The following is a 144,179-nucleotide window of genomic DNA, read 5'->3' on the forward strand; positions in this document are numbered from 1 at the left end:
GTCGCGGATAGTGCTGGGCTAGGTAGCAGGGTTGCCCGAGCTGTGCTCCGGGGAGCTCAGCCACTTCTCAAGAGAATCAAATTTGGACGACCGAATAAGCTGGCAGCAAATTGAGCTGAGAACCCGGGAGAAGTTGCTCACCTCTCGATTTTGCTACGGGAAATTATCTGGGGACGGAGGACAAAAGGCACAGAGGCGAGCTCTTTCTTGCGCACACTTTCGGCCGACCTGCCTCCGAGCAAGGCGCACTCTAGGACTGCTACACCCCGTGCTCCTAGTAACTTTAGGGACCAAGCGGCCGAGCTAGACCTTGTTTCAGCTAGAGCGCTGCATCTCGGGAAGCGATCTCCATCCCAGTGAGCTGGACCTGGCTCCGGAGTGGGCCGCTTCTTACGATTTACATTTCAGAGTTTTGTTTTGCTTTGTTTGGTTTTTTTTTTCCCCCACCTCTTACTAAAATAGGGTAGATTAAAACAATCGAAAGTGCTCCTTATCTTCGTGCCCAGGATCCCACAACCCCTCAACCGCCCACTAGATCTTTCCTCAGACCAGGGAGATGTCATCCCTTTGGGTGGGAGGGAACAATATGTTATTATTCTCGTTTCTCAATAAGAAAAACAGAGTCTCTATAACTTTGTGGACTGGCCCCAAGTTTCTGATTTGCAAAGTTAGGACTTTCATCTGGGTCACCTAAATATTCTTGCCTTCCCACTCCAGTGGTGTATCCACCCGTCGCTGTGATCCCTTCTCCCGCCCATCACTGGAGGTCAGCGACCTCTGGTAGCCCAGCAGCGGGGTGCTGGCAGGTAAACACCACCCTCACTATGCCGGGCATCTCACCTCAGCTAGGCAGGTGCAGAGGTGGTGGGCCAGGCAGCCGCAGGTCCTCCGGCCGGCCGAGGGGCAGGAGTAGGCTGGGTGCCTGCCTCCTTCTGCTGCCCGGTGGCTGGGGGGCGGGAGAGGGGGGGGGACGGGGCCGGAGAAACCGCCGTCAGCGGGTCCCGGCCCCGCCTCCTGAACACTACGTCCAGGAAAACTCCGGAACTTTCCATTGTCTTTGGAGCGTCACTAAACAAATTGTCCCCGCAGATAATAGGGCTGCTGAGAAGAGATGGCGGAATCAAACCTTTTAGCTCAATATGGTGAGGATTATGATTGGAACCCTCTGATGTGCTGGCATACAGACTGTCTCAGTACCTACTGACATGAGGTCAGTAAGTTGGATCCATGTCAAAGATCCCATGTCAAGGACTCAGGAGGAAGGAGGAGGATGTCTGGACTGGGGGACCAAAAGGTGCAAAAGGTCGCCCTAGGCTAATGTATCTACCAGGGAAGACCCTTGGCCAGGCAACAGATCCCAAGCCCCAGGTTTCCCAGCTAGGTTTCAATTGTCACAGATGCTTACCCCTAAGCCAGCTACCACCACTTCTTGGTCTGCACAACACACACACACACACACATCTGTAAATTTTCTGTCTCACTCTTCTTAGGACAGGACTTCCACCACGTCAACCCACTCTTAGAGGTACTTTAGGACTCGCTGAAACTGTTCTCATCACACCTCGGGTGAGAAACCTTCCTTCTAGAGCAAGTGAGAGTGCAGACCAGATTCTCTGGGGCCACCGACTCAGGGATAACCTCACACAAGTCTGATGACTGAGCGCACATTCCTCATTTATAAATTGGGACGGGCAGGGCAGGCCATTGATTCCCAGAACCTGTCAACTGTGGGCTTGAGGGTCATTTTGAGACTGTGCGGCCTGCGGTGCCTATCTTCCTTTGAGCCCTGCCACCTGCACACCGCGCAGACACAGAGCCTTTCCTGTTTGCCGATTCTGGTCTGTGATTAACGACCCCAGATAGTGTAAGGAATTCAACTTCTCAAGCTCAGCATTTTCAATTTCTTAATTTGTCCCCAGGTAACCGTTAGCAATCGGGGTGGGGGAGCTGTAGATCACATTGGGCGGGCCAGGTAGGGTGGGCAGCTGATTCAACACTGTTGAGTGGGATTTGGTTTCTTTCTTTCTTTTTTTTTTTTTTTTTTGGCTGTTGTGAAAAGTAGCCCCAGGAGTACACGAAGAAGGAGGCAGGCTACAGCCTGCGGAGGTTCCTGCCTCTGTGCTAGAGCTTTGGGTTGTCACCGCTCTCCTTCATTATAAATAGCAAAACAGGAACAGGTCCTGATGCTCCTCTGGGCCTTAGCCTCTGATGTGGGTGGGGCAGGTGCAGGAGGAAGCCCAGGGGCAGAGATTTCCAGCTCCTTGACTCATTAGGAGAGTTTCCATGGATCGAGCATGTTTCCAGAGAGAGGGCTTCTAGAATACATTGTCCTGAGAGCTCCCTGCAAGAAGTAGAAGTGAGCCCATGTTCACTTGAAGGCTTGGCCAGGGACAAGGACAGCTTGGCAATCTGGTAATCCTTTGGGTTGGGAAGGGAGAGACCTCTACACCCTTCTACCTCCCTTCCACCCGACTGGGTCCTGACCACTACCCCCTTCTCATTGGATGAAGACAAATAGTCCTTTGTAAGTTCTAGGAACATGGAGTCTGGAGCATTCTAGACTGATCCACTGGCTACCTTTCCCTTGGCACTTCTGCCTTCAAGAATACGTTCTCTGGGCCCTGGCCCCTTATAGAATGAAGGCTTCCTTCTAGAGTCATTCAATTTCCCAAATGCTAGGAAGGACAGAGGAGAGAGGGGAGGCAGGCATAGCTGTTTTTCTGTCTTCTGGGCTGCAGTAGACAGATTCTGCTCCAAGAAGCAGACCTTGATGTGTTTCTTCCTTCCCATTGCACCTTCCAGAAATAGTCTAGGAGAGATAGGAAGACCTTCTCTGTTTCCCCCAAGGTTGCAGCAGGGCTGGTAGAGGACCAGACAATAGTCTTTCACCTTCCTGGAGGGTAGTGGAGGGATAAGACCCCTAGCGGTTTCCTGAGAACTCCAACCACAGCAAAATGCTGCCTGGAGTCTGGAGGTTAGGGAGAAATAGAGTCGACCTATTCTCTGTAGGCTTGTGATGCCCACACAGTGTATCTCCCACAGAGTTATGTATATTTATGTATATTAGAATATGGGTGGGTACCGACAGGATGAAATCAGCTAAAGAGTCTTTGTAGAAATATGAATGAGTGACTGAGATCTGGGAGAGATGTGGGTGTACTGACCTTGGTTTTTCTGACCAGTTGACAGCCTTTGGTAGGGGTCTAGGGACTCCAAATTGATTGCAGAGACCCTAGCTCCTTGCTGGCACATAGAAGGATGAAGAGAAAAATAGTTTTAAAACAACAAATCCTGTGCACCCCCCCCATACACACCACAGAAGCTTAGTCTATAAAAGTGTTTTAGCCAGAATAGATGTGCACAGAACTTCTTCTGTTCAATAATTATTAAATTCCTATCACTAAAATGTCACTCTGCATATTTTTAGTGTGTGGAGCAGAGTGAGCACATTGCAAGCTGGCCTCTTATGGGATTTTAATACTCACAGGTTTAACGAATCAGAATTATAGGGCTCAGATTTGAGGATATTCACACTTTGGATCATTACGGAAAATAGTAAGAAGACTGTTGACACCCTAGGAGTCCACGATTTTCTTCCTGTGTTGTGGGAACAGAAAAGGAACAGCTTTGTGTTCCAAATTCAGGTCCCACTGTGGAGGTTAATTCTGAGAAATCATTTAAATAAACTGCTCTAAAGAAATGCCTCCCATTCCCAATGGCCGATCTTCCAGGGGTGCACAAAGGAGCTTGGGAATAATAAACCTAGAAATCAGTGGGTTTTTTCTTAATACATAAAACAGGGAGAAGGAAAGACTGACTTAGGGCTATTCCCACAATTGAGCACTTCACCAGCATGTATGCATACAGGAATGTGAATGCACGTGCACACACACACACACACACACACACACACACACACACACACAGAGAACTCTGCAAATCTATTCACAGGGCGTAATCATACTTAAGGGGGGGCTAAACAAGCATTTCCCAAATTCAGAAACTCCACAAATACACATAAAATGTCACTTAGCTTTCAAAAATTATTGGAAAACTAACTTTTGTTATTTTATGGGTTTTATGTACATAATTTGAAGTACTTATGTGTCACAAAATGGCTTAATTTATGTAGCTTTGCCTTATATACTTATTTTGTGGTAAAAAATTTCCTAACAATTTTCAGGACTGAAACTACAGTTGCTACACTGTAGTATAGATCTCCTCAACTTACTCCTTCTAGTTAACAGTTTTGTATTACTTGACAAACACTAGGTTTTATTTCCCTTTCTTTCAGGTCATCCTTCCTGCTTTTGAAATTTGTATTTTCTCCTTGCGTATTTTTTGAGACAGGACCTTACTTGAACTCTCAACCTCCTGCTTCAGCCTCCAGAATGCTGGGATACTGTGTCTGTGGGGGAAAGAAAACGAAACTAATGTTTGCACACCTAATGTACTTATGTATTATATCACTGTATAATCAGGGGAGCAGACACCAGCCTGGGGCAACAAATGAACCCGTTGTCCTAGGGAATCCATGGAAAGCCTTAAAGGCTTTGGTGCAAATATCTGCTAGTTTAAGCATATTCCTAGGCTGCGACATTGAATTCTACTCTCCTGGCCAAGCCAAAAAGTCACACAAATGGAAAACATTGCCACAGTAAGAGTGGGATGTGGATAGGGGCGGGGTGGGCAAAAGTGATGCAGGTCTCGCCCAGATGCCTGTTTGGTTCAAACACAGTAGTGCTAGATACAGTTCTCCTAAGGCGAAAGCAGGAAAGCAGCGGGGACTGTGCCATGCTAACTGGAGACTTTGCTACCACAGATTCAGCGGACCTTCTAAATCACACACAACCCCCTCATGGTTCATTCAACCAAAGTATAATGTCTATGAAAATACTTTTCGGAGAAAACCATTCTGCACCCTCAAGCCAAAAGCAATCTCTTTTACCTTTTTGGTGACTCAAACAGGCTCACCTTTTCTAAGCCCAACTCTTACTTTCCCACTTAATTTTGGACCATTTCAAACCAGCAGAGTTGGGACAGGCTCATACCCTTTGTGGTGTCCGGTCATTAAAGTTACTTAATCAGGCATCTACCACTTAAGGAGAGCTCTAACTGGGAGTTTTCTTTCTTGGCCTGAGTTCCTGAGCAGGGCCAAGATACTGGCCAGTGAAAGACGCTGGTAGGTGGGTTGTCCCAGAACGCTAGACCTAGGTGGGAAGTGGAGTCTGGACTCCTATCCCTTTGAGGTAGGAACCAGGAGTGCCCTGGTGCCACCGCATCAGAATGCCTTGTGCACAGCCGGCAGCTCTGCTGTCCCAGCGCTTGTCTCGCAGGAGAGCAGAGCATTCGGTTCGCACGCAATGAAGTCTAAAACAGAGCGACTCTGGAGAGTCCTCTAGATTGAGACACAGACAGAAAGGGATCGTCTTTGTTCCAGGGGAGCAGCAACTGCTCGGAGCTCCAGTGGGGAGTGAAGGAGAATTTAAAAAAAAAAAAAGAAAAAAAGAAAAAAAAAAGTTGCGGGCTGAGTTTCTACTCCGGCCCTGCTGAAGCCTGCTCTGATAAAGCATTGCGTGTGGCTGAGTTCTCAGGCTCCTTCAGGTCCGAGGCACCCGGCGATTCTTCACCCTTCAAGGAGGGCAGGGACCTGTGAGGCAGTTCGGCGGTGTGGACTTGATCTCTATGTCTCCAAGAAAGCCTGCCCTGAGCCCCAGCCCGAGCCATTGTCTTGTTTAGCTGTTTACAGATGAAGAGGGGCTGAGTCTCTTGCTGAGTCTCAGTTTTCTGGAGGGGAAAAATGTCACATTGAACATTAACTATTTCTTTTTACTACATTTCCCTCAGAATTTGCAAGACAATTGTCCCTTTCTTCCTAGAAGGGCCTAACCCTTACAGCACAAGGGGTCTGAGAAGGGTGAGCTCCTGCGATTTCCTCGGACCTCAGAGCTGTGATCTCAGTTGTCGACTGCGTGGATCTCATTTGTGCGGCAGGCTGGAGGTGGCCTCCGTGATGCATAAATATGCTGAAGTCTGAGACCAGACCAACGGCAGAGCTGAGTTCTTAACCCCGACCTTTCCCATTTTCTGGATTTTTGAGGGTGTATCTTATTTTGCCTGGTAGGTCTGTGAGAGAAGCCGCGGGACGCTTCTTCCTCGGACACCAGCGCTGGGATAGTCTCCAGCACCGTTTTGGAAAGCGAGGGTTTAGCTGTTTGCTCTTAGGGCTCTCAACTAGTCTGCGATGCCCCAAGTCCACAAGCAAGCAAAGTCTCTCTGGTCTTGGGGTTCTGGGCCAGTGTTCCTAAGTCATGGGTATTGGAGAGGCCACGTCTTGCTCCTTCCCCATGGATTTTAATCTCCTGGTTCACTAGATCCAAGATCACTAACCACCTTGAATGTGAAACAAAATCAGGACAAAAGGTACGGATACTGTCATCACTTGGACTGTTTTGAGGTGTGTGGTCTAAGAGCTAGGCTCAGCTTCGCCACAGCACTCCTCACACTACTGCCGATGGCCGCAGCCTGGTTCTGCAACAAGGTGAGCCAGGCCCTGGGCATGCTGTTCAGCCTGCGACAGGTCAGGAATGCCTGAGAGGCTAGGATGCCCAAATTCAGCCTGGGAAACCACCTCTGTGGCCGCAGCTAGACTTTGAGGAGTTAGTAAGCAGGTCCCCTAGGGTCCACACTCTACTTCCCTCTTCGCTAACCAGGTTCTATTAGTTCACAAGGGTCACAGACTTGACTCTGTGTCCCGGGGCAGGGAGATCATGGCACGTGTGCACCGTGATGCAGGTACAACCCTGGTGTTTGTGCACTGTTGTCCCCACAGCGCCGGTCTCCTCAGCCTTGGAAATTTTCCGTTTCCAAGACTCAAAGGAAAACTGTAGTGACTGTTCAGCGGTGTGAGCGTTCTCATGACATCACCTGGCTGACGTAGCAGCAGCATGTAAAGTTTACTTCCTAAGTTGCCCTCCCCTCTTCCCCCATTATTCTCAGGTAAAGAAACTGATTGCAAAGGGAAGAAAAAGTAGCAAAATCTACCGTAGCCACACAGGAAATTTAACAGTCACAAGACTGCCCCCAAGTGATTGTTTTCAGAATGACATAGGCGGGCTACTTCGAGCTTATCTTTGTAGCTAATGACATCTTAGCTGGACAATCACCGAATCCACACATTTTTATTAATTCCACAAGGCTCCAAGAGCCCCGCTGTTTGAAGACTCGGATAATTCGTCCAATTTGTCTTTCAGCCTTACTACCGTGAGCCTTTTAAACTGCACTTTCAACATCAAACTCCTCCCCAAGAGGCAGTGTTCCTCAACCCATCTACTCTCTCTTTCACCTTCTTCCTGGTTTCCTCTTTTCGAAACAATAGCACGGGCTGCTGGAGTCGGTCTGATGATATAACCCTTAAGGTATTCACAAGCAGACCCGGGGCCAAGTTATCAAAGGCCTGAGCTTTTTCTTCTGCCTTTTTTTTTTTTTAAGCTGTTTACTATTCAGGAAATTTGGTAATTATTTTTTTCTCTCCAAGTAGTGGCATTGCCCGCTTCCTTTTGATATTAGATCCTCCACGGGCCCCTAGCTTCATGCTGTAGAAAGAGGAGAAAGATGAAGGGACCGGATTCATTTTCCTTTACGTCATCATGTCTGCTAAAGACCAGCTGAGGGCTTCGGAGGCACAGGAAGCCTGGAGCTGGGAGAGCCCTCGGGCTCCCAGGGCAGAGGAGAGTGGCTAGAGAGTGGTGGGCTCACTCATTTCTTTATACTACAAGCGCAAGGACTTTGTACCTCCTCCCCCACCAGGGTACCTTCAGTACTTTTATAATAGGATTGAAAAGACACCTCATGAAGGGGAAAGTTAACATTTTTAAAAATGCTTTTGTTAAGGATGTTCCACACAGAAACATATGAGGGTTTGTTTTTTACCCTGAGAGTGTGGGGTGTGAAGGTTTCTGACTAGTCTTAATCTCCATCATGTTTACTGTGGTTTCCCGTAACAGATACAGTGTCCTGCTTCTCACAGGTGATACTCATTAATATTTGCTTATGGAATTTTGGGGAAGAGCAATGCAAAGGAACTCCCAAAGACCTGGGTATTTAATTCAATTCAGTTTTTTTAAAAAAAATCCTTCTAATGTATATACTTTTAAACACACACACACACACACACACACACACACACACACACACACACACACGAAAAACAGGGTTTCTCTGTGTAGCCTTGGCTGACTGGCCTGGAACTCAGAGAGATCCTCCTGCCTTTGTCTCCTGAGTGCTGAGATAAAAGGCATGCCCTGGCACCACGACCTGATTCATTTCCTGGGCTATTTCTGTTGTTGTTTTTTCAAGAGAAGGCTTCTTTTTCTAGCCCTAGCTGTCCTAGAACTCGGTCTGTAGAATAGGTTGGCCTCAAACTCACAGAAATCCACCTGCCTCTGCCTCCCTAGTGCTGGGATTAAAGGCATGTGCCACCACTGTCCAGCATAGTGAGTTCTTCAAAGCAAGATTAAGTATGCTGGATAGTGGGATGCCAATTTTCTTTAATGAGGTGAAGTTTTTCTTCCCCCACTAAACTGTAATATAGAGATCAAAGACTCAATGGTCATACTGTCATTATAAACAACATTTTACATATTATTGGACAATTGGTCATACTGGAAAACCATAAAGATAAGACTCAGATTAAAGTGGGTCTTATTGTTGGATGGTAGGGGCCATACCTTTAATCTCAGCACTCAGGAGGCAGAGGCAGGCAGATCTCAGAAGTCAAAGCTACCCTGGTTTACAGAACAAGCTCCTGGATAGTCAGGGTTACACAGAGAAACCCTGTGTTTCTTCTGACCACACAGCCATTCTTTCCTGCTCTGAGTCAAGTATGCCTTGTCTCTATCTTAAGGCCTTTGAATTTGCTGTTCCTCTGGCTGGCTGGGTTTTCTTCCAGATATCACACTGCTCTCTTCTTTGAGCCATTTAGTCTTCCGCATACATTTTAAAACATTATTTGCAAGTCTATCTTCATCATTTTTAGATGTTTTCCCCCAGTACAGTACATTCTGGTCATGGTTTCCCTTCCAACTTCTCCCAGATCCTTTCCCAACTCTCCACCTACCCAAATCCACATGACTTCTTTCTTTCTCATTAGAAAACAGTCATCTAAAAATGAAAACGGGGGAAAAATGAAGAAAAAGCACAGGAAACATAGATTTGCACACACAGAAATCCTATAAAACACAAAAGTGCAAACCATAATATATAAGCAAAGACCTGTAAGGTTAAAAAAAAGTATCATGAGTCAAACAAAACAAAACCAAAAACCAACTGATCCAACAAACACCCTAAAACCACAATTGAGTTCATTTTGTGTTGGCCATCTACTGCTGGATGGGATTTGTATACCCCGTGAGGCTCCAGAGGAGAAAACGAATTTTTCCTTTGTGAGTGCTTATCTGTCAGAGACAGCTTCTCCCTTAAGGATGGGGGCTTGTGTTCATGTCCTCTCTCAGAGCTAGGTCAGTATCTTGCTTAGATCCGAGCAGGCTCTGTGCATGCTGCTATTGCCTCTGTAAGTGGTATGTGTGACTGTCCTGTTGTGTTTAGAAGGCCTTGTGCACTTGCTGTCTTCCATCCCCTCTGGCTCTTACAATTTTTCTACCTCCTCTTTTGCAGAGTTCCTTATACCCTGAGGGAAGGATTTGATGGAGACACTACACTCCATTTCAGAATGAGTGTTCCAGGGTCTCTCACTCTCTGCATTGTCCAGGTATTTGTTTCCATCTACAGCAAGAGGAAGCTGATGATGGCCGAGCAAGACACTGATCTATGGGTGTAGCAGAATAGTTTGAGTCACTTTATTTGCAGCTTTATTTTATTTTATTTAGAAAGCACTCTCTATTAGTTTGCTAGGGCTGCCATAACAAAGCATGATAGCCTGGGTGACTTGGCTGACACTGTCTTATGGGTGTGGAGGCTAGAAGTTTCAAGTTAAGGTAGTCCAGATCTGGCTTTCTCTAAGGATGCCTTCTGCCTATGTTCTCATGTTCCCTTTTTCCATGTGCACATTCCTTGTGACACTCTGGGCATCCTACATTTTAAAAACTCTTCTAATGAAGAAAGATACAAGTTGGGATTTGGCTGCAGTGCATGTTAATAGACTCAGTTTTTAGGCGCATATATATGGTAAAATATATATTATATATTAAATATATATTATGTATATATAATATATATAATTTTATGTGTATGAGTATTTTGCTTGCATTTATGTCTACACCAGGTGTGTGTCTGGTGCCCTTGAAGGCCAGAAGAGGGTATTGGATTTTCTGGAACTAGAGTTATAAACGGAGTTGTTAGCTGCCATGTGGATTCTGGTCCCCTAGTAGAGGAACCAGTGCTCGTAATCGCTGACCCAACTCTCCAGCCCTAACACAGCATACTCATTTTAAATATAATTATCTCTTCAGAAGGTCACTCTCCCCCATATAGGCTCAGTAAATGGGTAAGTTTCTTTTTTATACTTTTGTTCATTGCTGTTCAGTCACTGCCTAGTTTAGTGGCTAGCATATACAGCAGACACTGAATAAACATCTGTAAAATGATGTAATGCATTTGCACACTTGTCTGCCCCTTGAAACCATTTGAGTTGACAACCTCTAACCTCTCTCCAGTCAGGATTATTTTTAATCAATAAGCCTCACTTTTACATGTATCCTATGTGCACTGGTGTGCCTCATACAAGAATGATCTAACAAACAAAAACAACAATAAAAAGAAACGGACATTTTTGCAATGATTTATGCCCAAATGTACTTACAAATAAGTACATATAAAATGGATAAAAAGAATAGTAACATGTAGCTGCAATAAACAGGCTAGTTGGCAATGTTGTAATTAGGCACTGATTATCTATAAGAAGGAGATAGTGCTTTCGATGTATTGTATAAATGAGAAAATCAAATAACAGGAACGTATTTGAAAGTTATAAGAAGAAAGACAGAGATCTCTAAGAGCCACACAAGTCCTCATGTGGATGATTTTTGAGGATCAGGAAGGAGTTAATCTGCCTGGTAGTGCCCGGGCCAGTTAGTTCTGGCCAGCAAATGAAAGCAGATCAGAGATGTGATTCTTGTAACATGAGTGCTTGCTGGGGTGGAATGAGAGGGCATGCTAGGGCCTTATAGAGGAGCCCCTCTTTAGTCTGCCCACCACATTCAACTGACTCTCCATTAATGTGCAATAAAGATCTCACTCGCCTCCAGACTGTGGAATACTTTTGATTCCAAATTATTTGGAATAGAGATTGTAATTAACAATACTTTGGTGAAGAACTTAGAGGAAGTTCTTGAAAAGAAAAAGAAGTAGAGAAAGGAGGGAAAGCATCACTCTTTTACCAGAATGGATAGTAGTTTGATGACACTACAGAATTTTCAAAACATGCAAGTTAGGGGATAAAGTGGCTTATAGCACTAAGTGACAGACATGTAAAATAAGTTTAGAGTTCCTAATCATGAATGGTAGAATCTAGCATACGTGAAGTTCAGAAGGACACTGGGCAATATTATCTGCCACCTCATCATTACCATAGCTGGATTCACAGAATGTCCCATGCTTAGCTAGGTTTTGATGCAGGAAACACTCCTTTTGCACTGAGCCATCTCTCCAGCGACTCTTCACTGAACATTTCATCTGTATGTCACTCTAGTCTCAGTGTAAAACTCTTGTGCTGAAGATAGAACACAATTTTGCTTTGTATAGTAATAGCAACGTTTGCTGAGTTTGTTGGTTTTTCTGTTGCTGTAAGAAAATGCCTGATGCAATCAATGAATAAAGAGAGAAGGTTTATTTTGGCTCACAGCTTTGCAAGTTTCATCCCATGGTCAGTTGAACCCATCTGGGTTAGGTCTATGGCCAGTCCATTATGGTAGACATACGAAGAAAACCTGCTCACCTCATGACTGAGACACAAAAGCAGAAAAAGAAGAAGGGACTGAGGTTACAATGTCCCCTTCAAGAACATGCCCCCAATGACTAGAAGACTCCATTCAAGTTCTACTTTTCACATATTTGTCCCAATAGTACCATGGGCTGGGTTTTTTGGGGGTACAGATATCCATATGAAAGCAGAATTATATAATGCTTTCAATTATCTAGTTGTCTCTTGTTAATTAGAATAATGACACATGAACTTTATTCTAAAAGCCCTTTTATGAATTGCATCTACTATATTCTATTAAATCCTTCATCAAATCTAAAATGTGAAGGGGTTTTCACATGAAATATGCTAAGCACAGGAGTCTTTATCTTACCTAGTCTGCTTACCAGTACATCACCTGTCCTGCATCGATCTAGTCTGCTCTAGAGTTCTGATCATTGAATGTTATGGAACGTTCCTCCCTCTGTGTTCATGCCAGTCACTTTCAGAAATCATGCAAGCATTCCTCACTTGCACTTAATACAGTTTTATGACTTTCTCACTCATAAATTTAATCCATGCTCAACTGTTTTTATTTCTAGACCGTATAACCCTTTACAGGCTAATAAGTACTGTAATTTTATTACCCACTGTGTAAATAACTACCTCTTCTTATTTGTCTCTCTTGGCTTCAGGACCTCTTCATTAATTTCAGCATTGGGGATCCAGACTCTGTTCACTTTATCTACAACTGTAACTAATTATTTCCCCCTTTATGATCTGAATGCTCTCAAATGACCTTAGAGTTTTAAGATTTCTGTAATCACTTCTACAAACAAAAACAATTCAACACATATTTTTTCTGAGTGAATCTGATTATTTAAAAAGGAAAAGACAGGAAATAACAGAGATCCAAGATAACAAGTATTTTTATGACTTATTAACTCTCACTAGTGCAAACATGTTGAAGACAGGGACTGGTTTTTATTAATTTTTTTTTAAAAGGCTTCATCCCTAGTACAGTGGCTCTTAAATGTCTATACATCCATTTTACTTCAAGTTAAAAGCTCGTAGCTAAGCTTCATTTCCAGTTTCTCATTCAGTAGCTAGGAGGTAGAGACTGGATTTGCATAGCTAACAAGTGCTATGGCCTAGGAGACCTTAGCACATCTGGTCTGGGGTTCATAGTTGCTAGACCTGCCTTAGCACACAGAGTGTAACCTGCACAAGCTTAAATAAAGCAGGCTGGGGAGGAACTATTAGGCAAGAAACTAGTATGGTTAGTGCCTAGCATACTGTAACCCAGCCCAAGAGGAAGTGGCTTAAATGGGACAAAGGTTATGAATCATATCATAGGGCAAGTGTGGTGGGTAAGCCAGGCAGCAGGATTTACTGAGTCTGGGTACCCAGGCTTCAGCATTGACTCTTTCCATCTTTGCCTTCCAAGTGATTCAAATGTGCTGCTCCAAGGAACGAAGGGAAAGAAGAGCAGTTTCCTTTAAAAGAGATAAGGCTTGGAATCTTTAATTCCCAAGCACCACTTTTAATTCTCTTAGCTATTGGCTAGAACAAATTCATCAGGCTGGATAGTTTTCTGTCAACTTGACACCAGCTGAAGTTATTTGTGAGGAGGAGGGAACTTCAATTAAGAAAATAATTGAAGGCCTCCTTCAGAACTTGTGGGAGATCCCAGCCAATGACTGCTCTAATTTGAGGCCCACACTACAAAAGGGAGTTCAAGCATGGATGGCCTGGAATCAGAACCTGGATAGCCCAGGGTCCTAGGATAGAAAAATAATCAATAAAGTGATTCCTAAAGATACTCTGTTATATTCACAGATCCGTGCCTAGCCCAATCTTCATCAGAGAGGCTTTTCCTGGCAGCTGACAGGAGCAGATAGATAGATAGATAGATAGATAGATAGATAGATAGATAGATAGATAGATAGATAGATAGATAGATAAGATAGATGGATGGATAGATGGATAGATAGTCAGATAGACAGGTAGATAGATTCTAAATTAGAGATCTCTGTTGGATCCTTCCCCCTTGAAGCTTGGGGTAACCTTCAGAAGAGAAGGAGAAAGAATTATTAGAGCCAGAGGGATTGAGAACAGCAGATCATGGCACACAGAACCAACCAAGCAGGACTCACAGGGCCTCACAGAGACTGAAGTGGAAATCACAGAGCCTCCATAGAACTGTGCCACGTCCTTTGTATATATGTCATAGCTGTGTAGCTTGATATTCTCATGGGATTCCTAAGAGAGTGCTGAGGATGCTTCTGACTCTTTTGCCTGCTCTTAGGACCATTTTCTTCCTAATGAATTGCCTTGTCCAGCCCTATTATGAGTATTTGTGCATAGTCTTCTTGAAACCTGTTATGCTGTGTTCAGTTGATATCCCTGGGAGAACTGCTCTTTTCTGAAGGGAAACAGAGGAGGATCTGGGGAAGAGGGGAGGAGGGGGAAACTGGGAGGAGTGGAGGGAGAGGAAACTGCAGTTGGGATGTATTAAGCTAGAGATGATATGTGTGTGTGCGTGTGTGTGTGTGTGTGTGTGTGTGTGTGTGTGTGTGTGTGTAAAATGCCTCTATAAGATTGGGCTAAGCCTGTAGGATATTTTCTTAATTAGTGATTGATGGGGGAGGGCCCAGCCCATTGTGGGTGATGCATCCCTGGGCTAGAGGTCCTGGGTCCTATAAGCAGGCTGAGCAAGCCTTTAAGCATCAAACGCTTTCTTCTTCCATGTCCTTGTATAGGCTTCCAGCATAAGGCGTGGCCCAGATTAGAGATGGGTCTTTCCACCTCAAAGGATCTGGATTAAAGACATGTCTTCCCACCTCAAAGATCCGGGTTAGAAATAGATTTTCCCACTTCAAATTAAGTGCAAATTCCTCACAGGTGTGCCCTCTATTTTTGGGTTTTAGTTAATTCCAGATGTAGTCAAGTTGAGAACCAAGAATTAGCAACTTACTTACCTTACTGCAGGTTAGAAAATATAGGGCCTACCTGGGTCCAAGAGCTCTGCTGAAATTCAGAGTGATGGTTCAATTACTAACAAGGAAAAGGGAGAACTGAATGCTGGAAGAAAGCAGTTACTCAAAATCTATGATGAATCTATGAATAAAGCAGTGAAAACCCGAGCAGCAAATTCAATAATGTGGTGTGTGTGTGTGTGTGTGTGTGTGTGCATATGTATTGCTTTTTAAAATGAGACAAAGGGGCTGGAGAGATGGCTCAGGGGTTAAGAGCACTGAAGGCTCTTCCAGAAGTCCTGAGTTCAATTCCTAGTAACCACATGGTGGCTCATGGTTAATGGGATCTGATGCCCTCTTCTGGTGTGTCTGAAGACAGCAACAGTGTACTCATATACATAAAAATAAATAAATCTTTGTTTTAAAGAGGAGACAAGGAAGAAATCATGCTTACTACTGATCAATACCAAGGGTGTTCATTTGGTGTGGATATGGATCAAACAATAAGACCCTCTCTATTAACCTCACTGTGTCCAGCATGTTTCAGTCAGTGTGAGAGTTCTTTCCTCAATAGATGGATATGGGACAGTGGATGGTTTGATGAATATCCAGCTGTAGACTATGCCAGTCGTGGCATGGAAGTCATTATAATGGTTGGTACAGAAATAACCATAGGGCTGAGTATGGGTGAGCCACATGGGGCTAGTTAATTTAGAATGGTGGTTGGACACAGGAGTTTAGATATACCATGGCTACCCTGAGGCCATTTTGACTTCAGTAGTGTCAGGAGTCAAGGAAGACAGTGGGACAGAGTAATAAACCTACGGAAATCTCAGGAAAGAACTTCCCTTGGAGACAGATGGCAATGTGTGAGTTATAAAGTGCTCAACCAGAAGGATTGCTCAGCCCTGGGATTATATTTGTTTAGTTTGCTGGCTAAAAAAAGCAGTGGGTAAGAGAAGCAGGGGCAGTAGCCAGGTTTGGCATCATCTTAGATGTAGGGAAGAGAAGCAAATCAGGGGCAAATGTTCATGACCGTTCTGCATACATGTTGAGGCACACTTATCAGGGAATTGTCTTGGAATGGAGCTTGCAGCTGAGGAGGACTCAAGAACAAAGACCAGCAAGCAAACAGGGCAGGCCTAACAAGGATCTGCCAAAGAGCCAGAAACTTTCAGAAACTCATCATTTATTAACTTTTTTTTTTTTTTTTTTTTTTTTTTTTTTTTTTTTTTTTTTATCTGTGAGCTCATGAGTACTTAGCTCCTCTTCTAGTACAAACATTTTCTTCTGAAATAGTGCTCAGGAGGAAGACACTTCTTGCCCATTCACTGTCCATGATGGGAACATTTCTTTCCCCACGGCTAGCTCACATAACCATGTCTAGATAACTTATAAAGTTTAATGTGGGAAGCCACATGTGCCATTGCAGGGTGGCGCTGGCTTCCGCTGGCCACCACACATACATAGGCAGTAAAGTTCTTTTGCCAAGATGAGGTTTTGAGAATTAACCAAAATTAACCAATCAGATGAGAGAGAAGTTAACCAATCAGATGAGAGAGAGGTTAACCAATCAGACATAGGCATGCAAATGAGGTCATAAACATAATCCAAGCACAACCAATCCGGGTGTGAGACACGCCTCTCCTAGGCCTATATAAGCAACACCAGTTCTGGGCTTGGGGTCTCTTCACCTCTGCAATCAAGCTCTCCCAATAAACGTGTGCAGAAGGATCCTGTTGCAACATCGTTCTTGCTGGTGAGTCAGGGTGCGCAAGAAGTGGTGCCGAAAACCCAGGAAAAAGAAATATCTTCAGGCACGAGCGAAGACCCCCTGCTACAGGGAGGATTCAGAACTGCATCACGGGAAAGGAGCAGTTAATAAAGTGTTCCCGTAAAACAGACTGCTGAGAAGGATCCGGTGTGGATTCAGAACTCTTCAGCTGGTGAACGGTAGTAATGAAGTGTTCCTGCAAAACAGACTGCTGAGAAGGATCCGACTGCGTGGATTCAGAACTCTTCAGCTGAGGAATGGTGGTACCAGTAAGTCTCCCAAATTGATCCCCGGGTTAAAGGGGGATATGTTTTTTAAGAAAAAGGAAAAGAAAAGGGAGAAAAAAAAGGAATCAGTGATAAAGAAAAGGAAATAGTGAAGAAAAAGAAAGAGGAAAGGAAAGAAAAAAGGAAAAAAGAAAGGAAAGGAAAGGAAAAAGGAAAGGAAAAGAAAAAGGAAAGGAGAGAAAGGAAAAAGGAAAGGAAGGAAAGAAAGAATTGAGACGATAAGGTTCCTGGCTTTGGGACAAGTTAAGGTTCGTGAGTTATGCTTTTTTCTCCCGTTGACCCTTTGTGGGTAGGTCTGATAGTTTTGGTCTTGTTTGTTCTGATATATGGACTCTGTTACTGTTTGAATTGTCAGGCAGTCAAGACAGGTCAGAAAATCCTTACAGAGCAACAAGAGAGTATGTCGGAAGAGGAGAAGGGCTTAAAAATAAAAAAGAAGAAAGGAGACACAGTGTTATCAGGTGGACAGAAATGACAAAATAAAAGAGCCGAGGCAGAGGAGGAAGGCAAATTAGCTTCTGTGCCCCCTCCCTATGCCTCCTCGGCAGCCACCTATAGGTTTGGAGAGAGGTTAGATTCTCCTTGCTGGGATGTCCTATTTTCACCGACCAAGTAGGGCAGAGATATCATGAGCCTCTAGATTTCAAAGTAATCAGGAATTTGGCTGAGTCCTTGCAGATGTATGGCTTAACTGCCTCCTATACTGTGGCTCAAGTAGAGGCCTTGAATAGACACTGCATGACGCCGTCCGATTGGGCAGTTTCGGTGAAGGCATGCCTTTCACCTGGGCAGTATTTAGATTGGAAAGCCTTCTTTATTGAATTTGCAAATGAACAGGCAGCGGCTAACTCTGCTGCAGGAGCACCAGTTCTGGGCTTGGGGTCTCTTTGCTGCTGCAATCAAGCTCTTCCAATAAATGTGTGCAGAAGGATCCTGTTGCAGCGTCGTTCTTGCTGGCAAGTCAGGGCGCGTGAAAGAGTTTAAAGTAAAAAAAAAAAAAAAAAGTCACATAACCTCCTCTTATTGGGGGCAGTGTTTGAAAATCCGAGTAAGTCTCAGGACAATCCATTTATTTGAATGGAGAATGGTCACCCAAGGTTTTCTTGTGGGACATGGTAGTGTGGTGAGACCCAGCAGTAAGAGCCAGCATTCAACACATCTTCATCATGGTACCCATGTACATAAAACTGAACATAGCTTTCTTCCAAGGAAGAGCCTGTACTTTTAAATATTACTCAAAAAAGGGAAATCTGTTAAATTGGAGTTAAAAACAGAATCGTAGATTACATCATCTGCCATCCAGAAATACCTTTTGAAAATGATTACTGTCAACCTGATTTATATGCGGGTCAGGCTGGGGAGGTTATAGGAAAGTATATTCTACCAAACCGATACAGTTATATTATATGTTAAATATTTTCACTTATATGAGGATCACCGAGTGTGACATCTCGCATGGTTTGAGTGTGTTTTAGTTCTGAAACTCCTGGTGGACTGTAATCCCAGTGGTGAGGTATTGAAAGTATAGAAACCTGCTGAAAAGACGGCTTAGCAGTTGTGAGTACTCGCTCTCTTGTGGAGTATCTGGGTTGGAGTCTCAGCACCCACATGGTGGCTCACCACTATCTATAACTCCAATTCCAGAGGTGAGATCCTCTCTTCTGATTCCTGCGGTCATCAAGCATGCATATGGAGGACACATGCATACATGGATGCAAAACACTCACACATCAGGTGAATATTTTTTAAAATGTTCTTTCTGCTATCCCTGACCTGTGGTATCTTTCCCCTCAATATCCATGTTAATTGCTCACCCAGCTTACCCAGCATTTGCTAGCTCGCATCTCTATATCTTTTGCTAAATAAGTGTACTGTATTTGCTGTCACAAGGTAGACTCATCATAAACATGGTCACAGTGTTGAACTGCTTATCGGAGGATGCATTTGTAATGCACTGAAGCCCCGGTCTACTTCCTAGAGAAAGAAGCAATGCCCACATAGCCAACAGAACAGAGTTGCTGAGAGTTAACATAGAAGCACTTAAAATGATTGCCAGTGAAGCCTCCCGGGTGTTGTGCCCCCAGGTGCTGGAAAACCCTAATTGCTACGGATAGGCAATCTGTTTTCAGATCCATCTCAGGGAGGAACTGACTCTTCCTGTGCAAAAAAATTCAAAAGAGCCACCGAGTTGACAGAATGAGAAAATAATGATCACAGGAGGATAACACATAGTTAATGACGACACCCGAATCCTCATGTTAAAGAAAAGAAACGGAGAACTGCCACATTGGCACAATCCTTCCTGCTAACTCACAACAGACACGGACCACTTGACTGGAAACAAAAGCTAAGGGCTGTGTTGTGTGCACAAAGTTTTAGGGAATTACTGACTATAGGAATACTGAAGTAAATAGGAAGACCAGGAGAAGCAGGAGGGGGCAGAGAGGGAGCATAAGGATTGGGAATCTAATGGAGCTCAGAAGATTGTAGACTAGCAGGGTCTGACCACTGCCTGAGGCTTGCTGGTTAAGGCATACCTTGGGCTCCCAATGGGGAGAAACTTGAAGTTAAACATAAGCATGTGGCTTTGGACACTGCTGAGTAGAGTTTCTCACTTTAAAGCGTGGAATTGAGAACTCCTATTTTATAGGGTTGATATAAATGTTAAATGCAATATTTAATAAAATAGACTTAACTCCCAGTGTATGGCAATACATACTGTATTATAACTCATTATGCAAGTGTTGTTTGGAAAACTATGTGGAGAAACTATACTGTCTCCACGAGGACTCCTTCAGAAAGTCCCAGGCCATGTTCTTGATCTAATCCAAGCACAAGTAAGCTCCATACCTCACAGCAGCACTGTCCAATAAGCAGGTCCATTGTGGGCAAGTCCTCTATCTGCACTGTCTGGCACCGTACCAACCAGCCACGTAGTATTTGAAAGCACAGACAAGGAAGCCATTTTTAAATTTAATTTTAATGAATTTACTTAAGTGAAAATATCTGACAGTGTTGGCTTCAGGACACACAGTGGTTAGGTATACCAGAACACATTGTGCAAGGGGACCCTGTGGCTTAGTGAGACTCCGAATTCTGATTTGATCAACCCAGAAGCTGGGTTGAAATCCTGTCTCTACCATTATTAGGAGCTGACCTATACTGGTTACATTTCTCAACCTCTGACAGCTAGCTCACTGTCAACCTTAGTCATATGAGGTTGATGACACAGTACTGTCTCTTTTATTGGCTTATAAGGATTAAATGAGAGAATGTATACAAAGCATGGTTCTCAGTACCAGTGTGTATCTGAGTTACCTGGAAAGGTGCTGAAACGCAGGTTGCTGAGTTCATCTACCAGTGTTTGGATTCAGTAGATCTGAGGTTGTGTAGAACATTGTGCCAGTGTTTGGATTCAGTAGATCTGAGGTTGTGTAGAACATTGTGATCCAAATGGGTTCCTGAATGATGCTCATTGACCTGGTCTGGGAATCCTCCCTGGAAAAATTCTGTGCAATATATTGGATCTTCAGTGTTCACCCCAGGAGCATGTGATAAAGGCTTGGTGCCTGCCTAGCATGACACTACTGTGGTGGTGGTGGGGTAGTAGAAACACTGAGTTGGGGCCTAGTGGGACACACTGTGGTCATTAAGGGGTAGGTTCACAGAGGGGACTGGCATCCCATTCCCTCAACTTTTCTTCTTGCTGGCTGACCACCATAAAATAAGCAGTTCTGTGCTGTCTGGATGCATTTCCCTGAGGTAGGTAGAAAAGCAAATGGACCAACCAATCATGGACTTAACCCTCAAAATGGTGAAGTAAAAATAAATAGTTTCCTTTATACAATTTATGTAGGTGATGGTTGCTTATATACACTCCTGTCTTAAGACATTTAGCACTGTACCCAATAGACATCGAGAACTGATAGTGCTGGGAGTTGCTTTGTGATAACCACACTTGTGGTGTGCATCTGGAAGGGTGTTTTTTGGGGGGAGCGGGAATCATGGTGGGGGAATCACACTTTATTAGAAGTCTCTAGCACATTTTCTGGTAATATTCTGATAACTATCCTGGATCAAAAAGATAAACCTATGAAGATGAACCTACTCATTGTGGAGAGGGTCTAGTTGGACAAGGTAGTGTGCATTGGGGTTTGTCAGGAGGCACAGTTACAGGCACCATGCTGCCTGACTGCTATAACATTACCATCTGAAATATTTTTACATTTCCATTCTCTATAGAGCTGATAGGAAATAACAATAAAATTTTCCTTTTGAAGTCAACCATAGCTGTCAGTTGTTTGTGTTTCCAACTCTTCACACAAACACACACACACACACACACACACACACACATTTATTTATTCTTGGGCCAGCATGGTGGTACACTCCATTAATCTCAGCATCCAGAAGGCAGAGGCAGGAGGAGCTCTATCAGTTCAAAGCTAACCTGGTCTACACAGTAGACCAGTACAGCCAGGGTTATGTAGAGACCCTGTCTCAAGAAGAACAAAACAAAACAAAACTGCTGGACCTGTAAACAATAATGGGAAGGGGTGCAAAGGCACACTAGGCTGTATGCAGCCTTTGCTCTCAGCTTCTGAGGCAACAGGGTGTAACAGATAGCTAGTGAAACCTTTTCTTTTTTAATTTTACTTTTTTTTGAGGGGGGGGTGTCTGAGGGTATTTCTAGAAAAGATTGGACACTGAGTCAGTGAATGAAGACTTACCCTTGTCAATGATGGCAGGTCCTAACCAATCCATCAAGGGGCTGCCTCAAAAATGTGGGAAAGGCCAGTTTGTTCTTTCCTTGAGCTGACCCATCTTGGAACGTCATAGTTTATGGTTCCCAGACTCTGGGGCTTGCACAGGAGTCCCTGTCCAGTCTCTTGGCTCTGAATTCCTTGAACTGACTAGGCACCACTGAGGAGTTAGCCTTTAAGTCTGGTCTGGATTACACTGCTGTCCCGAGTCTCCAGGTTAAAGACAGCATGCTATGTTTTCCCCCAGTCCTTGTAATAGTGTGACCCAATCCATATGGCAAATTATTATTATTTTAAGTGTTTCATTTTTACTTATGTATGTGAACATGAATACAGGTGCATGCTAAAGCCAGAGATATCTGACCCCTTAGCGCTGGCATTTGCAGGCAGTTGTGGGCTACCCAACATGAGTGCTGGGAAAAAACTTCATGCCATTGGCCACTGAGACATGCTCCAGCCCCTGGTAAACTAACTTCCTCTCCTCTCTGTCTCTCAGAACTTACCATTTATTTATTTTATGTATGTGAGTATAATGTTGCTCTCTTTAGACACACCCGAAGAGGGCCAGATTCCATTACGGATGGTTGTGAGCCACCATGTGATTGCTAGGAATTGAACTCACGACCTCTGGAAGAACAGTTAATGCTCTTAACCCCTGAGCCATCTCTTCAGCCCACTCTCTTTTGTTTCTATGTGTCCCATTGGGCTTGTTTCCCTGGGGAACTTTATCTCTTCAGCCCATTCTCTTTTGTTTCTATGTGTCCTACTGGGCTTGTTTCCCTGGGGAACTTTAATACATTGATTGAGCAAGAATATTAATTATTATGGCAAATTTAGATTTTCTGCAGTAAGAGTCTTACATAACAGAATGCACTGACCCTGCTCCTTAGAGGTTATCCTGTTCTAGTGTTTTTTTGTTTTTTGTCCCCTCCACCTTTCTTTCACACTTTTTTTTTTGGAGATCTTTTCTTGTTGCCTTTAGTTCTTGCTAGACAGAAGCATTGATAGGAGGTAGAGACCACAGAGATAAACAGGCAATTGGCCTGGTAGATACAATTCCCAGTATTCCTAATAGATTTCTTTAAAAGGAAGGTGAAAAGGTACTGGTGGGCTGCCTCAGTAGGCAGGGGTGCCTGCTGCTAAGCCGGACAGCCTGAGTTTGAACCCTGGAATCTACGTGGTGGAAGAAAGCCAGCTTCTGCACTGTCCTCTGACATCACACATGTTCTGTGGCATGCATGCATGCACATGTGCGCGCGCGCGCACACACACACACAAATGCAAACAAAGATAAAACGAAAGGAAAGTAAAAAAGATCTTTAAAAGAAATACACTCCGTGATGCCCTCAGACTGCAGACATCTCCCACTAAGGTGCAAAAGATAAAACTAACTGACCCAAAGGGAAAGTGTGCCTGCTGCCAAGCCGGATGACCTGAGCTTGAGTCCCCGAACCTACGTGGTGGAAGGAGAGAACTGGACCCCATTAATCATCCTCCAACCTTGACAGACGTGAATGACTTAGCATGATCTCACCCATTCAAACACATACACTAATAAATAAATGAATTAAGAAAACAACATGCACCCCCCCCCCAAGTAAAATGTACCCTTTTCCCGAACCTAGTTGATGTTTTAATCTGGACTCTGGGATACAGTGTCTCCTACTTCCAATTCTACGTGACAATCGAGGTGAACTCAACCTTAACATTAAAAATAAACATTTATTTATTTTGTGTGTGGGTAGTCCTGTGCATTTCATTGTGGTGTGTGTGTGTGTGTGTGTGTGTGTGTGTAAGTCACAGTACAACTTTGAGGAGTTGGTTCTCTCCTTTATTTATCACATGGATCTCAGGGATTGAACTCACATAGTCAGGCTTGTTTGGCAAAAGGAGCCCTTTTCTGCTTGAGCCATCTTGCTGGCCCTGCAAAAATCAATCTTGATACAGGCCTTGGTATGTAAGCCAGGACTGCCATTTGTTTTCAGCTGTGAACATGGAAGTGCAGAGCTATACTCTGTGATTTCACAGAGACTGAGGCAGGCTGAGACGGGAAGTTTCCCTTCACTGGAAACATCAGATGCTTCAGACTTCACTCCCACTGGAATTTGGCCGAGACAAGCAGGCATCTCTAGCATGAATTTGGAAGTGAGGCCATGGGACCCATTTTTGGGGTTTCGAAAGGTAAATGTGACCAAAGGTGGCTGGATCCAGACTTAAAATACACAACCATTAGCTGAGTTCACATAAACAAAAATCAGTATTTCAGCCTTTATCTTTTCAGTATCCAAACTGAATACTTGAATGTTTAGAGGTTCAAACCTTTGGCCCTCAGAGCTTTGGGAGAATCCTTAGAAAGCACCAGTCTTGGTAGCAGGGGGGCTAGGTCTTCACTCTTGGACTTGCTTCTTATTTACTTAGTGACACTGTACAGCTAATTCTATGTTCTACCCCTCAGTTCCTATGTGTTCCACAGAGGTAGGATTTGGGGAGACTAAACTGAGATAATGTAAAAATAGAAGTGCTTATTATGAATACAACCAGGAACACAGGCCCTGAATAATAAATAGATGGAACTGAAGCAATACAATGCTCTCCAATGACCTCCTGAATCGCTTAAGAACAGACATTTGCTGAAATAAGTAAGTCAGTGTGTGCCTTTTAAGAAACAAGTAGGTTATTGTATTTTTACTTAGGCACGCATGTATGTGTGTGTGTATGTGTGTGTGTGTGTGTACTCATACCATGGCAGACAAGCGGAGGTCAGAGGACAACCTGCCAGTCAGTTTCTCCTTCCACCATGCTGGCCCTGTGGATTGAGCTCCAGCTATTAAGCTTGGCAGCAGGTACCTTAAGCCTGAACCACCTTGCTAGCACAAGTCAAGTCACTCAAATACATGAGGATAAACATCATCATATCACATCATCATCACATGAGCTGCAAGAATCAATCTCTCTTTATGAACTGCAAATACCCACTGGATTCAGGATTGTAGCATAGGACCTGTCTGCACAACACAGACGAAGTGCACCTGCACAGTAAATACTGCACAAGCAAGCACACGCCACGGCTCAGTCATTGTTCAAGTTTTCAGGAATACTTCAGACCAAAAAACTGTGCGTCATTGAACTGGAGTGGAAGAGCTGTGCCTGCCTCAGCTCTTTTGATTATAGCATTTGCCAATGGGATTGGAATGTTGCTCAATTGACAGCAGTCATCAAATGCAGCTGATCATCACACTCAATTCAATTTGGACAGGCTAAAATCTGTGGGAGGAAAGCTGACTTGAGTGCAGTGACTGGCTGACCTTGCTACAGAATCCCTACCAACTTCTTCACCTCCTCCAACACAGGAGAGGCCAATTCTTTGGCTTTTGCAGATCCAACAAGTAAAACCTTTCTTAAATGGTCCTTATCCATTTTCAGTTTCTCAATCTCCTTCCTGATTGGAGCAAATTTCTCAATCACAGCATCGGCCACTAGCAGCTTGTAGCGCGCAGTGTCCATGCCTGCGCTACTGCGCACCACCTCCTCCACCGAGAGGCCCGACACGGCTGCGTGGATCGCCACCATGTTGGAAACACCAGCTCTGGTGTCCGGCTCGTAGGTGACCTCTGACGTGAAGTCTGTCACAGCCTTGCGGAATTTCTGTACAATCTCCTCTGGGCTGTCTGTTATTCGGACAGTGGCGAGTTTGTCAGGGTCCGATTTTGACATCTTGGCAGAAGGGTCTCGAAGAGATTTCACTTTCTTCATGGATGCTAGTGAAAACAAGGCAAGTCACTGAGAACGTTACAGTCTAGCCCTGGGAGACACCAACCCCACCAGAGATACTGATTGCACAATAGCATGTCTTCATATGGAAGGATTTGTGCAATTTATCAAACATGGAAGTAAAGACATCAGAAACAGGACTTGCTAGTGTGCCATCCACAATGCTATGTAATGGCAATGACTCATCCAGTGTATGACTGACACAAAAGAAACGATGTCAGTTATGCTTATGCTCTGCACACTTGAGGGGTACAAAGTTGCAGCTCAGGTCACAAGCCTTGCAAGGCAAGTGCCTTTATTCTCTGCCATCTCTCTGGCTCTGTGCACACTTAATTTTTAATTTTTGTATGTGTAAATATATGCCTGTGTCATGAAAAGTTTGTGGCTAGAGAACAGCTTTAGGGAATTGGTTTTGAGGTAGGGTATCTCTTGTTCTTCCTGCCACTATGCGGCTGGCCATGTTCCTGTCTCCACCTCCTCCCTTCTGTAGACATGCTGCAGCTTTAACCATCTGTGGCCATCCTTCCATGTCTGTACACAGATTATAAATTTACAGACACACCTGCACACATATACACACAGTGACAGAAACACACACACACACACACACAACACACGGGGTGTTGCTTCATAAACAAGTGTTCTTGATACCTGCTTAGTTTATGGCTATTAGAGATGAAACTGAAGTAGGCTAAACAGCCATAGATGGAACACTGACTGACATTTTACTTATTGCTATGAAGGAGGCTGACCTCAATGCATGGGATGCTCTCAGCAGAGCTGAGGCTGGCGTTTCAGATGTACTGAGTGGCCTGTGCCCATCTCTCCTGTCTTTTAGACAGCAGTGAGAGGTCCATCAGCGCTCTCATTCTGTGTGGACTCTGCTGAACAGCTCTTGTTCTCCTGTCACTTGTCTCACTGAGGATGTTGAGAAGAGCAAGGTGCACCGGCTTTGGTATCAGAAGGGGACAGGGCTCAGCTGGGTTACCGACTAGACACATGACCTTGCTGAGCCTTAGTTTGTGTGTAAAACTATGTTTAATTTGCTCAAATAAAATGTTATTTTATACATGCAATCTATTGACATATATCTTAGAAATCAAAATTATGATTTTTCTTTTTTGGGGGAGGTTGTTTTGTTTTTTCGAGACAGGGTTTCTCTGTGTAGCCCTGCCTGTTCTGGAACTCACTCTGTAGACCAGGCTGGCCTCAAACTCAGAAATCCGCCTGCCTCTGCCTCCCAAGTCCTGGGATTAAAGGCAACACCTGGCAAAATTATGATTTTTTTTAAAGTTTCTCAAATTTTCACAATTTCAAAGATTTATTTTATGTATATGAGTGCTTTATCTGCATGCACACCTACATTCGAGAAGAGCACATCAGGTCACATTATAGATGGTTGTGAGCCATGTGGTTGTTAGGAATTGAAGTCAGGACCTCTGGAAGAACAGCCAGTGCTCCTGCTGAGCCAACTCTCCAGTCCTCACATTTAAAAAAATAAATAAATAAAAAAATGTATTCTAGACTCCTAGTCCCACGTGACCCCGGACAATAAAGTTTCCGTTTCGAATGCTGGAGCCTGTCAGTGAGAAAGCCACATTTAGTGCCAGTCAAGTCCCAGGTCTCCCGTCTAGGCTTCAGTATAAACCCACTTACTGAGAATGGACTTGGGCAATGGAAAGAACTCCCCATACTTTTGGTTGAAACTTCGAGCTAGATCCTGAACCAGTTCCATGTGCTGGACTTGATCCTCCCCGACAGGAACGTGTGTGGACCTTTAATAAAACACAGACAGAAAAACTCAGCAAGGCTCCTTAGCTGGAAATATTATTGCAAGCAGCTGCATTTCCTGTGCCTACTTCACTGTTGGTGTTCAACAAATGTTTGCCAACTACAGAGAGAACACTGAGGCCCAATCTTTATCTGTGTGCTGAAGGCATGTTTGTCGACTCTGGTTCCGTTTCTCCCATCTCTAAAGAGTAGAGCCATCAACACCAGCATGACAGGATCTTGCCGGGAGGGAGCCACGGCATCTTCAATAGCACATGCTCTGTGCATAATTGTGTCTAAAAGCCACTCCTCATCCCTCACCCAGTCAGCAGATTACTCCAGCCTAGACCAGATGCCTTTACCTCAGAGCTGCGCCCTCACACTTGAAAGACACCCCACCCATTCTTCAAATTAGAGATGGCAGACAGCTCTTCCGGCCAGAGGTTTTCCTTTCCATCAAACGAGGCACAATTCAAGATCTTTCTGCAATATGCTTCTTCATTTTCAACTATTTGTAATTGGAGGACAGTTAACATGCTGTGGGGAACTCAAATGAAAATCTCACAGTGCACTGTAGTTGCTTCTTAAAGACACTGTAGAGAGAAGAAAGCAAACTGCAGAACTTGTGAAGGGCACACCGGTGTTTATATCAATTAAGAAAGTTTTGTTCAGGTGCTATGTGATTTTAGTACGCACAGGTGTGGGATGATTCTGGAAACAGCGATGAAGGCCCTGGGTTGAACCCTCAGGACTGAAAGAGGGACAAAAATAATGATAATGAGAGAAGTAAAGAAAATTAAGACACACCCAAACCACCTTTTTAAACTCATAATACACTTGCTTTTAGAGATGAGAGGGAAATGATTTGAGAAAAGGAACAAAGCAGACTTGAATTTTATCAAAAACTATTTAAGAAATTAGAATGTGGAAAAGCCACGCAGAAAGTAAGAGAATCCATTTAGGATGATATCACGCCCACATATGCAGTTCAAAGTGTGGGATCCGGAGGAGGAACTCGGGAAGTGTTCCTGTGTGCAGACAGGTGACTGCAATGTTGGATGCATGGCTGCAGGGTTTTAGATTTGATAGCACAGCTACAGCCTCTGATCAAGGAAGTTTAATTTGGAAGAAACAGCTACCATCTAGAGTCTCTCCCTCCTCTCAAGCCTTCATTTCCTTTGCAAACTTTGATAATGAAGGTACCATCCATCTGGCTGGTTTCTATGGTTACTAAGTGTTTCCTGAGGTAAGAGTTCAATACATGGAAACAACTGATATGACAAACACTAATGTTTGATGCAGTGAGAGACAGAATGGTAAGAGAAAGGCATAGATGGCCTTATGGGAGGCACATTGACTTTCTCAAATAACCATCTTCATTTTAATGACCAACTCACCCTGCAAAACAGAAATACCAATGTTCAACCCCTGACATGGCCACAGACCCACTGGCAATCCAGATTTGGGTACAAAACATACATGAAACTGATGAATAACCCCCACATATAAACTATTTTATAGGAATTCTGGGAAGTCCGATAAAGGAAAACAGAACAGCTAGTGAAAGGGTGAAGGTGTGGCCGGGGCTGTGGACCCTGAAGCGCTTCTTCTGACAGTCTGAGGTCAGCAAGGTGGTTGCTGGGAAGCTGCAGAGGGCCTGGGAAGGCTAAGTCCCAGGCAGACCAGTGTTGGCTGGGCTGTGAGTGGTAGAAAGGCATGGGTACTCTGTACCCTCTGATCAGGACAGGGCTGCTGGGGCTCCTCTCTGGGCTACACAAGCACATGGCCCGCTCTTGTCAATTTCTCTTTGACTGGTCTTTGCTACTCTTACGTGGTAATTATAGTGAGACCCATATGCAGAGGTCACCTTGACTCCCCCAGACCAAATTAGCCAACAGAGCAGGTTAAAAAGCAATTACAGTAGCCCATCGGAAATCACAATGGACGGCAACTAACACAGAAAAAACAATTACCATAATCAATACACTTTAAGCACATCAAAATGAATATTTCCACATGTCAAAATGGTTCCAGATTCCCAAAGCCACCCACTAAACAAAAAACACATTTAGTTTTCATAATGACGCTGTGTGTGACTCGCTTCTTGTCGGATCCTTGACTCTCTTCTAACAAATCTGTGGGGTTTTGATTTTTTTTATAAGAGGATTAAAACCTTTTTAATTTTTTTCACCTGGCCCCGCTGCTCCACGTGGTGCCTGCATCTGCCTTTGGTTTGTTTGTTTCTGGCCCCTCCTCCTGCTGCTTTCACCTCCTGTAATTTATCCTGGCCTTTGCTTCCCATCCAAGCTCTTGCTAGCGGAGTTCACACTTTACTTTATTCAGCCTGTCTTTGATTCCACTCACTTCTGGGGCTTATTCTCTTCACGTTTCCAACCTCTCTCCCCATAGTCCGCCTTTCACTTCAAATAATTTAGGGCTGCCCTTTCAGAATTTATATCCGACATAATGATATCCATATTAATACTCCCACTCTCTCTCTCCTTCCCTTTTATTCCCTCTCACCCCGGCTGCGCTTTCTCAGACACAACATAAAACAAAGCCTTTCATAGTTTTGATTGTTATAACTTCTGTCACATAATAATGCCTCTGATCTTCTTCTTTGGTGACTGAGCGGTTTTTCTCTCGCTTCGATCCTTGCTGCCTGAAGTTTCCTTGGGCTCCATCCCACCGCTTTGGCAGCATTAGTGTCCAGATGAATGATCACTGTCTGCGTGGATATCACCTTCCCTGACTTGCCTGGCTGTGCCTGTGAGCTTTCAGAACAGCAGGCTGGGGAAGGGGCTTGGAGTTATCCTTCCTGTCACAAAGGACTGGTTCCCCTTTACTGACTGCTTACTGGACATGACTCTCCCTTCCAGTAATTACTTAATAGATACGGATACTCATTAAATATGGAGTGAAACTGTGGCTTCTGACTATTCCTCTCCTAGGGCTGCCCACCTCATTGCAGGGCAACACTATAATGAATGTGCATGTGATCACCTCATACCCTCCCGTCATGCTCTAGGTCATGAAACTGCCTCCAAACAGTAGGCCCCAGCTACCGCTCTCCTTTACGCTTCCTCTGCATTTAATCAGTGCTCATTTAGATGACACCAACCTCACTCTGTCCTTAAAATACACAATAGCTTCCCGCTTATAGCACTATGCCTTATAGATATTTCAGAGAGAAAGAAAAGGCATGGCTGCGCAGGCTGCGTGGTAGAATGAAGCTGGGGCGGCAGCTTTCAGGATTCTGTAAGATTCTAGGACTCTGGGCTCACTGGATGAGGGTTTTAAAACCTGCTCTAAAACAGAGAAACTGTTCATTCCATACTTCCTGTGGCAGCACCTCCACCCTCAGACAACAGGAAGACTCTCCTGGAAGCTGAAACCACCAAACTGAAGCTCCAGGCCACTCTGTCTGCTGTCCACACTACTCCTCTTCCTTTTCACTTTGCACTTTACATTTTCCCCAGAGACCATGTGTTAAAGGCTTGGTCCCAGTCTATGGAGTTGCTGGGAGTCATGGAACCACTCAGGAACTGGGCCAGCTAGAAACAGATTAGGTCACTGGGGTGTGGCCCTGGAAGGGAATCTGGAGACCCTGGTCTGCCTCCTCCCTATATCTCTTTTTCTCACCATGAAATAAAGCAGCTTTTCCCACCATGTGTTTCTGTATGACATCCTGCTTCACTCGAGACCTGAAGCAATGGGGTCAACCAATCATGTGCTGAAACCCTGAAATCTATACTGAAATAAACCTTTTCTCTGTGTTGTGGTTCATCTCTGCATTCTCCTGCAACATCTCAGAATTTCTTTGTTTACATGTATTTATTTATTTATTTATTGTGTGTTTGTGTATGTGTGTATGTGTGTGTATGTGCACACATGCCACAGTATGCTTATGGTCAGAAAACATCAATGCCCTCCTTCCACATGGGTTCGGAGGCTGTACTCAGGTTGTCAGGCTTGGAGGTGAGGGCCCTGCCCTGCTGAGCAACCTCACCAGGCCCATTTCAACTTCTGATTTTCTAGTCTCAGCCTTTTCTCCTCTTTGTCTGCTTAAATTCTTGGGAAACATTTGTTAGGTGATCCCTCTGTTTATACAGAGCTTAGCAAATTTCCCCCAAGAGTCAATTTCTCTTTCTTTTTAAAATTTACAATTATTATTATTATTAGTTTAAGTATTAATTAAATAACTAAGTTAATTAATTATATGTTAACTAATTATATGTTAATTATTAATATACATTTTTGGTGGAACCTCACATATACTGGGGAAGTGCTCAGACATTACACTACCCCACCCTGAAAGCTAATTTCTTCATCTGGAAATGGGAATATCACTACCTGTCCTACAGAGCATCCTGGGAATTTGATGTATCTACCAGCTATTAGGATACTTGGAGAATACCACTCAACACTTGTCAGTCCTCCCTTCTTTCCCCTTCAAGGGCATGCACGATGGCATTGCCTGGAACTTCTGTATTACAAGTACTTAAATACACTGTGTATCTTTCTATATGTATACATATATAGGAAGAGACACAACTTAATATATTGTTCCTTCTCCCTACCTCCAGCTCTTCCCATGTTCACCCCAACTCTTTTAAATTTAGGGCCTCTTCTTCTATAACTGTTACACAATGCAGACTCAGACACACAGACACAGACAAAGCAGACAGATAGACACAGGCACACGCACCCTCCCTACTAAGTCCTACAGATGTGTTTAGGACTGACCAGTTGGGGCTGAATGACTCTCAGGGGCTTCTCCTGAAGCAGAGCGATTTCCCTTCCCTGAGCAGCTATTAATTAATTGCCTATAACTCTTCATCTTGGGTTGAAGCCATGTAAGACTTCTCCTATTCATGCTGGTATGTCATCTGGTAATGTCATTGTGTAGGTCTTATTTGGGTGACTATATTGTTGAGATATCACAGGTATAGCGTCCCTGTCGAGTCTAGAAGACATTATCCAGCAGCAGGCCTTCTGCTCCTCTGATGAACAGCCATTTAAAATCGGGCAATTCAACAAATAAGGAACATACAAATAAAAATTAAGTACTTCTGCTATTTTTGAGTTTTGTCTTTCTTCATGTCTTTGGTATTATTGTTATTATTATTTTGTTGGTATTGAGACTGAGTCTAGGGCTCCATGTACACTAGATAAGCTCTCTACACCTACCCTCTTTTTGCTTTTATTTTGGGACAGTGTCTCACTAAGTTATTCAGGCTAGCCTTGAACTTATTCTGTAGCTCAGGCAAGTCTTGAACTTGTGACCTTCCTGCCCAGACAGATAAACAGTCAAGATTGCAGACTTGCACCTCCAGGCTTGGCTCAAATTTCTGTTATTTATCATGCTCTCCAGATAAGATAATCTCAGCTCTCCTTGCCTGGGTCCCTTAAACAAAGCCTATGGAAACAATTACATGTCTTTTATAAGCCTATCTGAAGCTCTCTGTTCACTTCCTAGTGTGATCTCTGGCTTATCATAGCACTCACTCTAATGCTGATTTTGACAGAAGCAAATACAAAATCAATATCAGACTTGCACCAGTATTCTATGAAGAGGCCATATAGATTTTCAGGTGGCTAGAAACCAAAGATGTTTTACCCATCCTTCAATCTATCAACTTACCTACTACTACCTGTGTTTATAATATAAATAGTCCTAGACATTCTGGTCATGACTTTTTCCAGCTACAAAAATACGTGAAACAAAACAAAAACAAATAGAAAACCCCCAACTTCACAGGTGGTCTAGCCTGGGACTAGACAGGGGGGAATGCTGGGCTGCTTCTTTTAGAGAAAGGACATACAGATGTCCACATCTGTAATCTAATCATGGCTTTAGATATGGCAGATAATTCCTAGGCTAAGGAAGGAGACCCATCTTGAAGTAGATGATTGCCTGGTTGTATAGGAAAGCATTTTAATCTGTACCTGAACAAAGAGTCTCTACAAGTCACAACGGAAGAGAGAGCTTTACCACTAGCACCCACCCTCCTTTCTGAAGCTGGGGAGAAGCATGATTCCGACCACTGCTGAGATGTGTAAAGTCAAGGAGCAACACTACAGAATGGGAAAGAATGCCTACCCTGGAAACACCTAGGACTCTTAGGAGTGAATCCTGCTGATGTTGGAGGTAGACTATGACAGAGAAGAAGCCAGCAGGAAACACTCAGGGATACCTGCCACATCTGAGCCACTGACAGTTTTGTGAACGATACTAGGACATTTGCAACCCCAGGCTTGACTTTAAAAAAATGATGGCATGTAAAGCACGCTTTGAGATCTTAGAAGTCTACCTCACTGACGTCAGTCTTCTAACAGTGTCCTCCTGTATCTAGAATTCATAATTTCCTGAATCTCTTCATCTGGGGTTGAAGCAATGTGAGATTTTTCCCATTCAGGCTGGTATGTCATCCAGTGTTGTCATTATTTAGGTCTTGTTTAGATGACTATATTATTTCAACCATCTGCTATCAGTCCTACGTAATTTGCACAATAACTGCCAGAGGTGTTCCTTGTTCATCTAACTTGCAAATAAAAAGACTGCTATATGCATATGCATGTATATATATATGCATATATATATACATGTATATTTATATATTATCATTTTGCCAATTAGACTTTGAGCAATTGATAAAAACTGTATCTCAGTTGCCTCTTATCACAATTTTAACTTTTACAGCTTCAGTTACTTAGAACCAACTGTGGTCTAAAAGCATACATGAAAAATTCCAGAAATAAGCAATGTTTTAATATGCCCATCACAGTAAGCAATGCACTGTCCTTTCCCTGCCTGTCATCAGCCATCAATCAGCACTTCCATGCTGAGTGTGCATCTTGACAGGCACATGAGCTCTCATATCATTGGGTGTAGCCTCACAGGGACTTACTGACATCATACTGGTCCCAAAGCACACACAGTATGCTACAATTCAGATACGTGGAAAGGGAGCAGTGAAGAGATGAACACTGTCAGGTTAAGGAAAAGGAAGCGCTTGTGCGTTATGTTACTATTGCTAAAATCTACAATAAGAACTAATCTAAGAAATCACAAAGAAGGAAAGAATTAAGTTCCTGTTAATTCTACCAAAGGAAGAAAGCATGAGAAGCACTTACTCCTCTCCTTCAGCTCGATGATGTCATCTAACAGCATGAGAAGCAAGGCAGGCACAGCATAGCAAAATAAACCTGTCGCTGGGCCTGGGCACAGCCTCTAATTCCAGCTACCTAGAGGCTGAGGCAAGAGAACACATATTTGAAGGCTGTATGAATTCACACAGAGTGAATTCAAGGCTGGTCTGAACAACTTAGCCAGAGTCCATCTTTGAAGCCAAACCACAAAAGGGGACTATAAATGTATCATAGTGGCAGGGTGCTTGGTGAACAAGTGTGAGCCTGAAGTCCAATCCCCATCATAGAAAACAAAACAAAACAGATAGATGTAGAGAGCGCCACTCACATGACTGCCACACCAGATGAGCACTATACCTGTTCTTGCCTCTTGTCATCTCTTCTTCCTTGTCTCCCCTCTCCCCCTTCCCTTCCCTCCCCTCCTCTCCCCTCCCCTCCCCTTCTCCTCTCTTCTTTTGCTTCCTGGCTACAAGATGAGCAGTGTGTGCTCTTAGCTATTTTCCTTCTTTCCTTTCTTTCTTTCTTTCTTTCTTTCTTTCTTTCTTTCTTTCTTTCTTTCTTTCTTTCTTTCTTTCTTTTTAGATATTCTTATTTACATTTCAAATGTTATCCCCTTTGCTAGTTTCCCCTCCAAAAATCCCCTGTCCCCTTCCCTCTCCCAACCCACCCACTCCGTTTCCTGGCCCTGGCAGTCCCCTATACTGGGGCATGAAACCTTCATAGGACCAAGGGCCTCTCCTCTCATTGATGACTGACTAGGCCATGCTCTGCTACATATGCAGCTAGCCATGGTTCCTACCATGTGTTTTCTTTCATTGGTGGTTTAGTCCCAGGGAGCTCTGGGGTTACTGGTTAGTTCATATTGTTGTTCTTAGCTATTTCTTGTCACTGCCATCCAGCACCCCTTTCTAGACCCAAAGTGACAAACCTTCCTGATCTTAGACTTTCTGGAAGCACTTTCTGGACTCAGACCCTGATTCCAAACCTAACTAGCTAGCATGACCTGGGATTTGCTGATGACCACCCTGACACCTAAGACCCAGCTCTATCTTCTGAGGAATAGAGGTAACAGTGATATATTTTACAAGGCTGTTTTCTGGTTAGCACACAGATAAGACTTACTAAGGTCTCTACCACACAGAAGGCACTCTGCACTAGCTCTGAATGGCCCTTGTGAGTCACTGAAAGACACACACACTCAGTATGCTGTGCCGACTGTGTATCGGATCCTTCTTGTACCCCTCCTCCACACGTCAAACCTTTCCCTGAGAGTTAAAAACACTCTCATGTGGCACAGGCCTGCTATTCCAGCACTCAGGAGCCTGAGATTACAAGTTCACAGGGAGACCCTGCCATGAGCAAACAAACAGACATTCACACATGGCCTCTCTCTTGTCACGGTGAGAGTGCAGGCCCTCTGAGCTGTGCCCCTCCTTACTTGTAGCACAGGATGTCTGCTGCCTGGAGTACAGGGTATGTGAGCAGGCCTACGGTCCCATCATGCTTCTGCTTCGCAGCCTTTGCCTGTGGAAACGAGGAGAGAAGAAAAAGACATCTGACTTCAACCTGATTATATTGCTTAATTAAGAAACTTTTAAAGCAAGCAAAGTGTGCAGCGGAGCCACCTGTAATAACATATATTTCGGTCCCTTTCAGCAGCTCTAACATCATCTGGCTGCTTATCATGCTCATGCTCCTGGCTTCAGAAGTGAGAGGGCTCTGTTTTACCATTCCCGTGGCATTTTATTTTATTTTGGGAGATGGGGCCTCCTTTGTGCAAAGCCCACCCAAGCTCTACCGCTCCACACATGGTCCCCTGCCCCAGCACGGGTCTTATACTGCCTCAATTTCTCATTCATTTCATTAAAGACAAAGCAGTTTTCTAGATTCCACATTAGTTAAGTCCAGAAATTATTAGAAAATTAGGTTTCTCAAAAACACTTATCACAAAGTTACAATGTTCATAAAAGATTAATTTAGAGAAGAAGAATTTGGAAAAAGAAACATAACTTCATTTTTGAAAAGCAGCTGCCAGGGTGGGCAAGACAGCTTATTGATTAAAGGATGCCTAGCACCTGGCACAGAACAAATGCAACCTTCCTTCCCACTAACACTCAGGTTCTGGCACTTACCTTCCACTGGTGTAAATGCTGCAGTCGAGGCAGTCTCACCATGCAGGTGAGAATCCAACTTAACTGAGCGTGCTCAGACACCTAAGAAGAAGGGGAGAAAGAAAGGGGACCAGTGAATTTTTGCATCTAAGCAGTACTAACCAGACAAGAGGGATTGGCTGAAACAGTTGAAAATAACCTAAGTCAAGGTTATTAAAAGGAAACAGGTGAAGAGCTGGGCCATGATACCTGATATACAGATAAGGATAACTAAGCAGTGATTAAAAAACAAAACAAAAAAAACCAACTAGTATAAATAGCAGCTTATTGTTTAAGTCCTTGGCATCCCTAGTGAGGAGGTAGCCAGAACTCTTTCAGTATCTTCAGTGTGAATTCAACCATGTCCTTGAGCATCCACCCCCTTGATTTTGTTTGGTTTTTGTTTTTCAAGACAGGGTTTCTCTGTGCAGTCCTGGCTTTCCTGGAACTAGCTTTGTAGACCAGGCTGGCCTAGAACTCAGAGATCTACCTGCCTCTGCCTCCTGAGTGCTGGAATTAAAGGTGTGCACCACCACTGCCCAGTTCATCCTTCCCCATGAAATACTAGGCTTATCAATCAATCTATCAAGTCCCCCCCCCCCCCCGTCCTCACTTCCACCCTATCCCCTCCCCACATACATTCAAAGTCCTCTCTGACCCTTAAATCCATGACTGTAACCACAATGCTTTTCACTTAGATGGTAAAGAAAGGCACCCAGCTCAAGGCCTGGCCTTTTCAGATCTTCAGCGATGAGAAAGCGATCGCCTGTACACTTGTCCCCCAACGGAGAGTCTTAAAGATTCTAGCTCCTCTTCTATTGACTCTGTTTCCACCTTCATTGTTTTCCTCTCGTTTTTCTGCCCCTGCCAATTAATCAACAACAATAACAAAAAATACAAACTCTCTTCAACCTAGTTTTGTTTGAATCAACTTTAATCAAGTAAGCAAAACCTGGCAAGGACTGGGATGATTCTTGGGCCCAGGCCATATTCTAACTGATGACCCAGATTGTGAGCCCTAAGCATCCCATTTCTGGGCCCTGGGGATTCTGAGTCTATTGATTGTGGCATTCTGTGTCCATATGATTCCCTTAAAAAGCAGAGACTCTTGCCAACTCTGCAAAGTGGCCCCAAATGTGTTCTCTGTGGGTTTTGCAAAGGGAACATAAAGGCCTGGGGATGAAGCAGCAGCCTGATTCCCTAGCAAGGACTCACAAGTGCTCCAACATCTGGCGTAAGAGAGTTTCTCTTTTTTTCTTCTCAGCTTATATAGAAAGAAGAGTTGTTTTCGCGTGCTTGACAAGGAATTGCTTTTAAAGGTTTGCAAGTCGCTGGATAGAGTCTGCCATTTTTCTTCTAAGAGGCTTTTGGGTTTTAGTGGAGGCAGTGGTAATGACAGCACTGTCCAGGAACATTGCTGGCTGCTGGTGTAAACAAACAGCTACCCAATGCAGTAACCCAGAAAGTAGGGGAGGGGATTAGAGTTGCTCCCAGGCACCAGGGAAAATGTGCCCATTCGCATGCAGCTGACGCCCACCAGCTTTAGGAATGGAAATGCAGCAAGAGAGACCATGGATGTGTGGACAGAGGCAAGACATCTTTCCCCTCAATGCTGGGTCCAACACTTAGTCTTAGTGATATGATAAAAACCTTACAACTATGTCCCCATGAATGAAAGTATTTTGCTTGGAGTAAGTAGTTTTTTGTTTGTACCTATGGGATGACAATTATTCAATATTCAACAGAGGCTTTTTTATGTTCCAAATTAGCATTAAATTAATTCAAATCAATTCTAGTAGAGAAAGTAGGTAAAAGACCAAAGCCAATTAACTGTTTGCCATTCATCTTCAATAAATTATATGAGAAATAATAGAAATAATTGTCATAGTCAAGATGATTACATGGAAAAGCACAGATTTCTACTTGAAGCAAAAGAAAAAGTGATAAACATCTAAATGTATTATTTTCCTATATTGTGAAGCCACAAACAAATCAACTCTATGATCTGTTTTAGCTATAGACACACAAAGGTACAGGACAACAACTGGCCTGGTAACCTTCCACAACAAGAAGGCAGCCATCAACAGAACAAGACACAAGTCTTCAGTCTCCGCAGTTTGCCTGCCTTATTCATCCCTGTAAAACCCAGGCTGGCGCAGTGGATGAATGAGGTACTGTGAACTTCACTGGAAGCTGCAAAAGGGACAGATTTACAACCTGTTGATGCATACAAAAGCAATTCTATGGGAGTGATTGCAGCAGATGCTGAATTGTAGTAGGCGAATGGTAAGGCTACCAGGCAAGATGCAAAGCCAGACATAGCATGGCAGTATGGCTTAAAGTTTTGCCTTGGAATCTTGTTTGAAGGTTCTGTCAGGGGAGCACAGCCACTTCTATACTCTTCTAGTGGGGAGGCTGCCCTCTTACACTGGATGTAGGACTTGGGACCCCTGCCTAGCCAGCCAGATCACCTCACACCTAAGAGCCTCATCTTTTGGATGAGATGAGCTGGATCTGAATACTAGCTCTGCTTTTCAGCTATTCTGGGCAAGCCAAGTCACCTCCTTGTGCCCCACTTTCACTATCTATGAAGTGAGGTTCCCTATAACAGGACCTAGCACAAAGTCAGTTATTATTACCATAGATACTAAAACGACAGGGCCTCCTTATTCCATACTGTCACCCTGGGCCAAACTTCCCTCCCTCTTTGCACTTGGACTCTAGGAAGCTGGCTTTTTTATATTCCCCAAACTCACAGGGACACTCCTACCTCAGTAGCTTTACTCTGGCCCTTGTCTCTGATGGAAGTCTTCTCTCTTACTTTACCTTAAATCTGCTGAGACTTTATCTCATATGGCTTACCAGACCTCACCATTAGAAACAGCCATCTGTTCCTTCAGTCTCATTGCTGATTTACTTGATTCTTTTTTTAATGCCATTTATTGCCTAATTGATGGGCTGAGTGAAAATGGCTTCCATAGGTTCATATGGACCGGGATGTGTGACCCTGCTGGAGGAAGTGTGTTAGTGGCTGGCTTTGAAGTTTCAGAAGACTCATCCCAGTCCCAGTATGCTGTCAGCCTGCTCAAGATGTGAGCTCTCCCCTATTACTCCACCATACTTTGCTCTACCACCATGGACTCTTAACTCTCAATCTGTAAGCTTAATTAAACATTTTTTCTTTTATAAGTTGCCTTGGATGTGGTATTTTGTCACAGCAATAGAAAAGTAACCAAGATACCTTCTAATAGAATTTATTATTTGCTTATAAACAATATTATTACTATTTATTTTGCTGCTCCAACAGAAATGAATGATTTTTCATTTGAATTATTCAGTGGCACAGCATGAGCACTTAGGATACAGTAAGTACTCATTATGATCTTGCAAAACTTATGGGGAGGATTAAAGTCACAGAGAAATGACAAAGTAAGTGTGGCAACACAATGACACGTGTGGCCAGCTGTCACAGTTAATTTCAACTGTCCACTTGATTTGACTAGGCATTAATGAGGTATAGTAACAGGCACACTTATGAGCAGTTTTCCATTGATGATTAATTGAGGAGGGAAGACTCAACTCTGGATGTGGGCAGCATCAGCCTAGGTAGGGTGTGAGGATCTCCACACTAAACATGGGAACAGGGGAGTACTGGCCTCCCCTCTATGCTTCTCATCCACTGAGATGTGAGCATGCTGTGTTGTGTCCACAATGTCACAGAAGAAAGCCACCCTGCCATCCTGCTATCCCTGCCACGATGCACTGTGCCCTCAAACTGTGAGCCATAATAAAACCTTACTTAGGTTGCTTCCTTTCAAGCATTTGGTCACAGTAATGAGGAATGTAATGAGCACAGTGGTGTAATGGTATTCTGAATCCATACATACGTATCATAGGAATATACCGTTCTGCCAGGTGTGGTGGTGCACACCTTCACTCCCATTTCTTGGGAAGCAGAGGCAGGTGGATCTCTGTGAGTTCCAGGCCAACAAGTTCTACAGATTAAGACCCTGTCACAAACAATTTTCCCAATCCAAATCACTCCAGACCACAACCAAACATACTGTTCTGTGAAAAAAAGAAAACTGTGAAAGGTACCACAATATATTATGATCTTAAAATGTTTTAAAGTTACAAAACCAAATGACATTACGTATCCCCAATGAAGTATAAAATGTAAGTTTGTGGAAAAATAGCATCAATTATAAGCTACACTGATCCTATGAAGTTTAAGACTGTGGCTGTGTATGGTGGAAGGGAAGGGATCTGAGGAAGAGAGATGAAAGGGACACAGAGGGAAGGATTAAAAGACGGTCAACTTTATCTAGGACTGTAAAAGTTTATGGGGCTGGAGAGATGAGGCATTGGCTGCTCTTCCGCAGGACCTGGGTTCAAACCCCAGGACCCACATGGTGACTAAAATCCATCTGTAACTCCGGTTCCAAGAAACTCTACAGCTTCTGGCACAAGGCATGCAAGTGGTGCCCAGATATACATACACGCTAAGCACACATTCTCATAAAGTAAAAAAAGTTATGGTGTGCACCTATGTGTGTATACAAAACTCAATACCAGTATTGATAAAAATTAACATATTATTGAGTATTCATAGTAATTCAATCCAAACACAATTTCGCCCAAACTAATAGGATTTACCTATTAACAAACTCAGGTAATGTAGTGTTAAAAAGCAGAGCACTGAAAATGCTTAGCTGGGCACTTATCCCATAAAAATAAAGGTTTGCTCCTAGCCTTATAATTAGGTGGAGGTAAGATATAATCTTACCCCCATATCACTCCAATATCCATAAACCAGTGTCAAATTCCTTTAAAAATTTCATAAACTTTACGGAGAGGGTATCAAGCACATTTTAAATAGCTGTGTGTGTGTGCATGGATGTGTGAGTATGTATATGTGTGTAGGAGTTTATTTGTGTGCGTATGCATGTGTTTATGAGTATGTGTGCATGTGTGTATGAGTGTGTGTGTGTGTGTGTGTGTGTGTGTGTGTGTGTGAGAGAGAGAGAGAGAGAGAGAGAGAGAGAGAGAGAGAGAGAGAGAGAGAGAGTGTGTGTGTGTGTGTGCATGCCCATGAGTGAGTCTGTGGAAACCAGAGAAGCCAACACTGGACTTCTTTCCTCTCCTCAGTTTTTGAGACTGAGTCTCAGTGAATATGGAGCTCACTGATCTGGCTAGACTGGTCAGTGGGCCCTTGCAAGAGTCACTCTGCCCACTTAGTGCCATGGTTACAGGGATGTAACCGGCTTTTATGTGGGTGAGGAGGACCTGAATCTGGGTCCTTATGATTATAGCACAGGCACCTTACCAACTGAAAAGTCTCACCAGCTCCATCATCTATAATTTTTTTTTAACTAAAAGGAATAGAAAGCAAATATGATAAGACACTAACAACATCTTTGTGCTGAGGACATGAGTGTCCCTTAGGACATTGTATTTTTCTATATTTTTAAAATAAAAAAGAAATTAACAAAAAGAGCAGGGGGAAGCTGATTCCAAAATATATACTTGCTAGATATCAATCAGACCTAGTCAATTACCGGTTCAGTAATTCTCAGGTCAAATCTCTGACATACTCCCAGAGTTCCTTAGGACTTCCCTACTTCCCGTACAAATGCTACCTTCCCACGAATCTGGTCCTGGAAGTTTTAGTAAGGACACTTGTAGTCTATTCAGACTCACAAATTCCCATTTATTGCTTCCTTTCGGAAACGTGCAATTTCATGCTGAGTTATTTTTATTAGACTTTTATCATCCCCATGACAAATCCCTTTAACAAGAACCTTGTTTGGAGATCTGATTTTAATTAAAAGAACATACTATCAGTGCTACCCCCTCCCTCTCTTCAGTTGGGTTGCCTCCTGTCAGGACTCACATTGGCCAATGGGCACTGGGCTGTGCATATCAGGGGTTCACTAACTCTCTCCTTGTCTAGTATTTCCCGAGCTACAGATGCTGATTCTATCTACCAGCTTTAAAAGTCACCCCTACCTACACCCAGTGACTTACTGTGTACATAAGCACTCCTGTGTGCAGCTTTTCTTAGTCTGGAGTACTTTATTCATCAGTCTGTATTAGGATAAACTGAGAAACACATTGCTCTTGATTTCAAGAGGCACTGCCTCTTTTTTATTTATAATATATTCTGATACCTATAGATTATCCTTGACTCTGTACCTTTTCATTTCAGAGTCTAGCCTGAAGGAGTAGCCCCTTCTCTTAACTCCCTATTCTCATCTTAGAGGGAAAAAAAAGAGCTAGGGGAAGTATGGGATGCTTAAAGATTCCTCTTGGGTAAGGGATAAAGAGAAAAAAATCAAAGATTGATACCAGGAAACACCCATTGACACAAAAGGGGCCAAATGAGGAAGAAAAAACAAGGGGACTACAAAACACCCAGAACAATGAGATAACAGGAGGTTCCTCCCTGTCTGTAAACTGAACAGATAGATTAAATCCCCAGTCAAAGGGAATAGTGGTCCATTAGGTAGAAAACAACATCTGGGCTGGAGAGATAGCTCAGCGGGTAAGAGCACTGACTGCTCTCCCAAAGGTCCTGAGTTCAAATCCCAGCAACCACATGGTGGCTCACAACCATCTGTATTGAGATCTGACACCCTCTTCTGGTGTATATATATATATATCTTAAAAAACAAACAAAAAACAAAACAACATCTAACTATATGGTATCAATGGGAGACCCAGGCAGCACATCAGCTAAAAATGAGTTTCCACACAAACAACAGCCGGAGAGAACAAAGTGGCTTTGTTTATATCTGATAAAATAGCCTTCGAAGCCTGGTAGTGGTAGGGCATGCTTTAATCCCAGCACTTAGGAGGCAGAAGCAGGGAGATCTCTAGGAGTTAAGAGATCAGTCTGGTCTACAGAGAGTTCTGGGACAGCCAGGGCTACAGAGAGACCCTGTCTTGGAAAGAAACATTCTTTTAAAAAAGCCTTCAAGACCCACCCTTGCTTGGCCATGGTGTGCACCAGGCCCTCACCTTCCAGAAACTGAGGTTAATCAGTGGACACTCCAAGGCAAGGAAAACTGAAAGATATGGATCCTGACAGCGCGTCTGCTTTCCAGGGCAAATCTGAACTTTAGAAAACATGCACCTTTCACTCCCCAGTACTTAAAGCCTCCATGATCTATGAGGAAATTAACAACTCGTGTTTTTAATACTGTCAATAAAATATGCACAAATTCCTAATTCAGTCCAAACTCAGTCTTACATGTGAAAAACAAAACTTAAAAATCACTTTGTAGCTAATAAATAGTTCTCTAACGTTAAGCCAGAGAAGAATTACTGAAAATGCACATCATAAGAACTCAACCACAGGACAATAAAGGCTTTTGTATATCTGTAGCTACTTGCCTTGTTGCTGTGACAAAACACCCAAGGAGAGCAATTGAAGGAAGGATTTACTCTGGCTCTCATGGTAGGAAAGTGTGGAAGCCATAGCAGGAGGCAGTGTGGCATGATGAACGCAGTCAGGATATGCTACATCACTCCAGTAGTGACAAGCACGACAGGCCCCGAAAACCTGGGCGCTGTCCCGAGGCGAAAAGTTAACAGAAACTTAGTCTCCTGGAATCGTGGCATCCTGTATATAGAATGCTCCAATGTCCTTGCTTTAGTTGGTAAACGGATCTGTGTGCTTTTAAGATTGCTTTATTACAAGTGCTCCTAAGGATTGATATTTTGACATATAGCTAAATTAGATTCTAGGCAGTCCTTGATCTGACCTTGGGCTTGGATAGCTAAGTCACTGCCCTACACAGGAATTTACTTTTATCTAGGAAGAAGGAAGTTTGTGACCTAAAGAGGCACCAGAGTAGATACTTAGAACTATACGTAGCTGAGTTACACCCATACACAAGTATTTACAATGGCCTAGGGGGAAGGTGGACTATACAATAGACTAGAGTAGGAACTAAGGCAAGGGCACAAAGCCCTTGACCCTGGCTTCTAAGATTAAGTGGACCTTAGGTGGAGCTGTTCTTGATCCCAGTTGTTAACATTGAATTTTATCCCAGTTGGTTCCTGTCAGTCCTTCCGTGTTTGCATTCCTCTGTTTTGTGTAAGAATTCAGTAGCCTCAATGTACCTTGCTGGTGAGTCACCCAACTTCCCTATTTTCTTCTATATAAAAAGTTTGATGTTCAATTTGACGAATTATATTCAGATTCCGCACACTCTCTCATGTCTGTGTCTGTCTGTCAATTCCCGCCAACTCTATGCCCATCTGCGGGAACCCCTGATTCCCATGGATTGAGAAGGGCCCACTGAGCCTGGTCCCTGGCAAGGATGCAGACAGCAGTGAAGCACACTGAATGCAGTAAGGACACAGACAGCAGTGCAGCACACTGAATACAGTCAGGATGCAGGCAGCAGTGCAGCACACTGAATGCAGTCAGGATGTAGAACTCAGTGACTCTGTGCTTGGCTCCCTTTCCTTCAATAATTAGGTTCAGGACCACAGTGCACTTAGTGATGGTACTCATATTTACAGTAGGTCTTCCCATCTCAGTTAACCCACTTACACACACACACACACACACACACACATACACACACACACACACACACACACTCCCTGAGAAAGATAGCATATAACAAAGGGTTAGTGTTCAAAACATGTAAAAGATTTCTTCAAATCAATAAAAAAAAAAATCCCACAATTTAAAAACATGGACCAAGAAGCGAAACAAATGAAAACATACAAGGGAAAAAACAAAAGAAAATAAAATGAAAACAAACAAACAAAAAAACAGATAAGAACAGAAGGGTTAAGAAAAAGAATGGTTAATTGAAACCGAAAATGCAAATTACAAGGAGATAGTATAGGGCATCCTGGAAAAAGGAAATGGACATTGGAGGGCTTAGTGTCTGATGTGGGAATGTAAGGTAGACTCAGTTTGGCACCAGAAGCAGGGCTTATGGAGCATGCACCCTCACAACTCTTGGTATACGCACTTAGAAAATTCTCTTCCAGTGCCGTAAGGCGCTCAAGCTTGACTACTGAGTTGGATCCCTAGGACTCCCGTGGTGGAAGGAGAGACCCACTTCCCAGTTCCCTGCTAATCCTCTGACCTCCACATGCAGGTTACTGTGTATGCATGGCCCCCCAGACCCCACATGCACATACAAACACAATGTTTTAAGACAACAAAACAAAAACAAAAAAATCTTTCTCAAGTACACAAAGGGTATTTTCAAGCAGGACCACTGTCCTGTTGTTTATAATAAAAGCAAAAAATAAGTTTGGAAAAAAAATCTAAATATTCTTGCCAAGAAAATGGGTTAAAAAAATTGTGAAGGAGCCAGAACACTGTACAGCAATAAACAAATGAACAAATCTCAGAAATGAAACAAAAGATGCAGAAAGAGTTGCAGCAGGATATCTCATTCACATAGTTTGAAAATGTGCAAAGAAATAATACAGATTATATATGGCCATATCACATGCATTAAAAAGATAAACACATATGTGGGAATGAGAAATACCAAATAGATATAGGAGTTGCCTCTAGGGAGGCAGAGCATGGAATGGAATTTGAGTGAGTTAAAAAGTTTCTGCTATATTTGCAATGTTTTATTTTGAAAATCAAAACCTGTATGAAGAAAGTTAATATTTCAAAAGACAGCCATTCATCTTCACACTTTCCTGAGTGGTTGAAATATTTCTCTTATTATCTAATAGTCTTGAATATCCAAAATATTCCTTGCAAAGGAAAAAGCAAGTAAGAAGTTTCTGAAAATATTTTATTAAACAAGACTAAAAGGAGACAGCCATTAGCTGGATGGCCATCTGCCAATCCACTTCAGACAAAACCTCTGCGACATCAAGGAGCCTGTGGCAACTAGGGGCACACAATGGCTGGTGACAGAAAGTTAGCTTTTGCCAAAAGTGACACCTCATTTTCTTTAAGCCCCTGCTGTAGACACTAACAGGTTTCAGAAAAGAAAAACTCATTATTTGTCACTTATGGCACAAATGAAAAGAGACGACAGTGACATTCAGTGCAGTGGAAGACAGCGTGTATGCTTTTCCATTCTTGTTCTGAATGTGAGGCAAGACCTCTTCCTGAAGGTACGACCCATCAAGCTACGGTTCTGTTCCTTCTCATCAAGTAGGACAGGAGCCAGATGTAGGCCAGGAAGTGGTAGCTGTGGTACAGGTGGGAGCTATGTAGAGAAGAAAACACATGCAGAGTCTGGCTCTATGATCATTTCTCTAACTTATGGTTTATTGCATAGGCCATGCAAAGCCTCATCTCCCCCTGGAACTCTAGAGAGGTATTGCCAATTTTACAAATACATTCCAAAAGTCCATTAGTCTACACAGATGTTTGTTCCTCTTCGGTTACAAGCTGAGCACACACTCCTTGTTGGTAGCAAACAACTTGGAGAGCCCAACAATCATAAATATATACTCAAATGCACTTGCAAAAGTACCAGGATACAGAGCGCCCATGTGGACTCTGTATAATTTTAGGATCTGGCTTTCTACCTTTCAGGGCAGAGAGGAGTCAGGTATAACTTTTATGTGCATACACTGGAGCAAGAGCCACGTAGTTAGTACTTTTGGCCTTCACTCAGAAACTGATTCCCCAATAGTACTCCTTAATTTATTATTATTATTGATTTTAGTTTCCTGGGAAACAAAATATAAGGCCAGAGAATGAGGCTATGTTCCAAACGTTTGGATTCCACCCTGCTCCCCTGACTTTTTCTGGACTATTCTGGACCTTCAGTAACTTGATATTTGATACTCCAAACCTTCCCTTTGTCCTGACCTCTGCTGGCAGCCAGACCTGAAGGCTACATCTTCTGTTTCTATCTTCCATTTGCAGAGCGATTATACTGAGAGAGGGAGGGAGGGAAGGGGTGGAAAGTGACAGAGAGAGACATCTGTGGGATTCAGCCTGGATCTGTGCACAGGTCTGCTGAAAACAAAAGACAGTGACTTTGGCTTTGACTTGGAAACCTCTGCCAAATGTACACACAGGCATTCTCTCCACCCCACCCTTCTCTAGCACAAAATGCACGTGTGAACATATTCATGTGCACAGACACACTCATGTGTACACTTTCAGATGAGAAGGTTTGAAAACTCCCCACATATGGCAAGCATATTTAGGGGAAGAACTGTGAGTGCAGGCCAGGGGGAAAAGAAGAAAAAGAAAATAATGGGGAAAATCTTCAATATGTCTAAACTGTTCCAGTCAGGCTGCTGAGAAAGAATGCAAAGGATTGCAGATGAAAATTATTGGTAAAATCAGCATTATAACATAGCTGAATTCTTTCCCCATTTAAAATGATTACTAGGGCTTTTTCTAATGCACAACCAGGGCACATGGGAAAATCATCACCCAGTGGCTATACCCGAGAACACATTGTATGGTAGAAAAAAATATTCTCATCTAAGTCACAATTTCAAAAGCTATTAATTCTATTTGTGAGTAATTATGTGAGGCTATCAGTACAAATTATCTTAATTGGCCCCAGTTCCCAAATCTTGATAATTATTTAATAAATTTATGTTGTTATAGATTTACCAGTCAAATGCTTACAAACTACAAAACTGCCAAGATAAAGGAAGCAACAACAGCAAAAGACCCTTAATAATGTAGGTAAACAATCTGTACATTACCTGTCTCCTATTTAGGAACTGTCTTATTAAAATTTCTTAAAATTAAAAATATTTCAACATGTGCTTCTGACAGTTATTGGTAACGGTCAATCAGAGCACGGGATACAAATAAAACTGAACTTGAGTCGATGTCACTCTGGTATAAGTGCACGTCACTCTAGTAGTGTGACAGAAAGGCTAGTCTGTGTCCTCCAAGGCTCACTGCTGAAAGCTTTTCTAGCTAAACTGGGATAGAGTTTGGCCTCGGGACAGGCAAGAGGCTCTCTTTATACCTAGTAGGAAGATGCCTGCAGGTACCACACAGTGATAGACTCTGTGAGAGAAGGGCCAAAGTCTAATGTGAATTTCCCACTGGTCCTCTGCCTCCAGCTCCTGAGGAGATGGCACACAGAGGGACAGCAGATAGGGCAGGGGAAGGTCCCACCCCATCATCCTATAAACATGACTCCACACTCCTCCCACAGATCTAACAAGATGGCTCTTTCCTGTTACTTTGTTACTCATTTTAGAATTCACAGGTTCATCATCTCAGATCTTTTTAACTTCTACTATTAAAATGTCAGAAGATTACATATGTTGGCAAAACTCTAGAAGAGGAAAATCATGGGACGGAATGGTGGGAAAGTACAGCCCTCCTAAAAACAGCATGGAGGAACCTAAAGGAGAATGCATAAAATACTGGCATGGCCCCACAGTGGGTGCACCCCAGAGGCTGTGAAGACAGTATGTTATGAGTGATGGGAGGTATTTGCCCTCCCTCCCAACACAGCACCTTTCAAAAGCTGCAAGCCCACAGGTCAGGATATGGAGCTGGCTTGGATGTCCATCAACAGACAAAAAACTGCTACTATAACAGCTACTGTCATGGTTTTGTATATTCTTGGACCAGGGAGAGGCACCATTTGGAGGCATGGCCTTGTTGGAATAGGTGTGACCTGGTTGGAGTAGGTGTGTCACTGTGGGTATGGGCTTAAGATCCTCATCTGAGTTGCCTGGGAGTCAATCTTCCACTAGCAGCCTTTGGATGAAGACATAGAACTCTCAGCTCTGCCTGTGCCATGCCTGCCTGGATACTGCCATGTTCCCACCTTGATGATAAGGGACTGAACCTCTGAACCTGTAAGCCAGCCCCAATTAAATGTTGTTTTTATAAGACTTGCCTTGGTCATGGTGTCTGTTCACAGCAGTAAAACCGTAACTAAGACAGTTACTATAGAATATTATTCTGTCTCTAAATAGAAGGAGCCCTGCCATCTGCAACAATGTGGATAAAATGGGAGAGTATATGCTAAGTAAAATAACCTAGGTATAGAAAGGCAAATGCCATGGGGACTGCATACAGAAGAGAAAGAAACTGAAATCAGAAGCAGGTGGTTATCCGGGGACAGTAGTGAGGAGCCGGGGAACTGTCAGGCAAAGGGAACAGGCTGTACACTTAGACATAAAGAACAGCTTCAAGAGACCTGCTGCAGGGCTGGTGGGATGCCTCAGTAGATAAAAACACTTCCCACACAAGCCTGACAACCTGAGTTCCATCACCAGAACCCAAGGAGGAAAGACACACACACACCCACGCACACCCCAAATGTACATATGCACACTCCAAAACAAACCCCAACAAACAAAACATCCCACATGTGGACCTGAGTAGATCACCCCAAAATAATTTTGGTATTAGATGTTTATTATATTTATCATCAGCTTCACGAGGTGCAATGATAGCATGGTATTTCTTTCTCTTCTTTTTTTTTTTTTTTTTAAGATTTATTATTCTACTTAAGTGCACTATAGTTGTCTTCAGACACACCAGAAGAGGTCGTCAGATCTCATTACGGGTGGTTGTGAGCCACCATGTGGTTGCTGGGATTTGAACTCAGGACCTTTGGTAGAGCAGTCAGTGCTCTTACCCGCTGAGCCATCTCTCCAGCCCCTGGTATTTCTTTCTATACAACATTTTCTTAATTTATACGGAGGTGTCCTGAAGCTTTTAAGGAGAGACATGTGATTGTATGCAATAGCTACTTTCAGCTACTCACTCTAAACAATGCTGAGAAGCTGACTAAAAATGTTAAAGGTGTGAGAGTTCAGCACTCTGCTCTTCCCGGTTCATACAAACATCGTAACATTTTCTTTTCTTTTTTCCCTGTTTTTAAAGACTTATTTATGTTTTTTATGTATGAGTGCTCTATCTGCATGTACATCTGCATGTCAGAAGAGGGCATCAGATCCTCATTACAGATGGTTATGAGTCACCATGTGGTTGCTGGGAATTGAACTCAGGACCTCTGGAAAAACAGCCAGTGCTCTTAACCACTGATGCATCTCTCCAGCCCCCAATATTTTCTTTTTAATATTAAAAAAGGAGGAACCTGGGAGACCTATGTCATCTAAAGAGTTGGAACAATTTGGTTATCTAAGGTAGAGCAGAAGGGCATTGCCAAAGCTAAGTACGTCTTGTGGCTACCAGGATCCCGAGAGGCTTTTCACACGGGTTTTGTGGGGAACGTTGTAGAATACACATAAAAGAGTGTGTTCCTCAAAGTTTACTAGACTAACTATCAAAACAGAGCCAAAGTCAAGGACGGCCAAGCAGTGCGGCAGTGTTAAGGCAGACGCTCTCATCACTAGTGCTCCCTTACCTAGATTACCAGCCACCTGGGGACTGCAAAGAGAAGGTCAATATTCTTATTTCTACTTATGGGACAATGCACATACAGTCTATTACACTGTGGGTTACTTGTTCTTAAATGTTATAGGCTAAAGAAATTCTCTCAGCTATTGCATATTTTATGTGCCTATAGAGGCCACTGTCAAAAAAGCCTGTTACAGAGAAAGAAATATTTATGATATGCTAATGTGATGTTAAATATTATCATACGGTAATTATCTTTGGAGGAATGAGCTGAAATGAACGAAAGTACAGTTGTTGGATGTAGCTTCAAAATAGCCTTTAACTTAAAGATTACTTCAAAAAGTAACCAAGCCAGCAGTTTACTCTGGGGAGGGTAGACATAGTTACCTCCAAGAAATACTACAGCAAAAGAAACTTGTGGCTGAGAATGCAAGTTTTAGGAATAACATCGAATAAGGGTCAAAGAAGAGGCCGTATGAAAACCAGCTTAGATGGAGTGAAGCCGATGTGCTTTGAGAAATGCATTTAAGTGACTGGAAAAGTATCCTGAGGATGAGCAGCTCTACAGCCTCAGAGCCTGGGGCAAGGGCTGGAGTGAGCTACAGCCATGAGCAACAAGCACCACCATCCTTTAGAAAGAAGCTGAAGTGCTTCTGAGGTAGGATGACTGACAGCTCCAGAGGACTGGGGACCAGCAGCCTGAAGGCAGTAAGACTGGGGCAGGGGGATGATGCGGTAGTAAAGAGCACTGTCTGCTCTGGCAGAGGACCAGGTTCTGTTCTCGGCACCCATGCAGCGCATCTGTAACTCCCATTCTATCCAGAGCCTGCTTCTGGCCTCCACAGGCACTGCATGCACATGGTGCACAGAAAAACAAAAGATCCATAAATGAAAAATAAAAGTAAATCATGTTTTAAAAAGTAAAATTATGGGATAAAGATGGCACAAAATAAATGTGTGCAAGTATTTGGTGAGTAGGTGTGCAAGAGATACAGCTGATCTATCGCTGCTTTTTGAAAAGCAAAAGTTACTGCATGCACATTAATTATTGAGGTCCAGATTTGCCCAATTTATTAAATACTTCACATTTCCCCAACATTAAGCTTCAAGAGTCGTAAGTAGAGAAGATTCAGGTAAGATGCCTATACGATCCTTTTAATGATGACATTATTTCATATATGCATATGAGTGACAAGCTTACATTGAAGACTTTATTAAAACATGTATGAGTAGAAAGAAGTGTATGATCAGGAGAGGGGATCCAATGACTGAGGCTCTGCTGCAGGTTAAAGCAGATATGTAACAAGGGTGTGGTCTGGTAGGAGTTCTTATCTGCTTTGCTAGTGTGCCTCTAAATTGTTGTCTCTGGGCCAGAATTTCTTCCTGTCTAAGGGTAAACTGACTCATCCATAGGAAAGGTATGAGTCAAATACTCTGGCTTTATTTATTTTGGCTTTATGAAGACTTTCTTGGCTTATACACAAAACTCTGGGACTTTGTCTTATTTCCTGGCTTGTTTCATCAAACCCTTTCAAAAGTGATTATACAAAGAATGAACAATGGACATTATCCAATAGGCCTTCCAAATTCAGTACTCAATGAACGTCCATTGGAATTAAAAAAAAAATCATTGGTCATAAAATTCACTCCTGATCACAGGGAGCTTAGTCATCAGTGGGAGGTCATCGGACTGAATGCAATCCAGCACAGAAAACAATCCCAGGGTCCAAATAACGACTGTGACATAACTGCAGGGTGGATGAGAGACTATAAAGTACAGTGGGGGGAGGCTGAAAATCAATATTAAATACAAGGATACTTAATGATGTAAATATCAAACTGGAAACATCACATTAGATGAAGTCATCCTTGAACAATTAGAAAAAGATTGTGAACAGGAGCTTTAAACGATATAAAAACCCAGTCCTCTAGGCTCTGGTCTGAGATGCTGACCTTAGACTGCTGGAAAAGGATACTTTTCTCTGGGTTTATGCCACAGGCAAGAAGCACAGCAGTCATGTCCAGGATGCTCTGCTGGAGGACGGTGGGGTCTTGGGGGACAGTGATGGAGTGGAGGTCCACGATGCTGTATATCACTGTGTCATATTCCTCCTGTAAGTTCACCCAGCTCTCGATGGCTCCAAGGTAATTTCCCAGGTGGAGGATTCCTGTAGGCTGAATGCCAGAAAACACTCGCTCTCCACTCTTCTTCTGTAACAAAGCAAAGCAAAGCAAACCGAGTTACTCTGGAGGCTGCATCCATGAACTCTCTGTGCCTGTCACCATGCAGTCCTGACTCTGCACAGTGCAGTTTGATGGCCACCACCTTGTACTGTTTTGTGTGCACTCTGTCAATTACTATGCTGGGTGCTGTTAGACACAAAGGGGTATTAAAAATAGTTTTTCTTAACCCCAAAGTGTATGAGCACAAAGATGCTTAGAAAAAGGTCTGCTTGGCCAAAAGATAGCAATTTAGTTGAAGATAGAGGCTGTATTCATGCAAAGGTGAGATACAAAGTGGCAATACAGACATGATCAGAATGAACCAGAAATGAGGTAAGTGAATAGCAGTTCCCAAGACCAAAAGTTTGGCTTTAGTCCCAGTGGGCACCATGATGCTTGCACACATAGACTCCATCTCATTAGACATTAAATGAGCCTTAGGATTTTATGAGAAACTTCACTTTTTTACTTGAAAAAAAAAAAGTGAAGGCCACGACATTAGGCTAAAATATACTGTCAATTAGTTATTTCTTATTTTGATACTATAATTTAATGGGTGGGATATTGGGTTAGAATTAGAAGACACACTTCATTGTAATATTTAAAGATAGTTATTTTCATAATCATATTTAGGTTTTATTTTGCTAAGTCAATTTTAAAAGTCTGCATAATTTTCTTAATTATACAAGTATTTTTTATCACAGTCATATCTTCCCTTTGAGTAATATTTTCTAGTGTTCCTATTAAAAAGTGAGGAGAGCTGGGCAGTGGTGGCGCACGCCTTTAATCCCAGCACTTGGGAGGCAGAGGCAGGGGGATTTCTGAGTTCGAGGCCAGCCTGGTCTACAAAGTGAGTTCCAGGACAGCCAGAGCTACACAGAGAAAACCTGTCTCGAAAAACCAAAAAAAAAAAAAAAAAGAAGAAAAGAATGAAGAGAAAAAAAATTAGAGTAAAATTATTTTTCCAGAGTGATTTAGTATTATATAGTGACAAATCAAAAAGTTTTGAGTAGGCATCAGTAAATGTGCAGACTAAATGTTCTAACAATCAAACATATTGTTTTAGTCAGCATCATAAGAAAATCTTAACAGTGCCCATAATTTACTAGATAATTATGCTGGTATCATATGCCCAGTTCTTCATATACAGGATCACATTTAATTGAGCACCCAACATAGTAGGTTTATTACTACTTCCATTTGCAGATGAGAACCCAAACCTTACATATAATAGCTTGCTCATGGTCACACAGCAAGGAAATGGCAGATGTAGGATTTCAAAGTCAGTCTATTCTTGTGATGGTCAAGTCCCACATCTGCTAGTTTACTATTTGAACACTTGTTTCCCAGTTGGTAGCTCTGTTTGGGTGATGTTTATGAGGTGAAGCCATGCTGGAGGGAGTATATCAACTGGGGGTGGACTTTGAGATCACGCAGCCTTCTCTTGCAGTTTGTTCCCTCTGCTTTGTGCTATGGCTGAGGTCTGCCACTCCTCTCCTGCTCCTGCTGCGGCTGCTGTACCCTCCTGCCATGATGGATACTTAGCCCTCTGAACAGTAAACCAAAATAAACTCTGTCTTCTTTAAGTTTCCCTGGTCCTGCTGCTTTATCACAGCAACAGAACAGTAACTACTGCAGCCAGCTACCATGTTCTCTTCACATCACTGATTAAGACTTTATTGCTTTTGGTAAAACACTTCTGTCATTTCCCTATCAGTCTGAAAATTTGGAAGATGGTTACAGAAGAATAAAAACCATTGTTACATTCATATCTCTACAAGCCACCTGCCAGGTTACTCTCTATGTAGGGGTGAAACTGAAAAATCATGAGGTATATACATGCATCTTCAAATACACCAGAGCCTGGTGAACTATTCCCAAATATAACAATCTCTGCTCTCTCCCTCCAGTTCCCACGACTCCAGATTCTCCTCAGTACTTGGTACTGCTTATCCTAGTATTTTCAGCTAACAGAACAAACACAGGAAGAGTTTTACTACAAGTTTAACTTCATCTCCTTGACTATCAAAGATGTTGAGATCCTTCTATTATTGTCTAGTTTACTGACATTGTGAAAAATCCTCTGTGCTTTGTTTAGATGAGTTGTCTTCATTATTTAAGAATCTGTTATGTTCTTGATAGTATAGCGGATTACAGAGGAAGTACATTCTCAGAGCATGTGGTTACTTCTGCCTGCTACCTTTTGACAAAGGGAAGGTCTTTAGTATTTAAGTAAATATAAAGCATTTGTCTACAGACTTGAATAGCAACAGAAGAGTAACTACTGCAGTCAGCTTCCATGTTCTCTTCAACATCATTGATTAAGATTTTATTGCTTTTGGTACAATAATTCTGTCATTTTTCAATCTTTCAGTACCATAAGGTCCTGAAGATATATGCACATAAACATATGTATATATATTCATATAAATTGTACGTGTGCGTTATAATGTTTTATTCATCTTTCATATCTAAGTCTGCATCCATTTGGAGTGTTTTTGTTTGTTTTACATAAAGTATGAGGTAAGCATTAGATTTTCGTTTTATGAATATCTGCTTATACCAGTACTATGTGTGGAAAAAGCCTGTTTCTTCCCCTTGCTCTCGAATGCCATCCTGTCATGTGAGAGTGTGAGGAAAATGGTTAGAACCTGAAATGAGATTGGCTGGGGCAGAATGGGCATCTTTATGACACTAGATTCTCCAATATGGGAAACTAGACAATATACTACATCTGTATCTGTTTTACCTAACAATAGGTCCTGAGAGCTAATCTACTTTAAATAAGTGAGTGTCAAGGCTATTTAAGTTTTTCTCTTCTCTTTCTACAAGAACTCCAAATTCTACAAATATAGTTTGTGCTTTTCTCAGCTAATAAGATGACAGTGCCAAAATAGAATGTTACATCATATTTCCACGGTCCAACATTGAATCTGATCCAAGCAGTCAGCAGGGGGTCCAAAAGATTTGTAGCTCTGAGGATATGAAAAATGCCATTCAAGTAACTATGAACAAATATAATCAAACAACTCACAATCTCATCCCCCTTTCTCACACACATACCCTCTCAATGAACTCTTCAAATCATAATTTATAAGCAGTACTGAAAAATTTTCCAGTTGAGAATTGAGGGAGGTGAAGAAGGAGGAAGGAGAGAGACTGGGAGAAGGGCAAAGAGGGAAGGGAAGAACAGGGACAGAAAGATGGGGTGGGTGGGGGGATGGGTGGATGGAGGGAGGCAAAATGAAGAGGTTTTAGAGAAGCTCCCTCCGGTACCCTGGGACCTGAAGTAGCCCCAATATGGGAATAAGCAATGGGTTTTCAGAGCACTGAGAGATGATTAATGGGCATCAGGGCTGATTGATGAAGAGGGAAAGTAAGGCAGGAAAATAAACTCTGAACTTAGTAAATGGAAGGGAAAATACCATCCAGAAATACTTGACCAGGAAGAAGAGCAGCTGTTTATGGTAATATAAAGAGAGATCAGGAATATTGAGCTGAAAAAAGGAATAGGAATAGTTCCTCATAAATTCCTCTATGGCCAAACTCAGAAACTGTGCCCCAGGAGAACTGGAGAAAATAAATTCTTGAGAAGACTCGAAGAGAAAGGCACAAGAGGATGGACTGTGGGAAAGAGTCCTGGTGAGCAGTGGGAACGGGTTAGCCATGAGCTAATCCATCTCGTCCATGCCCTGGTTTCTGAGGTTCTGTACATCACTGCACAGGGAATGATGTTACCACGAAGTAAGAGCAGCAAGAAATGTTTTGTTCCGTTTTCAAGGGGCTATTAAACAAACACAGCCTCTAAATGGGATCTGGATCCCTGGTCTTAAAAATATACAGAGAGTGTCCCGCTCTTCTGAGCCAAGTTTATGTTGTAGCCGTTCCTCAGCAAGAGCCAGCAGGCGGTCTGACGGCATGGCAGGGGAGATATGCCTGGCACCATGAGATCACGGAGTTGGAATGTGGAGTTCGGGTGGTGGGAGGATGGGGGGCTCTGTGTTCAAAAGCACTGTAGTCAGAGAAGGATGAAAATGAAAGGAACATGGGCTGCCCAGTGGACAGCAGGCACGCCACAAAGAAAACACCGTCAAGACTAGCCCACAGGCATGCATGCACTAGACGTATGGATTCCACAGCAGTAGACAGAGTATGGGGAACATTTATACTTCCCTCATTTTTAATTTCAGGCATATTTCCTTAACAGAGGCCACCTCTAGGTACATTAACTGGCTCATTTTAGCACAAACACTGGCACTGGACAATGATGAAGTCCATAAAAGAGCGTGGGGGATCCAATCAAAAGTGGCACAGGTTCACCAACTCACAACAGAGCTGAAACTCTTCTTTGCATAAGGTCCTGGGCATACCAAAACCTATATTTTTATTAATGTTAGTGACTGCATCCTGAAGCAATTGAAAAATCCCAAACTGTTAATCATGGCAAAAGACAATACTTGAGATCACTCAAGAGAGGTTTTGCAGCCAGGCATGGTGACACACGCCTTTAATCCCAACACTCGGGAGGCAGAGGCAGAGGCAGGCCAGCCTGGTCTACAAAGTGAGTTCCAGGACAGTCAGGGCTACACAGAGAAACCCTGTCTCGAAAAACAACAACAACAAAAAAGAAGAAGAAGAAGAAGAGAGAGAGAGGTTTTGCTGTTAATCTCAAGTGTACAGGCTACATCAAGTGAGTTCTGAGAAATGGTTTCTCCTCCTCCTCCTCCTCCTCCTCCTCCTCCTCCTCCTCCTCCTCCTCCTCCTCCTCCTCCTCCTCCCCCTCCTCCCTCTCCCCCTCCTCCATTTCTTTATATACTGGGGGATGTGCATTTGGATACCTTTTGGGAGTCAGTTCACTCTTTCCAGCATTTCCCTGCGGGTCCTGGGGATCAAATTCAAGCCCTCAGTTTTGGCAGTTAGCACGTTAATCTGATGAGCCATGGCTCTAGTACCACAAGAATCACACTCTGAGAACAGTGGTGGGAAACACAGACTCAGCAGTCCCTACAAAGTTCTGCCATGTCCAGGTAGAGCATCAAATACCCCATCACCAGACACTTAAATGAACAAACCCAAAGTCTGACAGGCCCTGCAGGGCCCTGAAGGGCCAGTACGGCAGCACGCTCCAGGCCAGCCAGGCTACAGCGCAAAACCATGCTTCCGAAAAGAAAGACATTAAATTTATTTATTTTTTCATTATTTACTCTTCCTGAGTAAGCACTGGCCATCCTGCTGTAGCCTTCTAGGGATTCTTTTTTTATTATTCGTAAATCAATATATACAGAATTGGGCTTTGTTACTGTACTACCAAACAAAACTAGCTTCTTCTAGTTCTCCTCCCCCCACTCCTTCCCCACCTCCCTGGGTGGTTCCTCTTGTGCTCGTTCACCTTTCCCTTGGCCTCCTGTCCCCTTCCCCATCACAGGCCCCATTGCTCTCCCCATATCCTTAACTCTTTCTTCTGTTGGGGCAATCTTTTGGTGCACTAGGTAAAGGTTGACTTTGTATTATTCAAATGTTGATCTCTGTATAGCAGAGAACTGACTACTGTCCAGACTTCCATATTGTTATTCTTATAGGTCATCACTTGCATCAGCACTTTGGGTTATTATTATTATATTTTTTTGCCATTTTTTTTGTTCTTTTTTACTGATTACTGTATTTATTTACACGTCAAATGTTACATCAGTATTTTGTAACAAAGATCTGATGGCCAATACCTGAGGCAGGAGAGGAAAGGAGGGACTTCTGGGCAGAGATGGGCACTATGGGAAGAATCAGGTGCGAAGGAGTCACCAGTGTGACAAGGACAAGGAATGACCAGGTCTCAGCCAGGGCTGAGTAGAGGTGCTGGGCCATGTGGCAGACATGGACTAGAACACTTCGGTTAATTTAAGTGAAGAAGAGCTTAGCTAGGAGATAGCCTTGCTATAGTGTCTAAGCTTTCATAAATAATAGTAAGTCTCTGTGTCGGGAGCTGGCGGGTCTGAGACAGTCTGCTGGTACTTTTTTCTTGTAATTCCCTTTGCCATTTCATTATCTAATCCAACCTTACCCCTACACACACACACACACACACACACACACACACAGGCTCCACATATAAAAGAATATGTGATTTCTGTCTAAATCTGGGTTACCTTGCTTAATCTAATATTTTCCAGCTCTATCCATTTTCCTGCAAATTCTTTTAAGGATTTCACAATGCTTTCTCATCAATAGTACCCACATGAGAATTCCCAGGAAGAAGCAGAGCTTTTTAATGTAAGTTGCCTGAACAGAACAGCAAATGATATGGGACATATGAATTTTGATTGTGGGTACTGGTACACTTTGGATTTCCCAGAAGTGGATAATTAGTCAGCCCTGGAAATTCCAATGACTGATCCTGACCTCAGATATGGACCAGATCAACATGAAAGATGTCATTATGTTATGGCAAAGGATGCTACTTGACAGAGTGGGATTCATGATCAGAAGTCAGATTCCATCATTGGTACTAAGCTGTTCTAGCCTTGTGATTATTCCACTAATGTAAAAAATAACATGGAACTTACTGGACTATTCACACCACTTCAGAACCAGAATTTATGTCTGCACTGAGACATACTCCAGCAAAACTTCCTCTGATGACCTGAATAGGAAAGCCGTGGAAGTCCTCTGGCCAGTACAATCGGTGTTAATCAGAGTTCTGAATGTTGTACAGTGCTTTCTCTTTCCCACAAGATTTGAGTTTTAAATCATGACTGTCAGAACACAGTGAGTACTTTTTTTTATCTAGTCACTTTGCTCAGAAGCAGTGACAACAGAATAACAAACAAACAAACAAACAAAAAAATCAAGGATACAGAGATGGGCAGTGCTTTCCATGGCCACTACCTTGTAGTTGCCAAAAGCCCTAGGTGTACAGAGGCAGAGTCATTTAGAAGTGTGTGCATGCACTGTTACATCAAGGAGTCCGGATCTTCCACGAGCTCCCCAGCTATTTTTGCACTTTGTGCCACTTTTGCTGGGGAGCAGAAGTGCCCACGGGGTTATGACCTTTTCAGCTCCTGTGGAGATCCTCCAGTCTGGTCTTACACAATACAGCATTTCTGTAAGTAATGCCCCACAGACACGACTTTAACTTGATTAGGTGTTGGCCTTCGCTATCTACTGGGGGCTGTTCTGTTAGATTGTTCCAAGAATTCTATACCTTTACTTTCTAGAACTCAGAGCTCTGCTAACTCAGTATGTGCTATTTACACTTTTATCCCAGCCTTTCTTTTGAAGAGCTTTGTGTTACTATTTGTCTGTCTGTCTGTCTGTCTATCTATCTATCTATCTATCTACCTATACACACACACACACATAATTCACGTACAGCTATACATATGTATATGAATTCATATAGGAATATGTACATACATATACACATGAATACTTAGGGAACACCTTGAGCCAAATAGATTCTACTACTAAGGTTATTAAAAACCAAGTTCACACAGATTTTTTTTTATTTTGTTTTGTTTCTTTCTGCCCTCAAAGGCATCTTACGTGTTCATTGTGGGAAGATACAATTTTATTGTTATTGCTGATGGTCAATAAAAGTCTTTTTTTAAAATTTTTTTTAAATTTTTAATATTTTTATTACATATTTACCTCAGTTACATTTCCAATGCTATCCCAAAAGTCCCCCATAGCGCCCCCCACTTCCCTACCCACCCATTCCCATTCTTTTGGCCCTGGCATTCCCCTATATTGGGGCATATAAAGTTTGCAAGTCCAATGGGCCTCTCTTTCCAGTGATGGCCGACTAGGCCATCTTTTGATACATATGCAGCTAGAGACAAGAGCTCCGGGGTTCTGGTTAGTACATCATGTTGTTCCAACAATAGGGTTGCAGATCCCTTTAGCTCCTTGGGTACTTTCTCTAGCTTCTCCATTGGGAGCCCTGTGATACATCCAATAGCTGACTGTGAACATCCACTCCTGTGTTTGCTAGGCCCCGGCATCGTCTCACAAGAGACAGCTATATTTGGGTCCTTTCAGCAAAATCTTGCTAGTGTATGCAATGGTGTCAGCATTTAGAAGCTGCTTATGGGATGGATCCCTGGATACAGCAGTCTCTAAATGGTCCATCCTTTCATCACAGCTACGAACTTTATCTCTGTAACTCCTTCCCTGGGTATTTTGTTCCCAATTCTAAGAAGGGGCACAGTGTCCACACTTTGGTCTTCATTCTTCTTGAGTTTCATGCGTTTAGCAAATTGTATCTTATATCTTGGGTATCCTAAGTTTTGGGCTAATATCCACTTATCAGTGAATACATATTGTGTGAGTTCTTTTGTGATTGTGTTACTTCACTCAAGATGATGCCCTCCAGGTCCATCCATTTGTCAATAAAAGTCTTAACTCACCAATTAAAACCATCCTTCAGACATCAATGCCTGCCTGAAGTATCTTCTTCAGCTACTTGTTGGAGAGCATTAACTCTTTTGCTAGTGTCTGAGAATTGTCTACTTATATGAAAGCCATTAGGCATAATATGTGAAGATTAGATTTACATTGATTGGTTTTAGTTTTTTTAGTTTCCTTCTCCCTTTTTCAGTTGGATAATAAAAGAATCAACAGGTGTCTTTTCCTTTGCTTGTCCCAGCCAACATCAGAAATCATTTCATAAAGTAACCCAAATCTATTTGGCGCAAGGCATTTCCTAAGCATTCATATGTGTATATATATATTCCTACATGAATTGATATACATATATATGAATATATAAGCTCTTCAAAATGTATAGATAAGCTCTTCTATATATATTTATTTTGAATATATATCCATTTTGTGTGTGTGTATGTATATATATATATATATATATATATACGCTCTACAAAATGAAAGGCTGGGATAAAAGTGGAAACACCACATACGGAGTTAGGAAAAGTTTTCATTCCTTCTCTGGGATGAGGCTCCAACACCATGGGAGTTCATACATTCCAATCACTATGCAGGGAGGTCCATGGCACACATCCCTTAGTGCACACTCTTGTTTATCACTGTAGAATACCTCCTTCCTTTTCTACCACGAGCATACTCCCTGATCATCAAGCAATAATAAACTTTCCCTAATTCTATACAGGCACGCACGCACATACACACACACACACACACACACACACACACAACTTTATTAGCCACAGTATCTCTTTTACAAGCAGAACAGATCTCTTCATCAGTTTTCCACTACTGCACATACCACATCAGAAACTTAAAAAATATTTTCTTGTTTGCTTAGTAAATATCTCCTCAGCTAGCATACAAGCTCCTCTGGGACAGGGGCTGCTGTTTTCATCTTTACATCCCTAGTAAACAATACAGGACCAGGTGCTTTAAGGGCACCTAATGTTAGTTAAATGCAGGCCAGTTGCTTTCCTACCACTCTCGGTTTATATGAAATGGGGAAGGTAACTGTAAACAGTTGAACTAAATGCTTCTGTTGCAAGGCTAAACAAGTATAGTTGTAAGTGTTTGAGTAAAAGGTGCTTTTTTGAAACCCAGAAACTTGATTCTCTAGATGGTGGTTAAGCCCCCGGGTCTAGATGGTGGTTAAGCCCCCGGGAGGCAGCTCATCCAAGGCCCTCGAGCCCACAGTACTCCTGAAGGATGGTTATAAAAGCATGACCATCTTGGCTACACTCAAACATTCACAAAACTATTTTTGTGGGAAAATGAAATGCAAACCCTACACTGGGACATCAGACCCCACCTGGTGTCGTGTCCAGCTTTGTGGAGGAAGGGACTTAGTGGGAGTCAGAGTTGTCCTAAGCGGCATTCGCTTTTGCAAGTCAATTGTCTGGATATGAGTGACATATCACTCCTTCTCTAGAACCCAGGACTTTTACAACATTGATAATTTAAATATGGACTGCTTGAGGCAGTTACCCTGAGCATCCCTGGGAGAGAAGACCAGAAGGAAGGTGGGAGGAAGAGGTCAGACCAGGGGCTCTCAATGTAAAGTGTATTCCTGGAACCAGGAGTACCATCGTAATTTGGGCATGTATTAGAATCGCCTAGATCTCTATGAGGAATTGTAACAGGCTTACCACAGAAGAGGAATGGAGACAGTTACACGGTCCTGGCTTAGCCATGTCTCTAAGGTGATTCCGATGCAATGCTATAGTCTGAAAGGTGCTTCTGAGCACGGTGATATCCAGTATTCAGCTGAACAACTAGGAAGTCAGCCCCAGGGCACACACTAGAGGGGTTTATCTAGATCACAGTCAGACTCTGAGCATACCTTTGAGGGAGAGCCTTCATTATCTAAATGGATGTGGGAAGACCCACTTCCTAGGCAGAGAATCATGCAGCCTACAAAGCTGAGTACAGCGTGCAAATATTCACTGCTGTTCTGTTATGGATGCCTTAACTGCTGCCGCTGACTCCCCGCCGTTATGGATTCTAACCTGGAACTGTGAGTCAAAACCAATCCAGTCTCTCTTTAAGTGGCTTTGGTCAGAGTATTTCATCACAACAACATGATGTCTAAGACAGGTGCTTTAAGACAGTGTGCTCTTTACCTGCATTTCTACTTTACAGAAGTCTAGAGGGAAACATGGTGTAGGGAACTCAATCTTACCTTGGAGCTTCAAAAGGCTCTGAATCCCCATGTCAGTCAGGCATTCTGACTTAATCATCTAAGATTTGCCATGAGCATTTTAAGTTTTATTTATTTATTTATTTATTTATTTATTTATTTATTTATTTATTTGGTTTTTCGAGACAGGGTTTCTCGGTGTAGCCTTGGCTGTCCTGGAACGAACTCTGTAGACCAGACTGGCCTCGAACTCAGAAATCCGCCTGCCTCTGCCTCCCGAGTGCTGGGATTAAAGGCGTGCACCACCACGCCCAGCTGCATATTAAGTTTTAATAGCTCTCCAGATGATTCTAATGTGAGGCCAATATGGAACAGACAATAATTCGACAACTAATTACTACATAATTATTCTCTGCAGCTGCCAAACTGTTCAGAAATACACACACACACACTATTAAAGCGTGAAGAGCAAATCCATTTGTTTAGTTTGCGTCACAATACAATAAAACTTGTGAAACAATTCATTACTAATGGATGGTCGGAAGCAGCCATGGAGCAGTCGTGGTCAGCAGAGTAGGCAGGTGCTATTTCTAGTCTTATTAGAGAAAGACAAAACACCCTGACAAGCAAGCGCATCATCTTCAGTAGCTGGAGAGTCCTACTCGGCAAAGTCCAGGTCTATAAGTCTTATATGGCTTGAGGATTCAGAAAGCTTGAATGCATTGGACTTCACAAAGAGATCTTTAAAGCATGCCTGGGAAAAGCAGAAGATTAAATTCTCCGTGACCCTGTTTGGCAATACTTTTTGGGTTCCATCTCTCACCAGCATCTAGATTCAACACTCAAACTCTTTTATAATTGATAGTGCAACACTAGATATCCTGTATTCTTATATGAATATTTCTAAGTAAGTATTATTAAAAAAATAAAGCACTTAGTTGGGCGGTGGTGGCTCACACCTTTAATCCCAGCACTCGGGAGGCAGAGGCAGGCAGATTTCTGAGTTCAAGGCCAGTCTGGTCTAAAAAGTGAGTTCCAGGACAGCCAGGGCTACACAGAGAAACCCTGTCTCACAAAAAAACAAAAAACAAAAAACAAAAAACAAAAAACCAAAAAACCAAAAAAACCCCAACAAACAACAACAAAAACAAACAAACAAAAATAAAGCACTTGCATTTCTGATCTCCATGAGCTAGTAACAGGCAGCCTTAATCAAGTGAAGCTGAAAGAACAAAGATTCTTACACAGAATGTATAAAATCCCAGCACTCAGGAGGCAGAGGCAGACAGAGCCTGAGTCCAAGGCCAGCCCAGTCTATAGCATGAGTTCTAGGACAGCCAGGGATACGCAGAGAAACTCCTGCCTCAAACAAACAAACAAACAAACAAACAACGCCTCAAATCCTATGAAGTGATTGTCATCTTGTGACTACTTCAGGGTTCTGACCCTTCAGAAGACATAAGGTAAATTCATGCGTGGAAACAAAGAGTACAGAAAAAAGAACCCCAAGAAACTACTATGCAGCAGCAGGGGAAATCTGAAAGAAATTCTAGTTTTCCTTCTGTGCAACACAAAGAGATTGTATAATAGAATAGACAAGAAGGATGAAGATACCGTGTGCCTAGGTGGAGGGGAGAATCCCAACTCTCTCACCAGAACACAGGAGTCCAACAGCAGCTCTGTGGGCACTTGATGTACTACTTCTTTGTGGGAATCACCACATCTCTTCATGTGAAAGGGGCCATGGCCAGTGCTTAACGCACAGCCCTTCTGTATCAGCATGAGGTAATCAGATGAAGGAGGGAGAGTCACACAAAGCTTACTAGCGCCTAGGAGGGGTTGCAGTAATCACAATGGACTTTTTGATATTTTGTATTATTTTTGATAATTTGTATTAGTTTTCTAAGGGCAGAATCATTTTCTGCCATCAAATTAAAAAAAAAAAATAGAAAGAAAGCACAATCCAATCTGTAAACATACAGCTTGAGTGACTGGCATGAAACTGAAAGTCTTATACCAACATGAGTAACCATATTCGTTTTATGTCCTGGGAAATAAAAACATAGTATCTAGTTTATACAGAGTATCTAGGTTTATACAGTCTGCATATTTAAGTTATTAATATCTGTAAACTATAAATACACTGGAAACAATGTAGGTAACCTGAACGATGTGAATTTTGCGAATCAGAGAGTGCTAGGGTCAAATTCCTTCTATGTCTTCTAATTCCTGTATCACTTAACCTGTCTGATGCTACTTTCTTATTTAAGCAAGGAGGGCCAACACTAGCTAACATTTGCTGAGAACTTTTGGTAATAGCAACATAACAAGGGTTATGAATGGTGTCTCAATCCTTGCAAAAGCTCCTATGTAGTTATTTTACAAAAGAACAAACCAAGTCTCAGGAGGGTTGAGAGAGTAGTGAATGGATAGGAGATAACAGACAGGCCTTGAACCAGGTACATCAACTCTGGCTGCAAACAATCCTGAGAGGATGGTGCTCAGGAAAATTATTGTCTTTTACCTCTTGGAGCCAATGATTATGTCAACCTTCTAAAATATATGACCTGAATCCTACTTTAATTTTATGTTATTAAAAGTCGTCTAAGGTAGACATGTGACTCTCTCTCCTTCCCTGTTCCCACTCGAGATAACTGCTTCATGTACTTGTTTCATTGAGGAGTGGTGGCCCGTACCAGGGCAGGTGACAAGGACAGTGGTTCTCATTCATCTGAGCAGCAGCTTCAGCGCTAATTCTAAACACAGGTGGTGAGAGAGACAGCCAACAGGAAGGGGGAAGGACTCGCCGCTGACACGAGCAACCTGGAAGATTGATGGTTTCCCTCGCTCCTTTTCCCCAATGCGTCAGCCTGGGGGCAGAGATGGAGGAGCCGCTGTGCTGGGGACAGTAAAATACACAGCACAGTGTCTGCCTTGCTGCAATGCTGATTAATGAGACCAAAATGACACCGAAAACAGGCAGTGCTTCAGGAGGAGAATTCACAGGCGTTTCTTTCTTTAATGGTTTTGACAAAGCAGTTCCCACAAACCATCAGGTCTGAAGTGCAATAACCTGTGGTTAGAGCAATGCAGGGGGGTGTTTGTAGGAAAGTGTGGAGGACAGGGTGAGTACAGGGGGGTTGTGGCGAACTACATTCACTTATCAGCCAGCAGGCTCCAAGTGTGTCACAAATTCCCTTTCTCTATTTGGCTGGAAAAAAATTGCCACAAAGTTCTCAATATGGTATCTACTTACCCAATTTAAAAAGGAGCCTAGAATATACATTCACAAACACTTCACCCTGTTTAAAGTACTTCTTAGAAGACAGTATTATTCTTCTCGTCTTACTGTAGCTTTGAATATTATATTATTCAGAGCACGAGTGTTAACAGTAAATATGATTGCCAACCGTTTCCAGCCAGCCACCAATGCGGCATATCCATTTGCATTTCCAAGCAGCTGTCCATCAAGCACAACACTGTATCCGAAACCCATGACCTGGCTATCTCCTTCCAAACCTGCTCAACCTCGGAATGACCTAAAATAACCCCTAATTTCTTCTTCTCCCTTGCTACGTTCTATGGTATCAACCCCTAGCTGTGTGATTTTAGCAAGTATTTATGACTTCAGTTTCTTCTACTTCATGGGATGACTACATGAATTAAACACAGAAGTATATCAAAAGTGCATAGGAAGCATTCAATAAATATTAGCTAGCATCCTTACCATCTAAGCAGCTACAAAAGCAAGAGGGATAGCTGTCACTTCCCTATCTCTCCTCCGATGTCTGAATTACTTTGAACTTTGTAGGACCCATACCATCAGCTGAACTGTCTTTTCAAAATAGTGACACCCAGTTGTTAAACCTGAACCCCTTGCTTTGGTGTAGCATGGCAGAGGCAAGGGTCTCCATGAATTGATCTTAATTGAGCAAATGAAAAATTTCATGGAAAACTGTGGGTTGGTTATTTGCCTTTAACACTTCCTCTTTAAACTAAGCATCCTTGAACTACAGTTAATGTTATGTTCAACTAGCATGAATAGTCAGCAACCTTTACAATCTGTAGTTCAGTGTCCAAAATGGAAGAAATATTTATATAACAACCGACCTTGTTTCTGGGTAAAAGTAAATATAGAGTACTTCCACTGCTTAACCATGTTCCCCCAACAATTCATGTATTTGTGGAACTCCATATTGTGACCTCATCTGGAAGATGAGTCTTTGCAGATATAAACTGTTAGAATGAGGCCATTTTTGACTCGAGTGAGCCGTAAACAGTTTTCTTACAAGATAGATGGACAGCGGTGAAAAGGAAAGGCAGAGATACTGGATGGAAGGAGAGGCTGGAGTGATACAGCACCAAGGTGAGTAGATACCCTGCAGACCCCACTTCGATCTGCCTTGAACTCCAGAAGCATAAGAGACGTTCCTCCTGCTGCACCGTGTGCTACTTCATAGGGCTGAAGCACTTTTATATAGACGTCTTAGGAAACCAGTAAGCTCAGCTAGTGCAGCAAACAGATGTGCAGACTTCTGAGATCTATAATCTGGCTGCCATCCTCTAGGGTGAGCCTGGCACGGAACCTCTTATCCAGAGCTGCAGGGCCGATGCTGCAGGCAAGGCAGATCAGGATAAAAACACTCAACTGCCTATGGTGATTGGCCAAACCACAACTGTATATAGGTAATGGTGCTGTGTTGCAGGCAGCATTATTGGACAGACCACATCAAATAAACAGCACAGATCAACTATAAGGGTGTAATCATAGATGAAGTTGCTGTTATTTTGTTCTGGGATCAGTTCAAAGTTCTAGGGTCATATTTGCATTGATTCCTTAAAATTATTGCACATGTTTTTGACTTTAACTCCACTTATTTCTTCTATTTTAAAAAGCAGCACTGGAATTTCTATTATGGGCAATTACTCAGAAAAACGTAAATGTGAACTTAGCAAACTACACACACACACACACATATACACACACACATATGTACATATATGTGTGTGTGTGTATATGTGTGTATATACATATATATATATATATATATATATATCCCTGGTGAGAATTACCCACTGTATACCATTTTTCTAAAGGAGTTTCTGGACACACATTACTTGAATGGCCAAAATCTACTGCTATTCTTTAAAATAACTTTTGCTTCCTTTGAATTTTTAACAGATGTGGGTTTTTTTTGTTTGTTTTTTTGTTTTTTGTTTTGTTTATTTATTTATTTTTTGCATAACCACTATAGCACAAATGGTTTTGAGATATAGGTTTCTTTTAAAGAAAATAAACAGTGAACTTTTTTTTTTTACCTTTTGAAAAACCAAATACACATGTCTGATTTTTCTTTGAAGTTCCTTAGAAAGAATTTTTAAAACACAGTATTATAATTAATAAACTGGGGGGGGGGGATTCAAATTTGCAAATCAGTGTCAGCTGACCATTAATCCATCATCCCCCTTTATGTTCAAAAGCACATGCCAATAATCTCTGGAATGTCTCAATGACAGCCCATAACGTTAGAGAACAAATAGCCCAATATATTTTTGACATGCCACATTGCTTCCTGCAGGTCCTATCTTTGGAAGAGAGCTGGTCATGAGCGTAGACACAGAGAGGACACTATCAAAGAGGTACTGCTCTCAAAAGCATTTCTGCTTTCTGTTGGCAAACTCACTAATCAGCTTTAGATGTGCATGTGTGAGAACTTGCCTCTTCCTCTGAACCTCTGCCATCAAGGACAGTTTTCTGCTTGTGTTCAGTGGTGCCATCCTGATTGTGGCTTACATTTACTCTGTGTTGTATATATATGAATAACTTGAAGACAGCCTTAACTGTCTTCAAGCCTGACCAAATTCAACATCCTGTAATTAAGAAAGCCTTCTTTCTTGATTGTTTATAATTTCTCATTTTGTTAAGTCAGTGAATCACAAATTGGTGAATAAAACCGAAGCAAGCCCCCACTTGTGAAACAACAGCACACGCTTTTGTCACTTTCATTCTAATAATTTGTTTAGAACGTGTGCATCCTCATAGCAATCAAGGTGTGAGCATGTAAACCAAGACAGCTGTCCTCTTTCACATTTCATTTTGCCTTTCTAACAACTTCAGAAGGCTGCCTCTACTCACCAATGGGACACTCATCACTTGCTTTTGTAGCATATGCCTTTATTCCAATGTACCTTCTACACAGACTTTTTTTACCTATCTATTTTATGTCTTCTATATCATCACATTCTATCTTTGCAAATATCCTTTGAGTCAAAACTGATAACTGTTCCTCAACAGCTTCACCACACAGTAACACTCCCTGCAACCATAACATTTGAATGTCATTTGTGAGGTTCTGAGATTTCTTCCCAATTAGAAGGTTCCATATTGCTAATAATTCTCTACAACCACATTTAAGTAGGTACAACAATTAGCATAAACAATGCAATGCCCTTCTTATTCTTCACAGTGCAACCTGCCAAGTGTTGGGAGCTATTAAGACAACTCTTGATCTCTAAATTGGGCCTCTCCCCCCCCCCCCAGAAGAAAAAGGGGTCAAAAGCGGGCCACCGACACATGGATTCTGAGAACAACCATGGGATGTTCCAGCCCTAAGTCATCACCGATGTCCTGACCACACCCTGATACCACCAAGTTCCTGCTTCCCCGTGTAGCTGCCAGAAGAAAGAATTTCTATTGCCCCCCTCCCATAAGTACTTCTCCTTTTGCTTGTATTGCCCTACCCCTCCCACTGATAAGTATCTGTACTTCCCCTTTTGCTTGTGCATTTAAGCCTTGGGCCTTTGTCAATACATTTGGGGCTTTGATGCATTCCAGAAGGTTTCCGTGTCGTTATTTGCACAAGGCCCTCATCCCTCTCTACCCCCCATTTGGTTCTTAGGAGGAGGTCCCCTCGAGACCCTCGAATAACTGGACCTGCTGGATGGGTTAGCCAAGTTTAAAAGTGCATCTTGCAGGTGACAAATGGCTATGCTGGGCAATCATTGAGGGTAAAATACTTGATGTCACGAGCAAGGGCAGTACTTGCCTCAGACTCTAAACCATGGGCAACTCTTGTGAAAAGCACCGGATTCGTGGTTTGATATTAGTGTTTCGAATCCCAATTTCTTCATAAAGGCACTAGAAACCAACCCCTCCCATGAAGCAGGAAACAGGGAGAAGAATGAGAAAGGTAAGGACCCAGTGAACAGGGCTGGTTTATGAGGACAGGCCCACAGCAAGCTGGGTAAATATCTGAACGTCATCCTCTGGATTGCAAAGGAGAGATTTTGCTCTACTTTTCTATCCTGAGAAAACTTTAAATTTTAAAAATACCACACAGCCCAATACCTATCAGGTGATTTATGTGATGGAGAATTTCTCAAATCCTCCTGTTTCTAACAATTTTGGCTTCCCTGCTGAAGGCTACCCATGGGCTTCACTATGTTAACAAGATTCCAGCTACATCTGGAACTGTCTGCCTACTTCCTTGGGAAAGCTACAGCCTCTCTAGACACTAAGCTTTTACACACACAGTACCCTCTTCCTGGCTTCCCTCTCCCCATCTGATGAATTCCAAGTTACTCTTTGAGACACTGCCCATTACTGGCATCCTCTCTAAATGTTCCAGAAGGACAAGTTACTGACTTGGTCCCATAATCACTTACTTACCATGCTCTAGCAAGATTTCTCTGCCTCTGTCTCTCTCTCTTATATCACCAAGCTGTATCTTATCCATGGAGCTTTCACGCTCTGTCTCATATGTAACTCACTGTAACTTATTCACCCTCCATACCTCACCATGGGGTGAATTCAGCCTCATTTGATGAGCTCTGCAATTAGGTTGAGTATGTGTCTAGTCTACAGCACAAGGCACTTCTGCTGCTATGGGGACAAGCACTGTGTGTGTCTGTCCACCGGGCACCGAGGGCGGTCCTGATCCAGCAGTGGGAGGAACACAGCAGGGTGCTGTAGAGCAGGATGTTTTGAGTTGAGTTATGGGATGGGGTTCATGGGAAAACTGAGTGGAAATGTGTTTATGTTTTTAAAAACTGAATCTTTAAAAAGAACAAATTAAGAATCTCAAAATCAGAATCAGATGTTGGATGATGACTTCAACACAACAAGTAACATCTGAAAACAAAATATTTTGAAATCTAGTTCGTTCTTTGTTCATCTGCTGCTGCAGTGATTCACAGGGTCAGGGCTTCTACTGCAATAGCTCCTAAGGACAAAAGGACCAGGGAGAAAGGGCTCAGTCTTCTCAGCATCCCCCACGGGCAAATGTCTAATGCTGACTGCAGTGTAGAGGAACGCATAATCATTTCAACTTCCTTCTTTGGAAGTAACCAATTTGGGATATTGGTGTGTTCATTTGGACCAATGAATGAAGTCTTTTAATGAAGACTATTAAAAAATGCAAACAAGCCAAGTTAATTAGCCTCAACTTATAAAATGTTCTGTCTTATAGTTGTCCAATATATTATTGTTGTTTTAAAAATTAATCTCTTTGTATCTGTGTTTTTATTATTTTCATTTGAGTTTAGTCACTATTGTTTCTGTAGCTGGTGACTAAATCCAGAACCTTATGCATGCTTGGCATATCCTGAAGGCCTTGACACATAATGACTGGATGAATGAGTAAATTACAATCACTTTCCCCTTTACTACACTAGAGAAATTAAAGGCCAGAAACATCTTTATTTTCCTTTTTCAAACAGAATCTGTCTCTGGGCTGGAGAGAGGGCTCAGAAGTTAAGAGCACTTGCTGCTCTTCCAGAAGACCCAGGCTTGGTTCCCAGAACCCACACTGTGGCTCACAACCATCTGGAAGTCCAGTTCCACAGCCCTCTTCTGGCTGCCTCAGGCACCAGGAAGATTCATACAGTCAAGACACTCAGACACATAAGATAAACAAATCAATTAAAAAACCCCTATTATCCATCTCTGTCCTTCCACTTCAAAATCTTTCACTCATAAAAAGGCACATGTCAGAAACGCTGATGTCCACTTGCCTAACACAAGACTGTAGAAACCAGGTCTAACACATGGGTCAGGCCACTGATCAGCTTTAAGTAGAGAGATGCGAATCATCTCAAGGTCTCTAGGACATTCTGATGAGGAGGCAAGAACCAGAAGGTGCTGGCTCCTCAGGGGCTATAAAAACTATAAACACTGCCCATATGTATCTGGCACTCCAACTTGGGCAGTTTAGTACTCCACAAAGCAGGATGCATGCTAGATCTAAGTGCTTTCTTTCCCTTTTTATATATATAGAACTGTTCAAACGGTCACACACAAACACATCTTTTAAATTTTAATTAACCAATTAACTTTTGAGACAAGAGTTGTATATTGTAGCTCAAGCTGACCTGAAACTCACTGAATAGCCCAGCCTGGCCTTAAGCTCATGGCAATCTTCTTGCCTCTGACTCCAGAGTGGTGGGGCTTCAGGCGTATACCACCACACCTGGCATCTTTTCCCTACCTGCCTCCCAGGCCCTTCCAGTGTTTCTTTCTGTGTGGAAGCATAAGGTGTCACACTCCTACCCTGGGCTATCTCTCCCTCCACACTATTTAAACATTCTGATGGCAGCTCCATATTTGCCACTCACCGTAACTTGGCCTATAATTTGGTTTCTCACCCATAGAATGACTACACTTATAATTAAAGTTGAGGCGGGATCTCACTACATAATCCAGGTTGTCCTCAAACTCACAGTCTTTTGCCTCACTCTCCTGAGTGCTGTGGTTGGTTTCAGGTAAGCCACATGCTTAGCTCTTTGAACATACTTCTGAAACCACAAATGACCCTGACCCGAATGCAAGGCTTGCTTTGCTGCTGTCTTCTTCACAGATCTCTTTATATCTTTTAACTGACACTTCTCATCCTTTTTAATGTCTATGAAAATGTCATAAAATCTATTATTTTATATGTTAGCCAAAAAATAATAACAATAAAAAGAACTGAAAAAAAATCATAAAACAACTGTTTTCATTTCCATGAGTCTATACTGTATTTTTTATATTTTAGAATCTCATTTTTCAAGTTCATCTTTGTTGTTTCCCAATTTGTTTAATCTCAGTAGCCTCAGGGGGCCACCCTACAGCAGTTTCCAACTTCTTTCTGTTTGGTAGGTGATGTTCATAGACAAGAAAACCTCCTCTCTTCATCTGCTCTTGTTTGGGGCTCAGATAAAAGAACTCCGTGGAACTGATGCATGGCCTAGCCATGTGTTTACCAGGGGAGCTTAGCCTACAAGTCAATTCTAAGCCTGGCCCAGCTTTCTGCCTCTTCCCTCATCCAGTAGCTCAGACTGGTCTCTTGCACCCTCTATCTAAGGTAGTTGGTAATTCACATTATAAAATTTGAGTGAGTGGAGAGCCTTGGGCAAACCAAGTTTACCAGATCTGCATAGATACCAGGACACCAGGATAGTCTTTCCATCTTTGCATGCTCCTGCTGTTGTGCATGTATCTCCTCTGGAATGTCTGGGGGAAGCAAACTGGCCATTACAGGAGCATCCCTGAAACTTCAGGTCAGACTGTCTGCATTTTTCTTCTCTTCTTTGCTTCATTAGATTAACACAGACCTACAGTACTTGCTTCTAATAAGGAGCCAAATCCAGAACCACATAAAAGAGCTTGAAAACTCCTCTTTCCTTCTTTATGTTAGACATGGCTAATGCCATCAACATAAACATCAACAGGAGTAATGCTCACCCACATCTTTACCAAAAAGTCAGAGGTAAAGGCACACCAAGCAAAACTGTTCTCATGGATTACCTTGCACTTGCTTCCATTTGTGGTGACAACATGCCAAGGCATCCTCCCAAATCAACTCATGGAGATGTAGCAAGCTCGTTATAGTTACCTAGTGTCCATCCATGCAGCAAACTCATTATAGTTATCTCACCTCCACACTATGAAGGCCCTTCCCATTCCCTGCCTAAAAGCCTTTCTGTGAATCTTTTTGTCTCCATGCTCTTCCTCCTGAGAACCAGAGGACACAGGATTATTTAAAGTTATAAACTCAAATAGCAAAACACAGTTCCAATTACTAGAACCTTCAGGCCCTAATATTATGGAGTGTAAATTCCAGGAAAAGATCTGGAAAAAAATAAAAAGGAAAAAAGATAAATGAAGACCGTGATTAGGATCAGGAAGAAGAGAGTGGGGCAGGAGCACCTACTTCTGATAGAGCATGTGCGAAGAATCCTGAAATATGCAATATCTGAACTCTGGCCTGCAGAGTAGAAGAGAAGCCAGACATGGTGAGACATGCTAGTATTTCTATAACTCAAAAGGCAAGGGCAGATGGATTGAGTTCTTGCCTCAACATTTTTAAAATAAAATAAGGAAAAAGACATTTTAAGAAGTGAAAGGCAAAAACAAACAGGGCAAGAACAAAGAGGAGGCAAAGAGGAGGCCAGCCAGCATCTCTGGTGATGCAGTGGTCCAGGCAGTTAGGAAGAAGTCCTGCGAAATGTTGTTTTCTGGATGCAACAATCATGAACATGAGCCTGCCTAGAGCAAATACAGGAGAGTAGGAGGGGACTGGTTGGAAGGAATACAGGGACCAATACAAGTGGCAGGGAAAGAAATATGGTAATGGAGATGATTACCATTACCATGCATTATGTGTACATGAAACAGACAAAATAATGAGACTTTAAACAAGTAAGCAAGAGAAAATAGATAGTGCAAATTAGATTTAAAAAAGAGGTCATTAGGCTATGAGTAGGACTCTAAGTGGTGAAGAACATACTTAGGATCTACAAAATCTGAGCTCATTTAATCCCCAGCACTACCAAAAAGAGGGAAAAAACCACAATGAAGTCGGAATTAGAAAGTGAGCAGACAAGCCTTAAAACCAGAAGCTGATTCTTTGAAACGCTCCTGAATCATCCTTGAATCCATAGAAGTGTGTGTGTGTGTGTGTGTGTGTGTAGGGGGCGGGGGGGGATTGTGGGAGCCAGAGTGGTCCAGGACATCTCAAATCCCCCACCCCAGAATCAACTAACCTGGGCCTATAAGGGTGCACAGAAACTGAACTAACTGCCAACCAGAGAACCTGCATGGTGTTGACCTAGGCCCTCTGCACATTTACAGTTATGTAGCTTGGTCTTCTTGTGGGACCTCTGACAGCGGGAGCAGGAGCTGTCTTTGGGACCCTTTCCTCCTATTGGGTTGCCTTGTCTAGCCTTTTTCCTTTTTCTTTTTCTTTCTTTCTTTCTTTTTTTTTTTTTTTGGTTTTCCAAGACAGGGTTTCTCTGTGTAGCCCTGGCTGTCCTAGAGCTCACTCTGTAGACCAGGCTGGCCTCAGAAATCTGCTTGCCTCTGCCTCCCAAATGCTGGGATTAAAGGCATGCGCCACCACTGCCTGGCTCTTGTCTAGCCTTAATAGGAGAGAAGGCACCTAATCTTACTGCACCTTGATTTCCATGGGAAGTCTGCCCTTTTCTGAAGAGAAATGGAAGAGTGGATAGAGCAGGTGGTAGGAAGAGGGAGGTGGGGGTGGGACTGGGAGGACAGGAGAGAGGGGAAACTGATGGCGATGTAAAAACAAACAAGCAAGCAAGCAAACAGGATCATCCTCAATGAGGCCAACTAAGAAAAAAAAAGGTCATCTGTATTTTTAAAGTCTCTGCAAAAATCAAACAGGCGAAGAAAAGGAGTGGGGATGTAATGAAAACAATTAAAGGTCAGGTTTCTGGTCCTCTAAGGATGTCAATCATGGGAGCAGCACTACAACATCTGGATGTCTGCAAGCTTTACTTTCTCTGGCAGCCACTAGAGCAGCATACAGGGGAATTGCTTCAGGACCTAGGCATTGAGAGACTTTCCATGCAGGGCTCCAGCAGCTCGGGAAATGAGAGCAGGACTGGCATGGGACCATTATTAAAATGCTTCTATACAACCTCCTCACAGATGAGTGAGTAGGACAGAGGGCACCAGACACTTGGAAGGGGAGGGGGAGGACACACAAAGGCAAGGATAGCCTACTATGGTCTATGATATCTGTCAAAAGAATTTAAGAGTCTAAAGTTTCCCAGTACAGAAAGGATGTTTGATAAGATGCAAATGTTAACTATCCAGATGTCAATACACATAGTAACAATAGTAAAATCATCACACGGTCCTGTCTAAATATGTATAAATATTATGTGTTAATTTAAATAAATTTTAAGAACTTCTGTACACCAACAGGAAAAGAAACATGGATCAAGAGACAGACTGAATATTAGGAAAAAATTCTTCTTCCAAACAGTCACCTCGTAGGAGGCTACTACCTAAAACATAAGAACTCAAAGCTTTCAGGAGCAAAAGGACAAACAAACAAACAACCCTTTCAGAAATGGACATGGAAGTGGGACAGATACTTTACAGTGGAATAACTGAACTGGGATAGAGGACCAACAAATAGACAAAAAGTAAAAGAGCAATTTCGGCATCCTTAGCCATCAGGGAACTATAAATCAATAGTCCCCCGCAATCCCATCTTAACCTCAGTTAGAATGGCTCCTATTTAGAAAATACAAAATAAAAGTTGGTGAGGATACAAGGGAAGACACCCTACATGCAATACGCATGCACACGCACGCACACACACACACACACACATACACACACGCTGGAGTTTTACAGAGAATACAACTGCCATTTGCAGGGAAATGGATGGAACTAAAGATCATCATGCTAAGGGAAGTAAACCACTCCCTTAAGGACAAGGATCCCAGGTTTTCTCTCATCTGTATAACTGTACAACTGAAGGGGGAGAAAAAAGGAGCATGAAGGTAAATGAGAAATTCCGACGAATGTGGAAGGGCAAGGGGAAAGGCACGGTGGGGATGAAGAAAAAAGGGTCATAGAGAAGTGAGTGTCTGCATTTATGCATATGCATAAATGTACAGAAATGTCATAACTACAAAAAACAAGACACTAATCACTAACATAAAAAATAAAAGGAGCATCACAATGACGGCCATCAGAAGGCTGAAAAGGGATACAGAATTCTATATCCACAAAATTAGTAACACTGATCAAATGGATCAATTCCTTGACATGTACAACTTATCAAAATTTATATACTAGAAAATGAACAACTTGAATTGGACCCCAACTATTAAGGAGATGGAATGAATGATTGATAACTTCCCAAACAGAGAGCAGCAGGCCCAGGAAGAAACTATACCAATTTTCTCTAATCCCTAAAAGACAAAAACTGAGGAAATAATCCTTGATTCATTCTGAAAGTCTAGTATGACTCTGTACCAAATATGAATTTAAAAATACAAGAAAATTATAGATCAATATGAGCATGGATGTAAAAATTCTCAAAACCATTAGCATCAAACACAACACAGCATAAAAAGAATTACTCACAAGGAAAAGGGATTTATCATGTAGTTAATTGGTTAGAAGAAAATTCCCACTAAAATCAGGAAGAAAAGAAAAAATGTCACCTCTCACCACCCTTTTTTAGCATCACTACAAATTCTAGATAATTAGGTCAAGAAAATATTCTAATTTGAAAGGAAAAACCTTGTCTTTATTCATAAATAACATGATCATCCACACAGAACACTCAGAAGAACTAATAATAATAAATAATAAACACACTGCTCCCTAGGAAAGTACATGCTTTCAGCTAGCAGGCAGGACACAAGTTTAACATGCAAAAGGTAAGACCACTGCTGGAGCCAGCAAGAGCAAGGAAAACCTGAAATTAAAATACAGCATGAGGCTGGTGAGACAGCAGAGAGTGTGCTTGGCATGGATGCCTGACAACCTGAGCTTGATGCCTAGAAAAAAGCCAGATGCTGTGGCATACACCTGCAATCCAGTACTCCAACCATAAGACAGGAGGCAAAACCAGAGACTTACTGACAAAGTCTAAGACCAGATAGCCTGGAGTCTGCAATGCAGGAGAAACAAAAAAGACCTGCTGCAACAAGGCTGAAAGAGAAAACTGACTCCCAAAAATTATCCTGTGACATCTACACACACATATATATGCATGCTCTCTCTCCATCCCTCTCATCATATTTAAAATAAAAATGTGCATTACTGCCTGTATTAGTACCTTCCAAAATAAAATGTCTATATATAAACTTCAGAAGGTATTTATATGGTCTACTATAGGAAAACAATAAAACTCTAGTGAAAGATATCAGAGAACTAAAAAGATAAAGAGACCTCCATGTTCATGGGTAAGTAACAGTAAGGAGTCAGCTCAATCCTAGTTCAAACTCCAGCCAATTATCTTATATATTATATACCTATATATTTCTACAAATGGATCCTAAAGTTTGTATGGAAAAACAGAATAGCTAACTCAATTAAAAAAGAAAAGAGTTGAAGCGCTGCCATATTGCCACAGCATTCAAAACAGAGAGGACTATAAAATCCAGCACCAGTGGACTTGTACTTTTATGTCAGGAGGACTGGGACTCCCATGTCAGGAGGACTGGGACTCCCATGTCAGGAGGACTGGGACTCCCATGTCTGGAGGACTGGGACTCCCCATGTCTGGAGGACTGGGACTCCCCATGTCTGGAGGACTGGGACTCCCCATGTCTGGAGGACTGGGACTCCCCATGTCTGGAGGACTGGGACTCCCATGTCTGGAGGACTGGAAGCCCCATGTCTGGAGGACTGGGACTCCCATGTCTGGAGGACTGGGACTCCCATGTCTGGAGGACTGGGACTCCCCATGTCTGGAGGACTGGGACTCCCATGTCTGGTGGACTAGGACTCCCATGTCTGGAGGACTGGGACTCCCCATGTCTGGAGGACTGGGACTCCCATGTCTGGAGGACTGGAAGCCCCATGTCTGGAGGACTGGGACTCCCATGTCTGGAGGACTGGGACTCCCCATGTCTGGAGGACTGGGACTCCCCATGTCTGGAGGACTGGGACTCCCATGTCTGGTGGACTAGGACTCTCATGTTTAAGGCATGCTGTATTAATCACAACAGCAAGACTGGTGAAAGGACAGAGTTGGAGGGATAACATCACCCTTGTTTAATCCAGTATAATGTTACAGTAATCAAGACAGTATGCATACAAGAACAGATAAACAGATCCATGGAACACAACAGAGAGCACAGTGTCAACTGATCTTTCTCATGTAGAAAGAAACAATTCAGCAAAGGAAAGAGTCTTTTCAACAACTAGGCCTCCATGTGCAAAACAGATACAGATATTAAACATTTTATAAGAATTAACTCAAAATGAATCCTAAGTCTAAATATAAAATGCAAAATCATGAGACATTCTAAAATATGGAAAACATTACTGACAGTGGATATGGTGATGATTTTTCAGATACAGCACAAAGGCATAATCCACAAGGAAATAATTGATAAACTGGATATAATTAAAATTATAAACTTTACCTCTACAAGATAGCATGTCAAGACAGTGACAAGACAAGCTATAAGTCTGGAAGAAATATTTGAAAAAGACATAGGGCCAGGGAAATGTCTCAGTCCATACATGCACTTGCCACCAAGCCTGACAACTCACGTTAGATACTGAGAACACACGTGGTAGAAAAAGAGAACTGATTCTTGCAAACTGTCCTCTGACCTCCAGACACCTGCTGTGGCATGCTCACAACCAATAAACAAACAAATAGAATACATAAAGAAGTAAGAATATATATAGCCAGAAAATAAATAAGAAAGTATAATTAAGTCCTTTAAAATGGGACACATCTGTCTGAGATTTGTTACCCAGAAAACACACACACACCCCTCTTAAATCTTAAAGAAGGACAATCAGAGGGAAAAGAAGGCAAAAGACCTGATCAGACACCTCAAGAAAGATTTGCAGACAGCAGGGAAATATATTTTGGATATCCTTTCCCAGTCTGTAGGTTGCTGTTTTTGTCTTATTGACAGTGTCCTTTGCCTTACAGAAGCTTTTTTTTTTTTTTGAGACAGGGTTTCTCTTTGTAGTCCTGGCTGTCCTGGAACTCACTTTGTAGACCAGGCTGGCCTCGAACTCAGAAATCCGCCTGCCTCTGCCTCCTGAGTGCTGGGATTAAAGGCGTGCGCAACCACGCCCGGCTCAGGAAAATATATTTTAAAAAGGTATTCAACATTATATGTCATTAGAAAATTGCAAGCTGAAAGAACAATGGGATATTCGTTCACATATCACAACGGCCCACATCAAGACATAGTACCAAATGCTGGCAAGTGCAGAGAATGACACGAACCTCTGCACTAATGCAGTGAACCCAGTGTGACACAAACCCTTGACAGTTCAGTGGTTCCATATAAAACTAAACACACTCTTATCACATATGTGTCAGAGGAACCCTAAAACTGCCTGCTGAGTTAGTTCTCCATCATATTGTTCCACTCAGTGAGCTCATTTGCTCTCTGTGAGACTCAGAGATGGACGCAAGTGAGTCACATTGCTTATGCCCTGGACCTGTGCACTTATTGTTAATTCTACCTGAGAGCTTCTTCGGTTTCCACAGCAGCAGAAGAGGTGGGTGTTGCTTCACACCAATGTTTAAGCTAAATTGGAGTTTATTGATATTATGAATGGGAACAGACAGATGTCTTGCTTCAGGTTTCTAGTGCTCTCACAGAACACTTTGACCAAAACAACTTATGGAAGAAAGTGTTTATTTTGCTTACATTTCTGTATCACAATCCATCATCGAACAGCTCTAAAACTTTGCAGTAGGAACTGAAGCAGAAGCCATGGAGGAGTGCTGCTTACTGGCTTGCTCTTGATGGTTTGCTTAGCCAGCTCTATAGCACCCGTGGTCACCAGCCCAAGGTTGGAACTGCCCACAGTGAGCAGGGCCTCCCATGTCAATCATCAATCAAGAAAACACACCACAGGTTTGACCACAGGCCAATCTAGGGAGACAATTTCGAAACTGAAGTTCTTTCTTCCCAAATGATTCTAGCTTGTACCAAGTTGACAGAAAACTAGGCAGCACAACAGATAAATGCAATAAAAATATATAGAAAGAAAAATAGTAAAGGAAAAAAGGAAAAAGAAAAAGTAGAAAGACAAAAGTTAAGTTGTTAATCTCTTTTTAAACAATGTTTGGGGTGCCAAGGATGCTTGCAGAGGGGTTCTGAGGAAGGGGTGTTTTTTTTGTTTTTTTTGTTTGTTTGTTTGTTTTTTGGTTTTTCTTTTTTGGTTTTTCGAGACAGGGTTTCTCTGTGTAGCCCTGGCTGTCCTGGAACTCACTTTGTAGACCAGGCTGGCCTCGAACTCGGAAATCCGCCTGCCGGAAGGGGTGTTTAAGAGCAGCAAAACAAACAACTCAAGTCAAATCATGGGTTACAAGCTGGTGGCCTATATTCTGCTCTCTCTTGCTATTCTAAAAACTTTCTGGATAGCTCCTCTCTTGCAGATCAAAAACCCAGTCTTTTATTTATATATCAATTCAGTCATTACCCCAGATACCCTTTTGATTATCCTGAGAATCAGCATCCCATCCAGCCCCCCCCTTTTTTTAAATTTTTAACATTTTTTTATTATGTATTTTCCTCAATTACATTTCCAATGCTATCCCAAAAGTCCCCCATACCCCCCCCCCCACTTCCCTACCCACCCATTCCCACTCTTTTGGCCCTGGCATTCCCCTGTATTGGGGCATATAAAGTTTGCAAGTCCAATGGGCCTCTCTTTCCAGTGATGGCCGACTAGGCCATCTTTCGATACATATGCAGCTAGAGACAAGAGCTCCGGGGTACTGGTTAGTTCATCATGTTGTTCCCCCTATAGAGTTGCAGATCCCTTTAGCTCCTTGGGTACTTTCTCTAGCTTCTCCATTGGGAGCCCTGTGATCCATCCAATAGCTGACTGTGAGCATCCACTTCTGTGTTTGCTAGGCCCCGGCATATTCTCACAAGAGACAGCTATATCTGGGTCCTTTCAGCAAAATCTTGCTAGTGTATGCAATGCAGCCCCTTCTTAAAAAGAGACAGCAAACACATTTTTTTTTTTTAACATTGCAAAACAATTCCAAGATCTGCATGCCTTCGTTAAGAACAGACAATAGCTAGCTGGGTGGCACTCGGCCCTGAAATTACCATTCCTACCATGCCTGGGCAGGGACCTAAACTCTCCCCATCCCAGGCTGACCTTGGACTCAGGAATCTGACTACCTTTGTATCTTTCTGGCAAACTAGTTCAAAGTGCAGTTATTTCTAGGTCCATAAAGCCCCTCATAAAATTAATATTAGATTCTTGTAGTTTACATAGTTGAAAAATTATATAGTTTTAAACTCATGTTTTCAGCATTCTTTCCCACAGCCTTAAGGGCTGTCCTGAAGGTCCCAGCTAAGACAATAGACACACCCTTGCCTCCAAACTTGTGTTGTCTCTGATTATCATGAACTCATTAACCTTGGTTGAGAGAACTTTCCTCAATGAAGGAACATGAAAATATGTACATTATTATACAAACAAGCCTTATACCCACAGCAATCATCAACACTCCAACACTCTCAGAGACACACGCCCTGCTGTCTCTGTTCCAGGGGTTGGAACCATGTCACACCATCCTTATCATTGCCAGGCTGGACTTGGCAGTGGTGTTATGAAAATGCCAGTTAACTGCACACACATACAATGTGTATTTCTCAAAAACCAAATATGCCCCTACATACAAGCAAGATGGCAATGGAGAAAAAGATTAAATCTTTGTAGTACTGGATTTTGTGAGGAGCAAACCTACTAGTTCTTGCTTAACTTCTACTACTCTAAAGTTATAAAGATAATAGTTGAATTTTCAAGACTGCCCCTTGCTCCAGTATTTCCTGTTTGATAATTCTTGAAGTTTTTTTTTTCAGTAAAATTCATCATAGTTCCATTTATAACAATCAATAAAAGGCTAATGATGCTTAATGTTTGACTGAGATAAAAGGAACTCAATCCATTGTGCTTTTCTGTATTCTATCACAACACAATCAGCTTAATAAAAGAAAAGTTTGTACTGATTCAGAGTTTCATAGATTTTAGTCTGTAGTCATTTAGCCCTACTTCTGTGTTGGCACAGTACATCGAAGTGGAGGAGCCTGGTCAAGGAGTCCTGTTCACCTAGAGTCCAACCACTTGTTTTTGTAAAAGCACATCAAATAAGCACAACAACAACAGTAAATACACCTTGAGAGTTCAGCTGCATCACGCTGTCCTTTTCATGTTACTCATTTTGGAGATTAAGCCATGAACTACAGCCACATCATCATGTACACTGTCCAGAGGCACAGACAGGCTGGAGATGGTAGCACCAGGAAGTAAGTAGCTTGTGTCTAGTGATCTAGGACTGTTTTAATATCTTAGCAACTCCACTCTCCTCTTTTTAAAACTCATTTCTTTCATCCTCCCTTTTTTTTTTTTTTCTCAAAGAAAAGGCATACATCGGAGCTGTTAAACAGCAGAAAGGAACAGAATGTATACAGAAAAGCTATGCATGTGCAAAGCTTAACAGCCAGGCCATAGCTCCATGAGTTCTTGCTGCAGAAGCACAAGGACCTGTATTTAGACCACAGCATACATGTAAAGTTTAAAAGTGTACACAGCTGCAATTTCAATTTCAGTCTGGGGTGGAAGGAGGATGTGGGAGAGGGGGGGAGACAGGAGAAACTTTGGGGGTTGTTGGCCAGCTGGCATAGCCTAAAAACACTGAGCTCGAGGTTCAGTGGGTTACACTGTCCCCCAAAATAAAGGTTGCATACATACACACACACACACACACACACACACACACACGCCCACACACAAAGAAAAACAAGCCATGAATTTTATAGAGCATGGGGGCGGGTACAAGGGAAGGGTTAGAAGGAGGAAAGGGAAAAAGGGACATGATACCATTTTAATTTCAAAATGTAAAAAAAAAAAATACTTAAAAAATAAAAAGATGGAGAACGACAGAGGTAGACAACCAAAGTCCTAGTCAGTGCAGGGCATCCCCACATGCATGTGCACGTGCACGCGCGCGCACACACACACACACACACATGCACGGTCTCTAAGAATCCTAAGTCTAGCTTGACCATAGTTAGAAGAGATTTTATTTGTTAGACATAATCCTGAAGAACTGCTTCTTGTTCCCAGCATAGAGAAATCAAAAGGCAGAGAAGCACAGAAGATTCTTAGAGAGGAGAGTCCTCCACGATGAGGAGATGGAGCCATGGACCTCCTGGAGAGCATGGACAGAGTACAAAACCTAGAAGCACTGCACATGCCTTCTGATGGCAGCTGGAATTCACACAGTGACTCCAGCTTCCTGGGTCTGAGCAGGAAGTCTGTAACCTGCCATTTTGTTTGAGATGCAGGCTGAGGATAGCCCTTGCCACAGGAAAATGACGTTTTTATTGTCAGGGTTTCAAGGTTTTCCTGTGATCTTTTCTCACCATAAGGGACACAAAGGCAATCCCCTATAGCAGTGGGTTTTCTTTTTTTTTCCATACTCCAGCATAAAGTTATGGCTGGGTATATCCTGCGGAGATCCAAAGCAAAGCTGCTGTATCAGAGTCTAGCATTAGATGGCCTCCTGTTATCTTAAATGCAGCCATTTGCTCTCTGATATCACATGTCCTATTTTGCAAGTCTCTTCCCGATCTCAGGGAAGATACAGGACATGCTGCTACCATTGCTTCTTATCCACATTCAGTTAATCAATCAATCAATCAATTCAAAATAAAAACATCCCAGCCACAAGTGGCTCTAGTTGGTGTGAATAAGGAGATGTGGTTGTCAGATTCCTGGACAACGGCCAGCAACATTAGCAGGCCTGACACCAGGCTCCCTTATAAAGACAATGAATACTAATCAATTTAAATAAGGTCAATTTTAAGATTTTTAGATTGGGAACTTGGGTATGGAATGGAACAGTGTATGAATTAGAATCTTTCCTGAAGTAAGTGCTGTCCATGAGAAAGAAGGCAGATTGGAATGGAGAGAAATGAACTTTGGAAATCAAGCTTTGCCCAATTAAAATTCAATCCTTTGAGAGGACGTCTATGATAGAAGAATCCTACCTTTGACAAGCTGGCAGTAATCCTTGTGATCTATTTTACTGGGATATAAATTGTCACTGCAAAAATGAAACATGCTACAAAACTGGAGCACAGACCCTGCCTGTGATCATTAGGCAGAATGGACCAAGAGCCTCAAGCCTTTGATGCCCTGACATATTATTTTCTGGATGGTGTCCAGCAACCCACTGCAGAATAGCTTTTTCTCTACTGTATCCAGATGGTAAATGGAAGAGATCAAATTCAACAGTTTCAGGGTTGACCTTAATGGATGTGAAAGGCTGGCTCCTCCACTAGCTTTTCAGGGATTGAAGATACAAAAAGGCCTTTGAACAAAGAGACAAATAATTGCCTTCCCCCCACACCCCTCTTTCTTCAAAACTAAGTCATAGAAGTGGTAATCTGGTTCAAATCCATCTTTTGGTTGAAAAAGACAGCCAAATATCTGATCGATTCTAATCACACATTCTCATGATGCTTTCTCTGACGCTCTGATGGATGGTGCTGCTAATATTCTGAAAAGATTTTCATTCCTGTGAGGAAAATATTTTCACTTCTATTGCCATCAAAACTATAACCAAATGTGTGTGAGTGTGTGTGTGTATGTGTATTTATGTGTCTGTGTGTATTCATGTATGTGTGTGTGTGTGTGTGTGTATGTGTGTGTGTGTGAGTGTATGCATGTGTGCACAGGCTCTCAATGTTCAGGCAGCATCATCCATCTTACAGGCTCTCGTAGTAAAGGCTGAAGTTCAGAGTCAGCTAGCAACCTTAGACATCCGTGCTCCTTTATAAGTCGACTTCACTAAAAGTCACGTGTAGAAGGTATAAAGGTCTGGGCTCCTGAGCCCAGAGGATAACTTACTGAAGTATTAGATACCGGGTCGTTCACTTACTGTATGTGAAGGTCAGAACAATTCTCGGGACTTGGTTCTCTCCTTCCATCATGTGTATCCTATCACACTCAGGTCATCAGGCTTCTTTTCTTCTCTCTTCTCATGACCAGCCCCCTCCTCATATGCTTCCTAAATATACTGTGATCACTCACCCCACCTCATGGTAACTTCACGCATACTCTACTAAGAATTCTTAGTGTCTATCTCCACCTATACCTTTCTGCTGAACTGTCTAAGGTATCCAACTGCCTGCCGGACAGCTCCATGGAAGTGCACACCAGGCATTTCTAGTCAGCATGACCTCCAGATATTCTCTCCATATCGTGTTCCTATCATATATAGTCATTACTATCTCAGTGTGAATTCCTTCTGTTTGGTTGGTTGTCCTTGCTACAGCCCTTTGCCATCATTCTTTCATTCTATTCCCAATTAGCCAGGAAACCTTGCTAATTTCACTTCCATTTAAAATATCTAGAATCCAATTACCCCCTCTATACCACCCCACTCAACTCAAGGCACTGCTATTGTTTACTTGAACCTCACAGTTGTCTCAGAACTGATCTCCCTGCGTGTATTCTTGCTTTTCTGCATTAAACTCTATCAAAGCACCCACAGTGGAGGCTTTAGTACTTATGTCAGACATTACCAGGTTACTCAAGCCTTCTCATGGCTTCCCAACTCCATCTCAGTAAGGAAAGTCTTTTATTTTAAAGATTCGTATATTTTTTTTTAATGTGTGTGAATGTGTCTTAGTATGGGTTTTATTGCTATGAACAGATACCATGACCAAGGCAACTCTTTTAAGGATAACATTTAATTGGGGCTGCCTTACAGGTTTAGAGGTTTAGTCCATTATCATCAAGGCAGGAACATGACAGTATCAGGTAAGGATTGGAGGAGTTGAGAGTTCTACATCTCCATCCAAAGGCAGACAGGAGAAGACTGGCTTCCAGGCAGCTAGGATGAGAGTATTAAGAGCCAAGTCCACAGTGACACACCTACTCTAGCAAGGCCACACCTCGTAATAGTGCCACTCCCTGGACCAAGTATATACAAACCATCACAGAGTGTTATTTATGTATGCATATACATGTACCATGTGCATGCATGGTGCTTGTGGAGCTCAGAAAAGGACACTGGTTCCCCTGGAATTAGTTACAGATGGTTGGGAGCTACCATGTGGGTGCTGAGAACTGAACCTTGATCCTCCCTAAGAATAGCAAGCACTTAGCCCTCAGCCACCTCTCCAGCCACAGGCTACTCCTCTCTTAGTCCTTAACTTAAAAAGGCAGCACAACAGAAAGCCATGCCAGGTTTCATAAAGCACTGATGTTTTCACTTACACAGCCTTTATTGCTATCTCCCATTTCTTGGATATGCTCTTAAATTTACTACAGGTTTGGGAATCTGGTTCTTATCAAATTCTGCTATCCAAGGGAGTTCTAGCACCAAGCATTTGAACCATCCAGCACACTAGCTTTCCGTACATTTGTCTGATTTCAACTAACTGTTTAGTCCATGCTGTACCAGAGGTCTTACCATCATCCCACCATTTTAACATCATAAAAGTCAATATTCTTCCACTTGGGTGGTGCACCCATGAGCAGTCTCAGGTCCCCTTGCTACCATGTCCCAACAGCCAAGCAAGACTCCAATTTGGATTAAGGCTAATAAGTTCATCAGATATTTAAATGTTAAGTAGTTTTGGTAACAATATAAATATCAAAATTCTATAGACTCTCTATATAAAACCAGTTTCTAGTTTAATTTCAGCACTTCTCAACAATGCTTACCAAATATTTTAAAAAACATATGCTATACAATGTACCTGGTGCTATTCTAGACTCTATAAACACTAATTCAGGTGATCCTCACAGCAACCATCACAGGTAGAAGTAGATATTATTGTCTTCACTTTACAGATTTTTAAGAAAAGCAGTGAAGCAGACTAGGTCCAAACACTGGCAGCCGAGCTGTAGAGTTCTTGCAGTTAACTCTGACCTTGCTTAGTTGCAGAGGAAGACAACAGTGAGCTACAGATTCCAGTACCTGCCCCTCAACTTCAACTTCCATTATCTAATTATCAAATGGAAGGACTTGGATTAGAACAGCATGTGACTTCACAGCCCATACTTTAACCCATTAACCTACACCATTTCCAAATCAAGCCCCTTGCAAGAGCTAATGCGCAATAGGTTGGGAGATCCTTCATGGCTCACACCCTTTCCAGAAAACTCATCTAGAGCCACACACCTCTACCCTTCTCCCAGAGATGGTATTCTCTCCTCCCCAGCTCTTCACACTAACTCTGAATGGTGTTTATTCATTCTTTATTGCCAACCTCTCCATCTTCATACTTGCTTCTATAATCATGATCAGGCTTCCTCGATCCTAAAGACTACCCTAAAAGTTGGCTGGGGGTGGCAATGCCTACAGCTCCCTTTACCCTCCGAGGCAGTTTGTGCTCAAGCAGGCTCTTTAAAGGGTAATCCTCACTTCTCATCTCTTGGCTCACTGAGATGAATTTTCAGCCTCAAAAACCAATCTACAGTTATTAATGCTATCATCCCTGGGTATAAGTCAATTATAAATGGCATTTAGTAGTTCCAGTCTTTATTTTTCTGTATCAATACCTCACCCTTAAGTTATTTTTGAAGTTCTAACCCCCTTGGAGCTCCTAAATTGACCCTACAATGATTCTTCTCCTACCTAGTTTCCTTTTACATTCTTCAACTTTACCTCAAACTCTGAGTTTTAAAAATGTTTTTTCATATGCCTATGCTCCTTCTCTCTCTCCTTTTTCTCTCCCTCTCTCCTTCCTTCCCTCGCTCCCTCCCTGCAGCAGTAAATATCCAAACCCAATAGGCCCGTGCAAAAACCACACAACTCAGTTACAAGATTTATAAGCTGCGTGCCTAGATTGGATAGATTTACCACCACACTACCCTATTCTCCAGCTATGAGATCCCTTGTTACTTGTGGCTTCTCTGGGCCATGTAGTTCTCCTCCATCTTCCTTCTACCTTTTTCCTCCATTCTTATTCTTCTTTCTCCCTCTCTTCCCCCACTCTCTAAAACCTCCAGCCCTACCTTTCCCTTCCACTGCACAATCACAGGCTCTAGCTTTTATTGACCAGTTAAAATGGGGAACAGGTTCCCATGAAATCACCTGAGTACGTGATCCACTCCTCATCTGGGCAGCCCCTCTTGAAGAAGCAGAAATAATATCAGAATACAAACAGCACCGGGGCAACCCCCAGCACTTTGCTTCCTTCTTTTCTTTCTCATGTGTGATATATGTATGTGTGCACAGGTGCATGTCTGTGCGTGTGAACACCAGAACCTGGCTGTGAGGTCAGAAGCTAGCGTCAGGTGTCTTTCTCCATCACTCTGTGCCTTCTTTTCTTTCTTTCTTTTTTTTTCCCTAAAAAAATTTTATTTGTTTTTTTACACATTATTTTTTTATTATTAGATATTTTCTTTATATGCATTATAAATGCTATCCTGAAAGTTCCCTATACTCTCCCCCGCCCTGCTCTCCTACCCACCCACTCCCACTTCTTGGCCCTGGCATTCCCCTGTACTGGGGCATATAAAGTTTGCAATAACAAGGGTCCTCTCTTCCCAATGATGGCCGACTAGGCCATATTCTACTACAAACGCAGCTAGAGACACGAGCTCTTGGGGGTACTGGTTAGTTCATATTGTTGTTCCACCTATAGGGTTGCAAACACCTTCAGCTCCTTGTGTGCTTTCTCTAGCTTCTCCATTGGGGTCCCTGTGTCCCATCTTATAGATAACTGTGAGCATCCATTTCTGTATTTGCCAGGCACTGGTATAGCCTCACTCGAGACATCTATACCAGGGTCCCTTCAGCAAAATCTTGCTGGCATATGCAATAGTGTCTGGGTTTGGTGGCTGATTATGGGCTGGATCCCCAGGTGGGGTAGTCTCTGGATAGTCCGTCCTTTCATCTTAGCTCCAAACTTTGTCTCTTTACAGAGACAAAGTTTCATGGGTATTTTGTTCCCTATTCTAAGGAGGAATTAAGTATCCACCCGTTGATCTTCCCTCTTCTTGATTTTCTTGTGCTTTGCAAATTGTATCTTGGGTATTCTAAGTTTCTGGGCTAATATCCACTTATCAGTGAGTGCATATCTAATGACTTCTTTTGTGATTGGGTTACTTCACTAAGGATGATATCCTCCAGATACAAACATTTGTCCAAGAATTTCATAAATTCATTGTTTTTAATAGCTAAGTAGTACTGCATTGTGTAAATGTACCACATTTTCTGTATCCATTCCTCTGTTGAGGGACATCTGGGTTCTTTCCAGCTTCTGGCTATTATAAATAAGGCTGCTATGAACATAGTGGAGCATGTGTTCTTATTACCAGTTGGAACATCTTCTGGATATATGCCCAGGAGAGGTATTGCTGGATCTTCCGGTAGTATTATGCCCAATTTTCTGAGAAACTGCCAGACTGACTTCCAGAGTGGTTGTACCAGCTTGCAATCCCACCAGCAATGGAGGAGTGTTCCTCTTTCTCCACATCCTTGCCAGCATCTGCTGTTGTGCCGTATTTTCTAAGAAAGGGTCTCACTGATTGGCTGGCCAGTAAGCCCCTGGGATCCTCCTGTATGCCGTCCAGTTCTGGAATTAAAGATACACAATCACATCTACATTTTTACATGGGTGTCTGGGATTTGACTTAGTACCTACTGCATTTACATTATCTACTAAGTCATCTCTCTATCCCCATATAACATTCTTAATCATCTTCCTGTAGTGCTATTCAAATGACAGTAACTTCACTAGTGATCATAGTCTCGTAATTTAATTTTTGAAGAGCCAGCCACTTCCCGTGCCCCCCTTCTATCTAGCATGTAAACCAATGGAAGTGGCTAATCCTGTATCCTGTATCCATATGATCTAAAGTGAACTTGTAACTTTCAAAATGAAAAATATCACTGAAACCTGATCAAAAGGTCTACTAGTTAGGAAAAAAAAAATCAGAGAACAAGCTGTGTCTCTATTTAAGTCATAAATATGTTAATATATTCCCAATCAAAATTAAGGACACATGGTCAGCTAAAGAATTTCTGCTCCATTTTTGAATGTGAAAAACAGCTGGTAGATGTCATGTCAACACTGAAACATTGGAACATCCAACACATTTCAAAGATTTGTGAAAATCAGTCTTGATTTTATTTTATTTTATTTTTTTTTCGAGACAGGGTTTCTCTGTATAGCCCTGGCTGTCCTGGAACTCACTTTGTAGACCAGGCTGGCCTCGAACTCAGAAATCCACCTGCCTCTGCCTCCCAAGTGCTGGGATTAAAGGCCAGTCTTGATTTTATAAGATGTTTGGCCACTGAAATCACTTAAATTAGACAATGTCTGTGAACTCCCAAACTTTATGTTGAGTCTTAGTTCCCTGATGGCAGGGGAGGTGACTAGGGCAGGAGAGGGTAGTTCTCACAGATTGCTGTCCTTCTGAGAGATCCTACGGAGACCTCATGCTCTCCCCCAGTGAGATGGCAGCTCCATATAAGCTATAAAGGAGCCCCTTACCAGAAATAGAATCCACTAGCACCTTAGTCTTGGACTTCTCAGCCTCCAAAAGTATAAAAATTATATGGCTGTTGTTTACACTACCCAATCTATGGTACTACTGAAGCAGCCTAAATAGTGTAAGGCACAGGAGATGTTACAACCCATCCTACTCTCTATAAGAAGCATGATATTCCACGATTACTCTGTGACTCCATGGGTTGATTTAAGGCTTATTAAACACACACATGACAAATTAGTATGAGAATATAACAATAGAGCTTCTCTGAGGAGATGTCAATGTGCCATGGACCACTCTGAAAGAACACATAAATTATTTGTAGTACTTGACCATATCAAATCTTGCACTATGCTAATCCACTCTTAACATGGTACAAGTAAAAGCAAGGATACATTGCATTAGAAGCTGTCAGCCTGGCTGTCCCAGTCTATCATGCACCTGCAGTGAGAGGTAGGATTGCTTTCTATGCAGAGCATACCAACACCAACAGGGCAAAAAGTGCTAGGTATGGTTCAAAATGCTGCCTTAAAGAGACTTCAAAAGGTTCTACGCCCCAGTATAGGGGAATGCCAGGGTCAGGAGGTGGGAGTGGGTGGGTTGGGGACCAGGGGGAGGGAGAGGGGGGAGGGGGTTTTCGGAGAGGAAACTAGGAAAGGGGATAACATTTGAAATGTAAATAAAGAAAATATATCATTAAAAAATTTAAAAAAGAGAGACTTCAAATTGGTAAATGAATGAGAAAAAACAATCCACGATTAATACATGAGTTCTCATCTCCTTCCTAAAAGGTAAAAAGCAAATCTTGTTCGTAACAACATATTATAACAGTAACTACTGAATAGATAACACAACATGTTTACTGAACTAGACGGCTCCTTGAAGCAAATCTTTCTAAATAAAAACTTTTCCTCTTATTTGTGAATCTTAACACTTCCCAGTACACAGAAGTAGCAAACTTTGGTATAACAAAACCCCCAGTGTAATTAGCAGTACCGTGAACAATAAGACTTGAGCTGGCAAAGTTAACTTCAGCCACAGCAAGGGGTTAGAAACCTACAGTCTACTTGGACAATCACCAAAGCACAATTGCCAGTAACTTCCAATAACATAAATGTCTAGATATACTGGGAAATAACAACTCCACTCACTTCCTGCATCAGATGTAATCAATAAGCACAAAGTACATTAAGATGTATGGTTCCTACTCAACAACATGCTTGATATCAATACTATGAATTTTCTCCTGTGCCACTGCATTGATTATGTTTTTCACTGACTTCATTCAATAAATAATCGTTGGGGTTTTCTATCCTAAGAATCACAACACCACGGATTTAAGTAATGACTCATTCATCACACATATACTTATCACAGCTACGACTCAACAGGAAGGGCTCATCCACATTTTCCAGGAATATAATGTCCTGGGAGCTCTACATGTTAAGTGGAACCTACAGATCACCTGTGAAACAATGCATACTGAACTGCTTCCTGCTGGAGTGTGCATAAAATAGTCTATAGAACAAAGGCATGATCTTCCATCTGTCTCAAGCAAATGTTTTTAAACAAAGGCAGACTATAAAGAGGCATGTGTTCATTTCTATAGACAGGGATGAGGGCTCATCCAATTTCAAAATGGAAGATATAATTTGAAACTGGAAGTGATTACCTCCAGCTTCAGAACAAAACTTGCTAGAATGTTTTCATACTTTTTTTTTTTTCTTTGCTGCTGTTTTGTTTAAGCCACTCTTTGACGTTCATTCAAAAGATGTCCATAGTTTTGGAAAGTGGTGAAACAGCTAAGCACCATGATGCATGCCTGTAATCCCAGGGAAACAAAGGCAGGAGGATTGCAACTTTGAGCCTAGCAAAAGCTATAAAGTAAGACCTGTCATAAATCAAGTTAAATGAAATGAAAAAAGAGTCGCAGAATACAGACAGATATAGATGGAAGAAAGGCCGTTTTAGAAAAATGATATATTATTAAGTAAAAGGGTTGGCTCTAAGCAAAGGAGAATTTTATGCAACTCTGGGTCAAGAATCGATTGTTATAGCCATGGCCTGTAGAAGAATTTAAATGTCATGAGGAGTACAGACTTTATGAAAAGTGACAGTCTGCTTCTGCTTCTGGGAGATTAATCCAGTTGGGTGTCAGGGGAAGGGAGGACTGTGTGGAGATGGGGAAATGCTATTAAGGTTGATTAGAGTAGGAGCAGTCCTCATGAAAGGAGGAAGATCCCCTGAGTACTAAACATTACCCAGGGGACTTTAATCTCTGTGGTAGACTCTAAAATCCACATAATAGTCCTATAATGTAAACATTATTATCATTTTTGCAAATGAGAAAGATAAGTTGGATGACTTCAGTTACATTACGTGCATCACACAGATATGACTGTGGGAGCAAACGGTCACTCTGATTCTGCATTATCACACTTCCTTGTAATGGACAGCATGGGAGAAAACAAGGAAGGATGGATGTGTTCTTTTAACTTCCCAGTGTTAAGAGTAACATTCAGGTGAATGTTTACCTTTTATAAACTTTCTTCACGGAGTTACAGAACTCGCATGCTCCAATTAGTGGCATGTGGTGGCTAGAGAATTGGCAGATATTGGAAGCCAACATTTTTTTTTTCTTTTTAAACAAACAAAGAAACATACAAACTGTATGCAAGGGAATACAGTTCCATGATAGTCTAGTCCTTACTACTTCCTTGTAACCCCACCCCCTTTACTATACACTTGTCCCTAACCCAAGGGGTCTTTTCTATCTTGCAGCATTTTCTGGAACTACCTGTTAAGACCAAACCAAGGATTTAAACAAACATCTCCATTTCCCTTCTCCATTGCATCCTTCTGCTTCCCAAAGGACTCCTGAGGATGAATGAATTTGAATAGAATGTCTGCAGTCTCTACTCACAGAGAATATAAGGAAGAGTTAACAAAGGGCCCTTCAATCATTGTACATAGTCATCTCCAACCAACAGTGCTAATTTTAAAGCCTCATCTTCATCCCAGCGAATGTACTGATGGGTAATCAATCACTCAAGTCAATACTCTATAATTAGTGAATTATAGACCTCTTTAAGAGCTCCACTAACAAGTGAGAGTTCTTATCCTCTGCAGAGAGGGCCAACAGCACTACATTTGGCTGTCATGTCTTGCCACCACCCACTCCTACTCCTTGAAGAAAGTATTCCCACTATAAGTCACAACTACAAGCCAGACCAAGATCCCCCAGTCGGCCTCAGATTTAGCACTCGCCACCTCTGTTCTGCCTGCAGGGCTCTGTCCAGGCTGACCTTTCAGCTACAGGCAATATATAAATATAACTTCCTACATGCACCTTGGGACTCATGTTTTAAAAGTCTTATTTTATCTAAGGTAATCTTAGTGGCAGTGGCCAGTGGAGACACTCAGAAAATTTTACAAGATAGCCTTGTTCCATTTCCGTAATTCATGCTGCCCAACAAGACAGCAAGAATGGCAACAGCAAAAGCTGATCCAGCAAAGGTTGACTCAGTGTCTGCCCTTCACATTGTAGTGACAAGAAAAGTAGCATTCATGGAATACTTAGACGTTTCCAAAGCAGTTATCAGCAAATGAACACATATGGTTTCTTGCAGTTATTTCTACTGTTTTATAGTTCATGTATATAGAGGTTGGAATCAGGATAACTGGGCTCATATGTTGGCTCTGACACTTGTGAATTCCATGACCTTAAGTGACTTATGAAACCCTCCCAGAATTCTTATTTGTGGACCTAGTTGAGTTGAGAGAACTTCATGAGCTAACACATATCTGGTGCCTTTAAAAACTGCCCTTGGGAACAAGGTAAGCATTTGATGAATGCTTGCTAGCACTACATCCCCCCACCCCCCATTATCATCAGCCTTATCAATAACTGAAATTACTAGCCCTATCAGACCGGGGCCCCAAAATGAATAAAGTATTGAACATATTTGATAGAAATAGGGAAATGGTCACCAAATTAAAACTTGAAAGAATATTACTATTTACTTAGATTGATCATTATCGCTGAAATGGTTTAAAAAAAAAAAGAGGGGGAGAAGGCATAATGGAAGTTTTCCAGTGAGTAGAAATTATGGACAACCAAATAATGAAATTCTGTATGTTGTGTACAAGATTAAGTGAGAATATGTGAAATATTTTGGACAGTACAGAGTGCTATGTTAGATAAGATATTATTGAAGAGAATAGAGTCCACTTGAAAATGTATCCAAGGCGAGAGTTGTGAAAGATGTACAACTAACATCCTAAGGAGTGAGACACTCAGGGCTGCACTCTCCCAGCACCCGGCTCACCAATGAGTCAGTGAGAAATGGAGACAGGAAAGTGAAGGGATGCACATCCCAAGTGCTGGGCGCTGGCCTGGCATACATACGGATGGAGCGACCAGTGAGAATCTTCATGGTCAGGCATCACATCCACTTGGCTTGACTCTAATCTCAGGAGGAAACGGAGCAGTGAAAAGACAGTCTGTTAGCCAATCAGAAATCAACTCAACTGGTAATAGAGGGGTAGTTCAAGAGAAAAAAAAAATAACAAGAAAAAAAAATCAATGGCTGTGTCAAGAGAAAAGAGAGCTAAAGATGAATTTCAGTAAATGCTTAGAGGACCAACAGAGCTCCAGGGATGAGGCAGTGCAATGACCTAGACATGGCCTTGCTCTGTTGGTAAACAGGGAACTTAGGTAAACCTGTTACACTCCTACAGGGCAGTAAAAACAATCCTCCCTATGAAATGACAGAGAGAGAAATCTGCAAATGCCCAGAGGAGTTAGATTAACTCAAGCTGGAGTCAGTGTATCATCTCTGCCTATAAATCATCTCTGCACCTAGTCTGTTACACTAGGGCATGGCAGCTTCAATGCCAAATGACAAATCGTTCCTGAGAAGTATCTAGGAGGAAGTATCTTGGGCTTGCACTGCAGTGTTTATGATAGAAGCTCTCAAATGCTAGAGCACACTAACATCAGAGCACAACCAGAAAACATATTCTTTATGAGATGGCTAGAGATTAGGCTAGGCAGAGACCCAAGGGGAAACTGTGGCATTGACTTTTGCATGGCCACCAGCATACCATGGAGAGAAAGCTCTGAGGAAGTAAGAAGCTGGGAAAGAAAGAACAGAGATGATGGGGAAGAACCAGGACAGGAACACAGCACATGATGCACCCTCTAGTCAGGCAGCTAGGTAAACAGAACAATACTATAGTCCCCTTTTAAAGCACTCAAACCACTCCATTTCAGAACAGCTTCCTACAACAACAACAACACAATCTATGTATCAAATGTGCTGCTGATCAACAACTCTCCTTTATATTGAAGGAGGCCTTAGCAGTTTTCAAACTATATCTTAAATTCAATATTGTATTTCAGAGGCCTGGGTTGTGTGTGTGGCTGGGGAGAAGGTGAAGGAGGATCCAGCAAGAAGGGCTATGGATGGTCCTCTACTCCCCAAACTACGTCAGTGATGAGAGGTAACTTCTGAGCAAGTAAGACAAGCAGAAGCAGTTCTGGGTTGGCATCCTGGTACTGGGGTCTGCTGGTTCTGTGACTCAGGAAACTTGAGTCTTCCTGGATTTACTGTCTTCTTTCATAAAATGGATAGAATAACAGTTATGGAATATTTGGAAAGAGTAAGATAAGGCTTGCCATAGCTGACTAAATACCATTTCCTCTTCTAAAACATATAACTACAGGCATATGTAGTAATATAAATAAATGTAGGAATATATATGTTAACATATCCCTATATATAAGTATGTACATATCAATACAAAAGTGCAAACCTATCAATCTACAGGAATACATATACACATGTGCACATGTGTATACTCGGACACGCAAACACACACACACACAAACACACACACCAGCTCATCCCTGTAGACAGTTCTGCACATGCAGGTATGAAAATGACAAACTGAGAAGGAATCTAAAGGGTAGCAGCTCTCTTATCAGCCCTTTCTGACTGTGGCTGCCCTAACAATTATCCACGGTTCTTTCTCTGTTTCCAGCAGAAACCTTCAGTGGTTTTTTTATTATCTATTCCAGAGATATTTTTCAAAGACCTGAGATATTTGTATTTATACTAACTCAGTCTACATAAGCAAGTAACCTAAAAGGCATTTTCAACAAATCTGTTTACTTCTTAAGATGGAAAAAAGCCATAGGGTGGATCCATAGAGCCCCACTCCCTACCCACTCTACTTAAGCAAGCAGAGCTGAAACAGTCTGACCAAACTGGCACAGTTGTCAACTAATAAGATTCTGAACCGGCTGTGGCAGCCCCTAAGCTTTCTATGAGGATGGGGCAGGTGGACAGACCACACAGAGAAATGGAAAAAGAACTGAGTAAAAAGTCACTAGGAAAAGCCCAATTTCACGGCATTATAATCACAGAAACCTAAACAGCAATAATCATAAAATGCAGAGTGAAACACCCACAATCAACTTTCCCATGCCAATTTCACCACTATTTAACTTGGAACGTACTTAAACAAATCTTATTTTCTAGTTCTTACAGTGCTAAAACCTGTCTCACTCTTCTGTGCCTTCCTGCTGAAATACATCTCTCTGAGAAATTCCCTAGGAGAGCTCATCTTGAGCTATCCCAGAAAACATCGGACCATCTGAGCAGTACCCTTAAATAGGGGCAAAGTTAGTACTTTCAATAGTGAAAACCATTTCAATAGAGTAGGCCATGTTGGAGAACACACAGCAATGAATCATGGGATCCTGCATCATCATTCAGGATGAAACTATATGACGGCTGCAAAACCTGGCAAAATCAGAATTTGGCTTATATCTAAGGCAACAGCACTGCACAGATGCTAAGTTTAATTTGTAATAATTTTGAGCATGTAGGACAAAGCATAGTGCAGGCTAGACAGGGATTTCTTGAACTAATCCTGAAACTTTGGAAATCTTAAGTTATTTTAAAAGTTTTATCACACAATCAGAAATTTAAGACAGTGGTTCTCTCTTCCTTTTGAAACACATTTCCTCCATCGAATGCAGTGGTTCTCAGCCTTCCTAATGTTGTGACCCCTTAATACCCCTCATGTTGTGGTGACTCTCAAGCAAAAAATTACGTTCATTGTTAATTCCTAAGTGTAATTTTGCTACTATTATAAAATCATTGCCGGGCGTGGTGGCGCATACCTTTCATCCTAGCACATGGGAGGCAGAGGTAGGCAGATTTCTGAGTTCGAGGCCAGCCTGGTCTACAGAGTGAGTTCCAGGACAGCCAGGGCTACACAGAGAAACCCTGTCTCAAAAATCAAAAGAACAAAAAAGAAATCATAATGTAAATATATGATATGAAGATGGTCTCAGGCGACCCTGTAAAAGGATTGCTCGAGTCGCACAGGGGTCATGATCCACAGGTTGAGAATCGCTGATCTAATGGCTCCGTTTTGACCATCAGCAGGAGAAAGAATAGGGCAGTGTTGGCCAAATCTAGGTTGCAGAGGGCTAAAAATGAAATGAGAACTTTCTATGTGTGAGCTGGAGGATTATAAATAGTCTTGGGAAATCTTCTAACCAAGAATATGTCATTGTTTCCCAAATACAGCCATGAATGAGTGCTTAAAGGAGGACAGATGCTGTGTTTAGTCAATGATGACAGGCTTAAATGTACCTAAAGCCATCAGTTTTTAAACATCACGTCAGATTTTCATTTCTCTGACTTCGTGATTACGCTCCTCTCATCAGATTTCAACAGTCTTCTGTCAAGCAACACCTGACAAAATAAACCATTGCTGCACAAATTGTAGACATCCACAATGAATATGGTAGGATGTGCTTGTATTCATATCTTCTTCCCCTATACCTCTCTCTAACATACTAAAGATTAAACCCAGGACCTCTCCCATCCCAGGCCAGCACTAGTCACACCTCTAGGCCTTTTCTTGCTATTTTGGATTTGAGTTTCCATGTAGCCTTGAGGAGTAAATACATTTCGCTTCTTACCAATGCCACACTTCTTAACCAAGATGCTGTTAAAAAGATTTTTGCAGGGCATTAAAACAACTTTAGGCTCACAAGACATTCAGTCAATTTCCAACAAAAACACACCGTGGCTCATCCATGTCTGCTCCCACCTCAGGGGGCAAGTGCACAGCCTAAACCAATAACCAAGTAACCTACCATCCCTTGGTTTCATAAAACCACTTATATGATAAATACGCATGTCTTTCTATTATAATATGCTTTTACAAAATAATGTTTTGTTTTTTTACAAAGGTTATGAGATGTCATAAAAATGTCCAGTGCATCTGGTTTGAGAATCCAATTCTTTCTTCACATATTTCTGCATCTGCTCACAAAATCCCTTTGACTTCAAAGGACGCTTTTCAATAGAAAAAGAAGACACACACAGGAAGAGTGGCCATAAATTTTTAGGAGTCCTTTTCCAAGGCCACTTTAATAATGGCCATAGAGGACAGGTATCTCTTTCAGAAACTTAAAATGCCCAAACAGCATCAGTGACTATAGGTTTGTAGGAAGATTTATGCTTTCAAATTTTCCTGGTTATAAAAGTGATATATCTGCAATTTGAAACACACAAAAACAAAGGCTTAAAGCACACTTCAATTACTTCTAATCCACTATTTAGGATGAACAAAGCCCATCAAAAATGGTTGTTTTCCTTCCAGTCTTGCTTCCTATGAGTAAACACTTCAGTGCAAACACTGCCGCCATCATATTCTGAACACAGTGTTTAATCTTTTCCATCAGTCTTTCAGGAGAACTTCATCAGTGCTTTGACACCTGCATCATCATGTGTACTGAGCAAGCACCCTGCCACTTAGCTATCCTCTCACTTAATCACCCAGGCTGGTTTTAAACTTGTGACCCCCTCCCCTCCTCCTCTGCCACCAGAATAGCTGGGATTCCAGGCCTCTGCCACCAGACTGGGCTTGCCTTAATCTTTCATGCTATCCTTTTTAGCTGATATGCATTATGACACTGCAGAAACTAACTTTAACATTTAATTCTTTATATTTAAAGTGAAATCAAGGGTTTAAAAACAGTAATCTGTCCTAGATATTCTTGGTTGTATACACATTAATATGCCTATCAGATTCCAAAACAATGAAATTCCCAAGCCTCAAGAAAAACAACATTTGATGATTAAAGCTGGAATCAATTCTTAACTAACACTGTTTCTTAAAATGTAAAGTAACATTTGAATAGTTGTTTGCTGAGTTTCTACTATTGTGTCTTTTATTCATAAAGAATCTTGTGAGGTTTACATTAATTAAAAAAAAAAAACGTAAGTTCAGAGAATGAGTAATTTGTGGGATGATTCAAAATATAATATTACACGCTAGTTTCATCTACTCTTGTTGGCTATGTTTTACCTTCATAGTCATGAACCCATAAGCTTTCCAGTCTTGGATGTACATTAACATGCCAATCACTCCAGTTCTCCCTCTATTCCATCTGCGCAGAGGATTACAACTGGTTCTGTAACACAGCTACAAATGTTAGAAAAAGCCAGGAACTTTTAGGACCAGGCCAGCAAGCTTTCCAATAATACATCAGTTACAACATGACATCCTCATGTCATATCTGTGCATTAATGGCTATGAATATGCAATGTGTAAAAACTACTTCATCACAGAAGTTCAAGTTTCCTTCCCGCTCTCAGACAAGACTTCCGAGATCATCTATGTCAAACTGACATATTCTGGGATGTTTTGTGCTTGTCAGAACGAGTGAAAGCAAATTCCCCAACACCTTTTGGCTCTGAGGATAAAATGTGGCGAGGATGGACATAATATATCATGCTCATCAGCACAGTCGTGGTAATAGCAGTGCTGCCACGCAAGCAACACTACGAAGTACCTTGGCAGCTTGTTGCTGTTGGTTACAGGGCCTGGTAGATGCAGGCGCCTAAGGATCACCGAGCACCGATTCTTGCTCGCGTTCCACACGCTAGATACTGCACAAACCTAAACAACCCAATTCTAAGAAAACTTTTCTGATTTCTCCGCTGCACCCGGGGAAGTTGTTAGGGGGAGGAGGCTAAAAACGTAACAGAATGGTGCGCAAGAGAACAATCGCAGAGCAACTAAGTTTCTGATAACGTCACGCTCATTCAGGAGATGGCTTCCTGCGTTGCCAGGCAACACTGGCCACGCGGCCCGGCGGCGTGTGCTTTCCAGCAGCAGTACCTCCTACGGTCACGTGTGTGCAACGTCGCAGCGGTCTGAGTTGGGGACAGTCATAGGCTAGTGGACCTCGGAGAGAAAGTGTGGAGGGCTCTTTACAGGAAGCAGGAAGGGAGAAATAAGTGGCGGAAGGGAAGGGGAGCGGAAAGGCGCTCGCAGGATCGGAGGCCTAAAGCAGAAGACCGGCTCGGGTTACCTGGGGAGCCAGAGTTGCTGCGGGTCCTTTGTGAAGTGCCCGGATGAAGCGCCAGCACTCACGCGCCTTCCGCACAGAGAACAGCGCCATCTTGAGAAGGGCGGGGCCGCCGGCCCGGAATGACGTCTGCGGGCGAGCCGAGTTGAGCTTACTACGCATGCGCCTGTCCTCTGGGCTGCCGCTGGCCAAAGTAGCTCAGTAGCGCTGTTTCCTAAGATTGCATTGCAGGTGTCCCTTGGAATAAGGTGGCCCTAGGCTTTAGTGTTTTCCCGACCATCTCCTTTGTGCCAGCTTCCTTGAGGGAAACTCAAGGAATAAGTTGTTGCTCTTTAGACGTGGAAGTAAAGGAAATCACCCACCCTAAACCAAGGCTAAAAACAGACCCACAGCTTCTGGAATCCTGGCACCCTCGGATTTCCTTGGAGACCAAAGGTGGAAAAAGTAGGCAATTTCCCACCCTGCAGTTCCGAAGAAAAGCAGTCAATGACTCTGGCAAAGTCATGTCTCACCACCTGCTCTCTAATACAAAACTACATGACTTGCTATCCTGTGTTCATTGATACTGAACCTTAGACCAATAAAAGCTCTCACAGTTTTGAAGTTGAACTGGGTTTATTTCATTTTCCCTTCATTGACTTATTTCTTACAGGAAAAAGTCGTGTAGTTTTTTGTTTGTTTGTTTTTTAATCAAGCTTCCAGATGTAGCTTTCCATTCGTGTCTCTTAAGAATGAAGCCTGCTTCTCTTACAGGACCATAAATGGCTTTTTGAGACCTACATGGTGGTCATCGGATCTGCGACTTTAGTGCCCTGAGTGAAATACTGACGGATGTGTGTGTACCTTGCCTTCCAGAAGTGTGGGGTCTCATGGGTACAGAGAATGATTTATGCATAGTTCAGAGTGGACAACGCTTAGAGCTGCAGTGCTCCACGGAGGTTCAGTAACAATGACACCAGTGATGCTTGATGGAAGATGGTGACTTCTCTCAGTGAACTGAAAACTCTCAGATTAAATATCAGTAAAAATTATAAAGAGCAGATTTGACATAATCCCATTGCATTGATTATATTAGTCTAAGAAACACATACTGGAAATTATCAAAGATTCATAGGAGGTAAGCTGTATTTGAGATGCCTGTACTCTTGAGGAGTTGAAATCTAAACTAAGATAAAACTCAAGTCATACAATAAAATCTTAGAAGCATGCAATTGTCCCAGAGTAACTGGAAGTGAGCAGGGAAGGAGTTACAGGCATGAGGTGGAGGAACTGAAGAAGTCCTGGTTCCTCCCTCAGCAGAACATAACAATATGATTTTGTTGTTAAAATTTGAGGCACATGTATTTCCAGGTGCAATGCACTTTGACTACATACCTGAGTATAGAGCCAAAGGGACAGTTGAACTATGAAACATGGTAATAGACTCCAAAAACTGAATAAACTAGGTTGAATTTAGAATAAAAAGTGGTTGAGTAATGGAAATAAAGTGGCCAGGAATTAATAGAAATCCTAAGACACATGGTGTAGCAGAAGCCCAGGACAAAGCCAGTCAAGAGAAGATGTAGACAATGGTTACTGTAACATGGGGTTTTATAAATGCCTTAGGTGTCTAGTCTTCAGATAGAAAGCAAAGTATTACTATTTGCATAGCTATATAATTAATTAGATTATAACCCCAGGAATTAACATTAGACTTCTAATGTTCTTAGCTATCCAGATTGCAGAATAAAAAACCCTGGCAGCAAGCCAGTGGTGCTAGTGCATTTCAGAGTCTTCTGCCCAGGTGCCTATCTAGTACTGGTAACATTTTAATTGGGGGAATATCTCCAGGACACATTCCCAGTAAAGACACTTTATCAATACTCGACTTCAATACTCGACTTCAATACCATAATGTTTGAATAAATCATTTGCTGTTGTGACTCATTATTAGGAAAACATCTCTTACATTATTATGAAATTATTATTATTATTAGGAAAACATCTCTTACATTATTATGAAAATATCCCTTACATACTTTTGCTGGACCTCACAGATAAGATACCCCTTGAAGTCAATAAAGATTGCTATGCATCTGTGTACTCAGCCTGTTTAATCTGCCTTTAAGAGAGCAAGGGACAGAGGAAATGATATAATTCCAAAAAATAAAGAAGAGAACAATGTAATAACCAACCTCATTTGCCTCGTATTTCCCAGGCAATCAGCCTTTATAACTGGAGCTAATGCTTTGCTGTAATTTGAAGATACATACCCTTTCATGCCTCTGACCTACAGAGCAAAGCATATATGTTTCTGTATGTTATATGGTAGTCATTTGTTTAAAGCAACAAATCAGTTGAAAGCAACCTCACAACAAATCCACCACAAATGCTGAAAGCAGCATGTAGCTATTGCTTGATGGATTTTGTTTCTAGCTGGGTCAGTTGGAATCAGTAAAGTTCCATCCTTTGTAAAATTTTGTTAAAGATTATGTTAAAGTATCCATATTTTTCCCATGAGATGCTTTTCATTTCAATAAATACAGAGCAAAAGCCTTTTGCTAGGGACCCACAGACACAGCGATAGATTCTCATGACATCATTCAGATGGGCACAGATTCAAACTTATACAACAGACAGATTACAAAAACGAGGCAACAGAAAAATCTGGATTCAGCCTTGGTGAAAGATTTATTTTTTGTTAATGCGTCATCAATGCATTTACAGTACTTTGAGGTTATTATTTGTAGACTGTAAGATGTTGTTAGAGTTTATTTTTTTCTGCACCATAGTGGTAGCTTTGTAACTCAAGGTGTCACTCAGCTGAGTTGTTGCACAGACAAAGACTATACAGTATTTATTATATCATGAAAAGTCATTTCTCCAGTCACTTAGGAAAGAATGTTACACAGAGCAAATATATGCTTTAAGTCTAAATTTTATTTTACCAAGTTATATGACTTAGGGTTTAAAAAAAGATAGGGATTCTTTTAACAGTCAGAAGCAACAACTGAAAGTAAAAAAGACACAAGACCCACTAGAGCCAGTTCTATTTAGTTTTCTACTTTGTTTTTATAACAGCATTTTAGTATTGGAACAAGAATGACCAAAAAGCTGTCACCTTCCAAACTACCTTCTAAAAGGAGCAGTATACAGGGACTGCTTAGTTTAACAAATATCTTTATTAATAACGACAGTGAATCTTTAAAAAGTTGTATAATAAAAACGTGTTTCCATATAAAAGAGTCAATACTTTAAAAAGACTACGATGTTAAACTTAATCATACAGAAAATTTCTCCGAGTTGTTTAAGTGACATACTGTGTTTAATGACAACATTTTACTTCTGGGATTCTTTGAGTAAGATGAAGTGTTTCCTTAAAATGAGAAATAAATTAATTACTAGAGCAATCCTCAGACATCCTTGAAATATTAAACTTTTGTATTCTTAACTCTTAGCACGTACCATGTGTGTCTACGTGTGTTCATGCTTAGGAGTTTGAACCCTTGTTTAAAATTTGATATCTCATCAACACTTTTATTTTATAGTAAGTTCTGGTAATTTTGCTCTCTTCCTAACATTCCCAGAAAATCCTCTCTTGCAAGAAACAACAGATTAAAACCAGACAGGCAGTTGAGGAGCTGTTTCTATTGCAACCATGTGTGTCAGAAGGGAGGATTGGGTTTCCTTGTCCGAGAACATCAAGGGAACCCCACCTCAGCAGACACACCTCTACTCCCCAGTAATGGAGAGTTTATACCTACTTAGATTTAAATGGGATAAGGGAAGAGTTTAAACCCATTCTTAGCTCTAGTATAATCAGCCCCCAAGTCTCAAAGTATCCAGTTGTTTCTTTAATTTAATTCTAAGTGTCAGGTTAACATTAGGTGCTGATCAAGGTAATGGAGAGTCAGCCTACACATTTATCCACTTAGAGAAGATTTCTGCAGACTGTAAAAATTAGATGGCAATTGTATTCAAAACTTACTTTAAGCATAAGCCACTCATCCCAACCCTTCGTGCATATCGAGTGTGCTTGCTGTCTTTCAATACGGAGGAGGCGATTCCATAACAGAAAGAAAAGGGATAATTATGGGAGTACAGCAACAGCTCTCTGACCATGACTTCTTACCCTGGACCAATTATATAAACAAAAGTCAAAGTGATTGGTGGGGTCTTACTCCTGCATGAGATAACCACCATGCACATGAAAGTGAGTGCAAAGCTGGTGACTTCTTTTTCAGCTTTGGCTTCACCTTAGTTCTGTGACTCATTTCGAGTATGAAACTGGTCCATAGATAGTACTTGTCAGAAACCATTCCACAAACAAGAGCAAGAATATATAGGCTTGGGTGTGCATGCACGCGTGTACACACACACACACACACACACACACACACACACCCTCAATTTCATTTCCATGCTAGTGCCCTGCTAAGAAAACTGAAGTTAGATCTGTTGCAAGTGAGGACAGGTTTTACACGAAGCCACATCCTGCATGAGGCTTTCTGGTCAGAACAGCGAGTATCTGATTTTTAGAAAGGTGATGCTGTTCCCTCATATTAGAAGACACCCTTTCTCTAGTTGTTTTTTTTTTGGGGGGGGGAGGTTGGGGAGAGGAAGGGAGGGAGCTGGGGATTGAAAATTATCTCATTATGAACACCTTATCATATTTACGTATTTATTATCTTACAAAGGACTCATTTTGTACTTCAAGGCCATTTTGCACTGGTAAGGGAGACATCACTGTCTCTTCCAGACTGTAATCCAGTAAGATCAAGGGATTTGAATAGCAAAAACCTTAAAGACTTCATCATTTCCACTCCACAATGTTTTCACTGGGGCTAACAGGCAGTGTGGGGAGGGTGGAAAGAAATGGAGCATGCCCAGTAAGCAATTTGGAGGCAGTCATGTTCAGAATACAGACTCTGGTGGTCTTTAGTGTGTAGCAGCTGATTGAGAACTAATTCCATAGGAGGAATGTAGGCCTAAAGGTGGCTGTTGGCTTTACTATTCTCTCCAGATCTTTATGAAGCTGCAGTTTTTTATTGAGAGAATGGCTTGAAAGAAGGTAGAGAATGCAGATCCTTAAATGTGGACCTCAGTGGGGTAGTGGTGGCACATACCTTTAATTCCAGCACATGAGAGGCAGAGGCAAGTGGATCTCTATAAGTCTGAGGTCAGCCTGCAGAGTGAGTTCAAGGGCAGCCAAGGCCACACAGAGAAACCCTGTCTCAAACAAACAAACAAACAAACAAACAATCTCAGAGGGAATTGCAAGAGACTGTCTTAGCATCTCCAATCCGCCCTGTTTATCTTTCATCTTAGGACACATTCTCCGTAGAAGAAATGGAACTTTAAAATTAGCAAAATTAAACTTTTGAAAAGAGCATTTTATTTTGAATGCTGTATTTTTTTTCCCAAGATGACATGACACCAAAGATGAGATCTGTACGTTTTCTGCACATGTTCTATTTTTAATCCATCCTTGGTTCTCAATGACCTCATAACTAGGCTTTCAACTTCTAAATTGAGTTTCTACACAGCAAACTTCAGCAAGGTTCACCTGAAAATATTTCCTGGAAGCTAAGAATAGTAGCCCATACCTGCTAAGAATTCTACTCTAATTGTCTTCGGCAACCTCTGGGAAGGGGTCATTCCACCCCCACAGAGGTCACAACCCACAAGTTGAGGACCACTGATCTAGAGTCTACTCTGTGACTACTGAAACACACGCAAATTGTTTATATCTTCACTTTTCTGGAGCTAAAACCAAGAGATTTTGATCTCTCTAAAAATAGTGTATCAACTTCATTCTGTTGCTGTCAAATCCATTTCAGTGAGTTAGAATCCATCAGACTTCCCCAAAACCACTGACAATTATAACTAGCTATGTTTTTTTTTCACCTTTTCCCTTTAATAAGCAGAATAGTATGGTGTTTGAGAAAATCAGCACGCTGGCCAGGATCTCCAGGAGTCATTTAAACTTCACATGCCCTTTTCTCTTACATGTAAAATAAGTGGGAAAATTTGGATTGCTGGAGGATATACATTATGACATGTTGGTCTAGGCAACTGGTTTCTGATATCCTAAAATGGAGCTATCTAGAAAATTTTAAAATTACGTATTATAGCCAGAATTTACATCCAGCACTTATCTACTGACTCCATGTTCAATGGGCAATTTTTAGGAAATGGGTGCCTAAAAAGGACTTTTCATTTGTTTGTTTGTTTGTTTTGGGGGCGGGTTTCAAGACAGGGTTTCTCTGTATAGCCTGACTGTCCTGGAACTCACTTTGTAGACCAGGCTGCCCTTGAACTCAGAAATCCACCTGCCTCTGCCTCCAAAGTGCTGGGATTAAAGGCGTGCACCACCATGCCCGGCTAAAAAGGACTTTTCAAGGCTAGTCCAGACTTGTGAAACTGCCCTAGACTCCAACCCTATCCCAGCATGGTCAGTTTATAGATAGGAGAACGCAGACTGGAGACTTCTCAGCCATTGTGAACATGGAGTGATGTTTTTCACAAACATCAAAGGGTTGGTGGACTATCCTGGCCTTACTTTCTTCTCTAGCTACACTAGGGAGAAGTTCCCTTAAGTTCTCAACTGTTTTGCTGACTTTTGTTTGACTAATTGCTCATGCTATTTGAAATGTACTTAAGATTTTCTTATCGGCAGTCTCAATGGCTTTCATGACAACTGCTAGCCAGAGAGAAAGTTCTTGGAGGAGGCTACTCAATAGCCATCCTGCCATTCAGCACCAATTTGGTGTGTGTGTGTGTGTGTGTGTGTGTGTGTGTGTGTGTGTGAGATCTGTGTGTACGCTAAACCCTGGAAACATTTTAAAATTGTACAATATATGCTTACTTTCTTGTGGTTTTCTCTTTCTGCTAAATCAGTATGTATAAAATATTCTGATTACTTGAGGGATATTACTTAGGCTCCAGCTAATGTCCTCTACATAAATCGAAATCACAGTTCTTTCTGCATTTTGTCCTCCTTTTTGGCTGGTCAAATCCCTGTGGGAAGAAATAGCATTCCTGTGGGTAAAATAATTTCTGTGGAAGTTATTCACAATCCAGTTTCAGCAAATGCTGTATGAAAATGTGATGCATTTCTGGACCCAGTCCTTGAGTTTGCATCATCTCCCTGCTTACTGAGAAGTTCTGTGGCCCAGCACTTTATTTTAAGCATACATCCCAATCATTGATATATCTACAAAAGGGTAAATGTCCCTTGGGAGGCTTAAAGCAATGGAAATCCTGAAATAATGTTCCTGGAGAGATTGAATGCACTAAACATAAGTAAGTACGTAAGTAAATAAATAAATAAATAAATGTATAAGTAAACAAACACATAAATAAACAGTGGATTTTATTTCTGGCTGTGCTATGCTGTCACTGGTAAACCGATCTCATAAAGACCTTCCTTTCTAAGCCCATTTTGTTATCTGAGTAAATGGACCAAATGACTCCTGCACTACCTCTTAGTCTTTAGCTATGTCAGCTTGCATTCATGTAGGTATTGCGTTCGTAACCCAATGATCCTTCAATTTTGAATAAACATTTCCATGGCAACATGAGAAGTGAGAACTTTTACTCATCTACTTTCTGCCATGACAATAAATGCCTTAAAACCATGGACTGCCTCTTTTCACTGGGATCTACCAGGGGGAGCCACGGAGGCCTTCGCCTATAGAGCCGCTGTCTAATCTCCCGTAGAAGGCCTCTCTGTGCTGCCAGCCACTGCCACCACCAAACCAAGCTCAAGCCAGCCACCTGCTGATGTGCCAAGGACTCTCTCCCTGTGGGACCAGCCAGAGCTTACTCCTTTTTTCCCTCAGCCCCAGGCCAGATACAGCCTAAGGGCTCTTCCCTGGCATTCAGCTGTACCCGGGTGCCCCAGAGCCTGAGAAGCAGACGGCCCGGGCCTCCTTGCAGGCCTGGAGACCCCCAAGCCAGCTCTTGGGGTCCCCAGGGCCTCAGACTACGTATGCTTCCCCACCTGAAGTGGTGTGCCTGGGCTGCTCTACGGCCTGACACCCACCCAGAGACACCATGTCAAATTCCTGTGTTCTGCCTCTCTGAGCTGCGGTGCCCTGTGGTGGAGCAGACGCAGAGCCTCCCTTACAGGGAAGTGGGTCCAGAATGGCGCCCTTAAACAAATGTGGAGTGAGTCTGTTCACATCATCACATACGTCTTTTTGAGTTGAGGGGGGCAGTTAGGGAGCTGGCGACTGAGGAGATCTTTGGAAGGGGAGATGAGAAAACCCGTTGACTCTCAATGCTCTCAGGCAAGGGCATTGAGACTCATGTATACTGTTCACTCAAGCAAAAATTACTTAGTTTATGCTCCATTTATACCCTTAAAGATGAAAGGACAAAGTGTTCTTCCTGTCATAGTCACAAAGTGGCTGTTTGGTGAACTCAGGGGACAGAAGAGGGTGTTGGATAATGTGGAACTGAAAGACTCTGAGAGGAGCCCCTCGCTCAGGCCTCAGGACAATAGCGGACACCCAAGAACTCAAAGCTTGGTGCAAACCACATGAGGCTTTATTGGGGAAAGCCAGAGCTCTGGGGACGACTCATATCCCACTCAGGGGTAGAGGAGTCGACCTCGAGAGAAAAGAGGTCCCAGTTTTTATAGGCCCTCAGGGGAGAAAGGAGAAGGGGGGGGGAGTAGGGGATTTCCAGATTTAAACAATGTCTATTCTCAAGAAATGGGTATGGGAGGGGTACAAGGAAAGAGTCTGGTGCAGGTGTAGCAACTCAGGATTGGCCGGGCTGTGGTTGCTGGGGAGATTTTCTGACTCTTTCTCAGCAACCAATATCACAAACACCTGGCAATGGGCTTCATCAGTGGGCACACACATGGGTCAAGGAACGGTCAAAACAATGGCAGACACACAGGTTCAAGGAGTGGCCAGAGCATTCTGCACCTCTATTTTTCTAAATCAGTGAAGCTAGTTCTGCTAACACTGACGTCTATCTTACCTATTTCAGGGCTTCTGTGTCCTTTTACATTCTGTCAGGATCTTTCAGAACTAGAGTTGTAGATAGTTGTGAGCCACCATGTGGATGCCTGGAATTGAACCCTAAACCTGAGTCCTCTGGAAGAGCCACCAATACTCTTATTTTGTTTTTTAATTTGTTTGTTTGTTTTGGGGTACATTTGAAACAAGGTTTCTCTGTGTATTCTTGGCTTTCTTGGAATTTCCTCAACAGACCATGCTGGCCTCAAACTCAGAAATTGCCTATCTCCCTGAGTGCTAGGATTAAAGGTACAAGCCACAACACCCAGGCAATCAATGCTCTTAACTATGGAGTCATTTCTCTGTAGCACCTAGACTGTTGCTTTAAGCTACTATATACTCTATTTGTTGCACCTTAACAGAATGGTTGGGCAGGCAAGGCAGGGCCCGTTTTCTAATTCATTATCCAATAACAAACAACGGAGTGCCCCTCCTTCCTGTTCCAGATTCTGTCTTTGCTAAGATGAGATAAAGAACCCAGTGCTCTCCTGCAAGCAGCTTACAAACTAGCAGAAGAGAACAGTTGCTAAATTCTGAATTCAAGTGGGTGGGATTTCTGCTTGGCTAGAACCTGATGCTTGCGCTCCTAGGCAGATGTACGGAGCATCCTCCTACTGGTGTTTCCAACATCCACATTTTCTTCCTGTCTTTGCATCTGCCACCCAGATAGCTGCATACTTGGGGAAAACAGCTTCCACACACGGCTTGCTCAAGAATGCATCTCAATAAGGGAAGGGTTTTGAAAGTCAGTTCAGCAGAGCCTGTGACTTGTGTTAACACCAGTGTCATCCATGGTTTCTGGATCCTTTAGGTAGGTGCCTTCTAGTGGTTGGCTTGACTTCTCCTCCCCCCACCCCCTCCCGCCCTTCTCCTTTTTTATTTTAACTGTTGATTTGCTTTCTCATTTACTCATTTTCTTGAGATAGGACATTACTCTGTAGCCCAGGCTTGCCTCATGTTTGTGACACTCCTCTTGTATCAGCCTCCCCATGGCTGGAATTACAGGTATGTTACATACCTGCTGGCTGGCCTGACTTTGGATAATCTTTTCCTAGGCTTTTAACAACTACTAAACTCATTTGTTTACCCACATTAATCAGTCCAACCAGCTCCACAAAGTACATAGTACTTGTAGTGAAGGAAAATACCAGAGAGGACATGAAAGAAGAACTTTATGCCTTACTTTATGTAATACTTCTCCCCAAGACCCCCGCAAAACATTGAGATTTAATTATGTGTTATATATTTTTTAAAATTAGATGATTTAATGTGTGTGTGTGTGTGTTGATATTAGTTTTAAATGGAGAAATGCAGAACTGGAGACATGGTTCAGTGGTTAAAAGTACTTTCTGATCTCCTGGAGGAACAGAGTTTTGTTCCCAGTATCCCCTCTGGGCATCTCACATTTACCTGTAACTCCAGTTCCCTCTGATGCCCTCTCCTGATCTCCTTGGGCATCTGCACACAGGCGATATGAGAGTTCGAGTGTGTGCATGCGTGTACATGTTTTGTGTGCATTCACAAAACACTTTTGAGAATTATTTTGAGACAGGCTCTGTGGTTGACTTGGACATAAGACAGAGGCCATGCAGTACACACTCAGGGAATGGCCATCCAGAGGAGTGAGTTTCTCACCTTGGGAACAGCACTGGGAGGGGAGGCTCAAGTAGATGAGCCAAAAGCACATTTCCATAGAATAGTCTGGTGGTTTTAGGTTACATTAGCTTTGCCTACCCATGGCCTCAGCTCTTTTGCTAACCAGTGCCAGCTGTGCTGTGTGGGTTTCTTTCCCTGGAACCTGGTGTCCCTGCTTGGTTCCATTATCCCCTGCCTCCCATGCCCTGGTAGGACACAGGCTTTTGCAGTGCTTTCCCCAGAATTCTATTTAGAGCCAGTATCCTGTGCAACCCAAGAGGAGTCACCAACGCTTTATAAGAAGAGGAACTTGGAAGAAACCACTGAGTACAGACAAGGCCCAGGGGGAAGTATTAGGGATTTCATTTGCTTTCCTAAACAGGATACTTTCATAGCACTTTCTGTCATCCAAACAGCATGCTTTCTTCCGCAGCCTGAGGATGAAAAGCCATGTGAAATATACCTGAATGGAGCTGGTGCTCCTCCCGATGCCCCTCAGTACCCTGTTCTCCATATCTCACAGCTTCTCTCACAGCCTGTCCTACCATTGGCTAACTGTACTCTCCATGAGCCATTAACATCTTCTGGAGAAGTTACCAGTCTCAGTCCGTGTTATATAGCATAAGCAACCCTCTCCCTAGCAGACACTCAGTATACAGTTGTTGTACTGAATTGAAAGGGATAGAAGCATGTTGGTAGCAATTTGGATAATCTTTAAAGTACCTGAAGTCCAACTGCTATTTGGAAAGACTAGGACATCATTTTCAATCCTAACTGAGTGTATCAAGAAAACATAACAACATTCACACAATACTCAACTAAATATCCATAGATGACATTTTCATCTTGGTTTGCCAAAGAGGCCTATGGGCAGAGTGTATCATAAAAGCACTGTTGCTATCACCCTGTAGCTCATGTTTGTGTATAAATAAGGGACATGACACAGGTGAGAGAGGAACAGGCTCTGCAGGTCTGAGGAGGGAGGCAGGTGTGTATTTGTTTTCACATAAGCAGCACAGACACTGGTCATACATTTGTTCAGCTGGACACTAAGGCAGGCATCTGTCTTCAGGAGGGACAGAGGAGTCCTAGGAAGGCAGTCAGCTGCTGCATAGAACTGCAGGTGTTCTGGGCTAAGGCAGAGTCAGGTGGTGGTGTTCTGGAAGCAGGAGTGGCTAGGGTCCTGTCAGAAGTGCTCTTGCTTTTTTCCCCTACTCAGTCAGGATCACAGGATTTTAAAGAACTCTTTCAATAGCAGTACACTTTGAGACAGCGATGGCCAGTGTGGGAGACAGTTCTTTTTCCAAACATCAATCAAGTTACCATGCCATGAGGTTGGATTTGGTGCCATGCCTATGTCTTGTAAGCATTTGAGGGAAGCTGACTTCTCTGGCAGCAGCAGCAGCAGCAGCAGCAGCTGATCTTTATATTACAACAAACAAGGAGCTCCCAGTCCTGGGGGTGGATTGCAACATAATAATACATATTCTAAGCTGTGTATTGAGTTTTTACATATGCCATCTGGTAGTTTTCAAGAAGATGCTGGTGCTGGGGAATGAGGTGACCAAGCATCACACTGAAGCTCCTCAAGATGCTGATGGCCTTGAAGAGGTTCACCTTGGCCAGCTTGCAAGGGTTAGCTTGGCCTACCTGTGTGGCTGTATCATTTGGGGGTTCAAGATAGTCTGGCAAGTTCTAAAAATTTCTGGTGCTCAAATAAATATTGAGCAAATCTTCCCTGGTAACAAAGTAATTATATGCCCGTGTTTTTCAACAGTGATGTGATTTTTGGTAGGGGGGAAACCATTTTATGGTCCTTAGTATCTAGACAGGAAGTAACTAATAATGCTAAGTCAATAGTTAATAAGTCAGATATTCTGTGTACCTCTATTCTAAGATTTCTGCAACATTCAGATTTCTTGGTAGGTTGCCTGGGAGTCCTTCCAGTTGAGCAGAAGAGAATTACAAGAAGCAAAGCCTACTTCAGAACTACTATAACTTAAGCAAAACATGTTGATTTACTTCCATTTTGGAGACAGTTACTTAAAAGTAATGATATGGGAAACCACTCTTCTTTTTCTGGGAGTAGTACTTCATCCCGAGCATCTCAGGAGGAAAGGGAAGAAGAGAGGGATGAAGGAAGGAGGGAAGGAGTGAATGGAGTCAAGGGAGAAAAGGATGGGAAGAAGAAAGGAAGAAGAAAGGAAGAGAAGTGGGAGGAATGGGAAGGAGGAAGAGAAAGAAAGAAGGAAAATTGCTTATTGAAAATATTACTATTAAGAGGAATACATTCACAGGGAAATTCAAATCTTAGGACTAGCAAATGGCACAGCAGGTAAAGGTGCATACCACCAAAACTGATAACCTGAGTACCTACATTGTGGGAACAAAACTAACTCCTGTAAGTTGTCCTTAGACATCCACATGTGCATCGAGGCCTGTGCAGAGCCCAGCACACACCACACCCCTTTATACCCACACAATTTAAATTCATAAAACGTAGCTTTTTAAAAAAGAAAAGGAGAAGATCTTAGAATTCTCTTCTCAGTGTCGTTCCTCAACCTGAATCCCACTGCCATGAAAAACACTGCTAGTGTCTGCTGGTGCATTATACAGAAGTATTTTATGCAGATTCTGGAGAGGACAACAAACTCTAGCGTACTGGTTCTCCACCTGTGAGTTGAGACCCCTGGGGGCATTAAAAAGCGTTCTACAGAGGTCTCCTGAGACCACCCAAATATCAGATACTTATAACTCATAACAGTAGCAAAATTACAGTCATGAAGTAGTAACAAAAATAATTTTATGGTTGGGGGGGGTCACCACAATGGGAGTAACTGTATTAAAGGGTCACAGCATTAGGAAGGTTGAGAACTGGTCTAGTATTTTCTTCCCTATAGGGTTTTACAGCTTGTTCTCTGAAGGGTACTGCAACTCATTCCCTGTAGGGTATTTCAGCGTAATCCCTGTAGAGTAGTACAACTCACTCTCCTCTATTCCCATGCATCTTTGTCTATATAAGGCCAAGTGGCAGAGGTACCCGGCTGGATACTGACACCATCATTCATGCTATCTTCTGTTAGTGGCATCTGAAATTGTTGATGCTGTTATTTGCTTTGTTTTTTTTTTTTTTTTTTTTTTTTCTTCTTGGGACCAAATCCTGGCTTTGCACATACTGTGCAGGTGCTGGTGGCTTTGAGTTTACTGTGCCGGTTCTGGCACCACTGAGATATATCCCTAGCCCTGATCATTTTAATATGCTTTGATGAAGGTTTGCAAATATTGTAAATATAATAAAATAAGCCTGACATTTCAGAGCAAATTTCTAAAAATGGGATGACTGATTGTGAGGTTTTGTTTTTATGTCTTAATAAATATTCCTTGATTTATTTCCAAAAGTGTTAGTCATTGGTGCATGAGCATATATTCTCGATTTTCCCCATCACTGAAAATTTGTTTGTTGAGTTTTAAGAAAAAACAGGTATACAATATCACACTTCTGCACACAGGAAAGAATCTTTGGGTTTTTTTTTTTATCATAGATTTTTGTTTTAGTTAGCCTTTTGCTTCTATGACAACTTATCTGAGAGAATCAATTTAAGAGGAAGGTAAATCTGGGTATGGTGGTATGTACCTCTAATCCCATTCATTCAGGAGGGAAATACAAGGAGTGTGATATTGAATCTAGTGTAGCCTACATTGAAAGACCCTACTTTACAAAAATTGGCAAAAGGATGGAGAAGAAATACATTGGCAGCTGGGATGCAGAAAGAAGTAAAGGTGAGTCCAGGATCCCAGTATCCTTTCCAAGGCTACCCCTCTGATGTCCTAACTTCCTTCTGCTAGATAACCTCTCTTGAAGGTAGTGCACTTTCATACCTATATCAAAAATGTAAGCTCACATTCTGGGAACCTGGATTTTAATAAATGAGCTTATGGTGAACAGTTAAGATCAAATTATATCAATAGCTATGCCATGTAAACTAAAATAGAGAAAAGGTGTTTTTCTTAAATTCAAAATTAGAAATTCAGAACATTCCTAGAGAAAACTTTTTAGAATAAATTCTCACTTGCAAAAGTAAATACCAAGAATACTAGAATATTAGATTATTTATCACAGAGAGACTCTGAGGGGGAGGCACTAGAGAGCTAACACTGCACATCAGTGCACGGTGATGGGGCCTGGAAGGCTGCTGGCCCCTGAGAACTACCGATCACACTGTGTGTAAGCCACATCTTGGAGTCCAGAAGTAGCTGTGACAATGGCTAGTGTTACTCTCTCCCTAGGTACAATCCCTAGAATGAGGCTCAACTGTAAGGAACAGAGGTCAGGAAGAATTATACTTAGTTCTTATTTCCTGCATCCTAAACATACCTGTGCCTCCCATTCCACATTCTAGAATGAAGCATGGTCAAACCTTCTCTCCTTTCACAGCCTTGGAGACCTGGCTCCCTCAGGACCCATCTACGTGTTTACCCACGTGCATTTTCCCGTTAGTTCAGAAAACTCACCTGTGCCACACTCAGAATCAAGTCTTTAGCAGAGGAGATGTGCAAAGCAAGGAATCTGTAAATGACCAGTTAGGTGGAGAGAAAGCATTTGAGTCTCAGTAGTGTGTGTGTGTGTGTGTGTGTGTGTGTGTGTGTGTGTGCACGTGTATATCCTGGTTGGCTGCAGAGCTGTTTCTGTTCGGTTTTGTATAAGCAGTTGGTCGAAAGGAAAAGCATGCCAGGGTAAATGGAATCTGTGGAAACGGAGCCTGAGTTTCTCATCAAGGAGTCCTGGAATTGGAGGAATAAAATTATACCCTCAGTATGAGAGGAACCACTCTCAGTGTGGCTGCTGATAAGCAATACTTCTGAAAGAACTGTATTTTAAGAACATTAAAAATAAGTGTGTGGCTACTGGTGTCAGCACAAAACTTCACAAAAACCTAGTGAGGTGGAATTGGACAGTGAGTGCTGAGTGTCTATTCTTTGTTGTAGACTGATTTGTAGCAACCTCAAATTCATATGCCAAAGCTCAGTAAAATGAAACGGAACTGTTTGGATAGGGAACCTTAAAGGAGTTTCATAAGGTGAAATAATGTTATTTGTGTTGACTCTAAAGCCTTTAAGAGAAGATTAAGACACAGATAATTTACAAAGGCCAGGAGAAGATACAGGGAGGGATAGCCATCTGAAAGATAAGAAGATAGGCTGTTTTCCATGGCACCTTGCTCATGGCCCCTGGCTCTTTTCCAAAACTCTGGAAAAATAGATTTCTGTTACTGAAACCATACAGTCTAGGACATTTTTATTATGCAGCCCTAGCAATTGAATACACCCATGGACATTAAAAATACTAAGATATACTTCTACAAAAATGAAACACTATACAATGAAAACCACTCACTATGACAATATAATTATTAATAAAAATAAAATAAAAGGAAAAGAAATGGAAACAACTCAATGTCCTCTCATGTGAGCCCCTAAAACTAGGGTATCTCCTTCTAACACATAGTATCATACAGACATGAAACCACTATAGAGGCCTCCATGACCTGTCACAAAGTGACTTCCAAAAGATGCTTTTGATTAAAAACAAAAGTCAAGAGGAGACAGGACAGAGATAGCATGTTACCTCTGTGGTGGGAGAGAGAAGTAGAACCCTGTGCACACATTCTCTCACTTTCTGTGGAAAGTAAAAGATAAACCAGAAATGAAAATATTTACCCAAAGGGATGGGAGAGGGCAACAAACAGCTCTGATGCGGAAGCGAGGTGCCTTCCATGTATCTTCTGCTGCAGAGTGGGTCATAAGTACTTTAAGATTCAAAACTGAACAAGGGGCCAGTGGGACCGTTCACTTGCTTAAGGCACTTGCTGCCAGTCTAGTGACCTGAGTTTGATCCCTGGCATCCCCATGATAGGAAAGAGCTGATTCCCATAGATTGTCCCCAGACCCTCCATGGGTGCACCATAGTACACACACACTTAATAGATTAATACATGTAATACAATTAAACATTGAACTAAATTTAAAAGGCAAAAGAAGCAAATTCTGACTGTTACCAGGAAGGAGAACACTCACAGATAGCACGTTGGGAACACTACCATGCAGGTGAGAAGAGTTAAAATCAATTCAAGCAGAATTCAGGTATCACTGCGTGTAAGGACTAAATGGTCTATCATACGATCTAGAACTTAGTAGGCATGCTGTTAGAACAGGCACCAGGAGTACTGGCATTCTATTTGTCTTCAAGAGTAAAATAGGTCCCCCAGAGGTATTGCAGGCGTGGCTGCTGTGTCATGTATGTTAGTAGTTGACAGAGAGGAGAGAAGTTATGTCTGTGCTCAGTGTTCTGACCTGTGAACCTCTGAATGATTACTAGCCTAACATTCCCTGAAAAAAGTGAGCCTGAGATGACCACCAGTCCGGTGCCAGGCAGGCCTGAAGGGGCCGACTGTGCCTGACTGTCATATGCATGGGTGGGACACAGCTCTCCTGAGACAACTCCAGACACTGAACGGCCCTCACGTCACTAAGAGGTGCAAGGAAGAGAAAGAGAAACAGAAGGATTTGGGCACAATGAAGAGAGGCAGAACTGGAGACAGAAGGGTAATGAGAAACAGCCTGGTGTGAGTAACCTGTGCCGCCACCTGGGATCATGGTGGGGTGCTGTGCTGACACTTGGCGCCACATCTAGATACATGGTCCTACAGAAGCAGGGATCTCTTGCCACCAAAGGACAGGCAGATGTCCCTGGTCTGGGATACCACCTGGGGACATGTTTATGTCTAAGGGCTGTGAAGACTGGCCCTACCCTTTGCCTGGGCATTGTGGGAGAGTTGGCCCTAGGATATGAGAGCAGGAGGGCTGACCCCATATCTATCAGCTATAGTACTCAGGAGAGCAGTCCCTACAAGTTTTAGGAAGTGCAGTAGAGCTGGTTTGCCCTGTTTGTAGGAGTTGCCAGTTAGTGGGCCCTGAGGGCATGAGTGCTAAAGAACCAGCCCTGTCACTTGTCTGGATAAGGGAGAGAAATCCTCCTCCCTCTTTACACCTCACCTCCAAGGGAAGGTGAGTGACCTGGCCCTGGGGTCATGAAAGCACCAGAGCTGTCCCTGCCCCTCACCAGCTGCAGCATTCAAATGAGCAAGCCCCACACCTCACCAGGGCATCACAGTAGAGTTGACCCTGAGGGTGTGAGCATGGGAGAGCTGGCCTTGCCACTTGTCTGCCATGTGGTGACGTGGGCAAGGGAGAGATGCCCTTCTCCCTCTTCACCCCTTGTCACCTACAGGTAGCAGGAGATCTAGCCCCAAGGTCATTAAAGCAGGAAAGCTGACCCTGGCCCTCACCTACTGCAGCATTAGGGAGAGCAAACCCTACAGCTTGCCTGGGCAGCACCATAGATCTCATCCTAGTGGCAGTGGGGGTGTGGGTGAGCCAGGTACAAGGGCATGAGATCAGAGAGCTGGCATGGATGGAGCAGCTAGGGCAGGGCAAGAGAGCTCACCCTAGTGGTGTGGGTGCAGGAGAGCTGGCAGACTGGCCAGCTCATATACCTCTCAGATCTTCGAGTTGGCCCACCTCAATATCTACAATTGATGAACTGCTGGAATGCATGAAAAGGCTGGTCCTGCACAGGCTAACAAAAGGATATCTGAGATCTACCCAATGAGGTTCTAGTATTGATAGATTATTTGTAAAAGCCAGAGATCTTGTATCAGACCAATAAATCATTGCAATGAATATTTGTAAGCAAAGAAGTGTGGCCCAAAGGGTGTACTGTGACATACTACAGCTTCCACAATAAGATTTCTTCTCCCTCTGTTGGGAAAGGTTGGGAGAGGTCATAAGAGTGGAGGGCAGATACAAGGGGAGGGGGAAATGAGTGGGATTGGGGTGCATGATATGAAATGTATAAAGAACCAACTAAAAACAAGTACAATAGGATTAAAGAAAAAGATGTGTTTAGTCAGTTATGATGACTCTTCTCTTTCCTTTAATGCGACCAGTTATTCTGACTCAATCATGGACTGGTATAGAAATCAATCCAATATTGGAAATGATAGTTGTTGGGAGCTATTAAGACAACACAATTGTCCTGATCTCTGAATTGGGCCTCTCCCCCCAAGAAGAAAAGGGGGTCAAAAGCGGGCCACGACACACCGTTCCGAGAACAACCACAGGATGTTCCAGCCCTAAGTCAGCGCCAGATGTCCTGACCACACCCTGATACCACCAAGTTCCTGCTTCCCCGTGTAACTGCCTAAATGTGCAATTCTATTGCCCCACCCCTCCCGTTGATAAGTACCTGTACTTCCCCTTTTGCTTGTGCAATTCTACTGCCTCACCCTCCTGCTGAAAGGCACTTCCCCTTTTGCTTGTGCATTTAAACCTTGGGCCTGGCTAATACATTGGAACCTTGATGCCACTCAAAACGTTTCCGTGTCGTTATTCGCACAAGGTTCTCGTCTCTCTCTGCCCCCCAATTTGGTTCTTAGGAGAAGGTCCCCTCGAGACCCTCGAATAACTAGACCTGCTGGACGGGTCAGATAGTCTTCATTTGGAAGGCTGGTTCTAGACATTTTCAGAGATATATTTGAAAACTGGAAGCTGCCTTGTATGAAGTTACATTAGCAATAGATAAAATTGGGACAGAATCTGGATTTTGAACAAGTGTTAGTACCTGTGTTAAGGCTCTTAATCTTTTATTAATTGATACTGTTACACTAACTTTTGTTTCTTCATGGTGTTTAATGTAAGTTGTATTGGTTGTATACTTTCTAATGATGTTAGTGTATTGAAACCTGGCACGTTTGTTACAGTGGTCTATCAATCAGGTTTTGTATTATCACCTGTGAATATCACAAGGCCTTGGTATTCCGAAAAAAAAAAAAAGCTTACAAATATTGGAAGAAATGAGTCAGGCTTTAAGCAGAAACAAGAGGGTAGTGGGCTTGATTGTTGCTGGTATAGCCACTTTAACTGGTTAATAGCTAACACCACTACTTCTGCAATTGTTTTGACACAGAAGTTAAGACAGCTACTTTTGTTAATCATTTAGCAAAAAGTGTTACTAATGTTCTGAGTATTCAAGAGTACTTAGGTAGGCATTTGGAACAACAGATTGATAATCTTTATGATATTATTCAAATTATTGGAGAGGAGGCTCAGAGTTTAAGAGTAAGAAGCCATCTCCAGTGTCATGCTAAACACCAAAGGATTTGTGCTACTTCTAAAATTTACAATGACAGTCACTATAACTGGGAGAAAGTTCAAAGACATTTGCAGGGTATTCGGTATAATTCTAACACCTCTCTGAACGTTTTAACTTTGCATACCAAGATTATGAATTTAAAGAATGCTGCTCCACTGAGCTTTGATACTCCAGATAATGCTGATAAAATTATTCATTGCCTGATGCCAGTATTTTCATCTTAGTCAAGCTTCAAGAATGGCATATATAGCTTGATCATGCTAGCCCCTCTTGTCCTGGGAATACTTTTATTCCTGCTCATTGTGATAAAACTTGCCTTTAACAACATCAACATGTTGGCAGCCAAAATATATGGCTTGAAACTAAAAATGGACCCCCCAACCCCCAAAGTTATTAATTTAACAGGCTGTCAGGCAAGGATGGGTAAGATTCTGCACAGAGACTTACCAACCTAAGACAGAAGTGCATTGCTTTTGATAATGCATATTTATATTTATCATGATGAGTAAGGAAGGCATTCTTGTCAGAACAACCTAAGACAGACACAGTCCTGTTTATGAAATACAAAGGGGGAGATGTGGAGAGCCTGTGGTGCCGCATGGCAGGAATTTGACATTAGGCCAGGACAAGAAAGTAGGCTTCAGGCAGGAATCTGATAAAGGGCCAGGACAGGGAAGTAAGCTCAGGGAGGAATCTGATTTGGGGCTAGAACAAAGAAGTAGGCTTCAGGCAAGAGTTTGACTAAGACAGGGAAGTAGGCTCAGATATCTTGGTCACCCTGATAAGCCCCTAGAAGCAGTGACAGTGGGACTCTGTTTATTGCCTCTCTTGTTCCTTGACTATTTGTGTTTATTGTCTTGCTTGTTCCTAAACCTAGAACCAACCTTATTACTTGCATGTAATTAAAATTGTATAAAAGCAGACTGGAAAAAAAACAAACCTGCTTCTGCTTCAGAATTGGCTGGGGTCATGCTACAGTGTTATCTAATTGTCTTTTTTTTCTTAATCTTCACTCCTACCCTGGAGAACCTGTTGACTGACTGAGCTGGCTTGGTCAGACAATCATGCTTAAAAAGAGGAACATAATTGTGGAGTGGGAAATAATGAGAAAACCTGAAAGGGGAGGAGAGTAGGTACACCCTGCCAGGAGCACTGGACACCCCGGGAGGTATTCTTTCTCCCTCTCTCCCAAACAAAACACTGAAATAACAAAACAACGAAAAACCAAAAAGACAAAACACACACACACACACACACACACACACACACACAGAGTCCATTTTGTATTGATAACTACTCCCGAACCTGAGACTGGCTCTAGAGAATGGTTGATAGTGTCACTCCATTGAAGAACATTACTTTTCTCTCTTCCAGCAGGTATCAGTTGCAAATAGTTTCTTGGTTAGGTATAAGACTTTGTGCCCACTTTGTCTTCTCCATGAATGGATTTTGTCCAGCTGGCTCTGTGTGGGTCTTGTGCATGTTGTTACAGTGTCTGTGAGTTCATATGTGCAGTTGCTATGTTTGGACTTGTGTTCAGGGTTCCTCTGGTCACATTTCAGAAAGTCTGAGAATCCCCAAAATAACACATTAATTAAATATAATTGTGCTGCATGTAATAATACCTTAAGGTAAAGTGTGCTTATTTCTAAGATCTGTGCTCTCATACTCTTACCATAAAAGGAAACAGGAGAAAGCAAACCCTTCTTTATAGAAAATTGCCAGTTATTGTATGTAAAGTGAATGTTAAAATTACAAATTTAACATTTTTTTTTCAACACCAGTGCAATCACTGGTTCACATAAAGTGCATCACTGGTAAGCTGCCTGGAGATGACAGAACTTGCAGGCTGAGATGAGCAACCACAGAGGGAAAGTTTCTTCACAATGGAGAGAACAGATGCTTCACAAAGTGATTCAGCAGCATTGCCAGAGGGGTAGGCAGACTCTGGGGATGTCGGCTATGATGCTATGGGAGATGTACACCATCCCTCATGTAACATGGACAAATTATTTAACCTGCCTCCAAGGATGAGAGATTAATTGGATCCATATTGTTGGTGTCCTCCAACACTACTAGCATGGGCTTTTGAAAAATATTAAGGTCATAAAATGAAAACTTTGTGGGGGGGGTCTGTTCTAGATTATAGGAAATAAAAATATACAAAATCTGAGTACAGTGCATATACCTGGACTTATTTCTGTATTGAAGTAAATAGCAAGAAAAGGATATTGGCAGGGCAATGAAAGAAATTTGAATATAGACTGTGTATCAAATGATGACCTATCAGATCTTAACTTTGTTGGTGTGAGATCAGTAACAAACAAGGACGACTTCATTTTTCAGCCACTTGCTAGAGTTGCAATGCCACAAACCCTGTAGCTTGGGTCAAGTGGTCCAGCAAACAACACCTTCAAGGTTTATAGTTTTAGGTTTTGCATTTCAACGTATACTCCATTTGAGGTAATTTTTAGCACATGCTGCACCTATGGATCGAAATACATCTTTTAAATGAATGTAAATTGTTAACATATCATTGATGGAAAGGCTGTTCTTTCTCTACTTAATTGCCTTTGCCTCTTTGCACAAACCAGCACACCACATGTGTAGGATCCTTCCTGGCCTGTCTTCTGTTCTGTGGGTCTCTTTGCTTTTCACATGCCAGTACCATACAACCTCTTTATTTTATGTTATGAAGTTAAGCTATGTGAGTTCTTCAGTTTTGTTTTGTTTTTTCAAGTGCTTTTGAGCATTTAAAGTCCTTTGCCTTCTTATATAAATTTTAAGAGTCATATGCATGATGTCTTGGTATGGGAACACCATGGAAAGGCTTCCTCAAGCCATGTTGTATGGGGTTTCCTCACACCGTTTGTATATTTGTAGAATGACCATTTGAAACTTGCTTAGAGATATCAATTTGCAGCAAACTGATTGTGAATACAGTCTTTGTGAAGTGCAACTCCTATCTTGAACACTTTCTTCATGCCTACCTAAACTGCATCCTTGACCAGTGTTACCCCACTTTCCCTCCACCCAAACCTGTAGTGATAGTTAACTCACTCTGTGCTCCAGACAGGCCACATGATCACACCCACTTAAGAGCTATCTGGATTCACAATTGAAGTACAAACACACAAACATCAGTTAATTTTGACATGCTGTGACTAGCTTAATGACTGAGCATTTCTAATCCTTCCTGCTGCTAGCAAACACTCCCCTCAGGTACTCCTGAATTAAAATCTTCTAAAATCTATATTTCATCTCTGGTACACCAAACACAATTGGGGAAGTGGCCCTGTGATTCTCACGTGTTGGTGGGCCTTTAGGTCTGGTCTCTCTTCTTCCCTGTCATGGCAATCTCTCTTCTTTTCTTCCAGTGCTCAGCCAGCACAAATTTAAAGGTTCCGCTTCAGTCTACCTGCCCAGATATTGGCTGCTGGCTCCTTATTGATAGATCAAAAACCAATTGGGGGCAGGGACCTTTAGCATTTGGACATGGAACTCCCTAACAAAGACTATCTTAACCACTGTGTTATCCTGTGCTTCAATGAGTTTGACTGTTGAATATTCTTCATACAAATGAGGCCATGAGTAGTTGTCCTTCCTGGCTTGTATTATTTACTGTGCCATCTTCCAGGCTTGTTCCTATCACAAGTGAAAGGATATTTTTCTTTTTAAAGGTGAATTGTATACAGACACCATGCTTTCTTTATCTACTGATTTACTGATGGACATTTAGGTTGATTCTAGAACTCAGTTCTTGCAAATAAATACAACTGCAACCAACACAGGATTGTGTACATATGTGGTCTTAACCCCATTTGGTAAATGTATAGAAGTAGGATTGCTGAATTATATGGCATTTCGTTCTTTGTTTTTTGATGAATGTCTGTATAGTTTTCTGTAATAGTTGAATAATTTACTTTCCAACCAACAGAATACAAGTGTCATCTTTTCTACATTTATGTTTCTAGCCAATACTTCTCTTTCATTTTTTAATAATAACCTTTTCAATTGGTGAACACTCATATCATTCCAATACCTGAATATAGTTAATGGGATATCTGGGTAGACTTTTATTTTTTTAAATATTTTTGTTTAGCTTACTTTATTTCCTTTATCATAGAAGACACTAGAGATTTCCTTTGTGTATTTTACTTTCAAGGTTATAGTTATTATTTTCAATTTAATTTAAAGATTATGAGCATACTAATAACAATGTTAATAATAATAACATCTCACAGAATTTCTGTACTTGCATACACTTGTTCACGCAATTTGATCATAACCTGCCTTAATGTGATCATATTTGTCATGTTTCTTATAGTTGAAGCATATTGGGTATTTCTTAAATTTAGAAATATTTTAGCTATTATTTTCTTAAAATTTTGTGACTTTCCTTGCTTTCTTTCCTTTAATCACACACTTCCTGTTCTGTCTGAGGCTGTCTCATGGACCAGCAGTCCGTTCCTCTGTCTCTCAGTGTCTTCAGTTCTTCTGGGCTTCATGGTGAACGGTTTCTATTTCTGTGTTTCCAAATCCACATACCAATTTACCTTTGATTCCTAAGCTGATATGAATCTTGTCCAGTGCATTTTACATCTTAGATGCTTAGCTTCCATATTTAGAAATTATTTCAGATGAAGGTTTGATATAGAATTTTACAATAATAGTCTGGCTACCTTATCTTGGGATCCTTCATTCAGGTCCCTGAATGTGGGAGTGCAGGAGTGGTCCACAGGTGACTAGTTAGAAATGCATGTTGTAGAAACATTTTCATTATCTTTGCCAGATCTATTAAATGTGTTTCTAGTTTACTTTGTTTAAATAATAATTTTTAATATTTTGCAATTCTAATACAATTACATCACTTACCTCTTTCCTTCTCTCCCTCCAAACTCCTTCCATGCACCCCCCCCAGATCTCTATCAAATTCATGGTCTAATGTATGTATAAGTACATATATGTGGATATATGTTAATATTTATGGTTAGCAGAAGAGGAGGTGTAAGATTGCAAGAACCAGAAGAATGGAAAGTTTGTTGCATGATTGTGTCTCCTAGAAATGTCAGAAGCTACACCCATGAAACCTCATCAGCATGGCTGTGTAAACAAACCCTTAATTACAAGACTATCCACAGACATGCTATCATGGAAGGAGAAAGCTTGTGGGGCCTCCATCCTTCCTTTCTGAAGTGCAGAGTGTGGTGTATGCTGGTAGATGCTCTACCACTGAGCCATATCGTCAGCCCCTTTCTCATATTCCAAACATTTGGAGCACAGTTGCCACAACTATGCTACTAACCTTCTTTATTGATGTTATAATTTGGGTAAATTTTGAGTAACTTTGAATGGAATTTATTTTCCTCTTCATTATTATTTTTGTAGACTCTTCATGTACCTGGTCATTTTTCACCAGGTGCACAATATTATGAGATTTGTCTTAAAAGGTGCTACACTGTTTCAGAGTATAACAAGTATGAAGGAACTAACTAATGGTTCAGGATCAGGACAATATTTTGTTCAATCTTAATTTCTCCCCCACATCTGAGACTTGAATGTTCTTAGTACTAGCCACAGCACCAAGAGTTAGGTTTTCAATTCAGGATGATGAAACAGTGACCGTCCTGGCTCTCTGTGCATCCTGGGACATCAGAGTTCATTGCTCTTTAAGGTAGTTTTCTTGTGCTTGAGCAATTTTTAGCTGAAACCTTGCAGGGAACTACAAATCCGAGAAGCTCCCACTGGCCAAGGCTCTCTCTTCCTTCTCTGGCTCTCTGTTTTGAAAACTCTGACCACATTGGTTTCTCTGGACTCCAGTATCTCCAGCCAGAAAAACCACCGAGTTGGGGGCAACTGTATTTGTAAGATAGTCTTGGCTTGTATAAACTGAAGAGCTTGACCAACTCTTTATTTTAAGTTTATTTAGTTTGAGAGCTTAAATCCAGAACTCATGTGAAGTATATGCTGTGCTACTGAACTGGAATTCCAAATCTAAGAACATGTATGATTTCTTAATATGACTGATGCACACTTGGAAAAATCAGAAAATGTTTAAGGACATATATTTACTGACATTTTACAAAGACAAGCTAGACAGTCAGGATTCCTTGAGGGCAGGGTTTTTGTTCTATGTCAGCCATTCTTCACTTTGCTTCTGTGATGGAACAAAACTCACCAAACTCCAGGTCCCACACCTCTGGGTTCTAATGTCTGAATTCAGCCCTCTAACGTCCAGCAGCTGCTAACTACATTGTGTCCAGTCTGTTTTTTGGTGGGACCTTGTCCATCTTTGTCCATAAGGAAATAGCCTGAGAGAAACGGAATAAAATGCTTAAGGTACCATAGCTTTCAACTGGATCTATCGGGATTTCAGATATAGATCTGCTTGGTGCAGTCTTGAGCCCCTCATCTTGCTTTGTTCTTGTTGTGAAACCAGGTCAGTTATTTACAACGGTTGTCTGAAACGCAGGAAACTTTGCCATGCTTTTCTCCTACAGGGACTCCCTCATTTGGTTGCTCATCTGCTCAAAGAAAAGAAAAGGACCAAACCATTTGCAATGTGTCAGTGTTGGTTGATAACCCACCTATGTTGTTTTAAGTTTGCTCTGGGATCATATTTGAGCTCAGACATTCCACGTGGTTGTATTCTGCCTTAAGAGAAGAACGGGTTATAGTCAGTAAACAAAAAGTAAATTCAAAATTCACCAGAACCTATTTCCTCATGAATATCTCTCCAGGCACACTGAACTCCAGCAGTCCAGACAGAAGCATGCTTGTCTTGGAGGTTCTCTACAGCTGTGCAGGGGTTCTCCTAGGAAGGGTCTAAACTGAATGAAAACTCGATGAAACATTTGATCCCACACAACTTTCCTAATAATTTTGTGGTATAGGGAAAGCAGGCATGTTCCTTGAAAAAGAGAAGTTATACTGACCCTTCAGTGGCCTGCACTGGAGGTGTCCCATGAGTGAGTCCTCTATACACAGGGAGCAGATTTCACATTACTGGGGTGAAGTCTGAGCCTGACAGGGGATTTGTTGATGGAGGAAGTCAGAGAATACCAGACAGTCTGAAGCAGGGGAAGGGTTTATCTCAGCTGCCTTAAGACTGGATCAAGACTCAGCATCAGGTTATTGGTGCCTATCACTGGGGCAAAGAGGGGTTATTTTTGTTATTAAGTATTCATGTTTGTGTAGGAGCTTTCAGTCATTAATCATTTAACTTTCAGGGCTCATGGGACTTTTTTCAATGGGAAAGAAATAACAACCATCTAATTTTACAGCTACAAACTTGGAGGCAGTCGTACCATCCGCTGCTATTACACCTAAGGAGCTGACGCCATACACAAGAATCTGGGGAGTTGGGTCAGGCGATCCCTGGACTTTTGCTCTATGCAGAAGTGAGGTGTTTTGTTTTGATAAAAAAATTAACTTATTTCCTTTTCATTTTTAAGGCAACATTATAGATGCTGAGTTGCACTGAAGTAAAAATTAAATAAATACAAACCTCAGCTCATTTCAGACTTTATATGGTTGGAAATTGTGCTGGGTTCTCATAACGTTTTAAAATGGAAAAGTGTCATTTATGTTGCAGGGATTATAAGGAATTGTTGATCCTGTCTCCTTGGATGAATAAACGTTCCATGTGGGTGTAAGTAGCCTACAGTAAATAAGGGTCAAAGAGAGAACTGCATGGCAGCTTGCAGGAGGAAATGTGTTCTGAAGTTCAGTTATAAGATGCCTAAATCACTGAAGTTCCAAAATCCTTCAACCCAGATGTTTTGGAGTAGCTTTTCTATTTTTCCCTATGGTCTGTAAATACCTGAAAATATTATAAGAAAGGGGAATTGCCAGAAAAAACCACAAGACGTTTCCCATCAGAGGAAACGAAGCCTGCCAGTGAGAACTTTAAGATCTATCAACTGTGAGGCAGGCAAGGGGCATGTGGGGACAGTGGAGATGGTGTCAATGGAAGTCATCTGGACCCTAGATAAAGCACAGAAAAAGCCTCAGGGTTCAGCATGCCCTCTGGTGGGGCAGGGACTGAGAAGAGGACTAGGATAAATGCCTCCCTCCAGTATAAGGTGGACCTTGACTCAAAGCTATGTAGAAAGGCTGAAAGGCTCAGGTCAGGTGATATGAACAGAGTCTGCCTTGTGTACTGCTGGCAGAAATAAGAGAGTATGGGAAGTGGAGACACAGCACCAGGGTCAAATCCAGGTGATGTGGGTCTGAGACTCACTCAATTCTGGGAGTCTTACTTAGAAAAAACAATGCAATTCTGGCTTTAATATGAAGCTTTAATATGAGTAAATACTTGGGTAGAAAGAGATGTCATCAGCGTGTTTCCAAGGGCCATGGCTGGCTGTGGCCATGGGATCTCTAGCTGTAGACCAGAGTAACTGGAGAACTTGGACAGCCCAGGTCAGCACAGTGTCTGCAGCTGCCACTTAGCTTTCCTATAATGGTTTAAAAATAAAATAAAATAAAATAGAAAAGTTTTTAAACAGTGAAAAAAATATGAAGAAGAGAAATTGAAACAGCATACTAGTTTGGAACAAGCTGAGAAAGTACAACCATTAGCAAGTCCAGGAGAACAACAAGCAAAGCTGTTAGTAACTGTCTGGTACACTTTCGTTCTGCACAGACACAACCGTGCTGCAGATTCTGACAGTTTCTTCCAATGACAACTCTTTTATTACATCATACTGCACAGGCAGAATAGGAACACTGTAACTTTCCTCTTCATTGTGGTTAATCAAAATTTGCTTTTTATTGTGGCTAGTTTAGGAAAACCCCCCTCAGCACATGCAGCTCATTGCTGCTAGTGCCACTCACACAAATTTATGATTGTCATGGGACTGAGAACCCTTTTGTTAGAAATTTGAGACGTCAAGAGTCACAAGATCTAGACAACTTCTCCCTGCTAGCTTCTGGCTTTGCATTTCAAGTCCTGTTTGTCTTTCACTACCATCAGAGCTGGGTACTGTAGGATATAGTCATGTCCCACGATAATATCTGTTGGTTGCCCAGATCATGGAGTGAGCAGCCAATAAGAGCCTTTCTGGAATCCATTCATCTAAACACAACTAGCAATCAACTCTACAGCAAAGTTATGTGACCCGTATAATATGTTCCACTCGCTTCAAGCTAAATGTATTCTCAACCCAACTGCATACCATACTATCCAGAGGAAAATGTGACAGGGGAATTCAGGGCAATAGTAACTAATTGGCATAAAGCGCTTTAAGTTGATGAACTGTATCGGAACATATAACCGTGCAGGGATATAACCAACGTTGACAGAGTACCCGTGAGAACTCATGAGGCTAGTTTCAAGATTCTCTGCGTCTACACGTCTCATCAGTCTTCTGAAACTTGGCTCGCTATGCCTACATCTTCAGTTTTTTAAAATTATATTTTACTTATTTACTTATCTGTGCCTGTATGTGTTTGTGTGTATGTGTGTTGGCAGGGGCGGGGGGAGGGGGAGTACATGTGTATGTTATGATGCATATGTGGATGTCAGAGGACAATTTAGATGAGACAATTCTCTCCTTCCACTGTATGGAATCAAACCCAGCCTTGGAAGAAGGCACTTTTACCCACTGATCCATCTCACCTCATAACTATTCAATATCCTCAACAACTGGTCCTCAAAGTAACTACTGAAGGGATTTAGGGGCTTGTATTCAGGAGACTCTGAAAACAGTGTCTTATCACAAAGTTAGAAATAGAGTATGTCCTTTCCAGCTATGATGGATCTAAATTAAACCATGGGAAGGTACGGTAGAACAATGAAACACCTTGCCTCCTTTGTTTGCAGGTTATATCTGTCTTCACAGCTCCTCTCTGAAGCCGCCATGATGTACCTAGCTCTGATCTCTTTCATCTTTCATGAACTTCCTTCTAGGAATGTTTGACTGCTCTCCTCTCCCATAAAGGAGACAAGGAGCTGGTGAGCTAGTCAAACCTGCCTCGGGGCTACTCCACATGGTCCTTGGATGAGGAACACAGGGGCTGATGAAGCAGAATTTGGGAAACTGGGGTTCATGATGTGGTGGTCATTCCAGAAATGTAACCCCTCAGAAACGTGCTGCTCCGGTGCTGGAAGACGGGTAAAACAAATAAAGCTGCTGCCTATTTGGAGCATACGCTGGCCTCTTCCACATCTGCAGGACATTTACCTCCTTGCATCTGGTAGTGTTTGTGCAAATATAATTCCATATTCACTAATAATTCCTGGGGCTAAAGGCCCCCCCCCCGTAACCTTGTTAATATTCTCTCAAGGCCTGGTGTGAACGCCTCATAGCATTTTGATTAGAATTCAATCTTGTGCTCCCCCCAACCCCCTCTGACTCTCTCTCTCTCTCTCCTCCCATGCTTTTCTGGCCCCTGGTTTCCTGGCCACCCACATCAGGAGACATTCTCCCTCCCTTCCACTCTCCGGTCTCAGTTTCAAGGAATTTCCTTGTGTCAAAGGCAAAGTGTGATTGACATACTCCCCCCCTCCTAAGCGTAGTTATCTCAGTTTGACTTAACCATCTCCTTATGGGGCCCATACAGTCATTACCTGGGTGAGAGAGACCTCCTCTTTGCCCTTCTTAAAGGCCAGAGCACCTCCACACATCTCCACATTTTTATAGACTTAAACTCCCGATTCCTTTCCCCTTCTCCTTATTTGTGCTTCTTCTTCTTCTTCTTTTTTTTTTTTTTTTTTTTTTTTTTTTTTTTTTTTTTTGGCATGTGTTGCTATTGGCACCAAAAGTATTCCCTGACAAACTGTACCTTGAGATTTCAAGAATTTTAGTTATTCACACTCAGGTAAACTAGCCGCCTCCTTCCAGTGCCCTCTGCCTGCTGGGAAAGCCACTTAATTGCTGCGCTTCAGACCTGGGGAGAAATGGATAATAGAATAAGGTTTCTTCTGTTGAAATCACCACCTGTGGGCAAGCTGCATTCCTTGGGCTCATTAGTCTTCACGGCTAACTTGTTTGTCTCTCAGGAGAAAAAACTAAAAAAATAAATAAATAAAAGCTAAGAATTATACCTTTCGGAATCGTATCCAACCCACGAAGAAGCTCTTGGCAGGAAGTTTCTTGGCTGGAATGAGCTGTTGGCTTTGGAATGTATGTGCTTTCTGGGGGTGTTTAATGCAGGCTGCGTCTACCAGAATTTCCATGGCCTCTTAAGTGCTTTTGACCTTCTGAAAGCAGTGAACTAGATGGCCTTGGAAAGTCAACCACAGCTTTTCATTTTGGAAATTCCCTTTTCTATGAAAGGGCCACATAGGCAACCACACCACACCACTTCCCAGTGAGGAATCAAGTCTTCAGCTACTGGTCACATATACTGTCAATCAAATCCAAGACTTCGAACAGAGCTAGTGAGTGCCATGAAATAATTATCTTTTACAATCCAATATCAGCCCTTCCTCTCCTCCCAGTACCCCCTCACACAAGTCCTCCTCCCAATCCCCTTAGAAGGAGAAGCCCCCTCTGGGTGTCAAGCCTCAAGTCATCCCCTCCCCCATATCAAGTCATTGCAGGACTAGGTACATCTTCTCCTACTGAGGCCAGCCAAGGCCATCAATTTAAGGGTTCAGGATCAACGGGCAGGTAATAGATGCAGGAACAGTCCCTTTTCCTGTCGTTTGGGGGGCCGGCATGAACACTAAGCTGCTCAGCTACTACATATGTGCAGGGGACCTAGGTCCAGCCAGTGCTTGCTCTTTGGTTAGTGATTCAGTCTCTGGGAGTCTCCAAGGGTTCAGGTTAGTGGACTCTTATTGGTCTTCCTGTGGTGTACCTGTCCTCTTTGGGTCCCTCAATCCCTCTCTCAACTCTTTAGTAAGACTTCTCAAGCTCCATCTAATGTTTAAGTGTGAGCCAAACATGTATTCCCTTTGGCTCCTGGGTCAAGCATCTCAGAGGACAGTTATGTTAGGTTCCTGTTTGCAAGCATAACAGAGTATCATTAATAGTGTCAGGGATTGGTTCTTACCCATGAGATGGGTCTCAATTTAGGGCAGTCATTGATTGACTATTCCCTCAGTTTCTGCTTTATCTTTGTCCCTGAACACCTTGGAGACAGGACACATTTGGGGTTGGAGGTTTTTTGGTTTTTTTTTTGCCTCCACTGGGATTCCTGCCTGGCTACTGGGGCATGGCCACTTCAGGACTATATTCCTCACTGCTAGGAGTCTCAACCAGATTCATCCCCATAGACCCAATATCAGCCCACTCTCTCCTCTCAGTACCTCCTCACACAAGTCCTCCCCTGAATCCCCTAGGAGGAGAACACCTTCTGTGGCCTCCCCCCATCTTAGGTCTTTGGCACATCCTAGATATTTCTGGTTGCCCTCCCATCTCCCTTCTCTCTCCCCTGCTCATCCTTCATTTGATCTTTGCCACCTCCCCTTCCTTATCCCCTTTTCCACACAGTTCTCTCCTTCCATTGATCTCTAATATCTATTTTGGTCCACTTCTAAGAAAGATTCAATTATCCTCCCTTGACCCCTCCTTGTTATTTGGCTTTTTTGGGTCTGTTGATTATAGCATGGTTTTTCTGTACTTTATGGCTAATACCCACTTAAAAGTGAATACGTACCATGCATGTCCTTTAGGGTCTGGGTTACCTCACTCAGAATGATTTTCTAGTTTCATCCATTTTCCTTTGAAATTCATGGTGTCCTAGTTTTTAATGGTTGAGTAGTATTCCATTGTGGAAATAAGTCACATTTTCTTTTTTTTTTTTTTCTTTTTTTTTTTGTTTTGTTTTTTTTTAATTTTTAATATTTTTATTACATATTTTCCTCAATTACATTTCCAATGCTATCCCAAAAGTCCCCCATACCGCCCCCCACTTCCCTACCCACCATTCCCATTCTTTTGGCCCTGGCATTCCCCTATATTGGGGCATATAAAGTTTGCAAGTCCAATGGGCCTCTCTTTCCAGTGATGGCCGAATAGGCCATCTTTCTTTTCTTTTTTTTTTTTTTTAATATTTTTATTACATATTTTCCTCAATTACGTTTCCAATGCTATCCCAAAAGTCCCCCATAGCGCCCCCCACTTCCCTACCCACCCATTCCCATTCTTTTGGCCCTGGCATTCCCCTATATTGGGGAATATAAAGTTTGCAAGTCCAATGGGCCTCTCTTTCCAGTGATGGCCGAATAGGCCATCTTTCTTTTTTTTTTTTTTTAATATTTTTATTACATATTTTCCTCAATTACGTTTCCAATGCTATCCCAAAAGTCCCCCATACCGTCCCCCACTTCCCTACCCACCCATTCCCATTCTTTTGGCCCTGGCATTCCCCTATATTGGGGCATATAAAGTTTGCAAGTCCAATGGGCCTCTCTTTCCATTGATGGCTGACTAGGCCATCTTTCGATACATATGCAGCTAGAGACAAGAGCTCCGGGGTTCTAGTTAGTACATCATGTTGTTCCAACAATAGGGTTGCAGATCCCTTTAGCTCCTTGGGTACTTTCTCTAGCTTCTCCATTGGGAGCCCTGTGATACATCCAATAGCTGACTGTGAACATCCACTCCTGTGTTTGCTAGGCCCCAGCATCGTCTCACAAGAGACAGCTATATTTGGGTCCTTTCAGCAAAATCTTGCTAGTGTATGCAATGGTGTCAGGGTTTAGAAGTTGATTATGGGATGGATCCCTGGATACGGCAGTCTCTAAATGGTCCATCCTTTCATCACCGCTACGAACTTTGTCTCTGTAACTCCTTCCCTGGGTGTTTTGTTCCCAATTCTAAGAAGGTGCACAGTGTCCACACTTTGGTCTTCATTCTTCTTGAGTTTCATGCGTTTAGTAAATTGTATCTTATATCTTGGGTATCCTAAGTTTTGGGCTAATATCCACTTATCAGTGAATACATATTGTGTGAGTTCTTTTGTGATTGTGTTACTTCACTCAAGATGATGCCCTCCAGGTCCATCCATTTGGCTAGGAATTTCATAAATTCATTCTTTTTAATAGCTGAGTAGTACTCCATTGTGTAAATGTACCATAATTTCTGTATCCATTCCTCTGTTGAGGGACATCTGGGTTCTTTCCAGCTTCTGGCTATTATAAATAGGGCTGCTATGAACATAGTGGAGCATGTGTCCTTTTTACCGGTTGGGACATCTTCTGGATATATGCCCAGGAGAGGTATTGCTGGATCCTCTGGTAGTACTATGTCCAATTTTCTGAGGAACCGCCAGACTGATTTCCAGAGTGGTTGTACAAGCTTGCAATCCCATAGGTATAGAAATGCAGTCACATTTTCTATACCTATTCTTCAGTTGAGGGACATCTGGGATGTTTCCAGTTTCTGGCTATTACAAATAAAGCTGCTATGAACACAGTGGAGCAAGCATCCTTGTGGTATGGTGGAGCATCTTTTGGGTACATATCCAGAGGTGGTATGGCTAGATTTTGAGGTAGAACCATTTACAATCTTCTGAGAAACCACCAAATTGACTTCCACAGTAATTGTACAAGTCTTCATCCCCTCCAGCAATGGAGGGATGGTCGCCTTGCTCTACAACCTTACCAGCATTTGCTGTCTTTTGAGTTTTTTATCTTAGTCATTCTGACTGGTGTAAGGTGGACTCTCAGGGTCATTTTCATATGCATTTCCATGATGACTAAGGACATTGAACATATCTTTTAGGTGAATATTTGAGATTCTGAGGTGGAGAATTCTCTGTACCCCATTTTTAGCTCTGTACCCCATTTAAATGGGATTATTTGGATTGTTGGTATCTAACTTCTTGAATATATATATATATATAGGATACTAGCCTTATGTCAGATATATAGTTAGTGAAGATCCTTATGATGATGTTCTTTGACATACAGAAGCTTTTTAGTTTCACAAGGTTACATTTATTAATTCTTGACCTTAGTGCCTGAGCCATTGGTGTTTTGTTCAGGAAGTTTTCTCCTGTACCAATGAGTTCAAAGCTATTCCCCACTTTCTGTTCTGTTAGATTAAGTATATCTGGTTTTACATTGAATTCTTTGACCTATTTGGAATTGAGTTTTGTGCAGTGTGATAAATATGGATTTAATTTGCATACTTTTACATCTAGGCAACCAGTTAGATCAGCACCATTTGTTGAAGATGCTCTCCTCCATTGTATAGTTTAGCTTTCTTTGTCAAATGTTTGTAGGTGTAAGGGTTTATTTCAGGGTCTTTGATTTGATTCCATTGATCCACCTGTCGGTATCTATGCCAATGTCATGCAGTTTGTATTACTATTGCTCTGTGGTACAGCTTGAAGTCAGGGATAGTGATACCTCCAGAAGTTCTTTTACTATTCAAGATCATTTTAGCTATCGGGGTTTGTGGATTATTATAGGAAGTTGAGGATTGTTTTTTCAAGATCTGTAAATATTTGTGTTGGGATTTTGATGGGGATTGCATTGAATCTGTAGATTGCTTTTGGTAAGATTGCCATTTTCGCTATGTTAATTCTACCAGCCCATAAGCATGAGAGATCTTTCCATCTTCTTTATTTATTTTGTCTGTGTTTGTGCCTAGACTATAGTGGGCATTTTAGGTCTGAGGACAACCTGTCGGACTCTGTTCTCTCCTTCCTCCATGTGTGTCCTGGGAACTGAACTCAGTTCATCAGCACTGACAGCAGTTGCTATTACTGAGTTGTGTCACTAGACCCATCATGATTTTAAGAACTAAGCTGCATCTGTTGTTCTATTGATTAATGAACAGGGTCTTTTAAATGTCTATGAGCTCTAAGAATTGTCACTAAGAATCAGTGTAATATGTATTTTGTTGTCTTTTTGTTGTTGTTGTTGTTGTTTTAGAACAGTGTCTTGTGTATCTCAGACTGGCCTTGAAGTTGCTGTGTAGTCAAGAATGACCTTGACCTTCGGATTCCCCTCTCTGTACTTTCTTAGTGCTAGGGTCACAGGTGGATATTGCCATTCCTGGTTTATGCATTGCTGGGGATTAACCCAGGGCTTTGCAAATGCAGTGTACTCATTCTATTGAGCTTCAATCCCTATAGTATTGATTTTGATGGTGGAAGCAGATGCTAAGGGTGGAGGGAAGGATGCAACAGTGTTCCTAATCATGCCTAACCACCACAGTATACTTTAGCCCAGTGGTTCTCAACATGCAGGTCATGACCCTTTCACAGGAGTCATCTAAGACCATCTACACATCAGAGATTTACATTGTGATTCATAAGAGTAGTAAAATTACATTTATGAAGTAGGAATGAAAATAAATTTATGGTTGGAGTCATCACAAGATGAGGGACTGTATTAAAGGGTCACAGTATTAGAAAGGATGAAAACCATTACTGTAGGGAATTGCTTTTGCCTATTTTGTGTGTTTGTGTCATTGTACTTTTGAGCTTCCGGTCATCTGTAGCCAAGTTTATGATGATATAGTAGTATGGGTTGATGAGGGTACTGGCCTTGTTCTGCAGGGTAGAGTCCTGCTTCTCTCTACTAAAGTTCAAGTCCTTTGGTGTATTTAGACTCTTCAGAGAGTCTTCCTAAGAGATCTGTGGCCCAGAGTGGAGCCATTCTTTTCTTGCCCACAGTCCATAGTAGAAACTGCCAGATGAAAAACTGCCTGGTTGCATGATCATTCTCTCAGAGGTAGAGCTCACCTGATTTGGCTATTGAGGACAGCATCAGGATCAGATTCCAGTCTCAGTTCAGCTCCTTCATCTGAAAAGTGAGGAAACATTAAAATAAACATACACCACACATGATCTTACAACTCACTCTTATGTATTTGTTTTGGAAATTCTACCAGAGAGTTTCCCCAAATGTATTTTGGCTCATCTTCCTCATATAGGCATCTTAGATATACAAAATCACATGGCTGAATAAAAATACACATACAGACTCCTGAATGATTTCACATGCATGCACACAGATTTTCCTATGTCCTGATGTGTCAGCAGGTACATTCTTTTTTTTTTTATTACATATTTTCCTCAATTACATTTCCAATGCTATCCCAAAAGTCCCCCATACCGCCCCCCACTTCCCTACCCTCCCATTCCCATTCTTTTGGCCCTGGCATTCCCCTATATTGGGGCATATAAAGTTTGCAAGTCCAATGGGCCTCTCTTTCCAGTGGTGGCCGACTAGGCCATCTTTCGATACATATGCAGCTAGAGACAAGAGCTCCGGGGTACTGGTTAGTTCATCATGTTGTTCCAACTATAGGGTTGCAGATCCCTTTAGCTCCTTGGGTACTTTCTCTAGCTTCTCCATTGGGAGCCCTGTGATACATCCAATAGCTGACTGTGAGCATCCACTCCTGTGTTTGCTAGGCCCCCAGCAGGTACATTCTTAAGCACACGGACAAAGAAGCCTATATAAACATAAATTGAGAGCTAGTGTATAGGAAATCCAAGCTATACAAAAGGAAAATTAAGTTGAGGAACCCAACAAGAAGATTATAAACATAATAATCATGGCATTCTGGTAGTGAGGATAGATCTTGCTCCAGGAAAGGCTCTAAAGAGCCTAGTCAATCAAAACTGTTTCTAAACTAGCTTTTTCAACCCAGTGATCTTACTGGTTTCTCCATAATAGAAGTAGTGTTAATTACTTAAATTCATCGATGGCAACTGGGAACCGCAAGCTCATTTCTCAGCCTCATTATAGGGTTTGGGTATGATTTTGTTCTCTGAACAGCACTCCTACCTCTCAAAGTCTGATCCACATTGGCTGTGCCCAAGGCATTGAGAAAAAGCAAGCTGGTGTCTATTAGAATGGAGAGGAGCATCAGTTAAAGGTGGTAGGTGGTGGGGAAAGATGCTTATGTACAGATGATGTATCTGTCTTACTTAGGGTTTCCACTGCTGTGAACTGACACCATGACCAAGGTGACTCTTATAAAGGGCAACATTTAATTGGGGCTGGCTTACAGGTTCAGTCCATTATCATCAAGATGGGAAACATAGCATTGTCCAGGCAGATATGGTGCTGAAGAAGGGGCTGAGAGGTCTCTATCTTGATCTGACTGCAGCCAGGAGAGATTGACTTTGAGGCAGCTAGGAGGAGGGTCGCAAAGCCCACCCCTACAGTGATACACTTTCTCCAACAAGGCCACACCTCCTAATAGTGCCACTCCCTTGGTCAAACATATTCAAACCATCACAGTGTCTGAGAGATGACATAGCATACTCTGACTCAGCACTTGGTTGGGGTTCATAAGTCTGAGAAAGTAGAGATGGTCTAGGAGGGCAAAATTGGGACATTGTCATTTTTTTCCTGGAGGACCTGCTCTGGAGACAAATAGGCAGACAGATGAATGGATAGATGGATGGACCAAAAATTTAATTTATTGTCCTCAACTGCTTCTCCCCTTTCTTGGTGTTTGAACATGGCAGGTTGTGGGGCCAGAGAGCTGTGGGACCCAGGGAAGCAGGCCTGGTGGGGTCCAATAGTGTCTAAACCCTGCCAATCTCAGAATGAGATTGGCAGGAGTCCTGTGCCTCCATCTTTGCTTTACCAGAAGGAGGTCACAAAGCCCAAGCCCAGTAGATAGGTTGAATTTCCTCTCCCTTTATAAGGTCATGTCGAGCTGCACTCGGAATTTCTCCTTATGTCAATGAGACATCCCCAGCACCCTGGCCCTGGCCAATGATGTACACTCACCTGAGAGGTGTAAATAGCCTTTGTTTTCCCCCAATTAAAGGAGCGCTCTGCTTCCCAAGAGTCTGTTCTGGTGAAGCTCACTGGCCAACTCCAGCCTTCAGACCCCATTTTCCCTCTCAGGATCCACCATTTGTGACCTTGGACCAATTATTCTGCTATGGGTGAGGAATGGGAGCCAAAATGACAGCAAGTAGTTGCCTATGCTAACTGCAGCTTCACTCTGCTGTCAGTTAAACAACACAGATTTGGGGCTGCTCATCTTTCTAATAAAACAGTTTTTCCAGTCTATGTAATCATTTTGGCAGTTCTTTTCTGAATTCCACTCAACTTAAAAATAAGCTAAATTCCCTGTCCCCATGAATTTAAAATTAGGCTATCAAAAGCCCACGTAGCTTCAGCTTACAGAAATGAGTTAGTGGATGTTTCTTAAGCAGGACTGATTGCAAGAGGCCAGGAAGGGTGGGAAATGGGGAAAGAGTTTGCCAATAAACTGTGGGGATTGTGGGGTTGTTACAAAACATGGCTGCCAGCTCGTTGAAATGACAATTGTGTCTTGTCCAGAATTCTAAAGGTAAAGGAGCAGACAGGAGGTTCTGCTTCTAGTCCTGAGTCTTGGCATGTTCAACGGCAGAGGCAGCCAATGTCCTTTATCTTTACAGTCTCAGCCCAAAGACACCTTCTGCATTTACCACCAAATGCATATTTCTATCCCTGTGCATTGGTGATCACCCCAGCTTCATTTTCTTACAGTGATTTATTTAGCTGATATTTATATGCACTGTGCCCTTCCTTGCCTTTTAGAAATACATCATGGAGATGAAAGTCCATCCCTCTTACATAGATAACTTAGTGTTCCTCAGGCTATGTGGTATCTGTAATGTAAATGTACTATGATTTTATAGTCCACAATTAATGAACATTTGGAGATGATAACAATTTTTTTTTATTACTGATGATGTCTCCATGAAAAGTTTTGTGCATTTAACATAGGTGGAATGAAACACCTGGTATAAGATGCAGATTTATTGACAATTCAACAGCGACTGGCTGATTGTATAAACTGGTACACCTTTACAGATCCATGAGGATACCCACTTCTTTGTATTTACAGATGGAGAACTGCTAAAACTTTGTGTCTCAGTTAGTTTTCTGTTGGGGTGATAGAACACTGACCAAAGCATTTGGAAATGAAAGGCTTTATCTCCTCTTACACTGTACAGTCAGTCAGTCCTCTGTACAGGGAAGACAGGGAAGTAGCTAACGGTGAGACCCTGAGGCAGCAGTGGAAGCAGAAACCATGAAGGAACACTACTTATGGGTTTGGCCAGGTGTGTGTGTGTGTGTGTGTGTGTGTGTGTGTGTGTGTGTGTGTGTCAGTGTCTTTATGTATTTCTTGTGCTTTTATGAGGGCTCTTTTTTTCCCATTTGTTTTGTCCTAATCTGGTTTATTTGTTTTTATTTTATCCTTAGAAAGAAGGTAGGATTGAAGGAAGGAAGGGAGGGAAGGAGGGGAGGGCAAGAGACAAGAAGGGAGAGAAAGAAGGGAAGGAGGGAAGGTATGGATATGGATAGGTGGGGAGGATCTGGGAAGAGTTGGGGGAGGGGAAACTGTAATCAGAATATATTCTATAAAAAGTATTTTCAATAAATAAAAAGAAAAAAAATTGAAGCCCATCACAAATGAGTTCCTTAATATTATGAATCTGGTAAACTTTAAAACATTTAATTTATTTTCTAGACTTCACATTTGCTGGAGATTTTAATATGGGAAATAAAAATGTTTTTTCATATCCCTATGAGAAGAGTGGTTAGTCTTCAATTAGATAAGCATGGGAATACTTTCATTAGTCATTGCATTTCTATCAGAACCTTAAATAAAAATTAATTTTTTAAAGGCGGTTAGAAAGAAGAAAAAGCCCCACAGATTATGTCCACAGATCATGATGGTCCACAGATCATGATGGAGGCTATCCCCCAATTGAAATTCCCTCTTCTCAGGCATTCTACCTCTGAGTCAAGCTGACAAAAATTAACCTTTATTCTGACAAGTCTGATAGGGAGAAAAGCAAGTGTGTGTGTGTGTGTATATGTATGTGTGTATGTGTGTGTATGCATGTGTGTGTATGTATGAGTGTATGTGTGTATGTCTGTGTGTGTATGTGTGTATTCTGTGTGTGTGTATGTGTGTGTGCATGTGTGTGTGTATGAGTGTATGTGTGTATGTCTGTATGTGTGCATGTGTGTGTCTATGTGTGTGCATGTGTGTGTCTATGTGTGTGTGAATGTGTGTATGTGTGTGTGTATGTGTGTGTGTATGAGTGTATGTGTGTATGTCTGTGTGTGTGCATGTGTGTGTGTATGTGTGTATGTGTGTGTGTGAATGTATGTGTGTGTATGTGTGTGTATGTGTGTGTGTGTATGTGTGTGTGTATGAGTGTATGTGTGTATGTCTGTGTGTGTGCATGTGTGTGTGTATGTGTGTGTGAATGTATGTGTGTGTATGTGTGTGTATGTGTGTGTGTATGTGTGTATATGAGTGTATGTGTGTATGTGTGTGTGTGTATGTGTGTATGTGTGTGTGCATGTGTGTGTGCATGTGTGTGTGTGTATTTTGAGTAACATAGGGATGGGTTTCCTTATATTTATGTTTTTACTGGTTTGTTTGTTTTGAGACAGAAATCTTATTATTTAGCTGAGGTTGTCCAGGAACTCACTATGTAGCCCAGGCTTGGCCTCAAAGCCTTGATGATCTACCTAACTTGGCTTCCCAAACAGGTATATTTAGACCAGGCTTCCCACCTGGTCTAAAATATTTTTAATTTTGTCTTTCTTCTAGTACTCACATCAGGAAAGAGAGAAAACAAACTTGATGTTTCTTCCAAATGGCAATCCAATTGTTTCAGCACCAGTTATTAAGTAACCTAGCACTTATCCATGGGTTTGAAACATCACCTTTATAATATAAAATCAGGATTAGATTTGTGGCCATGTAAGATTTGCAATGTGTTTTATACATGTTAGTATAGCAGAAAGTCTCTTTTCATGAATCTCTTTTCTATCTTATTTTATTTTTTTGGATTTTCTTGTTTTCCTAGTTTTTAGTTTCC

General features: G+C 42.1%; 1 protein-coding gene and 2 non-coding genes across 5 annotated transcripts; 2 read left to right on the forward strand and 1 right to left on the reverse strand.

Moving 5' to 3' along the window:
• Positions 1-19,920: 19,920 nt before the first annotated feature.
• On the reverse strand, positions 19,921-103,127 carry Wars2 (tryptophanyl tRNA synthetase 2, mitochondrial). Of its 3 annotated transcripts, XM_085835616.1 has the most exons (7): positions 102,561-102,648; positions 90,977-91,236; positions 52,824-53,081; positions 36,545-36,625; positions 35,851-35,936; positions 27,147-27,265; positions 19,921-25,477 (listed from the first exon to the last, which is right to left on the reverse strand). In XM_085835616.1, the coding sequence occupies exons 2-7, from the start codon at positions 90,986-90,988 to the stop codon at positions 25,029-25,031; spliced, it is 1,005 nt and encodes a 334-aa protein (XP_085691742.1). In that variant the 5' UTR covers positions 90,989-91,236; positions 102,561-102,648; the 3' UTR covers positions 19,921-25,028. The 3 variants fall into 3 exon arrangements, with proteins under 3 accessions (XP_085691742.1, XP_021014459.2, XP_085691741.1); XM_021158800.3 differs by lacking the exon at positions 90,977-91,236 and having other exon boundaries at positions 102,561-103,127; XM_085835615.1 differs by lacking the exons at positions 90,977-91,236; positions 102,561-102,648 and adding an exon at positions 89,751-90,059.
• Positions 103,128-119,461: 16,334 nt separating this feature from the next.
• Positions 119,462-119,588, forward strand: LOC115030766 (small nucleolar RNA SNORA17). The gene has a single exon (XR_003836360.1). It is a non-coding gene; the product is annotated as a small nucleolar RNA SNORA17 (small nucleolar RNA).
• An 11,164-nt stretch (positions 119,589-130,752) lies between these two features.
• LOC115030720 (small nucleolar RNA SNORA44) lies at positions 130,753-130,881 on the forward strand. Its single transcript, XR_003836318.1, has one exon. It is a non-coding gene; the product is annotated as a small nucleolar RNA SNORA44 (small nucleolar RNA).
• Positions 130,882-144,179: the final 13,298 nt, after the last annotated feature.

The sequence above is a fragment of the Mus caroli genome, unplaced genomic scaffold, assembly GCF_978045245.1.
Source record: "Mus caroli unplaced genomic scaffold, Mus_caroli_1 scaffold_3, whole genome shotgun sequence".
Taxonomy (NCBI): Eukaryota; Metazoa; Chordata; class Mammalia; order Rodentia; family Muridae; genus Mus; species Mus caroli.

What these genes read in the sequence shown, in the direction of transcription:
- Wars2 (XM_021158800.3), bottom strand. Translation starts at nt 102,719, where the DNA reads ATGCGTAGTAAGCTCAACTCGGCTCGCCCGCAGACGTCATTCCGGGCC. An exon ending in TCCTTTTCCAGCAGTCTAAG is followed by an intron (nt 36,626 to 52,823) that starts GTCAGCATCTCA and finishes CCTTCTTCTTAG; the next exon opens with GTGTCTGAGCACGCTCAGTT. An exon ending in ATTGCCCAAGTCCATTCTCA is followed by an intron (nt 25,478 to 27,146) that starts GTAAGTGGGTTT and finishes TGTTTTCACTAG; the next exon opens with CATCCATGAAGAAAGTGAAA.